Consider the following 144179-nt stretch of genomic DNA (forward strand, 5'->3'; position numbering starts at 1 on the left):
CTACACAGAGATACACACACACACACACACACACACACACACACACACACACACACACACACATACACACACACACACCAGAGGTGTTGTTCATTATCACTATAAGTGTGATTAGCCAGAGTAAGACGTGTCCTGAGCGATGCATTGAGCAAGACCAGATATTAATAATACTCAGTATTCACGAGAGATTGTGACAGATTGGGTGAATTTGATTGATTGATAGGCTATTTGTCACTATAAAAAAATATGTCAAATCCTGCAGTAGCTATTATTGGTAGGCTATATGGATTAAGCATTTATTTCATTGAATTCTTCTCTCTCTTAAAAATACAACAGGATATGACCGTATTACTACCATCCTCTCCCTATCCTCGGCGATATGTGCCAGTGAGGGCATCCATTCAGTTTATGAATGGATGGGTGTGGCGGAGGCGGCGGGTGAGTGACTGGCGCTAGGCTGTCGTCACTGCTCTCGTTGATAGGCACTGGCGTTTGTCGCTGGCTGGACTGGATTAGAGCGCAATTTGGCTCCTCCACGGTATGTGACAATTGAGTGCGAGAGACAGACAGCGACACCAGAGACTCAAGCCGAGGGGTGAACTTCGGGCGAATTTGGTGAGGCTATGGGGCAGTCTCGCACCGCATGCACTACACGCGTTGAAGGGGTGGAATTGGAGCAGGGTTACAGTGAAACAAAGGATTTGAGATTAACTTTTTTGTCTCAAAATGTCCTTACTGACTAAAAAACAGATCATCTATAGCCTATATAAAAGCATTGCACGTTGTGAATACAACGTTTCCTTTTGTCTTATGCTTGCGATCACATTTGCGTAGACCAGGTTTCGGCTATAGTTAGATTTGGATGAACGTATAGGCAACCAGTCACTGGTTAGATAATAGGCTAATAAAAAAGCTCAAGAAATGTACAAAAATATATATTGTTTTGGTAAAGGCGATAGAAGGAAACAGACAAAGAAAGTCGGGCACATGCCTTTCCTCCAATGGCCCCTTTTAGGTGTGACAGAAACAACAAAGGACGTGGACAAACTCGCATCAGCACCAGTGAACAACCAGTCCCCTAAACAAGATTGTCTGCAGCTTTTGCAATATGCTGCATATTTACATTCCTTCTGGCGTCTGTACAGTCGGGAGTGTTTTAGAGCTGACTGGTCACAACAAAACCGGTCCAAAAGGCATCGGAAGACAGGCGTCAAGTCTCACCAAGAAAAAATACTTGCCAGTAAATATTAAGTGCACACTGTTCACAAATCTTTTTATCAGTAGCATGCAGGAATGTACTGAAAATAGTTATTGTGTGTTGTGCCTTGCAGCTGAGAGGGAAGAGAAATATATGAGCTCTGTGAAAATAACTAAAAGTGGAGAGAGTGAAGTGGACTACGCAGAACACCGAAAAGATTCCAGAGGCGAATGACCATTGAAGGTAAGTTCCTAATTGACTGCGAAATAATTTATGCTAATGTTTTATTATCATAAGAAAACGAAATTACAAGCAACTGACCACACATGGACAGTGGTATACAGACGTTTCGCGGGCACACCGTAGGAGCCATGGAAGGTCATTAGAGCACACCATAAACTAAACGTTTTGCAAAGAACAGGCGTTTGTTATTGGACAAATTCAGGTAGGTCCCTCTGTTTCGGGGTGTTTGCTTCCTTTTGGCAACCTCATAAACAATTCATGGTAATTCATGGTAACCTCATAAACAATTCATTTAGACCTGCCGTTTATTTGTGAGGCGTTTATTTATGGTGTGTACTTGCTGATATGTGTGCTGAGGGAGCATGTTGCTGTTTTAAAGCAAATTTCATGCTATTCTACACATTTTGACATGGGTCAGAGAAAACAATTTGCAGTTGTATAGCTAATCTCATGCTATTCTACACATTTTGACATGGGTCAGAGAACAATTTGCAGTTGTATAGCTAATCTCATGCTATTCTACACATTTTGACATGACACAGAGAATTTAAAATTCTTAAAGCTTATTTCCTGCGATGGTAGCGCGGTTAAACCCGTATATTAGGCCAAACGTTTCAACAACCTATAGGTAACAGAAATCTTATTAAAAATAAATAGAGTATTTATCATGGGTTTGTATAACCAATGACTATCTCAATAAGATAGGTTACTTTCTTTCATAGCACCTGCGGTCAGTCGACCATGACAAAGAGAAAGCCACCACAACAACGTGTCTGCTGAGAAGTTACGTTATCCACTGTAGCCTATAAACGTTCAAGCGGTTTGCCTCTGAAAATGACACCACCCTCCATATCTTTATCAACTTGACCAACAATCCGCATAATTCCCCCATCTCTCTCTCTCTCTCTCTCTCTCTCTCAGTTCAAAGGGCTTTATTGGAATGGGAAACATATGTATACATTGCTTCATCTCTCTCTCTCTCTCTCTCTCTCCTCTCTCTCTCTCCTCTCTCTCTCTCTCTCTCTCTCTCTCTCTCTCTCTCTCTCTCTCTCTCTCTCTCTCTCTCTCTCTCTCTCAGAATTTCCCACTTTATGAGATGTGGATGGTCAGATACAGTGTTGACATCTGTTCCTCTGCTCTGTTTTTGTACCAGCTGTAGAATTTGAGCCATTCCTCCTTGGGTGAGGCCTGTCCGGCTCTGTGGAATATGTTAGTCTCCGGAGGGGGCTGGGAGTGTGTATTGGCAACTGGGGCTTTCCACTGGGGTTGAACACCAAACATTCCAGGCTGCTGGATGAAGGGTTAGCGGGCCAGCTCTGCGCAGCTGGGGGCCATATAAGACGCTGTGTCTTTGTGTGTTGAGCAATATCACACACACACACACACACACCCTCCGACCCCCACCACTGTTCAACTCTGCATACCCCAATGAACGCATGGGGTGGGAGGCCGTGGGGAGGGCTGTGTGTGTGTGTGTGTGTGTGTGTGCATTCCACTCTCTACCAAGGGACAGAGAGCTGCTGAAACCATGTGACATCTCATAACAGTCAGACATAGTCTCTGTTAGATACATTGCAAGACAAAGGAACACACACACAACGACTGCACAGTGCACACGCGTGCAAACTCTCTCACACACACACACACCCATTGGCACTTTGGCAGTCATAAAACATTCACAGAGATAATCACAGAGATACTCACAGAGATACTCACAGAGATACACTAAACAAAAGTTAGTTATTCTTTCTAAACCACATGATGTTTTTCTCTCTGCTGAAGTAATGCTGTTTCAGGGAGAGGAAGAGAGGGAGAGAGGGAGAGAAGGAGAGAGGGAGAGAAGGAGAGAGGGAGAAAAGGAGAGAAGGAGAGAGGGAGAGAGGGAGAGAAGGAGAGAGGGAGGGGAGAATGTAGCAGGCGATTGAAAGAGGGATGCCAATCATACAGTTCTTTCTTTCCTTTCTCTCTTTTCTGGCTGCCACTGTGGTTGTTTTTTAAGCAGGGTGTCCGTGTGCAAAGAATGTGTGTCCGCGTGCGCATGCATGTGTATGTGTTTGTATGGTAGAGGAGAGCTGGGGATGAGACAGTGGGCCTCCCCAGAGAGGAAAGGAGGAGCACAGACCCTGAGGAAGAGGGAAGCAGCCTGGAGAACAGCAGAGAGCAGAGAGGAACACAGACAAGAGGGCTAGCTATCACAAAGCCTTTGTTTTGCCAATACAGAGTTAGGAGTCAGGTACTAAGTCCGTTACAACACCTTGTGAAAAACATAAACAATCCAACATGGGCATAACAGAGACAGACAGGCAGAGAGAAAGGCAGACAGACAGGCAGGCAGAGAGGCAGGGCAGGCAGACAGGCAGACAGACAGGCAGGCAGGCAGACAGACAGACAGACAGACAGACAGACAGACAGACAGACAGACAGACAGACAGACAGACAGACAGACAGACAGACAGACAGACAGGCTTCTAGAGTCATCTACTTGCCATATCTTTTACAGTAGTGCTCCCTTACTTCCTCTGCTCTTCAGGCGAATCCTAACTTCCACTTTAAGTAAAATGTTCATTTAGTCTCCCATTGATATCAATGAATAAAAAGACATCAGTTAAAGTTAGGATTCACCCCTTAAAAAGTAAATCCTCTTAGTTGAGTAATGTCATTAGTCAGTGCACTCAGTTACTCTGTGTTACATAGGTCTGATGCTCTGCAGCTGCTACTACACATAACTGTGTGATTATTTATGGAATAACAGATCTAACAAACACTGCCTTTCAAAGACATTTATCTTTTTCTGATATTCATATTTTATTCTAGAAAAACCAAAAATTCATACAGTACGTATATACATGGACGTTTACATTTAAGGTGATCACATATGCACACAAGCACACAGAAACATTTACAAGCCCTCTGTCCTCTCCCCTCTCCCCCACTCTGAAAGCCCTAGGCTGGGGACAGGGCCTGAGTGGGTGTCCTGTTTGGGTCCCTGGTCCAGGGTGATGGTACAGATAAGCGTGCCTGTTGCACAACCCCCCATACTGACACACTTTGGGGTAAGAGCTCCGAGCTTCTAAGCCAAATGTTCAGCACAGCAAAGTGTGCCTTGTTTCTTCTATAGGGATTTTGGCTTCCCGCACTGGGTTGTAGCATTATTGCATTGTCATTTCTGGCAACTCAAAGGCACTCTTTATAAACTTTTCCAGTTGCTAATGACATTATTTGAAGCTCTCCCTCTGCATTATGTAATGATCTCACAGCGTAAACACAGATCCTAAGAAGTGGTGGAAAAAACAGCATGAGCACATTCTTGGAAGGACAGGGCTTCAAATGACAGCACCAGACCTGAGGTAGGACAGGGTCAGGATCTGGGTCAAATGACAGCACCAGACCTGAGGTAGGACAGGGTCAGGATCTGGGTCAAATGACAGCACCAGACCTGAGGTAGGACAGGGTCAGGATCTGGGTCAAATGACAGCACTAGGCCTGAGGTAGGACAGGGTCAGGGTCTGGGTCAAATGACAGCACTAGGCCTGAGGTAGGACAGGGTCAGGGTCTGGGTCAAATGACAGCACTAGGCCTGAGGTAGAACAGGGTCAGGGTCTGGGTCAAATGACAGCACTAGGCCTGAGGTAGGACAGGGTCTGGGTCAGATGACAGCACGAGGCCTGAGGTAGGACAGGGTCTGGGTCAAATTACAGCACCAGACCTGAGGTAGGACAGGGTCAGGATCTGGGTCAAATGACAGCACCAGACCTGAGGTAGGACAGGGTCAGGATCTGGGTCAAATGACAGCACCAGACCTGAGGTAGGACAGGGTCAGGATCTGGGTCAAATGACAGCACCAGACCTGAGGTAGGACAGGGTCAGGATCTGGGTCAAATGACAGCACCAGACCTGAGGTAGGACAGGGTCAGGATCTGGGTCAAATGACAGCACCAGACCTGAGGTAGGACAGGGTCAGGATTTGGGTCAAATGACAGCACTAGGCCTGAGGTAGGACAGGGTCTGGGTCAGATGACAGCACTAGGCCTGAGGTAGGACAGGGTGCAGTCATGAGTGAACAGGGAGTACAGGAGGGGACTGAGCACGCACCCCTGGGGAGCTCCAGTTTTGAGGAGCAGCGTGGCAGATGTGTTGCTACCTACCCTCACCACCCGGGGGTGGCCCGTCAGGAAGTCTGGATCCAGTTGCAGAGGGAGGTGTTTAGTCCCAGGATTCTTAGCTTAGTGATGAGCTTTGAGGGTACTATGGTGTTGAACGCTGAGCTGTAGTCAATGAATAGCATTCTCACATAAGTGTTCCTTTTGTCCAGGTGGGAAAGGGCAGTGTGGAGGGCAATAGAGATTGCATCATCTGTTGATCTGTTTGGGCGGTATGCAAATTAGGGTGGGTCTAGGGTTTCTGGGATAATAATGTTGATGTGAGCCATTACCAAAATTTCAAAGCACTTCATGGCTACGGACGTGAGTGCTACGGGTCTGTAGTCGTTTAGGCAGGTTGCCTTAGTCTTCTTGGGCACAGGGACTATGGTGGTCTGCTTGAAACATGTTGGTATTACAGACTCAATCAGGGACATGTTGAAAATGTCAGTGAAGACACCTGCCAGTTGGTCAGCACATGTCCGGAGCACACGTCCTGGTAATCCGTCTGGCACCGCAGCCTTGTGTATGTTGACCTGTTTAAAGGTCTTACTCACGTTGGCTACGGAGAGCGTGATCACACAGTCGTCCGGAACAGCTGATGCTCTCATGCATGCCTCAGTGTTGCTTGCCTCAAAGCGAGCATAGAAGTGATTTAGCTCGTCTGGTAGGCTCGTGTCACTGGGCAGCGAATGGCTGTGCTTCCCTTTGTAGTCTGTAATAGTTTGCAAGCCCTGCCACAGAAGACAAGCATCGGAGTCAGTGTAGTATGATTAAATCTTAGCCCTGTATTGACGCTTTGCCACTTTGATGGTTCGTCGCAGGGCATAGTAGGATTTCTTGTAAGCTTCCGGGTTAGAGTCCTGCACCTTGAAAGCGGCAGCTCTACCCTTTAGCTCAGTGCGAATGTTGCCTGTAATCCATGGCTTCTGGTTGGGGTATGTACGTACAGTCACTGTGGGGACGATGTCCTCGATGCACTTATTGATAAAGCCAGTGACTGATGCCATCGGAAGAATCCCGGAACATGTTCCAGTCTGTGATAGCAAAACAGTCCTGTAGTTTAGCATCTGCTTCATCTGACCACTTTTTTATAGACTGAGTCACTGGTGCTTCCTGCTTTAATTTTTGCTTGTAAGCAGGAATCAGGAGGATAGAGTTGTGGTCGGATTTACCAAATGGAGGTAATACAATACATCTTCAAATGTATTGGAAACACCCACCTAAAACATGTGTCTGAATGTCTCTAAAACATAACCGCTGATTTGGACTGTTTTTTTAATGTTTTCTCACAGATGTTCTCATACCCAGGGCACATGCAACATTTCTCACAGCCTTATTGACAAAATATGTAGAATAGCATTATGAGACTGCAAATTGAGATGTAGGATCTTAATTTGATCACCCTGTCGCAGGATGCAGGAAATTCAAAACTTGCAGTTTATTTGAGGTTTTATTAAAAGGCTTCTGAAGTTAGTAATTTCCATAATTAGTATTTTCTCTTCCTGCAGGATATTTTTTCTGCTGTAGCAAACTGGCTCATGTTAAGATCTTATATCTATACAGTACGTCACTGTGACTATGTTAGTATTTTGGAGTGTGTGTCAGGGATTTGATCTGGAGGTGCCATTCTGTAGCGTCTGCTGCAGTTCTCATGTTTGTGTTGGAAAGCTGATCCTCCTGGGAGACATAGCACTTCAGTCATATGACAGTGTGTGTGTGTGGGGGGGAGGGGTTGTGCGTGTGCATGAGGGAGATATATATCACTACTGTGTGGGATGTGTCTGTGTTCATGTGTGCATGTTGCATAAGTGTGTGTTTGAGCATGTGTACATGATTGTTTGATTTATTTATTTTATTTTACCTTTATTTTACCAGGTTAGTCTCATTGATGTTAAATACATATTTTACAAGAGAGACCTGGCCAAAAAAGCAGCACACAAAGTTTCTAAGATTTACAACATAAAGCACTTCCCACTAAGTATGTACCGATGACCATGTATTTTTTTGGTCCTGTCTGGACTAGTCCTCTTTTTTGGTCTTATCCGGACCAGCCATCTTTTTTTGGTCTTATCCGGACCAACCGTCTTTTTTTGGTCTGATCCGGACCAACCGCCTTTTTTTGGTTTTATCTGGACCAGCCGTCTTTTTTTGGTTTTATCCGGACCAGCCATCTTTTTGTGGTCTTATCCGGACCAGCCATCTTTTTTTGGTTTTATCTGGACCAACCATCTTTTTGTGGTCTTATCCGGACCAGCCATCTTTTTTTGGTTTTATCTGGACCAGCCATCTTTTTGTGGTCTTATCCGGACCAGCCATCTTTTTGTGGTCTTATCCGGACCAGCCATCTTTTTTTGGTCTTATCCGGACCAGACATCTTTTTTTGGTCTTATCCGGACCAGCCATCTTTTTTTGGTGCTATCCGGACCAACCGTCTTTTTTTGGTGCAGTCCAGCCTTGATTTCAATGCCCACAGACGTCCGGTCCGGACTAGATTTAGCCCAAACATAGACGTTTAGATTTGGTCAGAATTTTGGTAGATTTGGTCTGAATGAATCATAGATGTCTATGGTTCACAAGTTTGGACAGCTCAGTATAGTACAGTAGAGCAGCGGTTCCCAAATATTAGAATAATACCCAGCATGCTTTGCAAGTATTGGTTTTTACATTTCCATTTTGGTCATTCAGCAGATGCTTCTATCCAGAGCGACTTACAGTCAGTGCATTCAACTAAGGTAGATAAAGAACAACATATCAGTCATAGCCAGAATTGTTTTTTTTCTGGATCCATTACTGAGAATGTTATTGTAGTTCAAGTGGTCTGTTGGTTTATTCTGTGAGTTTGACAACTTTGAACATTGTTATAGGCAGTTGTGAAGTTTGAAAAAAATCTAACATACTGTGGCTGATTGGAGCAATAATAAATATTCTGTTGTGATCTTTAGTTGACTCCTTTTTCCTATATTAAGAGGCTTGAAATATTATTGTGATACACTCTCAATAAAGTAAGAATTATATGTGCAGTTTAAATTTGGCTGTATAATTAATGACCAAAAAATACGTATTTCGGTCATTGCACCCGACATCAACATCAGTTTTATTGCATCTTTAATCAACACAACAGTTTTCAGCTGTTCTAACATAATTGCGAAAGGGTTTTGTAATGATCAATTAGCCTTTTATAATGATAAACTTGGATTAGCTAACACAACGTGCCATTGGAATACAGGAGTGATGGTTGCTGATAATGGACCTCTGTACGCCTATGGAGATATTTCATTAAAAATCTGCTGTTTCCAGCTACAATAGTCATTTACAACATTAACAATGTCCACACTGTATTTCTGATCAATTTAATGTTATTTTAATGGACAAAAAAATTTGCTTTTCTTTCAAAAACAAGGACATTTCTAAGTGACCCCAAACTTTTGAACGGTAGTGTACGTCTAAAATATATACAGTACCAGTCAAAAGTTTGGACACACTCTTTCCAGGATTTTCTTTATTTAGACTATTTTCTACATTGTAGAATAATAGTGAAGATATAAAAAACTCTGAAATAACACATATGGAATCATGTAGTAATCAAAAAAGTGTTAAACAAATCAAACTATATTTTATATTTGAGATTCTTCAAAGTAGCCACCCTTTGCCTTGATTACAGCTTTGCACACTCTTGGCATTCTCTCAACCAGCTTCATGAGGTAGTCACCTGGAATGCATTTCAATTAACAGATGTGCCTTTTAAAATGTGAGACTGTGTGAATCAAGCCTTCATGGTCGAATTGCTGCAAAGAAACCACTACTAAAGGACACCAATAAGAAGAAGAGACTTGCTTGGGCCAAGAAACATGAGAAATGGACATTTGACGAGTGGAAATCTGTCCTTTTGTTCTGATGAGTCCAAATGTAAGATTTTTGTTTCCAACCGCCGTGTCTTTGTGAGACGCAGAGTAGGTGAATGGATGATCTCCACATGTGTAGTTTCCACCGTGAAGCATGGAGGAGATGTGATGGTGTGGGGGTGCTTTGCTGGTGACACTGTCAGTGATTTATTTTGAATTCAAGGCACACTTAACCAGCATGGCTACCACAGCATTCTGCAGCGATACCCCATCCCATCTGGTTTGTGCTTAGTGGGACTATCATTTGTTTTTCAATAGGACAATGACACCTCCAGGCTGTGTAAGGGCTATTTGACCAAGAAGGATTGATGGAGTGCTGCATCAGATGACCTGGCCTCCACATTCACCTGACGTCAACCCAATTGAGATGGTTTGGGATGAGTTGGACTGCAGAGTGAAGAAAAAGCAGCCAACAAGTGCTCAGCATATATGGGAACTCCTTCAAGACAGTTGGAAAAGCATTCCAGGTGAAACTGGTTGAGAGAATGCCAAGAGTATGCAAAGCTGTCATCAAGGCAAAGGGTGGCTAATTTGAAGAATCTAAAATATAAAATGTATTTTGATTTGTTTAACACTGTTTTGGTTACTACATGATTCTATATATGTTATTTCATAGTGTTGATATCTTCACTATTATTGTACAATGTACAAAATAGATAAAATAAAGAAAACCCTTGAATGTGTAAGGACAGACGCTTGGTGACGAGAAACAAGTACAGGGAGTGAACATTTAATGAATAACGGACATGAAACAAAACACGAACAGCGTCTGGACAAGGGAAAAATAACGACAATAATGCTGACACAGGGATGAAACTGAGGAATAGACAGATATAGGGGAGGCAATCAAAAACATGAAGGAGCCCATGTGAGTCCAATGAAGTGCTGATGCGCGTAACGATGGTGACAGGTGTGCGTAATGATGGGCAGCCTGGCACCCTCAAGCGCCAGTGAGGGGTGCGGGAGCAGGCGTGACAGAATGAGTAGGTGTGTCCAAACTTTTTCCTGGTACTGTATTTTCAATGTCATTTTGCATACTGGGTACAGTTTAAAAACAAACATTTACACATTGAACAGGCACATTGGTTTTGGGAGGAGTGGTTCAACTTGGGTTCAAAACATTGAAGCTCCCTAAATCATTGTGTGCACAAAGTGTCGACATGCTTGTGTGTATTTTACATTTTTTGCTTAGATGATACTATGCCTTTTTGGTCAGACACACACACTAGCCATGCCTGTTATGTTCAGACTCTTCAGTATTCTCTGGTGTCTCCTTGCATCTCTCTGCTTCCTGCCTTCCTTTAATAACATCCCACATCACACTCCTCCAGTGGCTGTGGGTTTCATTAAATCTGAATTAAGAAACACCATTAGCACCTCCGTCGCCAGCGGTGTTTGTGCATGTGCGTGTGTGTGTGAGAGAGAGAAAGAAACAGATTGAAAAGACAGTATTGAATAGACAGTATTGAAAAGACAGTACCAGAAATTGAGGAGTGATTTGTTATGAATTCCTTCTCCACTTTCTCTACAGATCTTATAGATGTCTGTCATTTCAATGTTAATGTTTTAAATATATGTAAATTGTAAAGTATTTTTGTTTGTAATATATTTTTTGTTACGTGTCAGACCCCAGGAAGACTATCTGTCGCCATTGGCGTCGGCTAATGGGGATCCTAATAAAATCATAAATAAAATCATAAAATTATAAGCTCTAATTTTCTATGTGTTTGACATTGATGCCTGTGCCAATAGGCTAGATAGTGTTTTAGTTGCTAGTAGGCTCAATAGTACTGTACTGGCCAGTTTTAGATCAGGATATTTAACCGGAGGTCCAAAGGGGTCGAGAAAAAATATATAAAGAAATGTTAAATGTTTTTATTAATATCGTTAGCAAAAACAGAATAAACAGCCTTTGAATTACATACCAACAGTAGAAAATAAGAGAATATCTTCTTTCTAATGATTTCTCAACTCCTAATGTTGAGTAAATTACACTATTCGGAGCCATGTAGACTCACTGTAGTATCTGACATAGGCTTTCAAAAAGCATCCACCAATAGGCTACCAGTGCGGCAAATGCCTCTGGCGGCTGGTATGTTAGAGTTTACACTTCATCTTCCAATTATAATGTGGGGAGGTCAAAATAATGAAAAACTATCTACGAAATCTATTCATTTAAAAATGTGGATTACTTCTCCTTGCCATTTATCATTCACCTGATGATAAGACAAGACGTGAAAAATCAAAGTTTTGCTAATGCATGATGGGGGTTCCTGGGTCTCCGGTTTGCCTGGGAGGGGGTCCATGGGCAAGAAAATGTTGAAGACCCCTGTGCTAGATAATATTGTAGGTGCCAGTATGTTAAATAGTATGGTATAGTATTGTATTGGCCACCCTGTTCTTCACTAAGGAGGTTGGCAATTACCACCAAGCAGCATCGAAAAGACATTGGCCATATTCATCTGCCAGAGATAGAAACTAAACTGGATTTTAAATGGCACATGCACACACACACACACACACACACACACACACACACACACACACACACACACACACACACACACACACACACACACACACACACACAGCCTCACACCTAGTTTGACCTGGATGTTTTACAGAGAGATATCTACTATCAAGGCGCTGCAGGTGCTATTCAGGGTCAAACCAGTTTGCATGTTTACAAGCAGTCCAAGAAGCCATAGGATTGGTTGTCCTAATCAACCTTGTGGAAGAAGCCACTTGTTATAATGGGGAGAACTGATGTAACATCACTGCCATAGTGAATTAGTCAGGCACCCAAACCACAGGTTGGATGTGTTGCTGGAGGCGCTTTCATCCCACTGAGTGGGAGAGTCTCCCAGTCTCTGTCTGCCTTTGTGGTCGGCTCCCAGCCCAGCCAATGCTGGAAGGTCACTGTGGAACAACTTTCATCTCTGCATTACCATGGATAAAAGCTAAGCGGGGCCCCTGGGTACAATAAAACACAATGTCATGTATCATGATGTGCCTTATTGTGCATGTCATACCAGGAAGGGATCAGGGCATAGCACGGTGGTAGTGACAAAAGCCACACCGTACTGTATATAGATAATTGCCTCTGTGTGAATTACAGTTATGACTGTTCTCATAAATCTTCAGAGCGCTGGAAATAGGCTCAGCCAGCTCTCTGGTCATTCAGGGTGACTCTTACTAGCTTGTCTTACTGTACATGAATAGCCAGCTCTCTGGTCATTCAGGGTAACTCTTACTAGCTTGTCTTACTGTACATGAATAGATGTGCATGTAGTGTGCTCCTATTTCATCACACTCTGATGATTGCTTTGATTGGCACCTGTGTGACTACATGTACTATAGATACACAGAGCACATCCAACAGTGGAGGCTGCTGAGGGGAGGAAGGCTCATAATAATGGCTGGAATGGAGACAATGGAGTGGCATCAAAGACGTGGTTTCCATGTGGTTGATGCCACTCCATTGACTCCATTCCAGCCATTATTATGAGCCTTCCTCCCCTCAGCAGCCTCCACTGGCATCCAACTAATCTCACCTAGATGTACTAATCATTTACCTAAGAGCACAGTAACTGTTGCTCTATGGGGTCTTGTTCAGCCTTTTCTTAATTCCATAGGTTACAAACTGCAAACTATAAAGATATAAATGTGTAGGAAATCATAGTCAAAAAGTATTGCTGCAACCACAGCCTAAATGGTCTTTCTCTATCTAGGCCTACAATAATCATTTTTTTCAGCCCGTCACTCACTGTCTGTCGCTGTCAATTTGTCTGTGACGCGGTCTTTGACATGTGGGGATGGTTGGTAGCCCATGTAGAGTGGGAAATGTGGGGACAGTGTCCAAGTGGACTACACATAGCTATGTGTGTGGAAAAGATATTTAACTTGTTTAGTACAGTTCGCTTGTAACTCCACTCGCTACGCTCCCGTGTGGCTCAGTTGGTAGAGCATGGTGTTTGCAACGCCAGGGTTGTGGGTTCGATTCCCACGGGGGACCAGTATGGGAAAAAAATGTATGAAATGTATGTATTCCCTACTGTAAGTTGCTCTGGATAAGAGCGTCTGCTAAATGACTAAAAAATGTAAAAACTTTTTTTTTTAAATACTTGTAGCTGTATAGTCTGTTTGTTTGTGTTGTTGGTTTTGGCTAGCTTATTTTCCGCTCGGTAGCTAGCTAGCACTCACTCAAGAGGCTGCTAGCGTCATCATGAAAAGGGGCATGAGGGAAGCCCTACAGTATTATGTTGTTCTAAGTAGGGAGATCGCTCGGGAGCAGGCAATGTTGAAAAATAATCTTTAGACATGTTGTACTTTTCTTAAATGTAGATTTGTAATTGATAAAACAACCAGACAACAAGAACATTTCATTGGAAAAAAAGGTTAAGTTTTTGCTGTGAGCCAATGTGGTAACCTAGGTAACCATAGGTTACATTCCCCTCAGACGGGCGGGGCCGCAATGTTCTTTCTTATACCGACTAGGACTATGAGTTTCCCAGTCAAATTGCCAGGGTTAGAGGTACCAAGCCCGTTCTATTCATTCTATTGCTATGTGCGCTGCTGCTGCAGGGAAGGGGGCCTTGCGAGTCCATGTTACCGCATAACCCTAAGAATGCCAGGCAGTCCCGTCTTCGGTCAGCTGTTCGTTAACCCTAAGAATGCCTGGCAGTCCCGTCTTCGGTCAGCTGTTCGTTAACCCTAAGAATGCCTGGCAGTCCCGTCTTCGGTCAGCTGTTCGTTAACCCTAAGAATGCCTGGCAGTCCCGTCTTCGGTCAGCTGTTCGTTAACCCTAAGAATGCCTGGCAGTCCCGTCTTCGGTCAGCTGTTCGTTAACCCTAAGAATGCCTGGCAGTCCCGTCTTCGGTCAGCTGTTCGTTAACCCTAAGAATGCCTGGCAGTCCCGTCTTCGGTCAGCTGTTTGTTAACCCTAAGAATGCCTGGCAGTCCCGTCTTCAGTCAGCTGTTTGTTTTTTTAAAGGAAATTTAAAACGGTTAATGACGGTTATTTTATTTTTCAAGACAGTCTTCATCCATAACTGTCGGTTACACAGTTATACAGGAATTGTGCTAGCCCTACGTGTGTGTGTGGTGGTGGTGTGTAGAAGAGTATGAAGAACACAGAGCAAAGCAGATCAGACAAACAGTTATACAGGAATTGTGCTAGCCCTACGTGTGTGTGTGTGTGGAGGTGTGTGTGTGTAGAAGAGTATGAAGAACACAGAGCAAAGCAGATCAGACAAACAACATTCAAGCTATTTGGAGTAATCACAACAAAGGCCCTTCCTGTTTGCAGTGGGAAAAGCCCCTATGAATTGAATTGAGTAGGGTCTCTCTTACTGAGCTAGACTGTCTTGTGATACAATATGTTCTCTCTCTCTTCCTCTCCCCCCTCTCTCTTTCTCTTGAACCTGTTCCCCTCTCTCTCGCTCTCTCTCTCTCTGTTGACTTTGTCTGAAACGTTGCAGTGTGTTAGGACCTGTGTTTGTCAGTGTGGTTACAGAACTGTACCTTGTACAGTCTGATCAGTGGCCTCAGGCTGCAGGCAGCTCCACCAGGCTGAAGTCCAGAAGTGTTTGGCTTGGCCTGAGACTGTGTTTGATCAGGCTGTTTCTGGAAAACTGACCACTGGTTCTGCCAAAAGCCCCCCTCTCTTCCACCTCTCCAAGGTCTCTTTCTCCCTCTCTCTCTCTCGTTCTCTCTCTCTCTCTCCCTCTTTCTCTCTCTCTCTCTCTCTCTCTCTCTCATCCGGTCTCTCATCCTCTCTCTCTTGCTCTGTAATATTTGTTGATGTATTAATCTTGCTCACTGGAATACATATCAACAATAGATCTATCATCATTTCATTACTATGTATGACATTAGGAACAATTTCTCATCAACCATGTCCCAGTCCAGCAGCATCGTACCATTCTCTTCCATCTCCTGGTTGGTCAGGGTGAGGTCGAGCAACATCAGTGCTACATTACCTCTCTCTGGCTCTGTGTGTGTGTTGTCTCAACCCCAGTCCAAGCTTTACTGTGACATGTTTTCGCCAAAGTGTGAAGAGCGGCTTGGATCTGTTCGAAGTTCACACAGGTTAAGAACATTCCAACAATCCCACAAGTAGCACAGGGCTGCAAATGCTTCGTAAGTGGATGGTGAAACAGACCAGTGGAAAGATATAGGGCCTAGAAGCAGGGCTGCTTGTATCAGGAACCTCTCTGCATACAGTAGGATACAGATGCTACGGCTGCCCATGTCAAGTGACTCTTTGATCCAGGGTGATGGATCGACTAAAGGACGTAATCTAGAGTACTAAATGAGGTTGGGAACAATTCTGTCAGATGAACCTCGTTTCAGACTGATCTCTGGACGTATGGGACAAGTGGTTAGTGTGTGTTTATTATGCAGAGTGATAGAGGGAACATGTTCACTGGATTCTACTCTTTAAACACTATACACTCTGGACCTAGATGTTTTGATCACTATACCGGCCTTATAGAGTTTTGTCATGCCAATCCTAAATCTGGGAGCTGTGTATGTGTCCCTGGCCTATGTCATACAGAGGTTCCGTGTGTGTGTGTGTGTGTGTGTGTGTGTGTGTGTGTGTGTGTGTGTGTGTGTGTGTGACCAGTGCAGAGGCAGGTCATGGGGCTGTGTGCTTGCATACGTGTGTGTGTTTTGCCTGGGTAACAGCGGCTGAGTGGAGCCTTAATGAGATTAGAACTGGCACTTGACAGAGCCGCACCGTAAGGAGCACCCTGCTGACCTTTGTCCCCCTTTCCCCGCTGAGGGGATGTGTCCCTATAAGATACGGCTGAGCAACCTCGCTCCCCTTCTGGCAGTAAGTACAGGGTGGTGTGTGTAAGTGAGTTGGGGGTTGACGCAGACACATGGCAGGCTATCCGCAGACATCGTTCCGTGTAGTTTGTCTCATTATCGTTCCGTGTAGTTTGTCTCATCATCGTTCCGTGTAGTTTGTCTCATCATCGTTCCGTGTAGTTTGTCTCATCATCGTTCTGTGTAGTTTGTCTCATCATCGTTCCGTGTAGTTTGTCTCATCATCGTTCCGTGCAGTTTGTCTCATCATCGTTCCGTGCAGTTTCTCATCATCGTTCCGTGCAGTTTGTCTCATCATCGTTCCGTGCAGTTTGTCTCATCATCGTTCCGTCAGTTTGTCTCATCATCGTCCGCAGTTTGTCTCATCATCGTTCCGTGCAGTTTGTCTCATCATCGTTCCGTGCAGTTTGTCTCATCATCGTTCCGTGCAGTTTGTCTCATCATCGTTCCGTGCAGTTTGTCTCATCATCGTTCCGTGCAGTTTGTCTCATCATCGTTCCGTCCAGTTTGTCTCATCATCGTTCCGTGCAGTTTGTCTCATCATTGTTCCGTGCAGTTTGTCTACATCAAAGCAGTAAAGAATTCAGAGCGTCCACTTCAAACCCCTCTGCGTCTACCTCTCCTCCCCCAAGTCCTTCTTATTAACTGTGTTGCGCTCAGGGCTGTGGCATTTCAAACACTGAAGCAAAACAAAAACAGTTTAGCTAGAAAACAATGTCTGGAATTTCTTGTTTGACTTGAGCACTGTGAGGTGTTTGACTTGAGCACTGTGAGGTGTTTGGACTTGAGCACTGTGAGGTGTTTGACTTGAGCACTGTGAGGTGTTTGGACTTGAGCACTGTGAGGTGTTTGGACTTGAGCACTGTGAGGTGTTTGGACTTGAGCACTGTGAGGTGTTTGGACTTGAGCACTGTGAGGTGTTTGGACTTGAGCACTGTGAGGTGTTTGGACCAGTTGGTTGAGCACTCATTGCTGCTTGGCATGGATGGGGCCTCTTTGATAAAACTCACCGCTGGCATCATCATCAGAGGCCAGTTTTACAACACTGAGACACAAGGCATTTAAACACAACACATCCTCTTCCCTCTAAGTCACTTCACATTCCCTGCATAGCTGCATTCATCACAACCTCTCATCACAGCTACTGACGTGGACAGGTGGGTTATAGCCGTCTAGCTAGCAGTCTAGCTAGCAGTCTAGCTAGCAGTCTAGCTAGCAGTCTAGCTAGCAGTCTAGCTAGCAGTCTAGCTCAGGGCCATATCCAAACTGATCCTAGATCAGCTCTCCTACTCGGGGCTCTGTCATTCTGTAATTGTTTGTAATGTGTTTTTAGTTCTGTGTTGGACCACAGGAAGATTAGCTGACGTCATGGTGTCAGCCAATGGGGCTCCTAATAAAATTCAAGATTCCTATGCTGAGACGCTTTGTGAATATGGCCTAAGATCTTACCCAGCAGAAAGGCCTTTTGTCAGTGCATACTATAAAGTTGTAGAGCAAAAGGCATGGATATCACAAACAAAACTATCTAAAAGTATGTAGGACCTAAAGTCCTTGCCTTCAATATCTGCTGTTCTATATATGCCTACACAATAGTACAACCAATATAAAGTACAGCATTACAAATGACAACTATAACATTAAATTGAGTAATGCATCAGAAGAAGGAACTGAGGTGCCCTCCATTGTACTATATAACCTCATACCCCACAACAGTTACATACTGGTCAAATGTGTGTTTCCTGTATCATGGAGGCTATGTTGTTGTGCTGTGTGCAGAGACTGATATGTCCTCATTAGGACTAGTGAGACACATACTGTTTACTGACAGCTGGGCTGACACACACTGTGTGTGTGTCTGTGTGCACGTGCGTGTATTTAGGAATGCAAGCTTTACTTTTCCCAACAAGGTCGCCTGCCCCTACAGTAGCATCATCTTCACCCCTCACCTTTGACCACTACGTTTCCCTGAGGACAAGCAAGCAGCTAACTCCACTTCCCTTTGCAAAACAAAATAAAAACTATCTCCCTGCTGACTTCCAAACTTCCTCAAGCTTTCTGGCTCCGTCTGACAGCGTGGAATTGAGAGTTGATTCTGTGGTAAGCCTATCTCTTCACTGGTTTTGGGGGACTGTTGGATGGCCCACTATGACACTGACCTACTCGTGTCAGTGTGGAGGCTTCTGGCTGTCACATGGTGTCTGAGGGGAGCTCTCTGTGGGTGTGGAGGTGCAAGATGCTGGGTGTTTTGACCAGTGGTGGAAAAAGTACCCAATTGTCATACTTGCATAAAAGTAAAGATAATTTAATAGAAAATGACTCAAGTAAAAGTGAATGTCACCCAGTAAAATTCTACTTGAGTAAAAGTCTCAAGGACAGTGGGCTGAGCTGACGGATTGAGACTGAAGCACAGGACATAGGACAGTGGGCTGAGCTGACGGATTGAGACTGAAGCACGGGACATAGGACAGTGGGGTGAACTGACGGATTGAGACTGAAGCACGGGACATAGGACAGTGGGCTAAGCTGACAGGGATTGGGGGTAGTGTCAGTGTCTGAATGTGGCTCATCTTAGGGAGCTGTTGGGTGAATGTTCTCGGGGTCTGGGATTCATGGTTTGGGTACAGAGGGAAGGGGACACAGGCAGACAGACAGACAGACAGATAGACATACTGTGGCCAGTCAGCAAGGCTCCCCTACTGCTCCAGCAGCCTGTGTAAATGTTTTCTATCCCTGTGTGTGTGTGTGTGTGTGTGTGTGTGTGTGTGTGTGTGTGTGTGTGTGTGTGTGTGTGTGTGTGTGTGTGTGTGTGTTAGCTAAATCAACAAATATGGCAGAGCATATTTCCCAGTCTTATGTTTATGTGACGGCCACTTGTGTTACTCTGTATTTTTAGGAAATAATTGACTTTGTTTAGATAAGATAACTCTCTTCCTTAATCTATGGCCTCAAATATTCTCAACCCACAGTTCATTACAGTACACCAGCAAGGATAATTCTCAACCCACAGTTCATGACAGTACACCAGCAAGGATCATTCTCAACCCACAGTTCATGACAGTACACCAGCAAGGATAATTCTCAACCCACAGTTCATGACAGTACACCAGCAAGGATCATTCTCAACCCACAGTTCATTACAGTACACCAGCAAGGATCATTCTCAACCCACAGTTCATGACAGTACACCAGCAAGGATCATTCTCAACCCACAGTTCATGACAGTACACCAGCAAGGATCATTCTCAACCCACAGTTCATGACAGTACACCAGCAAGGATCATTCTCAACCCACAGTTCATGACAGTACACCAGCAAGGATCATTCTCAACCCACAGTTCATGACAGTACACCAGCAAGGATCATTCTCAACCCACAGTTCATTACAGTACAGCAGCAAAGAGACATTTCCAAACACATTTAATAACAATGTGTAATACAATTGCAATAACAAAGTAATAAAACACTGATACAAGCCCAGTGCTTCTTGCGACTGGAACAAGGAAGCCACTTGAGAGTTCTGTCACAAGGCACCTCCTTAACAAGCACTGCCTCTTCTAACGTTATAGCCCTCAGTGTAAGACCATGACCCCCCGCTTTATGCAGCATTCCAATCCCATCATTCATGACGTTCCATTTGTGCCATGCCAGAGGGGGCAAGGGGGCAGCGCTTTCTCAGGACTGGCTTGTGTGTGTGTGTGTGTGTGTGTGTGTGTGTGTGTGTGTGTGTGTGTCCGTGTGAGTGTGCGTACACGCGTCTGCAGGTGGGTGCATGAGTGCATGTGAGTCTGTGCGTGTGTCTGGTGAGGGCTGTGTGTGCGTGCGTGCGTACACTCGTGTGCAGGTGTGTGTGTGAGTCTGTGCGTGTGTATGTGTGTGTCGGCTGATGGACAGGGCTGAGTGACTGCATTGATAAGACTGTGGGAACAGTCTTAGCAGTAACAGCCTATCACTACAGAATGACAGAACTACCTATCAGCACCAAAACATGTTTTTCTCCTACATTCTTTTGGAATGTGCAGTACCTAGGTCCACCAGGAGATGTCAGTCTTCTTTACCTCATACAATCAGTAAAGGGTATTTTTAGGTAGCATTTAAATATTGGTCCTATAATTCCCACCTTTAATGACATTTTCATCCAGAGGATTTTTTGTGCATCAGATGAGAACATTGGAAATATTGGGCCAACATCAGCACTGTCATGCATAGGCCAAAGGCTAAGGAATGACCCTATGACCTGTGATGCCAGAATATTGATTTATTTCACCTTTATTTAACCAGGTAGGCCAGTTGAGAACAAATTCTCATTTACAACTGCGACCTGGCCAAGATAAAGCAAAGCAGTGCGACAAAAACAACAATACAAAGTTACACATTGGATAAACAAACGTACAGTCAATAACACAATAAAAAAATCTGTATACAGTGTGTGCAAATGAAGTAAGGAGGTAAGGCAATAAATAGGCCAATAGTGGCGAAGTAATTACAATTTAAATAAACGTCCTACAGGACACATTGTCTGGTCACAGTGCATGTAGTCAAAGGTAGACTCAGTGAAATTACTTTGCCACGTGCAGCACCGCAGATGTTGTGATGAGCGAGAGTCACACACAGTATCGGCGTGTGGGCACAGGTTTGCTTCACACTTGTACAACGTGGTAGCCACTGGACCAAAACAGTGGAGAAGTTGAGCCTCGTGCTTCAACGCCCTTAGTTGTTGCGGAAATTGACCCACTATGCTGTTTACTTTCTGCATTTACATCATAACGCTGACTCTACCTTTAAAGCTAGAATCCTTAGTTGCTACATCAATTTTTGGATGTATAACTTAATGATATATATACCCATTGATTCTTGAAGAATATAACTTATAAATGCCTCATGAGCAGGGGTGGAAATCCCGGGGGGGACGGGGGGGACACGACCCCCCCATCCTGGGAAAAATATGATTTGTCCCCCCCAATATATCACTGAAACATAACTATGTAATTTAAATAATATTAATAATACGCAATGAAAGCAATTGTGCTGATTATAGACACTTAATAGCGCGTTTTTAAGTTTCAAAAGATTGCGACCCCCCCCCCCACCCTTTGCCTCACAATGGTTTGATCCACTGCCAGTTCCTTAGCTTGCTAGGTAACAGAGAGGTCGTATCTACTGTAAGTTAGTGCTTCAAAGTCCCTGTGATAAGGTTAGCGATAAACTGAAATCCAAACTGAACAGAACTACACTCTCTTCTACCATTGTCTTAAATATATTTAATGGTCTCGTTGCAAAAGCTAAATTGTCGCAAGGGAACTTTTATTTATTTATTTTATTTCACCTTTATTTAACCCAGGTAGCAAAGATTATAGCAAACACCACTGAAACTGAATTGGTGCTCGCTAGCTTTGCAAATTCAGCTATTGTTGGAAGCCAGACAATATGAAACAAACTATTAAAATTACAAAAGGTTGCAGCATATGTTGTATAAATGGTGAACTCATACAGCTGTCAACTCTTGTCATTTTAATCCGTTTCACATTTGCTAGCTACCTTTTAGATCGAAGCCCAAATAGAATGATTGAAGATGATAGAAGCCCATCTCCTACTGTAAATAACCTACACACTGTGTGTCGCCAGCCAGGTAGAAAAATGGCAGAAAAATAAAAGACGGACATCAGAGTATTTTTCAATACACCAAAACGCATAGTAAGAACCCTAGTAGCCTAATATCTCAAAGACTAGTTGATAAAATGTTCATAAGAAAGAAATGAAATTCTAATGGAAATGTTTCACAATGATGTCATTAGGCAGAGCAGGCAACAGATGGCACACAGACAGCAGAGTTGGGGACAGATATGCAGGGACAGACTGGCAGAGACAGGGAGTCTCAGGTAAGTTTGTTGAGTCTTTGTTTGGCAACATTATGAAAGGTTCTCCATTTTTTGGACTTGTAAAATAGGAACATAATTGGAAAATGCCATGGATACCCCCACTCTCAACTTAAACTGGTGACTGAACTAAGATTTGTTAAAGGCAATGGTATTGCTGTTGTGATTAGTTGTGTAGTTTTGGGTACCGGTAGTTAGGAGTACGGCAAACACCTTATTTCTTTGGTTCCTCGATATACATTTACCATATTACAATGTAGGCTATGTGTTACAGCACTACTTTTGGTGTCCCCCTCAGGAATTGCTCTTGAGAAAATTTCATGTAATTGTCCCCTCCAAAGTTGATATCAGATTTTCGCCCCTGCTCATGAGCTTAGTTCAACTTGTTATACTCCAATGTTTGTAAGCAAAGTTAATTTAAACAAACACGGTTTTGCCTCAACACATGGTTAGAAGTATCATTTTGAGAGTGGTTACATTTCTCCATGTCCATCCTTCAGCTTTTTACCAAAACACAGGCAGGGTGATCGCTTTGTTATTGTTTCAATTAAGGATTCCAGCTTTAAGTGTTAAATCTATGCCCTTATAATGAAAATATAAAGTAATGCGTTACGTTAAATAAATGTTTATTCTTGGCAACACAGTGGCACTTCATCCCCTGTGGTAGCTTAATGTTCCAGGCACTGAATTCCCAGACGTTCCGATCATGAAAAATAATGGCTAGTTTATTATACAGGTGAGGGAGGCTTACCTTTCTCATCTACAGTGCCATCTCTGTGCTCCTGTATTTACAGTGGTGGCTGAGCACATGACTGTTGGTGTTGCTGTGTGTGGTAGCACGTTGCCATGCCAATGATCTCACATACAGTGCCTTCAGAAAGTATTCATTCTGCTTGGATTATTCCACATTTGTTGTGTTACAGCCTGAATTCCACACAATACCCTATAATGACAAAGTGACATGTAAAAGAAATGTTTTTGCTAATTTATTGGAAGTAAAATACAGAAATATCTCATTTACACAAATATTCACACCTCTGAGTCAATACATGTTAGAATCATCTTTGGCAGTGATTACAGCTATGAGTCTTGCTAAGTAAGTCTCTAAGAGCTTTGCCCACCTGGATTTTAAAATCTTTGCGCATTGTTATGAAAGAATTCAAGTTCTGTCAAGTTGGTTGTTGATCATTGCTATACAGCCATTTTCAAGTCTTGACATAGTTGTTCAAGTCGATTTAAGACAAAACTGTAACTTGGCCACTCAGAAACATTCAATGTCGTCTTGGTAAACAACGCCAGTGTAGATTTGGCGTTGTGTTTTAGGTTATTGTCTTACTGAAAGGTGAATTTGTCTTCCAGTGTCTGTTGGAAAGCAGACTGAACCAGGTGTTCCTCTAGGATTTTGCCTGTGCTTAGCTCTATTCTATGTATTTTTATCCTACAAAACTCCCTAGTCTTTTCTGATGACAAGCATACCCATAACATGATGCAGCCCCCACCATGCTTGAAAATATGAAGAGTGGTACTCAGTGATGAGTGTGTTGGATTTGCCCCAAACATAACGCTTTGTATTGAGGTTAATTTCTTTTGCACGTTTTTTGCAGTTGTACTTTAGTGCCTTATTACAAGCAAGATGTATGTTTTGGAATATTTTTATTCTATACAGGCTTCCTTCTTTTCGCTCTGTAATTTAGGTTAGTATTGTGTAGTTACTACAATGTTGTTGATCCATCCTCAGTTATCTCCTATCACAGCCATTAAACTGTAACTGAACCTCTACAGGATTGGTGGGTCCCCAGCGGGACGGTTGAGCTAACGTGGGCTAATGCAATTAGCATGAGGTTGTAAGTAACAAGAAGATTTCCCAGGACATAGACATATCTGATATTGGCAGAAAGCTTAAATTCTTGTTAATCTAAACTGCACTGTCCAATTTACAGTAGCTATTACAGTGAAAGAATACCATGCTATTGTTTGAGGACAGTGCACAGTTATGAACTTGAAAAGTTATTAAGAAACCAATTAGGCACATTTGGGCATTCTTGATACAAAACTTTGAACATAAATACAATGGTTCATTGGATCAGTCTAAAACTTTGCACATACACTGCTGCCATCTAGTTGCTAAAATCTAAATTGCACCTGGGCTGGAATAATACATTATGGCCTTTCTCTTGCATTTCAATGATGATGGTACAAATAAAATACAAAAAAACCACATTTTTTTCTTTGCATTATCTTTTATCAGATCCAATGTGTTATATTCTCCTACATTCATTTCACATTTCCACAAACTTCAACGTGTTTCCTTTCAAATGGTATCAAGAATATGCATGTCCTTGCTTCAGGTCCTGAGCTACAGGCAGTTAGATTTGGGTATGTCATTTTAGGCAAAAATTGAAAAAAGTTTGGCCTCATGGCGAAATCCCTCTCCGGCAACAGAGTTAGGAAGGACGCCTGTATCTTTGTAGTGACTGGGTATATTGATACCCCATACAAAGTGTAATTAATAACTTCACTATGCTCAAAGGGATATTCAGTGTCTGCTTTAAAAAAATGACGTAGTCATTCAAATCAAATCAAATTTTATTTGTCACATGTGCCGAATACAACTGTTGTAGACTTTACTATGAAATGCTTGCTTACGAGCCCTTCCCAACAATGCAGAGTTAAAAAAAAAATTGTAACACAAGAGGAATAAAAATAAAATACACAAGAATGGAGCGATATACAGGTCAATGTGCAGAGGTACCAGGTATTTGAGGTAGATATGTACATGAAGGCAGGGTAACGTGACTAGACATCAGGATAGATAATAATAAGGTATTTGAGGTAGATATGTACATGAAAGCAGGGTAAAGTGACTAGGCATCAGGATAGATAATAATAAGGTATTTGAGGTAGAAATGTACATGAAGGCAGGGTAACGTGACTAGGCATCAGGATATATAATAATAAGGTATTTGAGGTAGATATGTACATGAAGGCAGGGTAAAGTGACTAGGCATCAGGATATATAATAATAAGATATTTGAGGTAGATATGAACATGAAGGCAGGGTAACGTGACTAGGCATCAGGATATATAATAATAAGGTATTTGAGGTAGATATGTACATGAAGGCAGGGTAAAGTGACTAGGCATCAGGATATATAATAATAAGATATTTGAGGTAGATATGTACATGAAGACAGGGTAAAGTGACTAGGCATCAGGATAGATAATAATAAGGTATTTGAGGTAGAAATGTACATGAAGGCAGGGTAAAGTGACTAGGCATCAGGATAGACAATAATAAGAATAAAATAAAGAACAGAATAGAAGCAGAAAGTTGTGTGTGTGTGTGTGTGTGTGTGTGTGTGTGTGTGTGTGTGTGTGTGTGCGCTTATGTACTGTAGTGTATGTGAATGTGTGTGAGTGTCAATGTAGTGTGCGTGAGTGTGTGTATGGTGTGTATATATAGTCTAGTGAGTGTGCATAGGGTCAGTGCAAGATAGAGTCAGTGCAGACAGTTTGGGTACCATTAATTGACTATTTAGCAGTCTGGCTATTTGGCAGTCTTATGGCTTGAGGGTAGAAGCTGTCTCAGTTGGTCAGTTTTCGGGCCTTCCTCTGATATAGATAATATGATATAGAGTTCCTGGATGGCAGGGAGCTCGGCCCCAATGATGTACTGGGCTGTCCACACCACACTCTAGCGCTTTTTGGTCAAGGGCGTTGCATTTGCCAGACCAGGCGGTGATGCAGCTAGTCAAGATGCTCTCGATGGTGCATCTGTAGAACTTTTTGAGGGGCCCATGCCAAATCTTTTCAGCGTCCTGAGGGGGAAGAGGCACTGCCTTGCCCTCTTCACGACTGTGCGGGTGTGTGTGTACCATGTTAGGTTCTTCAAAAATTATATTAAACACTATTATTGCACACAGAGTGAGTCCATGCAACTTATCATGTGACTTGTTAAGCACATTTTTACTCCAGAACTTATTTAGGCTTGCCATAACAAAGGGGTTGAATACTTATTGACTCGAGACATTTCAGCTCTTTATTTTTAATGAATTTATAAAAATGTCTTAAAACATAATTCCACTTTGACATTTTGTGGTATTGTGTGTAAGCCAGTGACACACAATTTCAATTTAAACAATTTTACATTCAGGCTGTAAAATGGATTCAATCAAAATAGATTAAGTCAAAATGCCACAAAGTCAAAATTATGAATTTCAACCAAACCCTAACCTTTACCACACTGCTAACCTTATGCCTAACCCTAACCTTAAATTAAGACCAAAAAGACAACAACAAAAAAAGAATCAGGAATTTTTACGATTTAGCCAGTTTGGACTTTTCGGTTCTCGTAACTAGTGACAACCACCTCACAGTGATCTGTTTGGCAAATATTTTACCTGAATTTGAAATGTTTTTGTTTTTGGGGAGTGAAGTATCCTAGTCATGTTTTGGGAAGTGAAGTGTCCTATAGTCTTTGGTTAGCTTTCTTCAATAAGAGATCAAATAATATGCCATCAAGAACTGTGTAATATACTTTGTATAATATTTGAAAATCATAAATAGATGTTCCACTTGTTTCATCTACAGTTTGTGCCAAAAGACACTTGTGGCAATGCTGTTGACAAGGGGCAATTCCATGATAACAGAATTACACTGAGACAAAAAAAAAAACACATTTACTGAGAAAAACTGTGCAGATGCAACATTTGGTATTATGGTAAAATCTCCCTCAGTTTTATTCTGTTACCGAACGTTGTATCTGCACAGTTATTCCTGCAAATGTGTTCTTGTAAAATATTCAGGGGAAATTGTGAAAAGTAGTCCTTATGCATAGAGTTCTATGGTTTGTTAAACTTTGAAATCAATGTTTTTGTTTGGTATACATTTTAGTATCGGCGTAATTCCTTTTTGGTTGTTAATGGGCGGGGAAACTGCTTTAGGGCGGTAACAGGAAGAGCACGACTCCTTACCATTGGCTCCCCGTCGCCAAGACATCATGACGCACACCAAGGGGGCGTGCCTTTGAAGAAATCAGCTGGAGAGACATAAACTCATAGACACGTAGTTCACCGAGGAGATAGTTAGGATTATGGTTGATATTTTACCAAATAAGAGCAGTTTAGGCAAAAGTACAGAGTTACTTACTGCTTTAGCTAGATGCTAAATTAGTCAGTGAGCAATCTGAAGTGAAAGGAAGGAAAATGCTACCTTTGTTTTAGCGCTGAGTTTCTGTGCAACATTCGCTCTACCAAGCTAGTTCTCTCAAGCCAAGGCTCTCGAGTTGGCAGCCTCTTCTTTCCTCCGCACCACTCCTTTCTCGCGCCGGGTTAATGTGACGGGCGAACCACGCGCGGAGGGACATGTGGGTCAGTACCGGAACAGTCGGAAGGTAGGGAGGATGACAGTGCAACAGTGTTGCAGGCATAATGGTCGCGTGTTTACTTTTTGTTTCTGTTTTTGCATTAGGAGGTTGTGATACAACTCACTGCTTTAATGTTTCCCAAAATTTAGAGCTGTCAACAATATACTACAATGACAATGTAACAAGCAATAATGGTGCTCGATTCCCGAGCAGCAGCACGGGTCCTGCTGCTCGGGAACTGCTTGCATTCGGCTGTGGTGCAGCAATGGGCTTGGTCTGTTACGCAAGACTATTGCACCTGTTTGGGGTGTACCCACTTACCCTTATCTCCACATTAACGTGTTTTTTCTCACAATTTTAACTAATTTCACGTTTGTTTTCGAGTAATCTAGTGTATATTTTGGGGATAATTCTTGTCAGCAATGAAAATGCTTATGCATCAGTGGCCTGCAGGTCTCCTATCAGTGAACAATATATTGGGTCTCACTGTAGAGAATATGAATAATCCGATGTTTGGTTATGAATTGTCGCGCATCAGCAATCACACAAAACACCGTCCATTGATGCCAATTTAATAGTATGTTATAGTCTCCAGCAGCTTTCTGCTTCCTGCAATGTTTCAACATGCAGTATTTCATAGAAGAAAAGCTGAAAAGCAGATTGATTGTTGGTTTGTGGATGATGACATCTATCAAAAAACGTATCAAATGACACACACACACACACACACACACACACACACACACACGGCCTGTAATAGTGATCCCGATCATTAAGATGGTTAGGCTAAGCTAGGTTGCTGTACCACTCTGTCAGTGATTCAGTTAGTCAGTACTCCAAATCACGAATTGCAGTCTGCCAATTATGCTGTTAGAAACATCGTTTGGCATGTTATCTGTTGGCCAAAACCAATGCCTTGTGAGGAAAGGTTACTTTTTATTAGGGAGGACAAGAGGAATTATCTTCCCCATATACGTTATTCATGTGTAATAAACACAACATTGCGTCTGCTTAGGCCCTGCGCTCAGGAAGTAGGATTTAACAAACAAAAAACTCTGCTGCTGCTCTCAGCTTTATCCTATATCTACATGATATATCTTATCATAGGTATGCAGTCTAGGGAGGATACAGGGCCTAGCGAGCCATTACAGTGACCAGGGCCTGTTCTGTCAGAAGTTAGGAGATAACATGCTGCATTGAGCCACATGGAAGTAACAGACAGAGAGAGAGACCACATTAGAGACACATATTTCCAACAGATCACAGAGACCCACAAAGAATTTAAAAACAAATCAAACATCGATAAACTCCCGTATCTGTTAGGCAAAATACCACAGTGTGCAATCACAGCAGCAAGATATGTGGCCCGTTGCCATGAGAAAAGGGCAACCAGTGGAGCACAAACAAATTGTAAATACCACCAATATTTATCTGTTTATTTATCTTCCCTTTCGTACTTCAACTACTTGCACATTGTTACAACACTGTACATAGCGAATAGTATAACGTGAAATGTCTATATTCTTTAAACTTTTGTGAGTGTAATGTTCACTAATGTTTCCTTGTTTATTTCCCTTTTGTTTATTGTCTATTCCATTTGCTTTGGCAATGTAAACATATGACCTTTGAATTGGGGAGAGAGAGAGAGAGAGAGAGAGAGATGAGACCGAATCCGTTGGGGCAGTGTGTGGCAGACAGGCAGAGCCATGCCCAATGCCAGGGTCTGAGACAGAGCAGATGCCTGAGCTGAGAGGAGTGACACTTATCCTGCAGTCCAAAGTAAAAGTGTTCTTGTGGGTGGTTGGTTTACTGGTACATGTTGTCAGTGTAATGCTTGTCATTTTGAGCACCTTCCCCTTAAAAAGGCTGTGCACAGCCCTGTGTGCAAGTGTTTCTGGTGTTTACATATGCCTATGCAGTTAGTGGTAGTCCCAGGTGATGTTTTGGTCATGTGACGTGCACTTGGAGCTTATGAAACACTGTTAGTAATGTCTGTTGTGTAAGAAAGGTTGTCTGGTGTATTCAGGATCCTAACAGAAGCTATGGAAGCTATTGATAATGGAAGGACATGGCGAGACATTGCCATTGGCTAAGACATTGTCAACCCTGGGGATATAGCTCGACCAAAGAGGAAGAGGGAAGGCATTAGAGAGAGACAGAAAGGGAGACAAAGAGACGGAGAGGGAGGGAGAAACCTAGGAGGATATGGATTGGCCAATGAGGGTCAGAGAGATGATGGAGGAGGAGGAGGAGGAGAGGGAGGAAGTAGGACAGAGAAGGGTGCATGTCTTGTTTACAAGGCAGTGAAGCAGTAGAGTCACCCATCCCCAGACATACTCCCATAGTGCCGAGAGCTACCCATTAGGCCTGTTGTGATGGATGCATTTAGAAATGTTTGTGTTGTGTGTGTACTGTGTGTTCCTATAGCTATTTGTGTGTGTGTGTGTGTGTCTGTGTCAGAAGCCCAGAGCAGTTTAATAACATAGGAGACTGTAGCTGGGTGCCCCTGCCTCTCCCCTGGACCTGTTTACAGTAGACCAGAGCAGCCAGGCGGTTTACAGTAGACCAGAGCAGCCAGGCTGTTTACAGTAGACCAGAGCAGCCAGGCGGTTTACAGTAGACCGGAGCAGCCAGGCTGTTTACAGTAGACCAGAGCAGCCAGGCTGTTTACAGTAGACCAGAGCAGCCAGGCTGTTTACAGTAGACCGGAGCAGCCAGGCTGTTTACAGTAGACCAGAGCAGCCAGGCTGTTTACAGTAGACCAGAGCAGCCAGGCTGTTTACAGTAGACCAGAGCAGCCAGGCTGTTTACAGTAGACCAGAGCAGCCAGGCGGTTTACAGTAGACCGGAGCAGCCAGGCGGTTTACAGTAGACCGGAGCAGCCAGGCTGTTTACAGTAGGCCAGAGCAGCCAGGCGGTTTACAGTAGACCAGAGCAGCCAGGCGGTTTACAGTAGACCAGAGCAGCCAGGCGGTTTACAGTAGACCAGAGCAGCCAGGCGGTTTACAGTAGACCAGAGCAGCCAGGCGGTTTACAGCAGGCCAGAGCAGCCAGGCGGTTTACAGTAGACCGGAGCAGCCAGGCTGTTTACAGCAGGCCGGAGCAGCCAGGATGTTTACAGCAGGCCGGAGCAGCCAGGCGGTTTACAGCAGACCACATTGGCAGGCTGTTTACAGCAGACCAGAGCAGCCAGGCTGTTTACAGCAGACCAGAGCAGCCAGGCTGTTTACAGCAGGCCAGAGCAGCCAGGATGTTTACAGCAGACCACAGCAGCCAGGCTGTTTACAGCAGGCCAGAGAAGCCAGGATGTTTACAGCAGGCCAGAGAAGCCAGGATGTTTACAGCAGGCCAGAGCAGCCAGGCTGTTTACAGTAGACCACAGCAGCCAGGCTGTTTACAGCAGACCACAGCAGCCAGGCTGTTTACAGCAGACCACAGCAGCCAGGCTGTTTACAGCAGACCACAGCAGCCAGGCTGTTTACAGCAGACCACAGCAGCCAGGCTGTTTACAGCAGCCAGGCTGTTTACAGTAGACCAGAGCAGCCAGGCTGTTTACAGTAGGCCAGAGCAGCCAGGCGGTTTACAGTAGACCAGAGCAGCCAGGCGGTTTACAGTAGACCAGAGCAGCCAGGCGGTTTACAGTAGACCAGAGCAGCCAGGCGGTTTACAGTAGACCAGAGCAGCCAGGCGGTTTACAGTAGACCAGAGCAGCCAGGCGGTTTACAGTAGACCAGAGCAGCCAGGCGGTTTACAGCAGACCGGAGCAGCCAGGCTGTTTACAGCAGGCCAGAGCAGCCAGGATGTTTACAGCAGACCACAGCAGCCAGGCTGTTTACAGCAGACCACAGCAGCCAGGCTGTTTACAGCAGCCAGGCTGTTTACAGCAGCCAGGCTGTTTACAGCAGACCGGTGCGCGGCCAGGCTGTTTCCAGTAGACCGGTGCGCGGCCAGGCTGTTTCCAGTAGGCCGGTGCGCGGCCAGGCTGTTTCCAGTAGGCCGGTGCGCGGCCAGGCTGTTTCCAGTAGGCCGGTGCGCGGCCAGGCTGTTTCCAGTAGACCGGTGCGCGGCCAGGCTGTTTCCAGTAGACCGGTGCGCGGCCAGGCTGTTTCCAGTAGACCGGTGCGCGGTTTACAGTAGACCAGGCTGTTTCCAGTAGACCGGTGCGCGGCCAGGCTGTTTCCAGTAGACCGGTGCGCGGCCAGGCTGTTTACAGTAACCAGTTTGTGCCATTCTTGCCACTGTCTCCCCTTTTTTTCTCTCTCACACGCACACACATGTCCAGACATGCACAGACACCTGCTCTATTTATGAAGGAACTACAGTAATGGCGCCTGAGAAGATGGGCGCCGTTTTACGGTCTCCTAACCAATTGTGCTTCCCTCTGCAACTGGATCCTGGACTTCCTGCCGGGCCGCCCCCAGGTGGTGAGGGTAGGTAGCAACACATCTGCCACGCTGATCCTCAACACTGGAGCTCCCCAGGGGTGCGTGCTCAGTCCCCTCCTGTACTCCCTGCTCACCCACGACTGCATGGCTAGGCACTCCAACACCATCATTAAGTTTGCTGATGACACAACAGTGGTAGGCCTGATCAACGACGAGACAGCCTATAGGGAGGAGGTCAGAGACCTGGCCGGGTGGTGCCAGAATAACAACCTATCCGTCATCATAACCAAGACTAAGGAGATGATTGTGGACTACAGGAAAAGGAGCACCGAGCATGTCCCCATTCTCTTCGACGGGGCTGTAGTGGAGCAGGTTGAGAGCTTCAAATTCCTTGGTGTCCACATCAACAACAAATTAGAATGGTCCAAACACACCAAGACAGTCGTGAAGAGGGCACGACAAAGCCTATTCCTCCTCAGAAAACTAAAAAGATTTGGCATGGGTCCTGAGATCCTCAAAAGGTTCTACAGCTGCAACATCGAGAGCATCCTGACTGGTTGCATCACTGCCTGGTACGGCAATTGCTTAGCCTCCGACCGCAAGGCACTTCAGAGGGTAGTGCGTCCGGCCCAGTACTTCACTGGGGCAAAGCTGCCTGCCATCCAGGACCTCTACACCAGGCGATGTCAGAGGAAGGCCCTGAAAATTGTCAAAGACCCCAGCCACCCCAGTCATAGACTGTTCTCTCTACTACCTCATGGCAAGCGGTACCGGAGTGCCAAGTCTAGGACAAAAAGGCTTCTCAACAGTTTGTACCCCCAAGCCATAAGACTCCTGAACAGGTAACCAAATGGTTACCCGGACTATTTGCATTGTGTGCCCCACCCCCCCACCCCTCTTTTACGCTGCTGCTACTCTCTGTTTATCTCGTATGCATAGTCACTTTAACTATACATTCATGTACATACTATCTCAATTGGCCCGACCAACCAGTGCTCCCGCACATTGGCTAACCGGGCTATCTGCATTGTCTCCCACCACCCGCCAACCCCTCTTTTTACGCTACTGCTACTCTCTGTTCATCATATATGCATAGTCACTTTAACCATACCCACATGTACATACTACCTCAATAAGCCTGACTAACCGGTGTCTGTATATAGCCTTGCTACTCTTATTTTCAAATGTCTTTTTACTGTTGTTTTATTTCTTTACTTACCTACACACACACACGCACATATACCTTTTTTTCACACTATTGGTTAGAGCCTGTAAGTAAGCATTTCACTGTAAGGTCTACACCTGTTGTATTCGGCGCACGTGACAAATAAACTTGGATTTGATTTGAATAACCTAGGGTGCACATTTGCCGACAGTATCAGCGACCTAGCTACCATCGCCAGTCATTTTCAATGGAAGGAAGACAATTAGCGAGCTCGTGACCAGAGTTAAATTTGTGTTTGTAGTGTGTGTATGCGTGCGTGGAGCAGACTGTAGCTGTCATCCTCTGAGGGGGTGCTACAGGCAGCCAGCTGTGTCAGTGTGTTTGGGTGAACTCTAGCCTTGAGGAGGAGGTGGGGGAGAAAGAGCAGGATGAGGAATCGGGTTTATGGAGCACTGGGGCCGAGCGGCTGCTACCATTCCAACTGTTACATAACTGGGAGGGAGAGATCTGGGAGGAGTTTGGAGAAAGAAGGTAGCCAGGAAGGGAGGGACAGTGGGTAGAGAGAGAGGGCAATGGGTGTGAAAAAGAATAAGTAAACTAAGGACAGAGAGTAACAACCAGGGAGGGAATAGCTGTGTAATCAAGTGGAGCGAGAGACAAAGGAGATAGGGAAGGTGAGCAATAGAAACAGCGAAAAGAGGCCTCCCGAGTGGCGCAGTGGTCAAAGGTAGAGGTCGACCGATTATGATTTTTCAACGCCGATACCGATTATTGGAGGGCCCAAAAAACCCGCCAATACCGATTAATCGGCCGATTATTTTTATTTTTAATAATGACAATTACAACAATACTGAATGAACACTTATTTTAACTTAATATAATACATCAATAAAATATATTTAGCCTCAAATAAATAATGAAACATGTTCAATTTGGTTTAAATAATGCAAAAACAAAGTGTTGGAGAAGAAAGTAAAAGTGCAATATGTGCCATGTAAGAAAGCTAACGTTTAAGTTCCTTGCTCAGAACATGAGAACATATGAAAGCTGGTGGTTCCTTTTAACATGAGTCTTCAATATTCCCAAGTAAGAAGTTTTAGGTTGTAGTTATTATAGGAATTATAGGACTATTTCTCTCTGTACAATTTGTATTTCATATACCTTTGACTATTGGATGTTCTTATAGGCACTTTAGTATTGCCAGTGTAACAGTATAGCTTCCGTCCCTCTCCTCGCTCCTACCTGGGCTCGAACCAGGAACACATCGACAACAGTCACCCTCGAAGCAGCGTTACCCATGCAGAGCAAGTCACGTTTGAAGTTTGAAATGCGATTAGCGCGCACCCCGCTAACTAGCTAGCCATTTCACATGGGTTACACCAGCCTAATCTCGGGAGTTGATAGGCTTGAAGTCATAAACAGCGCAATGCTTGAAGCATTGCGAAGAGCTGCCGACAAAACGAAAGTGCTGTTTGAATGAATGCTTACGAGCTTGCTGGTGCCTACCATCGCTCAGTCAGACTGCTCTATCAAATCATAGACTTAATTAGAACATAATAACACACAGAAACGCGAGCCTTAGGTCATTAATATGGTCAAATCCGGAAACTATCACGTTTATTCTTTCAGTGAAATATGGAACCGTTCTGTATTTTATCTAACGGGTGGCATCCATAAGTCTAAATATTCCTGTTACATTGCACAACCTTCAATGTTATGTCATAATTACGTAAAAGTCTGGCAAATTAGTTTGCAACGAGCCAGGCGGCCCAAACTGTTGCATATACCCTGACTCTGCGTGCAATGAACGCAAGAGAAGTGACACAATTTCACCTGATTAATATTGCCTGCTAACCTGTATTTATTTTAGCTAAATATGCAGGTTTAAAAATATATACTTCTGTGTATTGATTTTAAGAAAGGCATTGATGTTTATGGTTAGGTACATTCGTGCAACGATTGTTCTTTTTTCGCAAATGCCCTTTTGTTAAATCATCCCCCGTTTGGTGAAGTCGGCTGTCTTTGTTAGGAAGAAATAGTCTTCACAGTCGCAACGAGCCAGGCGGCCCAAACTGCTGCATATACCCTGACTCTGTTGCAAGAGAAGTGACACATTTTCCCTAGTTAAAAGAAATTCATGTTAGCAGGCAATATTAACTTAATATGCAGGTTTAAAAATATATACTTGTGTATTGATTTTAAGAAAGGCATTGATGTTTATGGTTAGGTACACGTTGGAGCAACGTGTACCTAAGCGATTATATGCAATGCAGGACAGGCTAGATAAACTAGTAATATCGTCAACCATGTGTAGTTAACAAGTGATTATGATTGATTGATTGTTTTTTTATAAGATAAGTTTAATGCTAGCTAGCAACTTACCTTGGCTTCTTACTGCATTCACGTAACAGGCAGGCTCCTCGTGGAGTGCAATGTAAAGCAGGTGGTTAGAGCGTTGGACTAGTTAACTGTAAGGTTGCAAGATTGAATCCCCGAGCTGACAAGGTAAAAATCTGTCGTTCTGCCCCTGAACAAGGCAGTTAACCCACCGTTCCTAGGCCGTCATTGAAAATAAGAATGTGTTCTTAACTGACTTGCCTAGTTAAAATAAAGGTGTTACATTTTTTTTTTTTATCGGCCAAATCAGCGTCCAAAAATACCGATTTCCGATTGTTATGAAAACTTGAAATCGTCCCTAATTAATCAGTCATTCCGATTAATCGGTCAACCTCTAGTCTAAGGCACTACATCGCAGTGCTAGCTGTGCCACTAGAGATTCTGGGTTCGAGCCCAGGCTCTGTCGCAGCCGGCCGTGACCGGGAGGCTCATGGGGCGGCACACAATTGGCATAGCGTCGTCCGGGTTAGGGAGGGTTTGGCCGGCAGTGATATCATTGTCTCATTGCGCACTAGCGACTCCTGTGGCGGGCCGGGCGCAGTGCACGCTGACACTGTTGCCAGGTGTACGGTGTTTCCTCCGACACATTGCTGCGGCTGGCTTCCGGGTTGGATGGGCATTGTGTCAAGAAGCAGTGCAGCTTGGTTGGGTTGTGTTTCGGTGGACGCATGGCTCGCGACCTTCGCCCCTAGTCCGTACGGGAGTTGCAGAGATGAGAAAAGACTGTAACTACTACCAATTGAATACCACGAAATTGGGGAGAAAAAAGGGGTAAAAAATTAAAAAAGAATCATCGAAAAGAGTGGTGGATGGAGAAAGGGAGGGAGCATTGGGAGAGGAGGTATGAAAGCTCCCACTGCACTGCACTGACCCAACCAAACCCATACTGAGACACTCTTATTTACAATGTGCAGGGATACTGGAGTAGTAGATATGTACAGTGGTAAGGTGACTAGGCATCAGGATATATGATAAACAGAGTAGCAGCCTCGTATATGATGATTGTGTGTGTGGAGTCAGTATAAATGTGTGTGCATGTGTTATGTGTGTGTTGGAGTGACAGTGTGCGTGAGTGTAGAGTCTTGAGTCAGTGCAAAAATAAAATACAATGGTCAACTCAGGTAGTCAATGTAGCCGTTCTGTGAGCTGTTTAGCAGTCTTATGGCTTGAGGATAGAAGCTGTTCAGGAGCCTGTTGGTGTCAGACTTGATGCACCGGTACCGCTTGCCATGCGGAAGCAGAGAGAACAGTCTATGACTTTGGTGGCTGGAGTCTTTAACAATTTTCCAGGACTTCCTTTCACACCGCCTTATAGAGGTCCTGGATGGCAGGGAGCTCGGTCCCAGTGATGTACTGGGCTCTCCGCACCACCCTCTGTAGAGCCATGCGATCGAGGGCGGTGCAGTTGGCATACCAAGCAGTGATGCAGCCAGTCAACATGCTCTCAATGGTTCAGCTGTAGAACATTTTTAGGAATTGAGGGGCCATGCCAAACCTTTTCAACCTCCTGAGGGGGAAGAGGCGCTGTTGCATCTTCTTTATGACTGTGTGAGTGGACCATTGAAGCTCTTGACCCCCTCCACTGCAGCCCCGTCAATGTTTCCTCTAGTCCACTATCAGCTCCTTGGTCTTACTGACGTTGAGGGAGAGGTTGTTGTCCCAAAACCACACTGCCAGGTCACTGACCTCCTCCTTGTAGGCTGTGTCATCGTCGCCGGTGATCAGGCCTACCAATGTTGTGTCGTCAGCAAACTTGATGATAGTGTTGGAGTCGTGCGTGGCCTCGCAGTCATGGGCGAACAGGGAGTACACGAGGGGACAAAGCACACACCCATGTGGATCCCCCATTTTGAGGGTCAGCGTGATGGAGGTGTTGTTGCCTACCCTCACCACCTGGGGGCAGCCCGTCAGGAAGTCCAGAATCCAGTTGCAGAGGGAGTTCTTCAATGCCAGGGTCCTAAGCTTGGTGACCAGCTTGGAGGGGACAATGGTGTAGAACGCTGAGCTGTACTCGATGACCAGCATTCTCACATACAGTTGAAGTCGGAAGTTTACATACACTTAGGTTGGAGTCATTAAAACTCGTTTTTCAACCACTCCACAAATTCTTTGTTAACCTCTCTGGTATCATTGGGACGCTAGTGTCCCACCTCGACAACAGCCAGTGAAATTGCAGGGCGCCAAATTCAAACAACAGAAATCCCATAATTAAAATTCCTCAAACATACAAGTATTATGCACCATTTTAAATCCAACCACAGTGTCCGATTTCTAAAAGGCTTTACGGCGAAAGCACACCATGCGATTATGTTAGGACAACGCCTAGCCACAAGAAACCATACAGACATTTTCCGGCCAAGGAGAGGACTCACAAAAGTCAGAAATAGCGATTAAATGAATCACTAACCTTTGATCTTCATCTGGTGGCACTCCCAGGACTCCATGTTACACAATAAATGTTAATTTTGTTCGATAATGTCCCTCTTTATGTCCAAAAACCTCAGTTTTGTTGGTGCGTTTAGTTCAGTAATCCAAAGGCACAAAGCATACTCTCAACATCCAGACGAAATGTCAAAAAAGTACAATAAAAGTTCGTAGAAACATGTCAAATGATGTTTAAAATCCTCAGGTTGTTTTTGTCATGAATAATCAAGAATATTTCAACCGGACGGACAAAAGCTTTGTCAATAGAAAAGGAAAAACAAGAAAGGCGCGCTCCCACACGCTGGATTCATGTCTGGAAATGTCCACTGTCCACTCATTGAAAGTGCTGTATCTCCCTAATTTTTCAGAGTAAAAGCCTGAAACAATGCCTAAAGACTGGCCACATGTAGAAGAAGCCATAGAGATCGTGAACTGGGCCCTAAGACTTTCAACAAAATAATAGTACTTCCTGGATGGATTTTCCTCAGGTTTTCACCTGCCATATCAGTTCTGTTATACTCACAGACATTATTTTAACAGTTTTGGAAACTTGAGAGTTTCTATCCACATTTACCAATTATATGCATATCCTAGCGTCTGGGCCTGAGTAGCAGGCAGTTTAATATGGGCACGCTTTTCATAAAAAATTCCGACTGCTGCCCTAGTGAAGTTAACAAACTATAGTTTTGGCAAGTCGGTTAGGACATCTACTTTGTGCATGACACAAGTCATTTTTCCAACAATTGTTTACAGATAGATTATTTCACTTATAATTCACTGTATCACAATTCCAGTGGGTCAGAAGTTTACATATGCTAAGGTAACTGTGCCTTTAAACAGTTTGGAAAATTCCAGAAAATGATGTCATGGCTTTAGAAGCTTCTGATAGGCTAATTGACAACATTTTAGTCAATTGGAGGTGTACCTGTGGATGTATTTTAAGGCCTACCTTCAAACTTAGTGCCTCTTTGCTTGACATCATGGGAAAATGAAAAGAAATCAGCCAAGGCCTCAGAAAAAAAAATGGTAGACCTCCACAAGTCTGGTTCATCCTTGGGAGCAATTTCCAAATGCCTGAAGGTACCACATTCATCTGTACAAACAATAGAACGCAAATATAAACACCATGGGACCCCGCAGCCGTCATACCACTCAGGAAGGAGACGCGTTCTGTCTCCTAGAGATGAACGTACTTTGGTGCGAAAAGTGCAAATCAATCCCAGAACAACAGCAAAGGACCTTGTGAAGATGCTGTAGGAAACGGGGACAAAATTATCTATATCCACAGTAAAACGAGTCCTATATCGACATAACCTGAAAGGCCGCTCAGCAAGGAAGAAGCCACTGCTCCAAAACCTCTATAAAAAGGCCAGACCACGGTTTGCAACTGCACATGGGGACAAAAATCTTACTTTTTGGAGAAATGTCCTCTGGTCTGATGAAACAAAAATAGAACTGTTTGGCCATAATGACCATTGTTACGTTTGGAGGAAAAAGAGGGATGCTTGCAAGCCGAAGAACACCATCCCAACCGTGAAGCACGGGAGTGGCAGCATCATGTTGTGGGGGTCATTTGCTGTAGGAGGGACTGGTGCACTTCACAAAATAGATGGCATCATGAGGCAGGAAAATTATGTGGATATATTGAAGCAACATCTCAAGACATCAGTTAGGAAGTTTAAGCTTGGTCGCAAATGGGTCTTCCAAATGGACAATGACCCTAAGCATACTTTCAAATTTGTGGCAAAATGTCTTAAGGACAACAAAGTCATGGTATTGGAGTGGCCATCACAAAGCCCTGACCTCAATCCTATAGAAAATGTGTGGGCAGAACTGAAAAAGTGTGAGCGAGCAAGGAGGCCTATAAACCTATAAACCTAACTCAGTTACACCAGCTCTGTCAGGAGGAATGGGACAAAATTCACCTAACTTATTGGGGGAAGCTTGTCGAAGGCAACCCAAAATGTTTAACCCAAGTTAAACAATTTTAAAGGCAATGCTACCAAATACTAATTGAGTGTATGTAAACTTCTGACCCACTGGGAATGTGATGAAAGAAATAAAAGCAGAAATAAATCATTCTCTCTACTATTATTCTGACATTTCACATTCTTAAAATAAAGTGGTGATGCTAATTGACCTAATACGTAACATTTTTACTAGGATTAAATGTCAGGAATTGTGAAAAACGGAGTTTAAATGTTTTTAACTAAGGTGTATGTAAACTTCCGACTTCATTGATAGGTATTCCTCTATCTAGGTGGTTGAGGGCAGTGTGGAGTGCAATTGAGATTGCGTCATCTATGGATCTGTTAGGGTGGTATGTAAATTGGAGTGGGTCTAGGGTGTCTGGGATGGTGGAGTTGATGTGTGTCATAACCAGCCTTTCAAAGCATTTCATGATTACAGATGTCGGTGCTACAGGGTGGTAGTCATTGTGCCTTGAAGCCTTTAGAGTTCTTAGGAACAGGGATGATGGTAATCATCTTAAAACATGTGGGGATTACAGACTGGGACAAGGAGAGGTTGAAAATTACAGTGAATGTGCCTGTACGCTGATCTGCGCATGCTCTGAGAACGTGCCCTGGAATACCGTCCGGCTCCGTGGCCTTGCGTTTGTTGACCTCATTAAAGACCTTACTCACGTCGCTCTCAGAGAGCGAGATCACCCAGTCCTCTGGGTAGTTGGGGGCCCTCACGCACGGTACAGTCTTGTTATTGTCAAGGCGTGAATAAAAGGCAGTGAGTTTGTCTGGTAGAGAGGCATCATTGAGCAGATCATGACTGGGTCTTCCTTTGTAATCTATAATAGACTGTAGCCCCTGCCACATGTGGTGGGCGTCTGAGCCTGTGTAATATGATTCCACCTTATTCCTATATTGTCCTTTTGTTGACTCTGAGGTCGTTGCGGGATTTCTTGTTCCTGTCCTAACACCTTTCATTACTCACTTTTCCATTCTTAGATCAAGGTGAAACAACCACATAATATAGATGTTAAAAAGGCCTCGATGTAGAGAGATTTGAGATGTTTTTATGTTGTGTTGTCAAGGGGAACATGTCTTAGTAGCAGACCAGAAGTATTGGCTTGCACCTTCCTCAGTGTGTCTGCTGTTCGCTGACATTTCCAATCGCTGTAGTACAGGTGCCAGCCTAACAGATGGTGTCTAGACTGCTGCCTTTCTCAGCATCAGTCACTGGCTGTGAATTAATCCCTACACAGCTCTCACAGTGTCTAGTTACCTCTGCTGCCTTTCTCGGCATCAGTCACTGGCTGTGAATTAATCCCTACACAGCTCTCACAGTGTCTAGTTACCTCTGCTGCCTTTCTCAGCATCAGTCACTGGCTGTGAATTAATCCCTACACAGCTCTCACAGTGTCTAGTTATCTCTGCTGCCTTTCTCAGCATCAGTCACTGGCTGTGAATTAATCCCTACACAGCTCTCACAGTGTCTAGTTATCTCTGCTGCCTTTCTCAGCCAGCCTCTCTGTGTGTTTGTGACTTTGATATGTGGTTGTCTCAGCTACCTTAAGATGAACACAGTAGTTGGAATCGGTCTGGATAAGAGTGTCTGCTAGATGACTAAAATGTAAAATGTGTGCGTGTGTATGTGTTCGCTGTCCTCTGCGTGGTGGATGCTGTGCCACAGAGCGACGGTGTAGTGATCCAGCGTCTGATCCCCTGAGAAACTGTCCTCTGTCCCCAGTTTCATATCTCCATGCCTCACAGCCTGCCTAAGCCTGTTACACACCAGACCCAGGGGACCCTTAACACCATACACACACGCACACACACGCACACAGGTAGGCCTTTGTATTTTTTACACATGCAGAGACACACTCAAATACAAACATACAAACAAGCATGAGCCAGTGGTGTGTGAGCTGTGACACTACTGATGTGACACATTTGATGCAAATTCACTTACACACTCTGTCCTACACAGGTTCTCTGTCAGCCCCATAGACTTAATTGGAAAACAAAGCACATTTACTCAACCCTGAGTGGTGGAGTGCTGATCCCATAGGGATGACTGTCTAATATTTCCCTTTATTGCTTTTTCCATCTGCAACTCTCAGAACTGTTATTGATGTGCTCGTCTTGCAGCTGCTACGACAATTAAAGAAAATTTCCACCCCAAAATTACATTTTGGTATTTGTTTCATTAGTCCATTATTGATATAGTCCCAAAATGTTTTGCATGTCAGCAATCAATTTTCACAAATATTTCACTTTCAAAATACATAAATACATCTGGTATGATGCAAAGTGCACCATCAAAAGTTTGGACACACCTACTCATTCCAGGGTTTTTCTTCATTTTGACCATTTTCTACATTGTAGAATAATAGTGAGAGAATGCCAAGAGTGTGTAAAGCTGTCATCAAGGCAAAGGGTGGCTACTTTGAAGAATCTCAAATATAAAATATATTGTGATTTGTTTAACACTTTTTTGGTTACTACATGATTCCATATGTGTTATTTCATAGTTTTTATGTCTTCACTATTATTCTACAATGTAGGAAATAATACAAAATAAAGAAAAACCCTTGAATGAGTAGTAGGTGTGTCCAAACTTTTGACCGGTACTGTATGTATTTTGAAAATGTAATATCTTGAAAACTTGATTCCTGACATGCAAAACATTTCGGACTAATGAAACAAATACCAAAATCTTGTTTTTGGATGGAATTTTCCTTGAAGTGAAGAACTGTTAGATAAGGATAGAATGTCGTGACTTTTACTGCTCTCTCTATCACACTATTAACTGACTCACGTAGACCTACAGTACGTGCCTGACTGTGTGTCTCAGAAAGACCAACACAAAGGGAAACGTAGGGAGGGAGCACAGATAAAGTCTAGATAGACAGCCACTACTCCCTCAGTTCCTCTGCATTTCTCCGGGTTCAGTCACTCTCTCCGCTACTCACATCGACTAAGGTTAAGGTACAGTGTAATAATAACACCTGCTGCTCGGTGGCTTTGACAGCTCTGGGACTATAACGGAGATGGAATATTCCAAAGGGAACACACTGTTTGTTGTAGCTCTTAAACAAGACCTGACATTGTTTGTTTAGGCCTATTGCAATATTGTCTCAATCTGTAGCAACAGGGACATAAAATGTTTGAGACGAGAGGAGCAGGAGTTGGTGGAGATGAGTGGAGGAGGGATGGGGGGGGAGAGCTGAATATCCGGCTGCCTGTCGTCTCGTGTGTCCGATGAATGGATGCCATTTTTATCCGCTACTGTCTGTCTGTCAGGGCAGGGATGAAGTGCATCTACGTCAATGGAACAATAATAAGCCAGTGAATGTTTCAAACAGCCTATTTATGGGACCTTGGATAGGTTGGAGTGGCAGAGTGGTAGGACAGAACTGCAGGTCTGTTCAGGTATGGTCTGGCCAGGTCGTATCACTATCACCTTCAGAGAAGCACGGGAGTCTAACCAACGTTCTCTCTCTCTCTCTCTACTGGGTCGGTCCACCACAAAAAGCACCAGAAAGAGGACTTCGACACCCACCATCTCAGATTGTTCTGAAATCATTTATTTTCTTAGAAACAGGTAAGAGTAGCATTCCTGCAACATTATTTTGTTGAAATATAATTTGATCTCTGAGAAAGGAAGCTCATTGATTGCATCCAAATTAGCCATTTTAATGTATAGGATTCATATAATATTCAATAAATATAGTACCTAACATCTGATATGGACCAAAGTTCTTTCTAACAATGACTTAGACATGAGGAATCCCACCACAACAATGAGTATATAGTATCAGTTCTCTATGTTTGACAAGTACTATGGAGCTTCAGTTTGGAGTATTGTTTATTCATCCTATGTAATGTATTCTTAGTGAATTTGGTGATGTTTTCCCCCCCCCTGAGTATTTAGTCATGGAGATTGTTAGGCTTCAGTCCCATCGTATATCATGATATTACCAGGTTCTGACCACTAGATGGTGTTGTTCTTGCTATTAGGTGATAAAGGGACAGTTCACCCAAATTACAAAATTACATTGGTTTCCTTCCTGTAAGCAGTCTATTGACAAGGTATGACAATAATAATACTTGTCAGACATAGAGAGCTGATACTGTATAAGCCTCCCCTACCAGAGGACCTGAGCCCTTGGATCATGCCTCAGGACCACCTGGCCTGATGACTCCTTGCTGTCCCCAGTCCACCTGGTCGTGCTGCTGCTCCAGTTTCAACTGTTCTGCCTACGGCAATGGAACACTGACCTGTTCACCGGACGTGCTACCTTGTCCCAGACCTGCAGTTTTCTACTCTCTCTCTCTCTACCGCACCTGCTGTCTCGAACTCTGAATGCTCGGCTATGAAAAGCCAACTGACATTTACTCCTGAGGTGCTGACCTGTTGCACCCTCTACAACCACTGTGTTTATTATTATCTGACCCTGCTGGTCATTTATGAACGTTTGAACATCTTGGCCATGTACTGTTATAATCTCAACCCAGCACAGCCAGAAGAGGACTGGCCACTCCTCAGAGCCTGGTTCCTCTCTAGGTTTCTTCCTAGGTTCCTGCCTTTCTAGGTAGTTTTTCCTAGCCACCGTGCTTCTACACCTGCATTGCTTTCTGGAGTTTTAGGCTGGGTTTCTGTATAGCACTTTGACATCTGCTGATGTGAAATAGGGCTTTATAAATACATTTGATTGATGGGTGGGTGTGGGGGGTCTGTGGGTGGCTTTTAACCATTTCTTTGGATTCCTCATATCCTACTCATTGTTAGAAGACATTTTGTTCGAAATTGGATGTTAGCTACTATATTTATTGAATATTATATTCATTCTGTAAATTAAAATGGGCAATTTGGGTGCAATCAATTCGCTCAATTTCTCAGAGATCAAGTTATATTTCAACAAAATAATGTTGCAGGAATGCTAATCTTATCTGTTTTTAACTACAGAAACCATTTCAGAACAATCTGAGACTGTGGGTGTCATGGCTTGCTGATATGAAATGGAACAAACCTGTTCCAATTTCATAAGATCATTCCTCATGAGAGTCGAATATTGACAGCCTTGATTTGACATGTCAGAAACTGTGTGTTTTGTACCAACGTCTAAAAACAGCGCCACTGTCGCCCCAGCATCTTTGTTATTGTTTTGTGTAGGGAATGGAGGTGAGATGTGTCGAGCAGTGTGTTAAAACGGAGGTGAGATGTGTCGAGCAGTGTGTTAAAACGGAGGTGAGATGTGTCGAGCAGTGTGTTAAAACGGAGGTGAGATGTGTCGAGCAGTGTGTTAAAACGGAGGTGAGATGTGTCGAGCAGTGTGTTAAAACGGAGGTGAGATGTGTCGCAGTGTGTTAAAACGGAGGTGAGATGTGTCGAGCAGTGTGTTAAAACGGAGGTGAGATGTGTCGAGCAGTGTGTTAAAACGGAGGTGAGATGCGTCGAGCAGTGTGTTAAAACGGAGGTGAGATGCGTCGAGCAGTGTGTTAAAACGGAGGTGAGATGCGTCGAGCAGTGTGTTAAAACGGAGGTGAGATGCGTCGAGCAGTGTGTTAAAACGGAGGTAAGATGTGTCGAGCAGTGTGTTAAAACGGAGGTGAGATGTGTCGAGCAGTGTGATAAAACGGAGGTGAGATGTGTCGAGCAGTGTGTTAAAACGGAGGTGAGATGTGTCGAGCAGTGTGTTAAAACGGAGGTGAGATGCGTCGAGCAGTGTGTTAAAACGGAGGTGAGATGCGTCGAGCAGTGTGTTAAAACGGAGGTGAGATGTGTCGAGCAGTGTGTTAAAACGGAGGTGAGATGTGTCGAGCAGTGTGTTAAAACGGAGGTGAGATGTGTCGAGCAGTGTGTTAAAAAACGTTGCAGTGCATATTCTGCTGTTCTGTTGTGCGTGCAATGATGTCCGGGGGGGGACGGTTTGTTTTGTTGTTGTAATATCCCAAAAAGACGTGGCAGTTAAGGATTCCAGCTTTAAGGAAGAAGCTTAAAGTAAGCTTTTCACAGGGCTGTGAATTTATGGCGTTAAGAGGAACTATGCGATCACCTCTGCTACGTGCCAAGCTCTTGATGGATATTGGTTGGTGTTCTGACTCTGATAGGGGAGCCTATGGGAGACACTGTCCTGTCCTGTGTGTGACCCAATCACATGAATCATCTCTTTCATCGCATTCTCTGTTAAATAATAGACAAGACAAGTGTCTGGGAAACTTCTTGCTTTTCAGACCCATTTATCTGTTGAACCAGGTCAAAGTGGTCTGTCCTCTGTCTGTACATCACCACTTCCTTCAGCACTTCCTTTTGGCATAGGGCAAACATGCTCTTTTACTGTTCTGCTGCTGTGGCTCTAGACTAGAGTTTTAGGACAAGCCGAGACAGAACTCTGTCATCTGTCCTGTTCAGACGCTACTGTCTCTCTAAACGCTATCTTGGCCTCAGCAGACTCTCCAGGGAGAGAGAAAAAGAGAGGGAAGGAAGGAAGAGGGCTGGCATGAGGGGGTGGGGGTCTTTTAATGAGTGCCCCTCGGCAGATGAGAGCGAACCATAAGCTTGTTTAAGGATGTGTAGCGCCATTGAGAACTTTCACCATTTTGAAGTAGTCAACTGGGTGGGACTTCCTATGGATTAAGGAAGGATCACATAATTCCATCCAGGTCATCAGAAGGAATCAGCCAATGAAATATACTCATGAACAGACATAAATAGGCAACCTTGGCTTTATACCTGTTCAAACAACACACTCCAGGTGACAGTAAATCGCCAACCCAGGTGGCAGTGTGCACCCTTTCAGTTTGTTAACCAACTCATAGAAGTAGTAGGAAAAAGAAAATTGACTACTTCAAAATGGAGATGGCTTCAATGGTGCTGCCTGTGGACTCACAGACGCCATAATGGGACGAATACAAAGTCCTCTATCATTCTCTATGGAGCGAACTCATTCACTCATCAGAAAGTCTGCCACTAGGGCTGGGTCCTGGTTTATCATGGACCACTCTGATAAGTGGCTTTCTCCTCCGGCAGGGTTGGAGGCATGGCTACGGTACACTTGTCATGTTCATGAAGAGACCGTGTGTTCCTTTAAATGCAGACTGTCTGTGGAGTGTGGTTCATGGGGCTGTGTTTGTGTGCCTTCACAAGGTACAGTGCATTGGCTGCAGGTGCTAGTGGTTATGCTTCACTCCTCCCTGCCTGAGAGAAAGAGGAGGCTACAAATGTTATCCTTGTTTCCTCTCTCTCTCTGTCTCTCTCTCTGTCTCTCTCTCTGTCTCTCTCTCTGTCTCTCTCTCTGTCTCTCTCTCTGTCTCTCTCTCTGTCTCCTCTCTCTGGCTCCTCTCTCTCTCTCTCTCTGTCTCTCTCTCTCTCTCTCTCTCTGTCTCCTCTCTCTGTCTCCTCTCTCTGTCTCCTCTCTCTGTCTCCTCTCTCTGTCTCCTCTCTGTCTCCTCTCTCTGTCTCTCTCTCTCTGTCTCTGTCTCTCTCTCTGTCTCTGTCTCTCTCTCTGTCTCCTCTCTCTGTCTCTCTCTCTCTCTGTCTCCTCTCTCTGTCTGTCTCCTCTCTCTCTCCTTCTCCTCTGTCTCTCTCTGTCTCTCTGTCTCTCTGTCTCTCTCTGTCTCTGTCTCCTCTCTCTGTCTCCTCTCTCTGTGTCTCTCTCTCTCTTTGTCTCCTCTCTCTGTCTCTCTCTCTGTCTCTCTCTGTCTCTCTGTCTCTCTGTCTCTCTGTGTCATGACATAAATAGCTGCTCGGTTCTTTATTTCTATGCCTCCGTACCATGTGTTCACTCTGAAGGAGTTTGGCAGGAGCTGCTCATTACTGGTCAGTGCTGTTCTGGTCAGTGTTGTTCCGTTTGTACCTGAATTCTTCACTTAATCTCTCCCCCTCCTCTCTCTCTCTCTCTCTCTCTCTCTCTCGCTCTTTCTTTCTCTCGCCCCCTCCCCTCTCTCTCTCTCTCCCCCTCCACTCTCTCTCTCTCTTTCTCTCTCTCTCTCTTTCTTTCTCTCTCAGGGCCCTCTCCATGGATATAGACACAGACTATGAACGGCCCAATGTGGAAACCATTAAATGTGTGGTGGTAGGGGACAATGCAGTGGGAAAAACCAGGCTCATCTGTGCCCGCGCCTGCAATGCCACCCTCACACAGTACCAGCTGCTCGCCACCCACGTGCCAACGGTCTGGGCCATCGACCAGTACCGCGTGTGCCAGGAGGTGGGCATGGACGCACGCTACACACACACAGACCTACACACACCTACACAGACCTACACAGACCTACACGCACCTACAAACACATTCACCTACAAACACATTCACACACACACGCACCTACAAACACATTCACCTACAAACACATTCACCTACACACACATTAACCTACAAACACATTCACCTACAAACACATTCACCTACAAACACATTCACCTACAAACACATTCACACACACACTCACCTACACACACATTCACCTACACACACATTCACCTACAAACACATTCACCTACACACACATTCACCTACAAACACATTCACCTACAAACACATTCACACACACACTCACCTACACACACATTCACCTACAAACACATTCACCTACAAACACATTCACACACACACTCACCTACACACACATTCACCTACACACACATTCACCTACAAACACATTCACCTACAAACACATTCACCTACACACACATTCACCTACAAACACATTCACCTACACACACATTCACCTACAAACACATTCACCTACACACACATTCACCTACAAACACATTCACCTACACACACATTCACCTACAAACACATTCACCTACACACACATTCACCTACACACACATTCACCTACAAACACACTCACCTACAAACACATTCACCTACACACACATTCACCTACACACACATTCACCTACAAACACATTCACCTACACACACACATTCACCTACAAACACATTCACCTACAAACACATTCACCTACACACACATTCACCTACACACACATTCACCTACAAACACATTCACCTACACACACACATTCACCTACAAACACATTCACCTACAAACACATTCACCTACAAACACATTCACCTACAAACACATTCACACTCACCTACACACACATTCACCTACAAACACATTCACCTACACACACATTCACCTACAAACACATTCACCTACAAACACATTCACCTACAAACACATTCACGCACACACTCACCTACACACACATTCACCTACAAACACATTCACCTACAAACACATTCACCTACACACACATTCACCTACAAACACATTCACCTACACACACATTCACCTACACACACATTCACCTACAAACACATTCACCTACAAACACATTCACACACACACTCACCTACACACACACTCACCTACAAACACATTCACCTACAAACACATTCACACACACACTCACCTACACACACATTCACCTACACACACACATTCACCTACACACACACATTCACCTACACACACACATTCACCTACACACACATTCACCTACACACACATTCACCTACACACACATTCACCTACAAACACATTCACCTACAAACACATTCACCTACAAACACATTCACCTACAAACACATTCACACACACACTCACCTACACACACATTCACCTACACACACATTCACCTACAAACACATTCACCTACAAACACATTCACACTCACCTACACACACATTCACCTACAAACACATTCACCTACACACACATTCACCTACAAACACATTCACCTACAAACACATTCACACACACACTCACCTACACACACATTCACCTACACACACATTCACCTACAAACACATTCACCTACAAACACATTCACCTACAAACACATTCACCTACAAACACATTCACCTACAAACACATTCACACACACACTCACCTACACACACATTCACCTACAAACACATTCACCTACAAACACATTCACACACACACTCACCTACACACACATTCACCTACACACACATTCACCTACACACACATTCACCTACACACACATTCACCTACAAACACATTCACCTACAAACACATTCACACACACACTCACCTACACACACATTCACCTACAAACACATTCACCTACACACACATTCACCTACAAACACATTCACACACACACTCACCTACACACACACTCACCTACACACACATTCACCTACAAACACATTCACCTACACACACATTCACCTACAAACACATTCACACACACACTCACCTACACACACACTCACCTACACACACATTCACCTACAAACACATTCACCTACAAACACATTCACCTACAAACACATTCACACACACTCACCTACACACACACTCACCTACACACACATTCACCTACAAACACATTCACCTACAAACACATTCACACACACATTCACCTACAAACACATTCACCTGCAAACATATTCACCTACAAACACATTCACCTACAAACACATTCACCTACAAACACATTCACACTCACCTACACACACATTCACCTACAAACACATTCACCTACACACACATTCACCTACAAACACATTCACCTACAAACACATTCACACACACACTCACCTACACACACATTCACCTACACACACATTCACCTACAAACACATTCACCTACAAACACATTCACCTACAAACACATTCACCTACAAACACATTCACCTACAAACACATTCACCTACAAACACATTCACACACACACTCACCTACACACACATTCACCTACAAACACATTCACCTACAAACACATTCACACACACACTCACCTACACACACATTCACCTACACACACATTCACCTACACACACATTCACCTACACACACATTCACCTACAAACACATTCACCTACAAACACATTCACACACACACTCACCTACAAACACATTCACCTACACACACATTCACCTACAAACACATTCACCTACACACACATTCACCTACAAACACATTCACACACACACTCACCTACACACACACTCACCTACACACACATTCACCTACAAACACATTCACCTACACACACATTCACCTACAAACACATTCACACACACACTCACCTACACACACACTCACCTACACACACATTCACCTACAAACACATTCACCTACAAACACATTCACCTACAAACACATTCACACACACTCACCTACACACACACTCACCTACACACACATTCACCTACAAACACATTCACCTACAAACACATTCACACACACATTCACCTACAAACACATTCACCTGCAAACATATTCACCTACAAACACATTCACCTACAAACACATTCACCTACAAACACATTCACCTACAAACACATTCACCTACACACACATTCACCTACAAACACATTCACCTACAAACACATTCACCTACAAACACATTCACCTACACACACATTCACCTACAAACACATTCACCTACAAACACATTCACCTACACACACATTCACCTACAAACACATTCACCTACAAACACATTCACCTACAAACACATTCACCTACACACACATTCACCTACAAACACATTCACCTACAAACACATTCACCTACAAACACATTCACCTACAAACACATTCACCTACACACACATTCACCTACACACACATTCACCTACACACACACACACACACGTCTTCCACTGATGTGTGCTTGTGCCTCTAGGTGTTGGAGCGGTCCAGGGATGTGGTGGATGAGGTCAGTGTCTCCCTAAGACTATGGGACACCTTCGGTGACCATCACAAAGACAGACGCTTCGCTTACGGCAGGTGAGGAGATGTGTGTGTATGTATATATATATATACACACACACACACACTGTGAGGATGTGGGTACAGCCAGATTCTGGTAACTGACCTAATAAACCCCCCCCACCTGGCTTTTAGGCTGAAGGACACACGTGTACGTCATAGTGGCTGATATGGCTACCATTATTCATGTGTTTTATGTTCTGATAGCTAGATACAATATACCTCTCCTCTAGCAGGCAGACGTGATGGAATCATCTCTCTATCCCTCTCACCCAGGCCATTCAGACAATAAGCTTCTGGCATAACACTAATCCTTACTCAGCCAGCTGGCAGGGCTTAATCCACACACACACACACACACACACACACACGCACACAGGCACAGTCACTGTGCAGGTTAGATGGGGGCTGGGTTTGTATAACAAGTCACCCTGTCACTTTGTGGATCTGTTTTTGAGTGACAGAGTGTGTGTGCATTTTAAATGGTCAATGACACAGTGTGTGTGTGTGTGTGTGTGTGTGTGTGTGTGTGTGTGTGTGTGTGTGTGTGTGTGTGTGTGTGTGTGTGTGTGTGTGTGTGGGTGGGTGGGTGGGTGGGTGGGTGGGTGGGTGGGTGGGTGGGTGGGGATTAAGCCCCGCTAGCATTTTAAATGGTCAATGACTCGGTGTGTGTGTGTGCTCAGTCAGCCTGCAGTCAGCTGATAAGAGACACTGCCAGATCAGCTGTTCTGTGTCTGCCCGTCTGTCTGTAGGTCTGTCTGGGTGCTGTTGTGCTCGACCTCTGGCCCTAAACCCACTAAACATGCCACCATGCATGTACCCTTATCCAACAATCAGCTGCTTATAGGCACACTCACACTGTCCTCTGTGTCCAACACTATCTGATAAGAGTTTGTTATTTGATCATTCATTGTGTAATTTACTTGTAGATGGCTCTAAAAAAGTTGACATATTATTGACCTTTGATTATGTCGTTCCATAGACTGAATAGGTGAGATTTTCTTAACCCTTATGTCAGTGCATAAGGGGGTGACGTAGCACCCTGCATGATCTTTAATAACAGAGGACAGTGTGTGTTGAGGGGATCTCTGCTGGGTTATGTGTACACTGAGCAGTCAGCCAGTCAATCAGGAGGTTGATCTCAGCCTCAGCCTGTCCTGTAAAAACACCAAACACTCTGGTTACATAAGGATAGCTAGCAGCCCTGCTGACCTTTGTAGTTTGGCTTGACAACGAGGGCAAAGGCATGTACACAATAAGTGTGTTATTTTGCCCATCTTAATCTTTTATTTATATTGGCTAGTCTGAGATAAGGCTTTTTCTTTGCAACTCTGCCTAGAAGGCCAGCATCCCGGAGTCGCCTCTTCACTGTTGACGTTGAGACTGGTGTTTTGCGGGTACTATTTAATGAAGCTGCCAGTTGAGGGCTTGTGAGGCGTCTGTCTCTCAAACTAGACACTCTAATGTACTTGTCCTCTTGCTCAGTTGTGCACCGGGGCCTCCCACCCCTCTTTCTATTCTGGTTAGAGCCAGTTTGCGCTGTTCTGTGAAGGGAATAGTACACAGCGTTGTATGAGATCTTCAGTTTCTTGGCAATTTCTTTCATGGAATTGCCTTCATTTCTCAGAACAAGAATAGACTGATGAGTTTCAGAAGAAAGTTCTTTGTTTCTGGCCATTTTGAGCCTATAATTGAACCCACAAATGCTGATGCTCCAGATACTCAACTAGTCAAAAGAAGGCCAGTTTTATTGCTTCTTTAATCAGGACAATAGTTTTCAGCTGTGCTAACATAATTGCAAAAGGGTTTTCTAACGATCAATTAGCCTTTTAAAATGATAAACTTGGATTAGCTAACACAACGTGCCATTGGAACACAGGAGTGATGTTTGCTGATAATGGGCCTCTGTACGCCTATGTAGATATTCCATAAAAAATCTGCCGTTTCCAGCTACAATAGTCATTTACAACATTAACAATGTCTACACTGTATTTCTGATCAATTTGATGTTATTTTAATGGACAAAAAATTAGCTTTTCTTTCAAAAACAAGGACATTTCTAAGTGACCCCAAACTTTTGAACGGTAGTGTACACTGCCAAGTAGCAGACTCTTCTCATATGAACCTCAGACAGGAATTGACCTCTCACCTCTTCCCTCCTACATTACCCTCTCTCTCTCTCTCTCTCTCTCTCTCTCCCGCTGTCTTTTCTGTGCGTGGTGCAGGTCTGACGTGGTGGTGCTGTGTTTCTCCCTGGCCAACCCCAACTCCCTGCGTCACGTCCGCACCATGTGGTACCCTGAGATCAAGCACTTCTGCCCCCGCACCCCTATCATCCTGGTGGGCTGCCAGCTGGACCTGCGCTACGCCGACCTGGAGGCTGTGAACCGCGCCCGCAGACCCCTGGCCAAGTGAGAACGCCATCATCCATGCCGCTTACACGGGCGACATGCACTGCAGAACACCCATCACATCCATTGGCTGGATATGCAGCATTTGACTGAAACGCAAACATACCTGTCTCACCTTTTGTCTGTCCGTAGCTTCTGTCAGCAGAATCCTTTCATTAGAGACCTACCACTCTGCTAATGCCCTAACCCTCTCCCCTCCCCCTTGTCCTCAGACCCATCAAGCCCACAGACATCCTGCCTCCAGAGAGAGGGCACGAGGTGGCCAAGGAGCTGGGCATTCCCTACTACGAGACCAGCATCGTGGCCCAGTTTGGGGTCAAGGATGTGTTCGACAACGCCATCCGTTCCGCTCTCATCTCCCGCCGTCACCTCCAGTTCTGGAAGTCCCACCTGAAGAGAGTCCAGCGGCCCCTCCTCCAAGCCCCCTTCCTGCCCCCCCGGCCCCCGCGCCCTGTGGTGGGCATCCCTGACCCCCCTCCCATCGACGGAGAAGCCCCCGACTCCCTCCTCTGCCAGCCGCTATGCGCCGATGTCCTCTTCCTACTCCAAGGCGGTGCCACACGTGTCTTCGCACACAAAGTCTACCTGGCCACCTCCTGCTCCAAGTTCTACGACCTCTTCACCCTGGATCTGCTGGCCATTGAGGCGGATTGGGAGGGAGAGGAGCGCGCCGAGAGCGGTGAGGAGGATGAACAGAGTAGGAGAGGTGCCAAAGAGCAGGCAGGGCGTACTAAGAGCTTGGACATCGATAATGATGGGGAAGGTGGAGCCAGGGGAATCAAACGGCCACCCATGCTCCAGCAGGGCTCCCTGAGGACTTCCAAAAGTGATAACGCCCTCCCCGCCAGGAGCCAGTGCTCCGTGGGGCCCCTGGGGGCCGGCCGTGGCCTTTCAGGCTGGGGGAGGGGCTTCCTGAGTGTGTACCTGGAGCACGTAGCTGACCCCGAGACGGGGCGACCTCGCCTCATGACCGTGGTCTCCATGGACGGTCTCATACAGGAAGAACCCTTCCAGGTAAGATCAGATCGCAGCAACAACACCAAGTCTTCCAAGTAGCTTTGGATAATAGCATCTGCTTAAATCAGCCTATTAATACAAAACCAGCTCACCGTGAGGTTCCCATTCCCTATACTGCTCCAGGATTGTTTCATCTTAGAGCACTTTGAAGAGTGCCCTCTACTGGTCATCATAACCATAACACATTTTAGGGCAACAAAGATGCAGAATTCTACTGAAAGGTTATTAAACTGAAGTGAATCCATACACCTCAAGTGGTGTTTATTCACTTGATTTATACCACAGCTTGTCCTAATCCTCGATTCCGATAGGTGGAGAGGGTGTTGATTATATTTCACCTGTGTGGTGGTTTCAGGCGGTGCTGCAGTACCTGTACACAGGCAGTCTGGATGAGGGTCGAGGGGATCTGATGCAGGTGGCCACCATCGCTGAGCTGCTGGAGGTGTTTGACCTGAGGATGATGGTGGCCAATGTGCTGAACCGTGAGAGCTTCATGAATCAGGAGATCACCAAGGCCTTCCACGTCCGTCGAGCCAACCGCATCAAAGAGTGCCTTAGCAAGGGCACCTTCGCTGGTAAACACACTGCCTCCACTTGCTGCGTCATCAGAGATTCTCTAGTGTGTGTGTGTGTGCATGCAAAGGTCCATACGTGTGTGTGTGCGTGCGTGCGTATGTGTGTGCACCCAGTACATTTAGCATTCCCATGTTATTCCAGTATTCTCCCATGGATTCACACGTCTGGATCTATGGTCATTATATTGTTTTTCCTATATGCAATATCTGTGTGTGTTTATGTGTATCCTGGTGTCCTCCATCAAATGAGTCCATTTGGTGTCTTTGCTCTAAACGTGTTGCTGAGCTTTTATCCGTTTGTCCTTGTGTGCCATGCCCATTCCTATGCGTTTCTGTGCATCACTTTTGTCTGGGTTCTTCGGTCTGTGTGCATGTTGGCTGTAGCATTTCCCACAAGGTGAGAGTCCTATTCTATCTATATAGTACATGTAGCCTCTTCGACCTTCAGGTGGCTACCACAATCTTTCTATTGTTGTCACGATGTCTGTTTCCGTGGGAATTGTTGTCACGAACACTGTTTCCGTGTTTTTTATTATAAACTGGGTGGTTCAAGCCCTGAATGCTGATTGGCTGACAGCTATGGTATTTACCACGGGTATGACAAAACATTTATTTGTACTGCTATAATTACGTAGGTAACCAGTTTATAATAGCAATAAGGCACCTCAGGGTTTGTGGTATAATATACCAAGACTAAGGACTGTGTCCAAGCACCCCGTGTTGCGTCGTGCGTAAGAACGGCCCTTAGCCATGGTATGTTGGCCATATGCCACAACTCCTCATGCCTTATTGCTTAAATATCCCTCCTGAATAGATAGGATTTTGGCTACTTGTTCTAGTGGGTTCTATGCCCCATAAAGATTAGCAAGGCCTATAGGTCTGCCCTTGTGATTGGTTTACTTTCTTCTCAGATAGTTTATTTCTTTAGAATGACAAAGTTGGGGAAGTTAGTCTGAAAATATAATTTACCAAGCTACCAATTACTTCACACTGGAAGAACTTAAGCTACACTAAAGCTTTCTTTTAAGAACAATATAATTTACTTAACTGAAGTTAATTTGGAAAAAGTAGTTCACTACGTCCAAACTAATTCCTGAAAAATGATCATATGAAATAAATAAAGGAAAGGGGATACCTAGTCAGTTGTTCAACTGAATTCATTCAACTGAAATGTGTCTTCCACATTTATCCCAACCCCTCTGAATCAGAGAGGTGCGGAGGGCTGCCATAATCACTCTGTAGTCAGATGTTAACAGAATGTCATTTCTCATATTAAACACAAAAACAATGTTTCAACTGAGAATTAGGCAGGTCTGATGAAGGAAAAGTAAATTCCTACCTACTTTACCCATATTTTTTGTTGTTGCAAAAAGAGTAGTATGTAGTTCCAGTAGTTAGCTACAACACTACAAAAAAAGTAATTAAACAACTGAAAACACTAACAAGATTTGAATTTAGTTCAACTACCACCAAGCCACAGCCAAATGGAGTTAAATGTAGTTCACTACTCCCCAACACTGATTCCTTGGGTATCCAAACAGAATAGAGCCACAGTCCGAGCCCTTACAGACAGTGTAGTTAGGTAGCATCCTACCTATCTGGACAGCTTCAAAAGTTTATATAGGTTTCGATCTTAGTAGCTCAACTCTGTTTTGTACTATGTCCTGCCCTCTCCCTCCCTTGCACCCTGTGTCAAATAGAGCTCTGTCTACCTTTCCATTTATCTCTGTCTGTCTACCTGTCTCTGTTTCTGTGTGCGTCTGTCTGCGTCTGTCTGCGTATATCTCTGTGTGTCCCTGTCCGTCTGTCTTCCCCTCTGTAGCCTCGACTCTGTGGTTCACTCCGAGATGAGTGCTCTTTTCCCTCCCTGGTTTTAGATGTGGTGTTCCGTCTGGACGATGGCTACCTGCCAGCCCACAAGCCTCTGCTCATCTCCAGCTGTGACTGGATGGCCGCTATGTTCCGGGGATCCTTCATGGAGAGCTACATCAAGGAGGTGAGAGGGAGAGGGAGAGTGTGAGTGTGTGAGTGAGATTCGGTAAGAATTGGTTGTATTCAAGTGTGTTTGTGGAGGTGGCCTGCACTGTGATCTGTAAAGCTGTGTTTCACCCGTGGTTGTGTTGAAAGCACACTATACTATAAGCCTCCCCTGAGGGCTCTCAGCCAACTGCCACGCTAACCAACAATATGTACAGTACTGGCGTTGCATACAGCCAGAAACAGGGTCCAAAGCGAGCAGGGCAGACGGGGTTCCGCGTCTGAGCAGATGCGGCAGGAAGTCGGCTCACCTCAGCACTTTCTGGGTTGAGGGCCTTTGTCATTTCCTCTTTACACATACTTGTTGGACAAGAGGCAGCGTGAGAATATTAAAATATCACATCACAGCTAACCAGACATACTGCCCACATTCCTGCCTGTTATCAACACACTCGTCACAGCCTTATCGGATGGCTGGAGAAGAGGCTGTGGAGGGAGGCTGAGACTCAGAGAGGTGGTAGACTAGAGGACAGTATGTATCTTAAAGGGACCGCTTTTAGAGATGAACAATCTCTTTTTCCTTTGACATTTGACCCCAAGACAACGGTGTAAGATGACATGCATTCATGTTAGAGAGCCGTTCATGAGAAACTATGCAGGCACTGAGCCTGCGGAGTGTCCAGTTACCCCCGGCTTCTCTCTGATGGCTCGGGTTCTAGAAAGACTAGACTCTTCCAGGGCGTTGCTGCCAACCCACCCAGGGAGGGAGCTCTTTTCTCTCGATGCTGTGGGTGTCCGCTGCCTGGGCCCTTCTGGAGAACTGGATCCCCCAGGTACGGTTACAGTCCAGGCCCCACAGGCTTTGAGTTACGGCCCTGCCAGGAAGCAGGCAGCCCCAGGAAACAAGATGCTGGACAGGCCCTCTGGATACTCTTACAGCCAGAGTCCACAGAGAGGGAGGAGTGGACAGGGTCATGGTGTGCTGCATGCTCTAAGGTGGAGACTGGGAGGCTAAGAGGCTGTTGTAGAGAGAGTAGGGATACGTTTGTTTGTGTGTGTGTGTGTGTGTGTGTGTGTGTAGGGAGGGGAAAGGGGACCGGGTCATTTGTAAGACACCAACAGCAGTGGTGAGGGGGGGGGTCACCGGGACGTTTGCCAGTATCCATGGTAACCCTCATAGCTTTGTCCCCATTGTGACACTCTTTATAGCGTTTGGTTGGCATAGTACATCTAACAAAGACTGAGGCTCTGGACAATGTGAGGCCGCCAGCATTTGTCTTTGTGTGGGAGATTTCCATAGCGGTGCAGCAATGATCGTGGTGTTTAAAATCTCAGCAGCAAACACTTCCCCTGCTTAGCTGGCTGGCCTTGAGGTGCATAGACAAAGCCTCCCTTGGAGTGACACAGATGTGGCTATGGTTGTGGGCAGGGCTAGGCATCAGAGTGGCGTGGAGAGGCGTGTGACCTTGGGAGTCTCGGACCAATCGGTGTAGTGTACTGTGACTTGTCTGGCCTCTGTTTCAGAGTGTGTTGGACTGAGACTGTCTGTCTGTTTTTGTCTGTCTGTCTGCCATCAGCTAACACAGTGCGATCTGTCTTTAAAGTAGCTGTCCAGTGTTTCCAGATTTCTATGAAATATTACCTATAGTTAATTACAATATTAGTGAAATAGTTTTTCTTCCATTAATTGCTTATTAAGTATGTTTAAAAGCAGCTTTTCTGTGTTTGAATGGTGTGGGCGTACCCCAACAACTGAATAGTGTGGGCATATACCTGTCAATTAAAATATTCATGACAAGTAAACAGCTGATTGAACTGCTCAGCCAATGAGACGTCTCGGCCAAAAACATGACATCATCTTCAATGAGGAAAAAGCGAGCATTTTTTAAATAGTCTGTTTGAGATACAAGTTTGTGGTGGGGCTTTTAGTGCTGAGCGATTAACTGACATTTCGTTTTTCTTTTTCCGGCTATTAAAAAACGTATTGACCCACGTCGGCTCGTTTTTTTCTGAACCCAACGTGCAGTTTCTCTAGAGAGAAATTAAAGTTGTCGTTTTTTATTAAGCAAATATTCAGCCTAAAGACTACAGTATGGGGAGCAGAGAGAACGTTCTCTGGCTGCTACTGCCTGAGCAGAGATGAGATGACTACTTTTAAGGAATGAAAAATAATAAAGTCAGCAATTAAAAATGTTTATTACTTCATTGTAATTTCCTGTTTTTCAATTGATGTCTACCCAATGTAGACCTGATAGAGAATGGAATATTTTCTATGTTTTGGCAATTGAATGTTGACTATTTTGGGCTTTGGAATTTCCATTAAAAAGCTCTAAAATAATTTGTATGTAATTATTTCATAATGCATTTCATGATTAAATACAAATTTGAAACCGAAATTGAAAACGTGAATATTTTTTAATAATCAAAGTGAAACTGAACCGACCTCAAACAGCGCTAGTCGCTCGGCACTATGAGGCTTTTGAAGTGTTTTTTTCTCTAATTTATGCTTTGGCCACAAATACGAGTATAGGATGAGTCAACAACATTATTTGTGTACAGGTCAACAGATTATGAGCTTTTAAAAGTGACATTTTCACTGGACAGTTACTTTAACACCTTTCACCCTGACTCTTCTCACCACCCTCCTCTCTCATTTCTCTCATGCGTATCTTTAGCCTGTCACTGTTTGTATTCACGAGGTGCTGTGATAACGCTTCTATTCTGGTCCTACTGTTACGATCTGCTGTGTCAGCAGCCTGCCAGCCTGCTGTGTCCTTGTCAGTCACCCCCCCACACGTTTCCACCTATAAAATATCACGTTGAACTCAATAAACCCCTTCCTGATTGGATAGTTTGGTTTGAATGCCATTCTGATGAGGAGTAAGGACTTGTGTGTGTTTAGGAGCTTTGAACTGGAGCGGCCACCTGTGTCTCTACCTCAACCTTTTCCGCCATAATGAAGGGTCATTGCCAGGCTGACATTCACCTAATTGGCACAGAGACAGGCAGGTGAGGGGCACCCCTGGGACTGAGGAAGGACCCCTGTGGGTCCCATGGCTCTTTCCACCTCCTACTGTAGCTTAAACCACAAGGCAATACTCAATAGTGGTGTTGAGACTGCTCTGAGACTTTAAAATGTCTTGTCCCTTTTTAATCCAACCTATTGAACAACCAATTGGGCTGAAAGGTTGAAAACGTAGAATAACATTTAATTGAATCACTATCTAGGGCAGCAGAGAGCCTAGCAGTTAAGAGCGTTGGTTAAGAGCTTTGGGCCAGTAATCGAAAGCTCGCTGGTTCAAATCCCAGAGCTGACTAGGTGAAAAATCGGTCTATATGCCCTTGATCAAGGCACTTAACCCTAATTTCTCTTGTAAGTCGCTCTGGGTAAGAGCGTCTGCAAAAGGAGGAAAATGTAAACGTGCCTTGGTCAGTACTCATCTGAAGCCAACCACAGTTCTACTTTAGTGACACCTAGTGGCCAGGGTGGTGTAGTTTTAAATGTTGTACATGCTGCATGCGTTTGTGGGAAGGCGGGGGTAGAAGATGAAAAGGGAGTTACCATGGTCTGACAGTCCCAGCAGTTCTTTCTATCCCTCCCCAAATTGCCCCCGTAAATCCTCGGCCGTCACTTGTGGCTGTGGGAATAAGTGTACCTTTGTTTGCTCTCCTCTCAGGAGAGAAACACACTTTTGGCTGACTGGCAACATATCAAATCGAAATTTCTTTGTCACATGCGCTGAGTAAAACAGGTGTAGACCTTACAGTGAAATACTTACTTACAAACTTAACCAACAATGTGATTTTAAGAAAATACCTGTAAAAAGTAAGAGATAAAAGTAACAAATAATTAAAGAGCAGCAGTAAAATAACAATAGCGAGGCTATATGCAGGGGGTACCGGTACAGAGTCAATGTGTGGGGGCACCGGTGTCGAGGCAATTGAGGTAATATGTACATGTAGGTAGAGTTATTAAAGTGACTATGCATAGATAATAACAGAGTAGCAGCAGCGTAGAAGGGAGGGGGGGGCAATGAAAATAGTCTGGGTAGCCATTTGATTAGATGTTCAGGAGTCTTATGGCTTGGTGGTAGAAGCTGTTTAGAAGCCTCTTGGATCCAGACTTGGCGCTCCGGTACCGCTTGCTGCGCGGTAGAAAAGAGAACAGTCTATGACTAGGGTGGCTGAAGTCTTTGACAATTTTTAGGGCCATCCTCTGACACCGCCTTGTATAGAGGTCCTGGATGGCTGGAAGTTTGGCCCCGGTGATGTACTGGGCCGTACGCACTACCCTCTGTAGTGCCTTGCGGTCAGAGGCCAAAAAGTTGCCATACCAGGTAGTGATGCAACCAGTCAGGATGCTCTCGATGGTGCAGCTGTAAAACCTTTCGAGGATCTGAGGACCCATGCAAATTCTTTTCAGTCTCCTGTGGGGGAATAGGTTTTGTCGTGCCCTCTTCATGACTGTCTTTGTGTGCTTGGACCATGTTAGTTTGTTGGTGATGTGGATGCCAAGGAACTTGAAGCTCTCAACCTGCTCCACTACAGCCCCGTCGATGAGAATGGGGGCGTGCTCAGTCCTCCTTTTCCTGTAGTCCACAATCAACACCTTTGTCTTGATCACGTTGAGGGAGAGGTTGTTGTCCTTGCACCACACGGTCAGGTCTCTGACCTCCTCCCTATAGGCTGTCTCATTGTTGTCGGTGATCAGGCCTACCACTGTTGTCATCGGCAAACTTAATGATGTCTAGAGCACCTGCAGCCGGCCCACTCTGCCTGTATGAGTAGCTCTGGTCAGCCTGTGTGCTGCTCCAACGACAGACCATGTTATTTTATTGTCCGGATTTGCAGACACATTAGCTGTTCTTTCATGTTGATCCTGCTCCGTTTTGGGTGTGCATACGTAAATACTCTTTTCTCATGATCCAATCAGAGGTGTCTTTTCCTCGGTCCCTTTCACAGCTCTGCTTCCAGCTCTATCCCACAAAGACATCTAAGCCATCTATGCCATCCGTAGCGACAGGCCCAGTGGGGTAACAAGCTAGCGTCAGTGCCCCCCTGGTAGGGCAGGACTTTCATCTTTCGCAGGCTCAAAAAGTACTCCTCAACTGGAGACGGACAACCCTTCATCTCCACGTTTTTTTCCCCTCATTGATCTATACATAATACCCCATAATGACAAAGCAAAATGTTTTTTTAAATAAATAATAAACAACTGAAATATGACATTTACATAAGTATTCAGACCCTTTACTCACTACTTTGTTGAAGCACCTTTGGCAGTGATTACAGCCTCAAGTCTTCTTGGGTATGATGCTACAAGCTTGGCACACCTGTATTTGGGGAGTTTCTCCCATTCTTCTCTGCAGACCCTCTCAAGCTCTGTCAGGTTGGATGGGGAGCATCGCTGCACAGCTATTTTCAGGTCTCTCCAGAGATGTTTGATCAGGTTGAAGTCCGGGCTCTGGCTGGGCCACTCAAAGACATTCAGAGACTTGTCCCTGCCGCTGAAAAACATCCCCACAGCATGATGCTGCCACCACCATGCTTCACCGTAGGGATGGTGCCAGGATTCCTCCAGACGTGAAGCTTGGCATTCAGGCCAAAGAGTTCAATCTTGGTTTCATCAGACCAGAGAATCTTGTTTCTCATGGTCTGAGAGACCTTTAGGTGCCTTTTGGAAAACTCCAAGTGGGATGCCATGTTCCTTTTTACTGAGGAGTGACTTCCGTCTGGCCACTCTACCATATAGGCCTGATTGGTGGAGTGCTGCAGAGATGGTTGTCCTTCTGGAAGTTCTCCCATCTCCACAGAGGAACTCTGGAGCTCTGTCAGAGTGACCCATCGGGTTCTTGGTCACCTCCCTGACCAAGGCCCTTCTCCCCCTATTGCTCAGTTTGGCCGGTTGGCCAGCTCTAGGAAGAGTCTTGGTGGTTCCAAACTTCTTCCATTTAAGAATGATGGAGACTACTGTGTTCTTGGGGACCTTCAATGCTGCAGAAATTGTTAGGTACCCTTTCCCAGATCTGTGCCTCGACACATTCCCGTCTCGGAGCTCAACAGACAATTCCTTCAGCCTCATGGCTTGGTTTTTGCTCTGACATGCACTGTCAACTGTGGGACATGATATAGACAGTTGTGTGCCTTTTCAAATCATGTCCAATCAATTGAATATACCACAGTTGGGCTCCAATCAAACACTTGAGTTACAGACAAATTACTACTGGAAGACATACTAAATGTAAATATTTATCTCTCTACGTCTCTCTCTCTCCCTCTCTCTCTCTTTCGCTCTCTCTCTCTACGTCTCTTTCTCTCTCTCTCTCCATCTCTCTCCTTCTCTCTTTCTCTCTCTCCCCTTCTCTCCAGGTGTCCATCCCTGACACCAGTAGTGCCTGTATGCGTGCAGTGTTGGAGTTCCTATACTGTGGGCTGGTGACGGCCTGTCCTGACTTGGAGCCTATGGAGCTCATCGTCCTATCCAACCGGCTGTGTCTGCCACGCCTCGTTGCCCTCACAGAGCAACATGTTGTGGATGAGCTGCTACAGTGTTTGGTGAAGGGAGTAGACATTGACGGACAGGTGCTTGCTTACCTGGAGTTGGCTCAGGTGAGTCTCCAAATTCATCTACAAGTACTCACTGTATATTCTCAGTGACAGTTGTAGTGAAGACACTGTTACTGCAATACTGTACGTGGTTGTTAAGGAAATACTATTTCACTGGAGGGAATATTCTAGCTGACATCCCTAAACGATGAGACCACCCTAAAGCTTAGGCCTATATATCATATACAGGACTGTATAGAACTCTGTTCTACAATGACTGGTGACTTTAGTCATTAGTCAAAGCCATTTGTACACTTCCCATTCAAGTTCATCTTTCTTATTTGTAAAGTAAGAAAGTTGGAGGTGTTTTCTTGTCATTTAACCTTTTTGATGGACTACTCACCTATTCATTCATCCCTGGCAGTTCCACAATGCCAAGCAGCTTTATGCCTGGTGTCTCCATCACATCTGCACCAACTACAACAGCGTTTGTCGCAAGTTCCCCAAAGACATGAAGGTCATGTCTCCAGGTACAAACCAAGGCCCTCTCTCTCTTCTCTCTTCTCTCATGTCTCCTCCATCCCTCTCCATGTCAATAGATAGACTACACATATTGATGTAGTGCTTGTTTGTTTTTTGCTTTAGAAGGGCTTTGAGATTTATGTCTGTTATGAAAAGCAATATAGAAGTTGAATCAATTTTTATTATTCTCAGCTTGTTTTGTACTGCCTGTACTACCTCCAATCCCCAACTTCCCTTCCCACCTCCAATCCCCAACTTCCCTCCCACCTCCAATCCCCAACTTCCCTTCCACCTCCAATCCCCAACTTCCCTTCCCACCTCCCCTCCCTCCTCCAATCCCCAACTTCCCTCCCACCTTCAATCCCCAACTTCCCTTCCCACTTCCCCTCCCTCCTCCAATCCCCAACTTCCCTCACTCCCTCCTCCAATCCCCAACTTCCCTCCCTCCCTCCTCCAATCCCCAACTTCCCTCCCTCCCTCCTCCAATCCCCAACTTCCCTCCCTCCCTCCTCCAATCCCCAACTTCCCTCCCCACCTCCCTCCTTCCTTCCTTCCCCTCCACTCTTCCCCTCCTTCCCTCCACTCCTCTCACTTATTTTTTTCACATTTGTTTTTTCTCCTTTATATTCACGCTTTCCCCTCCTGCCTCCTGTTCTGATGTTATTTGGCATCCTCTCGCTTCCCTTCATTTCACTCTTTGTTCTTTCTACATCTATTTATGTACATTTCTCCCTTTCAATTATTAATTTGTTTATTCTGATCATCTCCTCTCTCTCTCTCTCTCTCTCTCTCTCTCTCTCTCTCTCTCTCTCTGTATGTAGAGAACCAGAGGCACTTTGAGAAGCAGCGGTGGCCTCCAGTGTGGTTCCTGAAGGAGGAGGACCGCTACCTGCGCTCTCAGAAGGAGCGCCAGCGGGAGGAAGAGATCCTCCGTAAGCAGCACACCAAGAGGGGCTGGTGCTTCTGGAGACACCCGTCCTCCTCGCCCCACGTCTCCTGAGGCTGTCGCCCCTCCATGACCCCTCCTGACCTCAGACTGAGGAGGCCATGAGCCTACCACCCCTCCATAACGGGAGAGCCAAGTCTCACCTCTGTATGATTGTCTGTGTTTGTGTGGTTGTACTGGGTACCAGAAGTCCTCACAAGGAACATTTGGACAACTGGGGACATTTTGCCAGTCCTCACAAAGAAAGGGGCTATTTTAAGGTTAGGGTTAGGGTAACAATTGGGGTTCAGGTTAGAATGAAGGTTAGGAGTTAGGTTTAGTTTTAGGGTTTGGGGTTAAGGTTAGGGTTAAGGGTAAGTTTTGGGTTAGGGAAAATAGGATTTTGAATGGGGATAAATGTGTTGGTCCCCACAAAGGTAGTAAAACAAATGTGTGTGTGTGTGTGCACGTATGTGCGAGGTTCTCCACCCCCACAGCTGTAGGTCAGGCGTGGGCAGTTCTCTATAGCCCAGCTGGCCTCTCCTTGCCGGGCCGCAGTCCAGTGCTGCCTCTTCCCCTGAGCTCCACCCATGCCACCAACCGGGAGTGATGGGAAATGGAACAAGGGCTCTCTCTGTCTCTCAGTCACACAGATGCTAAAGACCATTCCACAGACCACTGCGAAGACTCCCCTATGGGGAGGTTACCTCTGCCTTCAAGTCTATTCAGACTGTTAGAACACTGGACCAGACCGGTAGCCAGAGGCGCTCCAGCGCTGGTCCAACACACAAGGAGGAATGTTTCTGTTTGGTTGTTCTTTCACCATGAGGTCTGGTCAGGGGTAATGACACACACCACCCAAAGACACACGCAGTGTTGAAGACCCTGATGACCAAAATGGCGGCAGGGATTTCAAATTAGAGTAGAGCCTATCCCAGACCTGGGTGTTTTTCCTCAGAGTCTCTGACCACCACTTATGCCTGTCTAACTTCTCGTCCATAGACTTGTCCTCCATTTAAGAAAAGTTTGACACCATTTTGTTTTCTTTCAGGTCTCATCCCAGTGAAGCTCTGTGTTGGAGGTTTGAATCCCAAATGTTGTCCTAGGGTACCTAGACTGTTCTAGAATCACCTGTCTCAAAGGGAGGGGGAGTAGAGGGGGTAGTCTGGGTTTAGGAACCTGCTCCAGCCCAGCAGATGGCTGGTGGTTCAACCACGCATCATGTCCCCCCAACCCCCACATAACACTAAGAGGAGAGGCCAACAGTGCTGAACAACCTGACCAAATCCCCCGCAAAGACATACAAAGTGAACACTTGATAGCAATTCTGGATCAGAGGGCTTTGATACCACTGCCATGGGAGGGAGTAAGAAGCAGAACTGAACAGAGTTCTTGCTCCTTCTTGATTGACCACTAGGGTGCCCCTCAGCCAGCCTGCCTTTACTCATCCTTACCACAGGGGGCAGCACTGCTCAGGGTACCATCATCAACAGTCACCTGGAGCAAACAGGAGTTTTCTCCCCTACCTGTTTATATCCTTGACTCCAGTAGCTTTTGACTTTTCTTTTATTCCAGTTGTATTTGAAAGGCAACTTTAGCTGTTTGTCCTCACATAATGTTGAAAGGTATTATACCAAAAATGAAGCTGTGACATGTTCTCTCCCTCCTGTCTCTTCGCCCTCAACCTCTCCTCCTCCGTAACATGGCAAATATGCGAGGAAAGGAAAAAGGGATTAGGAAAGGAGGAATAATCTTTTGATCCCTGTCTGTGTGTCTTTAAAGCTGCAGTGTCAGGTAAAACCCAAGTGTCACTGCAGCACATTGTCTTTCACTCCTCTAGCTGGAATTGAAAACGGTGCTCAATATGTCTACTAAAAGACACTATGACACACACACACTTAAACTTACACACACACACTTAAGCATACACACACACACACACTTAAACATACATGCACACCTTGTTCCTTTTCTGTCCACTAATTTTGAAATGTCAGCCCAGTCCTTCATCAGTGTTAATATGCAGGAACCTGATCTACAAAGATAATGTTACATTCACATCTGATGCACAAGTGTCCTATGAACGGTTTAGGATCTCTTGGAAAAGCTTTAGGGGTTTTGGGTTCTTTTTCCTTATCCAAAGGTGTGTGGCAGTCTAATAGACGTTGTGTTAGTGAATATATTCAGAGTATTATTCATTTCAATGATGGTCATTTCAGTATGAGTAGAGTTGAATCTTAACATTAAGTTAACTACATAATTTGCAATACAGTATTAGACCAAATATTGCACTTGTTTTTAGTTTCAGAGTGCAGTTTTATTTATTTGCGAGGGAGTGTGCTGTTTCAATCAGTTGTTAACAAAGAGGATGCAGTTCCGTCTTTTAGTTGAATGCTATTGGAGTTGTATGTTGAACTGCTGAGGAACTCTTAATAACCCAGTGCACCTTTAAGATCTCCATGAATCCACGACAGTGTGTATCAGAACAGGCGTGTTGAAAAAAGAAGAAGATAACTCGTAAAGCGTTGTTACTGTGTTTTATTTTCTTCTCTTTAGGAGTGAATGTGAAAAAAAACAAGACTTTTTGACACGTTTTTTCTTAAGCACTTTTGTTCTATTTGTGGGTTTGAGATTTCCACCCCTGTAACATTTCTGTCATATCCAGAGCGAATAGGGTTAAATGCCTTGCTCAAGGGTACATAGGAAAATTTGTCACCTAGTCAGCTCTGGAATTAGAACCAGCGACCTTTCGGTTACTGGTCCAACGCTCTTAACCGCTAGGCTACTTGACTAACAGCGGGACAACTCACCAATAGATGGTGTGAAACATGGCTCGTTTTGCTTTTCTCCACAGAAGACATGTTTTGAGTCTTCCAACAACTACTGAAATAGCTTTACGGTAGGATCTTACAGGACCCAAGTGAGAATTGGGCTGACCTTACCAACAAAATATAGAAGGGAAAATAACCCAGGCTGATCTTACCAACAAAATATAGAAGGGGAAAATAACCCAGGCTGGCCTTACCAACAAAATATAGAAGGGAAAATAACCCAGGCTGACCTTACCAACAAAATATAGAAGGGAAAATAACCCAGGCTGATCTTACCAACAAAATAAAGAAGGGGAAAATAACCCAGGCTGGCCTTACCAACAAAATATAGAAGGGGAAAATAACCCAGGCTGACCTTACCAACAAAATATAGAAGGGAAAATAACCCAGGCTGATCTTACCAACAAAATAAAGAAGGGGAAAATAACCCAGGCTGACCTTACCAACAAAATATAGAAGGGAAAATAACCCAGGCTGACCTTACCAACAAAATATAGAAGGGAAAATAACCCAGGCTGACCTTACCAACAAAATATAGAAGGGGAAAATAACCCAGGCTGACCTTACCAACAAAATATAGAAGGGGAAAATAACCCAGGCTGGCCTTACCAACAAAATATAGAAGGGGAAAATAACCCAGGCTGATCTTACTAACAAAATATAGAAGGGAAAATAACCCAGGCTGACCTTACCAACAAAATATAGAAGGGGAAAATAACCCAGGCTGACCTTACCAACAAAATATAGAAGGGGAAAATAACCCAGGCTGACCTTACCAACAAAATATAGAAGGGAAAATAACCCAGGCTGACCTTACCAACAAAATATAGAAGGGGAAAATAACCCAGGCTGACCTTACCAACAAAATATAGAAGGGGCAAATAACCCAGGCTGATCTTACCAACAAAATATAGAAGGGTAAATAACCCAGGCTGATCTTACCAACAAAATATAGAAGGGAAAATAACCCAGGCTGATCTTACCAACAAAATATAGAAGGGGAAAATAACCCAGGCTGATCTTACCAACAAAATATAGAAGGGAAAATAACCCAGGCATCTTGGCGCCCCTATTTAGGGCTGGGATATTAGACCATTCATCTGGGGTTGACGTGGGGACATACAGATGTTTTCACTTCATGACCCCTTTCTATGCCCCAAGGAGGAGTTATTTGAGTCCTACTAATGGTAGACATGCCCTACAAAGCCTTCCCTCATGGTTTGTGCCTTAAATATGTACATCCACTATTAGGAACAGAGTATACTCTTAAGTGTACAGTGTAGTGTAGTTTAAGGTAGATGTATACAGTTACAGACAGGTTCTGCAAAGGATAATAGCTGAACTGATTGATTCAGTCTCTGGTTATGCTAACACACCCAGTCTCACCCCCCACCCAGGCCAGAGAGGCAGGTCTCTCCCTGGTCTGTCTCCTACGACTGAGCCTCCCTCTGGGGCAACAGACCCCAGCCCTCCTGGAGAGACACTGGGTCTGCTGGTGGTCAGTCAAAGACAGTCCTTACATTAGTAGATGAAGGGGATTTCATATATTGTAAGGTTTGTTTCTGGTTGGCTAACGGATTTGAGTCAGTCACAAACCAGCAGAGGACCCACTGTAAACCCCTAGAGGCCCAGGGTTAGACACCTTTGATCTCGTGGACACCAAAGTTACTATGAGGATACTGGTTTCCTTGTGTGAATGCTGGTCAATACTTGTGGGATGTGGTTATTAGTATTTTTGCATGGTGGCCGGATTTTGGCATTGTAATGACACTCTTCTCTTGACTTTTAATATTGGATTGCACTTTTCTTATTTTCTGTCGTTTTAGCTCTGCCTTTTTGTGCTTGGCATGGACTACTTCTTAAAAAAGTTTATAAAAACAATAATATTTTGTAGCATGGGGTCTCCTTTGTTTTTTAACTGTCCATGTGGTGTACTTGGTTTTATTGAGTGGGTATCTCATGCTCACAGACAAAGACAAACTGGACTCAGTGGTAGTATTCATAGCATTAGTGGCTGACATTGAAGCCTCTTAAGTCATAATATTCAAATTTGATATAATATTATTCTCATACATTCAGTTGGGTTGTGTACAGCCGAAAGGTAACATAATTGTGATCTCAGAATAACATTGACGGTACACAGGAATTTTACAGAGATGTCTTGCTTCTTGTACAGTGTTATAGCAGTATCTTAACACTGTTCTGTGGTGTATTGGAAGCAGGAGGTTAGATATGAGACATGGTGTTCTTGGGTTGCCAGCTGTTGGCCACGTGGTTGCCCCAGGAATTGACAGTGCTAGTACAGTACATAGTTGTAGTTTGCGCTCAAGTTCTAACACTATATGAGTTCATACACCTTGAGAATGTCCTATTTATACAATGGGCTGCCTTGGGAGCTAAAGGGAATGTTTTGATTTGACTTCTAAAACAATTCCTTGGCTTTGACCAGCCACCGATAGTTGAGCCACATTGTCCCCTAGAGGCTCATTTCTGTAACTTCACATTTGGTGCGAGATGATGGACTATCATTTGAACTGCGGTTACTGCACTACTGTCATTTAGTCCAGACTCGTTTATGATGTCACTTGAACATCACCCTAGTTCAGATTAGCTATAGAGTGTAGTAGTATAAACTCAAGAAAACATGAGTGTTCCTATGAGAATTTGCTGTAACATTGATAAAGCTAATATTTTCTAACATGACATTTATTGATGGAAAGAAACCATTGTTGTTTGCCCCTGGCCTGGCGTCTCCTGTGCCTTTGAGATATTCTCACGCTGTTGCCTGACTCCCCGAACCCTCCTATAGGCTTGCCATACGCATGAGGGGGCCTCCAAACCACTGCCTTCTGGGTTCAGGTTGGCACCCAAGCTAAAAACACACGCACACACACATTCAACCAGGCAGCTTTCCTTCTCGTCTCTTAGTGCCTGTGGATCGACCCATCTTTCGTAAATCCTATGCTGTGTACCAGAGAGGCTCTGCTAATGAGGCCTACGGTAGTCTACAGTAGTTGTGGGGTACACATTGCAAAAGGCGCCTGACTTGGAGCTTTACAGATATGTCACCCAAACCTTGTTACATCATCCAAACAAGCTAAGCTATAGATAATAAACTGTGGAGAGGACATTGAGATCCAAGAGATTTCAGATTTCGTAACAAACTGATCTTTTGCACTCGGCAGTCTGTCAAGGCCTGCACTTTCCGTCTATTATGTAGCCTTTAAACCATGTGTGTACTAATAAATTATTAAACCAAGATTTACCAGCTTGCCTGAGCAGTCAGAAACAACTTCAACCCAAATCTGGCTCCTGCCCTCTCTCTCTCTCCTTGGTAAGGCTCTTTAGACAGAGACTGCGGTTGTGTAGAACTGGGCTATTCATTCGAAATGTAGGGCGGGAGTCCCATCTGTAAAGACTGAGACACTACCACAATATGTGATGTTCAGCAGTACTGTGTCTACCATTTTGACTCAAAATGGCAGAACTGCTCCTTTGCTGTAATGGTATCCACAGTTAACTTTGGATACCCGACCTCCACTTGTTTGACCCAAAGCTGGCTGTTAGCCTAGAGAGTCCTGTCTCGGAAGTGGCCCAGGACATAGAGCTGGGAGGGGGAGAGACAGGAGCCGTAGTAGGGTGAAGATGAATCTCTGCTCTGTGACTTTGTGTGATGTATGGTGAATCTCTGCTCTGTGACTTTTCAGTGTGATTTATGCATATTATTATTATTATTATTATGCACTTTTGTTTCCCCCTTCTCATTTCATTTTCCAGTTCAAATTGATATTAACTGCTTGTGTTAATACGTTTATGAAACTCTACACCACATACACAATATTAAGGGCTTTTTTAAAAAGACAACAATCAGAATGTTTTGCTGCTTTTGAAAAATAAATAAATTATTTAATATTTTTGAACCACTGTGATTTGTAAAAAGATTTTAAAAAATGTAACAAATTAATAAAAAAAAAACACGTTTTTTTGCTGTTTTGGTATTTTTAATATTTAACCTCATTTTTAACAAAACCTGTCTGCATATCTGTATGGTTCCTACACAATGAGTGCTGGGAGCCAGCCTGTGGACCTATTGGAAGGATCCCTGCCTTGGCCTATACAGAAGGAAGGGAGCATGAAGATGCGAAGCTGCCGCATGTTATGCACACACACACACACACACACACACACACACACACACACACACACACACACACACACACACACTGGCTCTTTGTCTCTGTTTCCACAGAGGCAAATCTCTAGTGTCAGCTAAGCAACACACCCAGCAAGTTACCTCAAGGTTTGTTATTAATGCTGCTGTTATGGTGACCAGCCTCCTGTGCTGCTGTTATGGTGACCAGCCTCCTGTGCTGCTGTTATGGTGACCAGCCTCCTGTGCTGCTGTTATAGTGACCAGCCTCCTGTGCTGCTGTTATGGTGACCAGCCTCCTGTGCTGCTGTTATGGTGACCAGCCTCCTGTGCTTCTGTTATGGTGACCAGCCTCCTGTGCTGCTGTTATAGTGACCAGCCTCCTGTGCTGCTGTTATAGTGACCAGCCTCCTGTGCTGCTGTTATAGTGACCAGCCTCCTGTGCTTCTGTTATGGTGACCAGCCTCCTGTGCTTCTGTTATGGTGACCAGCCTCCTGTGCTGCTGTTATAGTGACCAGCCTCCTGTGCTGCTGTTATGGTGACCAGCCTCCTGTGCTGCTGTTATGGTGACCAGCCTCCTGTGCTGCTGTTATGGTGACCAGCCTCCTGTGCTGCTGTTATAGTGACCAGCCTCCTGTGCTGCTGTTATAGTGACCAGCCTCCTGTGCTGCTGTTATGGTGACCAGCCTCCTGTGCTGCTGTTATGGTGACCAGCCTCCTGTGCTGCTGTTATAGTGACCAGCCTCCTGTGCTGCTGTTATGGTGACCAGCCTCCTGTGCTTCTGTTATGGTGACCAGCCTCCTGTGCTGCTGTTATAGTGACCAGCCTCCTGTGCTGCTGTTGTAGTGACCAGCCTCCTGTGCTGCTGTTATAGTGACCAGCCTCCTGTGCTGCTGTTGTAGTCATAAATGCGATGGATTATTTCTCCAAGGTGGAGAAAAGGCAGGAGAAGAGAAAAGAGAACTCCAGTGAAGTTCATTTGGCACAAGACAAAGTGGATGAAATTTGTGAGATCATACGAGATATTGCCATTGGTCGTCTACTTCACCGATCAGTAGAGAATAGTGTAACAGTTTATCTACGCTTCCGTTCAAAAGTTTGGGGTCACTTAGAAATGTCCTTGTTTTTGAAAGAAAAGCTCTTTTATTTGTCAATTAAAATAACAGAAAATTGATCAGAAATACAGTGTAGACATTGTTAATGTTGTAAATGACTATTGCAGCTGGAAACAGCTGATATTATTTATTGAACACAAGAATGGTGTATTGGTATAAAAGACAAGTATGCAATTCTTATCTAAACATAAAAGAGCAGACAGAAACAACAACACCCAGAGTTCTGGGTACAAAACAAATATTACAAAACAAGACATACAGAACAAGGACAGGTAGAAAGAAAGAGGGTAGATGTCACCCCCCTTATTCCCCCCTATTCCCCTCCCGACTGCACGGGTGGCGGGGCAAGCACATGCTGCCCAAAGGTAGATTCAAATATTACAATTAAGAGTGCATTAAAATGTACAAATTCACAGCGCCGACTGGTCCAAGTAAGAGATGAAAGGCTGCCATATTTGGTCAAATGTTGATAATTTATTGTTCAGAATATATCTAATTCTTTCTAAGTGTACAGTGTTTGCCAATTCGCTGAGCCATAATTTGGTAGAGGGCGCTTCCCTCCTTTTCCAAAACAACAAGATACATTTTTTTACCGAAATGAGACGAAGAGATGAGTTGCTTTTGGGGGTTGATTAATCCGTTTCGGGAATCAGACACTCCCAGGATTATCAGAAGCAGGTCTGGGTCTATTGAAGTCTCCAGAACTTCAGAGAGGATCCTAAAAATTCCACACCAATAACCATACAAGCTAGAGCATAGGGCAAAGCAGTGGAGTAGTGTACCCTGCTCAGCCTGACATTTATCACACATAGGGGATGTACCAGGAAATATCCTATGCAGTTTGGTTTTGGAATAGTGTAATCTGTGTAACACCTTGAATTGTATGAGATGATGTCTGGAGTTAATGGAGCAGGTGTGGATATACTCCAAGCTGTCCTCCCAGTCTGCCACCGAAATATCAGTCCCTAGTTCTTCCTCCCATTTTGCCTTAATGGCATCTATAGATGTCACGGTTGTCTGAAGGAGCGTGGTTGTAGTTCCACATTTTATTAAATCCGTGAAACTTACGCAATACACAAAATAACTGAAAATACAAAAACAACAAACCGTGACGCAGAGAGAAACCAACACTACTCAAAATATATTAACCCACAAAATAGGAAGAGAAAAAAACCCTACTTAAATATGATCTCCAATCAGAGGCAACGAGGATCAGCTGCCTCCAATTAGAGATGAACCCAAACAACCCCAACAAAGAAATAGAAAAACACAAAACACCCCCTGTCACGCCCTGACCTACTATAAAATGACATCTTACTAGGGTCAGGACGTGACAGTACCCCCCCCAAAAGGTGCATACTCCGAATGCAACAAAGCAAAAAAAAGACCATAAAACAAAAGGGAGGGTAGGGAGGGTGATAATTGTCTATGGCGGCTCAAATGCAGTCCACATAACCTTAACCTCCAACAGAGGTAGCGGCTCCGGTTCGGGGCGTAATCCCCGCTCCACCGGTTGATCCCTCTGCTCTAGTACCACCGGACCGTGGATCGTTGTCGGAGGAACCGGACTGTAGATCATTGCTGGAGGTTCCGGGCTGCCTCTGGAGGTTCCGGGCTGCGGGCCGCCGCTGGAGGATCCGTGCCGTGGATCATCACTACAGGTTCCGTGCCGTGGATCATCACTGGAGGCTTCGTGCCATGGATCCTCTCTACAGGCTCCGGGCCATGGATCATCCCTACAGGCTCCGGGCCATGGATCATCCCTACAGGCTCCGGGCCATGGATCATCCCTACAGGCTCCGGGCCATAGATCATCACTGGAGGCTTCATTCGTGGAGCTGCAATAGGTCTCACCGGACTAGGGAACGTCGCTGGGAGTTCTGGACTAGGGAATGTCGCTGGAGGCTTCCTTCGTAGAGCTGGAATAGGTCTCACCGGACTAGGGAACGTCGCTGGGAGTTCTGGACTAGGGAACGTCGCTGGGAGTTCTGGACTAGGGAACGTCGCTGAAGGCTCCGGACTGGAGAGCGTGACCGGAGGCCAGGTGCGCAGAGCAGGCACAGGGTATACTGGGTCGTGGAGGCGCACTGGAGATCTGAAGCTTATGGCTGGCACAACCCGTCCTGGCTGTATAACCTCTGTAGCCTGACAAGTGCAAGGCGTTATGACAGGTCGAACAGGTTTGTGTTGGCGAACTGGGGTTACCGTGCGTAGAGCTGGCGCAGGATAACCTGGGCCGAGAAAACGCACCGGAGACCAGGAACGCTGAGCAGGCATACTCCTTCATGGCTGAATCTAGCACGGCACCTGTGAGGAGCTTGCACCGAGCGCACCGGGCTGTAGCTGCGCACTGGCGACATAGTGCGTAACTCAGCATAACATGGTGCCTGCTCGGTCACTCGCCCCCCACAGTAAGCACGGGGAGTTGGCACAGGTCTCCACCCTGACTCCGCCAATCTCCCCATGTGCCCCCCCCAAAAAAAATTTGGGGGGGCTGCCTCTCGCACTTGCCTCGCCGTTGGTATCGTGCCTCCTCTCGTCGCCGCTCTGCTCTCGCTGCCTCCACCTGTTCCCATGGAAGGCGATCCCATCCAGCTTGGATCTCCTCCCACGTCCAGGATCCCTTGCCGTCCAGAATTTCTTCCCAGGTCCATAACTTTCCATGCTGCTTGGTCCTTTTATGGTGGGTTATTCTGTCACAGTTGTCTGAAGGAGCGGACCAAAGTGCAGCGTGGTTGTAGTTCCACATTTGATTAAATCCGGGAAATTTATGCAATACACAAAATAACTGAATATACAAAAACAACAAACTGTGACGCAGAGAGAAACCAACACTACTCAAGATATTAACCCACAAAACAGGAAGAGAAAAAACCCCTACTTAAATATGATCTCCAATCAGAGGCAACGAGGATCAGCTGCCTCCAATTAGAGATGAACCCAAACAACCCCAACATAGAAATAGAAAAACTAGAACTTAAACATAGAAATAGAAAGCATAGAAAAACACAAAACACCCCCTGGTGTGCCCTGACCTACTCTACTATAAAAAAAATGACATCTTACTAGGGTCAGGACGTGACAGTAGAAGGTATGCTAACAGATTGAAAAGCGTCATATAGACGAGATATCAGTTTGTCTGAGGTGGGGCATATTTTTATGCATCCGTCAAACATGGAAGGTTTGAAACAGCTGATTTTTAATGGAATATCTACATTGGCGTACAGAGGCCCATTATCAGCAACTACCACTCCTGTGTTCCAATGGCACGCTGTGTTAGCTAATCCAAGTTGATCGTTTTAAAAGGCTAATTGATCATTAGAAAACCCTTTTGCAATTACGTTAGCACAGCTGAAAACTGTTGTTTCTAATTAAAGAAGCAATAAAACTGGCCTTCTTTAGTTGAGTATCTGGAGCATCAGCATTTGTGGGTTCGATTACAGGTTCAAAATGGCCAGAAACAAATAACTTTCTTATGAAACTCGTCAGTCTATTCATGGTCTGAGAAATGAAGGCTATTCCATGCGAGAAATTGCCAAGAAACTGAAGATCTCATACAACGCTGTGTACTACTACCTTCACAGAACAGCTCAAACTGGCTCTAACCAGAATAGAAAGAGTGGGAGGCCCCGGTGCACAACTGAGCAAGAGGACAAGTACATTAGAGTGTCTAGTTTGTGAAACAAACGCCTCACAAGCCCTCAACTGGCAACTTCATTAAATTGCACACGCAAAACACCAGTCACAACGTCAACAGTGAAGAGGTGACCCCGGGATGCTGGCCTTCTAGACAGAGTTCCTCTGTCCTGTGTTCTTTTGCTCATCTTAATCTTTTATTTTTATTGGCCAGCCTGAGATATGGCTTTTTCTTTGCAACTCTGCCTAGAAGGCCAGCATTCCAGAGTCTCCTCTTCACTGTTGAAGTCAATTTTATGTTATTTTAATGGACAAAAAAATGTGCTTTTCTTTCAAAAACAAGGGCAATTCTTAGTGACCCCAACCTTTTGAACGGTAGTGTATATATCCCAACAGTGAGTGTGCACTGTAGTCGCAATGCCCACACAAACTGAGCCGTTGTCCAATTTTGAACCGTCATTCCCCAGCTTGCTCCGCTTGTTCCCACCAACACAATGGCTTTCTGACAAGACATCTAGCAGTCTGCCTGTATCCATGACAATATTCTACTTTCCACAGTTTCCTGGAAGGTTCTGGAAGTCAGACAGACAGACTGAATACTGAGTCAGCACAAATCCATGCCATTTGGCTCACTGCTCTACTCATAGGACACATTAATCATTAATATATTTTATTTTCAACCTTCAGAGTTTTTTGTTTTAATAGAGAAAGTCTGGTAAGGGTTTAGTGAACAGCACTTGAACTGGGCTGGGGATCGCTGGGTTGCCATGGTGACTTGTAGTGATATGGCTGATGGGTCACATCAGAAACGCAGTGGGGGGTTAAGGGTCATGGAGTTGTTGTACCCAGCGATCTCAACCGGTGTGCTTGTGTGCCTTCTTGTGTTAATTGGTTGATGGCAATAAAAACCCTCCCATGTGCCCCAATGTTGACAACACCCATTCATCACCAGTAACACAAGTCCAGCTGCCACCCAGAGTCCTTAACTCACCTCATTTCTCCTCATATTGCAGTAAATGTGAGCATTTCCAGATGTGTGGTGGTTACTGCTGGTTTGTTGTGTCATCTGTCCACTGGCATCGGTGAAGCCTTGATTACAGGCCTGAACGCTGTGTCCTGCACTTTATCAGTGATGTGTACCTAGTTCCCACTGAGCACCAACGCCAGGCCGCCACAGCCCCGCTTAACGCAGTCTGTGATACACAGTGACATCATCATCCCCACATGTGACTGTCGTTTCAGAGTTTTCTCTGGGGAGAAGAGAAGAAGATGTGAAGAATGGAGGGAGAATATTGCCTTCCAGCTGACTATAATATATCTGAGCTGAAAGTATAGATCATAGACTCGAAGTACCTGGGGGTCAGGGTTCTTTACAACAGAGGTTTCTGAGGCCAGTGAGCGTAAACTGCAATGCACTCTTCTGTAGCGGACATGAGTCGGCCATGGTCACGTGACGACGTAGCTCCGCCTACAAACTTCAAAACCAGTTACTGCCCTCAGCCCAAGGAATTTCCTTTTGGTCTAACAGTCTTGGACGTTGGTTGCTCCTGTGGGAGATCCGGGTTTATACCCTGTGTGTAACACACTCTTGGATGGACAAGCAGTGAAAAGCTGTTTGATGTTGACATGCATTGCACGCACGCCCACACACACAGCCTGGGAATTCCTGACAAGAGTGACATACCAAAAAGCCCAGGGAGTTGAGTAGTGACAGCACATTCCTCCTCTCTTTCTATCACTCCTCCAGGGCATGCTGTTGATCTACATCTTCACTGTCCTCTCCACCCACACACACCTCTCAACCAGACCAAGTTTACACAATGTCCATCATGACATAGTGGGCTACATTTTCCATCAGCATGATGACATTTCTGGGCTAATTTAACGACCTGTTTCTGTAGGGGAAAACATAACTGTGTTCTAATTAAGATGTTGGATTCAAACTGATCTTTCCCCTGTTTATGTATTTCCATATCTCTCAGAGGCATGGCAACCTTGTGATGAAGGGGGGACTCAAAAAGAGAGAGGGGACAGGAAGAGAGGGGGAGAGACAGAGAGGAAGAGAGAGAGGGGACAGGAAGAGAGAGGGGAAGAGAGAGAGGGGAAGAGAGAGGGGGAAGAGAGAAAGAGAGGGAGAGAGAGAGGGCAGGGAGAGAGAGAGGAAGAGAGAGAAGTGATACAATGTGTTAATAAATTAGGTATTTTGTCAGTGTGTGCATGTGAATTGTGTGTATAAAGTGTGTGCGTGTGAATTGTGTGTATAAAGTGTGTGTTAGACACATTTGGGCTCGAAGCGAAGATAAGTTAACCAGAGTTAGATGACTGGGGGACATTATTTGGTATGACAGGCCCCTCAGGGGTGCATGCTCAGTCCCCTCCTGCACTCCCTGTTCACCCATGACTGCATGGCCAAGCACGACTCCAACACCATCATTACGTTTGCACAACACAACAGTGGTAGGCCTGATCACCGACAACGATGAGACAGCCTATAGGGAGGTCAGAGACACTGCCAGGACAACAACCTCTCCCTCAATGTGAGTAAGACAAAGCAGATGATCGTGGACTACAGGAAAAGGAGGACCCGAGCACGCCCCCATTCTCATCGACGGGCTGTAGTGGAACAGGTTGAGAGCTTCAAGTTCCTTAGTGTCCACATAACCAACGAACTGTCATGGTCCAAACACACCAAGACAGTCATGAAGATGGCACGACAAAGCCTATTCCCCTTCAGGAGACTGAAAAGATTTGGCATGGGTCCTCAGTTCCTCAAAAAGTTCTACAGCTGCACCAATGCTGACCGGTTGCATCACCACCTGGTATGGCAACTGCTTGGCCTCTGACCGCAAGGCACTTGAGAGGGTAGTGCGTACGGCCCAGTACATCACTGGTGCCAAGCTTCCTGCCATCCAGGACCTCTATACCCAGGGGTGTCAGAGGAAGGCCCTAAAAATTGCCAAAGACTCCAGCCACCCTAGTCATAGACTTTTCTCTCTGCTACTGCACGGAAACGGTAACGGAGTGTCAAGTCTAGGTCCAAAAGGCTTCTTAACAGCTTCTACCCCAAGCCATAAGACTCCTGAACAGCTAACCAAATGGCTACCCGGACTATTTGCATTGACTCTGTCCAATTTGTAAGTCGCTCTGGATAAGAGCGTCTGCTAAATGACTTAAATGTAAATGTAAATGTACTGGTACCCCCTGTATATAGCCTCCACATTGACTCTGTACCGGTACCCCCTGTATATAGCCTCCACATTGACTCTGTACCGGTACCCCCTGTATATAGCCTCGTCATGTGTTATTTTTCTATTTTCTTATTTTTTTCATTGTTTACTTCAGTTTATTTAGTAAATACCTTCTTAACATTTATTTTTTTCTTAAAACTGCATTGTTGGTTCAGGGCTTGTAAGTAAGCATTTCTATTTTAACCTTTATTTAACTAGGCAAGTCAGTTAAGAACAAATTCTTATTTACAATGACAGCCTAGGAACAGTGGGTTAACTGCCATTTTCAGGGATGACAGATTTTTACCGTGTCAGCTCAGGGATTCCATCTAGCAATCTTCCGGTTACTGGGCCAATGCTTTAACCACTAGGCTACCTGCCGTCCCACATTTCACTGTAACGTCCACACCCGCTGTATTTGGTGCATGTGATAAACACGATTTGATTTGATTTTGGTTTGAAGACCTTTTTGCTTATGTACTGCGAGGAAACATCACCATGCACCAATGTACTGTGCAATCAACCATGCTTATAACCATGCTTATAACCATGCTTATAACCATGCTTGTAATCATGATAGAGGCCTACTATGTCTAGCAATAGCTATATATAGTGACCAATAATAACCATCTAGACACACAATCAAGAGATCTGAGAGAGGATGTTGCCTTTCGGATACTCACCTCAACACTGTCACCCACACTGAGCTTGTTCAGGCTATTTCAGGCCAAACAACAAACAGCCAACAACAACTCCTACTGAGATAATTTTGAGAGAGAAAGAGTTTCAGTAAAATGAATGCCCTCCCCCAACCAGCCCCCTTCTATATCTCACCTCCCCCTTCCCCCACTAAAAGCCCCATCCAACAGCAGCTGCCTGCCACTGCACCCGAACGGAGGAAGTGCCGGAGTCGTCTGAAATGAAGCATAACAGCACAACAAATCATGTCCTGCCAGGAGCCCCGGCCAGGGCAGAGAGAAGCCCCTAATGACAGGAAGTTGTACGAATAATAGAGGCTTGGGAATATGGGGATGTGGGGGAAGTAGCACTACATGCAGTTCAGTGGAGGCTGGTCGGTGGAGCTATAGGAGTATGGGTTCATTGTAATGGCTGGAATGGAATAAATGGAGCAGTATCAAACATATGGAAACCACGTTTGACTCTGTTCCATTCATTCCATTCCAGCCATTACAATGAGCCCATCCTGTTATAGCTCCTCCCACCAGCCTCCACTGATGCAGTAAGAGAGTTGTGTCAGATGAAGACAATCGGACTTAAACGAGGAAGCTGGAGAAAGTCTAACCAATGTGAAATGGCTAGCTAGTTAGCGGTGGTGCGCGCTAACAGCGTTTCAATCGGTGACGTCACTCGCTCTGAGACCTGAAGTAGTTGTTCCCCTTGCTCTGCAAGGGCCGCGGCTTTTGTGGCGCGATGGGTAACGATGCTTCGTGGGTGTCAGTTGTTGATGTGTGCAGAAGGTCCCTGGTTCCAGCCCAGGTTTGGGCTAGGAGAGGAATGGAAGCTATACTGTTACAAAAGCATAGTTCCTCCTTATTATTTTTAAGGTAGTGGTTATGGTTATGATTTCATATGCCAGACAGACACTGAGTCTTTGTGAGTCTGATGAGCAGATATTAAATGGGGCTTTGGTCGCTGTCCGAATCTCTGAAGATTTAAGGGGAAACTCTGTACTGACACACCAGAAACAAAGATTCTATCAAATGATACATCTGGACTGAACGATAACAGAATGACAATCCAAAAAATGCTGAGAAACCTACCTAAACGCTATACATACCCCCCTACCCTGATCAGCACCCAAATACCAGAGAACTGAATTTTTTTAACATGCTGGCTGCCTCAGTTCCCATGAAATTGGTCCCTCTGATTCTTCAAGGGTCTCGATGGAGATGGCCCTCACTGTACATTGATTCTCTGGGAGCTGCCAAGGGCTGCTAGGGGACAATTCAAAGGGCTGGTGGGACAAAGCGAGAGTGACAGCTCTATAGCTGCCCCCCCCCCCCATTTGCCCCCTCTAAACCTCACCAGCACCACCACTCCTTCACTGGCCCTCCTCACACTGACAGCCGCCCCTCCCTTCCAGTGCCAATATAAAGTGTTTTGTTTTCCTGTGGCTTTTCTTGAACCTGACACAGACCATGCCAGCCAGATACACCCTCAGCTGTGTTGTGTAGCAGTTGTTTTCTGGATGATATTAGCTTACTGAAAGTGAGAGATGTTGATGTACACGAATGGCTCTCAAAATAACTATTTGGTTATATGCACATAAAGCTAGTTAATGGTGAAAATATATCATTTCCACCTTATTATTAAAGCGTGGAATGAAGGAGAAAATAATGGTGTGAGGACCAGGCCAGCTAGAATGTAACTGAGATTTTCCCCCATTAATCTGGTGGGGCTTTTGGTGAAAACATATTTACATCTCACTGAAGAAAGTCTGTAACAGCCCCAACTAGGCAGTCTGTCTGTGTGTGTGTGTGTGTGTGTATGTGTGTGTGCGTGTGTGTATGTGTCTGTATGTATGTATGTGTGTGTGTGCGTGCGTGTGTGTATGTGTGTGTGTGTATGTATATGTGCGTGTGTGTGTGTGTGTGTGTGTGTGTATGTGTCTGTATGTATATGTGCGTGTGTCTGTGTGTGTGTGTGTGTGTGTGTGTATGTATGTGTGTGTGTGTGTGTGTGTGTGTGTGTGTGTGTGTGTGTGTGTGTGTGTGTGTGTATGTGTGTGTATGTATATGTGCGTGTGTCTGTGTGTCACAGGAGGCTGGTGATGGGAGAACAGCTCATAATAATGGCGGGAATGGTGCAAATGGAATGGCATCAAACACCTGGAAACCATGTATTTGTTGTATTTGATACTGACTCCAGTCATTACCACGAGCCTGTCCTCCCCAATTAGGGTGCCACCATCCTCTGTGGTGTGTGTTTCCCCCCAAAATTGTGTACGTTGAAGAGACTTTGAGGTACAGTTTGCTCCGTTTTGTGGGTGTGCCAGGGTGTGGCTAGAAGCAATGGCTGACGTATTTAAAAGCTAGAGGTGCATTTCGAAGCCACAACCCCGTTTTTTAACTGGTCGTTCACCAGGCTACAGCACCGTTTCCGTTCAGTTGAACGTTCTATTACGTTTTTATGTACTGAACGCAGCCCTACATAGCCTGCTGGCGGACCTTCACCTTCTTCTCCACTTGGTTCTTCCACTACTTTGCATGAGATAAGCCTACAGATCGTTCTCCTGGCAGTGAATGCGCGTTAGTGTTTCAGTGTGACCGTTTATGCGGGTAAGTTTCTAGTGCAATTGGCTAAGTGAAGAAATCTTCGGGAGTGGATTGTGGAAAACTTCTGCATCACTATGCGAGCGATTAACCTCGATACCTACAGCCTGTCACTGCTTACGGCAAAAGAGGACATTCTCAACCCCCGCTCATCAACCAACTGGTAAAGCTCTTTATTTCCCGCTGAGTGCCTGAATGTCTTTGCATGTTCTATTTAGTGAGCGTTGCTCTTTTCAGAATTTCATGTCACTTAACTGTCATAAGAACGTTTCTAAATTATATTTGGATGGTTTAAAAATAGCCTACCCCTTCATTCTGCCCTGCGTGTTTTCGCGTTTACAAGAAGAGGGTGTTGTGTAATTCAAATTTGATTTAATTTTGGTTCCAGGAGTGCAAAGGTTATGGAGGTGGTCAAAGTACAAAAATAAAATGGGCTGTAGGTGTGTCTGTAGGCTATGTATAGTGGCAGACCGGCAGTTATAGTCAGGGCAATTCAGCTGGCTCAGTTAGTGTAGGTAGCCTACCTCACGACCAACACAGGAGGACAGACAGGTGGTGTGGAGCATTAGTTCGTGTACCAAACTGTTCAGTAGTGTGTGATTGCGGCCTGCAATTCGAGGCGTTCCTGCATGTGGGCATTCCTGCATCTGAAGGAACGCCCACCCTTTGAGCATCCCATTGGGTCCTGCATGAACGCCCCCCCTCCAGCATGCCATCGTCCTGCTTGCGTGACAGTTTCCATATTCTGGATTTCTCCTGATTGTTGATGCCATTCAAATATGGGCCAAAAGGCAAATAAAGTATTATCTGAGTTTTATGGGGGCGAAGTACACTGTCTACCGGTGTCCCAGCTAGCTAGCCACCGCCTGCTGTCTACCTGTTTTCCAGCTAGCTAGCCACCGCCTGCTGTCTACCTGTGTCCCAGCTAGCTAGCCACCGCCTGCTGTCTACCTGTGTCCCAGCTAGCTAGCCACCGCCTGCTGGCTACCTGTGTCCCAGCTAGCTAGCCACCGCCTGCTATCTACCTGTGTCCCAGCTAGCTAGCCACCGCCTGCTATCTACCTGTGTCCCAGCTAGCTAGCCACCGCCTGCTGTCTACCTGTGTCCCAGCTACCTAGCTGGCCACCGCCTGCTGTCTACCTGTGTCCCAGCTACCTAGCTGGCCACCGCCTGCTGTCTACCTGTGTCCCAGCTAGCTGGCCACCGCCTGCTGTCTACCTGTGTCCCAGCTAGCTAGCCACCGCCTGCTATCTACCTGTGTCCCAGCTAGCTAGCCACCGCCTGCTGTCTACCTGTGTCCCAGCTAGCTGGCCACCGCCTGCTGTCTACCTGTGTCCCAGCTAGCTGGCCACCGCCTGCTGTCTACCTGTGTCCCAGCTAGCTAGCCACCGCCTGCTGTCTACCTGTGTCCCAGCTAGCTAGCCAACGCCTGCTGTCTACCTGTGTCCCAGCTAGCTAGCCACCGCCTGCTGTCTACCTGTGTCCCAGCTAGCTAGCTACCAGTGTTGCCCCCGCCTGCTGTGTACCGGTGTCCCAGGTAGGACACAGTGTCCTTCACTCCCGCGTGCTGAATTGTGGGCCATAATTACACCTTTCTCACACTGTTGGCTATCTACCTGTGTGGCACATGGTTCGACTCAAACACCTGGCTTGCGCGCTGCTGCTGGCCTGGCGTGCAGTGTCTCCGCTATTCTCCAGGGCTCTTTGGCTTTATTCTTTGCTCAGCTCAGGTTTCTGCCAATATGGTGATATTTGTGTAATTTAACACTACGGAAAGGTTATCAAAGTTGGACAAAGTAATGGAAACCCTTCAGTAAATGAGGGATACAAAGTATATTGAAAGCAGGTGCTGCAATACAGGTGTGGTTCCTGAGTTAATTAAGCAATTAACATCCCATCATGCTTAGGGTCATGTATACAAATGCTCAGTTGCACATGATTTTGTCTACCATGGCTAGAAGAAGAGATCTCAGTGACTTGGAAAGAGGGGTCTCAAAGGAGCATAGGGGGCGTAAAGTGTGTGTGTGTGTGTGTGTGTGTGTGTGTGTGTGTGTGTGTGTGTGTGTGTGTGTGTGTGTGTGTGTGTGTGTGTGTGTGTGTGTGTGTGTGTGTGTGTGTGTGTGTGTGTGTGTGTGTGTGTGTGTGTGTGTGTGTGTGTGTGTGTGTGTGTGTGTGTGTGTGTGTGTGTGTGTGTGTCGTTCACCAGATCTCAATCCAATTGAACACTTATGGGAGATTCTGGAGAGGTGGCTGAGACAATGTTTTCCACCACCATCAACAAAACACCAAATTATGGAATTTCTCGTGGAAGAATGATGTCGCATGCCTCTATAATAATTCCAGACACTTGTAGAATATATTCCAAGGTTAATTTAACTGTTTTGACGGCTTGTGGTGGCCCAATGCCCTATGAAAACACTTTATGTTGGTGTTTCCTTTATTTTTTGCCTACATAGCTTCGCTCATGAATTCCTTTGGTAATATTTGTCAACTGCAAATCCACTTTGATGGACCAACTTCCATGTCTTTGAACCCTGTGCTGAGATTCCAAAGAGACACACATCTAGGACACCTTCAATTATGCTCAATTAGTGCCCTGTTTCTCTGCCGAACTTCTGAATGTGTGTGTTCTCTTGGTTCTGTTGACGTGATCCCACACAATTAGAGATAATAAAGCTATGTCGCCATGGTGATGTCATGACTTGTGTGGTCCGCTTTGTGGTTAACCACCCATCTACCAACCATCCAAGGTTATGTAACCTAGTTGATGTACTTTCCAACAAACTGTTATAGGTCCTATGTTGTAAAAGTGTCATATGAAGATGTTGATAATCAATGAATGCATAATAACTGCTCTATTGATTAAGAAACCTCTTAAAACTAACTCAAATGTTATCCATATTACTCTCTGGACACGCTCAGCTGACATAAGAGTGATTTCTCAAATATTTTATTAAAAAAGTATCCCTCCAACAAAGAGTAGCCAGACAGAGAAACGTGCAGAAGCATGGAAGTGAACCTGACACTCAGCTTGGTGTTTTCCCCTCTCATGACTTGGCAGCTCCGTTGTCATGGTGACTTATCCATCCTGTATAAACAGTGTTTCTCTCTCTCTCTCTCTCTCTCTCTCTCTCTCTCTCTCTCGCTCTCTCATACACGCACACAGAGAGGAAACCCACTCTAAAAGGCTGAATAACATTCTCTGCAAACTGTCTGGCTGGACTGAATTGTGAAGTGGGTGTTGCAATGACATCATAATTCCTGTGTGAGAGAGAGACAGAGTAGGGGGTAGACTAGAGGATTGTGAGTTGGGGAGAGGGCTGTTCTTTACCCTGTCCTCCCACACATACAGCATGTTGGCCTTGAGATCTGTGTTATCTAATGGCCTTGTGAATGGGAAACAGCCCCTGTGAGGTAAGGCCCCTAGGAATAGGGAGGCTGACTATTCAACAACACCGCTCCAGAGGTCTCTCCCAGTTCCCTTCAATGACTGCAGACGTTAGACTGTTTCACACACAGCCTCCAATCTGCAGTATGTGGTGTGTGTGTGAAGCAGTAGTCTGAATTACATCAACATACATCCTACTGCGTTCAATTTTCAAACCAGATATTTACTGTATGTCCAAAGACACACGTGGTGATACACAAAGTTGCAAATGGAAATTGTTGAAGTAAGCTGTCAAACGTACACTGTATTATCTCATACATTGTGTTCTGCTTTGTAACCTCACAGGTAACTTTCATAAAAGTACAGCTACAGATTATTTTAGCTACAGTAGACGGAGGGCTGAAAAATCCCCCTTTCTCACTTTTCATGACTCCAGAAAATACCTCAGTCAGTAGCCATGCTAATGGTGGTCAAAGGCAGACACACTGTCATTTACTGTCTGTCCAACAGGACTGGGCACTGGGAAGTTGAGGAATATTTCAAGATCGAAATGTCATTTCTCTGCCGTAGTTTAACAGTTTTTTTGTGTACTTTGTCAGGCATGCAACATGCATGGGCAGAAGTGTTTAATGCCTACCATTTAGACTGAGTATTGTTGTACCAATCCAGTAAACCATATGAAAACAGAGAGGAATATACGCAGTGAGGCTCTACAAATGTTTTATCAGACTGAAACTTTACAGCTCTTGCTCTGCACATTATCTCATAGGATTCATATTGAGCTCAATAGGAGTGTGACTCCTATTCATCATCAGTGTTGGGTGTGGGCTGTGGGCTGTATCTAACCATCTCTGGGACCTGGTGGCTTGGAACACTGTCAGACACACCTTGTTCTCCCCACTGCTCTTGGCAGACTGTGTGTTGACTGTGGGTGGGGGAGCATTTTTACAATTAGTTCTGACTCATTGCAAAGATTTGACCACTGCTGATTTGGATGGTGATAAGGTACACATTCAATTCCTTCCCAAACGTTCCAAAATAACCTTGTTGATTTTTTTTTTGTGTGATAGTGTTTTCAAAAGAATAAGTGGGATGTTTCCTTCCAAAGTAAAGATGAGATGTTTGTGAGAAGTTGCAGTGATTTTGTGTATTTTCTATTATATTGTGTTAAAAGGGTCACAGCCGTCCAAGGAAGATTGCACAATATGTGAGCTGTGGTGTATCCAATCATTTGTTGTGTTTGGTGTTCTCACACACACACACACACACACACACACACACACACACACACACACACACACACACACACACACACACACACACTTTGGTCTGAGTCCAGCGTGACACACTCCCTGTTCCAAGGGAGATGTTTTTGAAATGACGTCTTGTTAGCAACAGGCAAGGACAACTCCTTACTGATCTGTCAATGTATTCATTTCACACACTTTGACTCTCACAATGGAAGAACAAGAAATGCCACTGACCTTTGTCACCAAAAGTCTCGGTAGTAGGGAGGGAACTCATAATTCAGTCTTTGGCTATATAGGAGTATTATTAAGGACCTAATAGTTGAATGAAATGCTTGAATGAACAAGTCCTGTACCTTTGGGAACCCTCCAGTTCTCTCTCCTCTTCCACTCTCTTCTTTAGCATATTATTTCCCTATGATGTTGCTTAACCTGTTTAATTTAATACTTTGTTAAACTGTGTATCCCCGTCCGGTGGATTAGAGGGTATGGGAATTGAATGCTATAATGCAGTTGATCTAAGCCATTAAACAACCCACTGAGTCAACCCCCCCCCCCCCCCCTCCTGTCCTTTCTGTCTGTCACAGTAAGGCCTTTGATGTTGTGTGAGAGGACTCAAACCTGTGTGTGTGTTTGTGTGTGTGTGTGTGTGTGTGATTGGCAAACCAAGGCGTGTGCTCTGGTCACAGTCAAACATGAGTGAACCTAAACGACCGCTAACTATCTGGCTGCTATTTCCAGTGGGGCAATTCCATGGTAACGGAATTACGCTTTGACTCTGTTTTTTTTCACTTTAAAATATATGCCAAACAAAAACAATTGATTTCAAAGTTTAGTAAACAACAAGGACTACTTTGAACAATTTCCACAGAAACATTTACAAAAACTAATTTAGTGGAAGAACTGTGCAGATGCAAACTTTGGTGATGGAATTAGAGTCAAATCTCCCTCAGGGATTTTATGCGACCACATTTTCCAAAAACTCTTCAATATCAGCTCCGAATTAAGGTTCAGAGATGTCTGCAGAAAGAATTGGGTGTCAGCTATGACATGACACATTGAGTTTGGTTATTAAACTACAGGAAGTTAAGTAGATTTACACCCAGTAACGGAATTACATCATGGCTCCCTGATCTGTACTACACAGAAATACATAATATAAATGTTGTTCTTTGACATCACAGCGCAGCAGAGCACAGTACATTCCAGTATAATACAGAACATTACAACAGAATACAATATACTGTACTAAACTCTTACTTTTCTTTACTGTATTGTAGAGTACTGTACTTCTATATTGTATTGGACTATACTGTGCTCTACTCACTATACAGTACTGTACTCAGTACTTTACTATATTGAACTGTTCTCTACTCAATGTACAGTACTGTACTCAGTACTTTACTATATTGTACTGTGCTCTACTCACTATACAGTACTGTACTCAGTACTTTACTATATTGTACTGTGCTCTACTCACTATACAGTACTGTACTCAGTACTTTACTATATTGAACTGTGCTCTACTCAATGTACAGTACTGTACTCAGTACTTTACTATATTGTACTGTGCTCTACTCACTATACTGTACTCAGTACTTTACTATATTGAACTGTGCTCTACTCACTATACAGTACTGTACTCAGTACTTTACTATATTGAACTGTGCTCTACTCAATGTACAGTACTGTAGTCAGTACTTTACTATATTGAACTGTGCTCTACTCAATGTACAGTACTGTACTCAGTACTTTACTATATTGTACTGTGCTCTACTCACTGTACTCAGTACTGTACTCAGTACTTTACTATATTGTACTGTGCTCTACTCACTATACAGTACTGTACTCAGTACTTTACTATATTGAACTGTGCTCTACTCAATGTACAGTACTGTACTCAGTACTTTACTATATTGTACTGTGCTCTACTCACTATACTGTACTCAGTACTTTACTATATTGAACTGTGCTCTACTCACTATACAGTACTGTACTCAGTACTTTACTATATTGAACTGTGCTCTACTCAATGTACAGTACTGTAGTCAGTACTTTACTATATTGAACTGTGCTCTACTCAATGTACAGTACTGTACTCAGTACTTTACTATATTGTACTGTGCTCTACTCACTGTACTCAGTACTGTACTCTACTGTGCTACGTTCTCTACTGTGCTATCCAAACTTGTGAAACATATGTCTATGATAGGTTCAGATTTGTTCCAGTCAGTCTGTGGATGTTAACATCAAGGCCAGGGTGGACTGACCAAATTTCAACTACTTTTCAACGTCCATAGACGTTCAGTGTCGATCAGTGGGTGAGGATGCTGGTTACAGAAATGGAAAGAGCGGGGGCTCATGGGTAGGTGTCAGAGAGAGCTGGGAGAGGTGACATTAACTGAGAGTGAGGGGTTGTTCAGACTGTGTTAACACTCATGGTTTGACCACCAGATGAAAGAAAGAGATATAAAACAGTTATGAGCTGAACATAACAGTATGCTGGTGGAAGGGAGAACAGTACCAGGTGACCCAACTGTGGTTCATGACTATTATGATTTCCCATTGAAGCCAAATCAGTTGCAGTAATTCCATTAAGGATTTTTTTGGTAATTCCAAATTGGTAACAGAATTACGAGTTTGAATCACTTAATTCATAAGTAAAATTGATATCAGTAAAATCACTATAACTAATATGATAGGTCTACCATTACTTGTTACTTCTGGGAACTTTCATTATCCTTCCTCCTCCTGAGGAAGAGAAATTAGAAAATATCTTCAAGATATATGGGTTGTTGGTATTAGAATTACAAGGCAGTGTTTCTTAAACTTACAGAAGGTAAACAATTTCTCCAAAACTAAATAGAAGTGTTGATATTTGTTGTCATGGGTCTTTACGTCAACATTATTGTGTTTTTATGTATTTCTTGTTTTTTTTAAATCCAGAAATCAAAGACTTAACTTGTGCCAACTTATTAAGATGGAAAATGGTTGGGAAATGTATCTGACTTAATTTCCCCAAAATATAGGCACTTAGCTTTCATTTTACATCCAATTTGATATACTCTTATGAACTTCACATGTTGGTGCTCATGGGTTCTTTTACATGGAAATGCCCAGTTATCCCAATGTCTGAGTCACTGAGAGCTTAAAGTATCATTGCTGCTTATCACTCTCTCTCTCACACACACACACACACACACACACACACACACACACACACACACACATATCCAGGGAGTCTCTAGCTGTGCTGACTCACGGTTACACACCAGATTCCCACGGTGGGATGGATCCTGGAGATAAGATTGAACCCATCTATAAATTAAGCTAACACTTGAAGGCCAGTCCTCATGGACAGGTGTCCAGACCTCATTCCTTGATTAGTTAGTTATTATTCCACTCATCAGAAGTGGGGGATTATGTCTTTCTTCACTGTACTGAATGTGTATACGGATGGGTGGAAAAGAGGCTGGAGAGAATGGGGGCTTGCTCAATAGACAGTCAGAAAGAGATGGGGATGTCATACAGACGTATGCATGAGCTGGCATGAGCTGCTCTGCCCCCTACTTTCCCAGGGGATGCCCTGCTCTGCCCCCTACTTTCCCAGGGGATGAGCTAGCTCGCTGGCATCCAGATATGTGGGTGGTAGGTTGATGCTGCTGATGAGGGTGCTGTTTAAGTCGGTTTTGAAACTGAAGAGATGTTCATCTTTAAACAACTGCCTACTGCTCTCCTAAACACTGTATGTGTGTCGGGTAATTTCAGGTCTGGCACGATGAGACATGACTCTTATACAACCAGAGCGTGTGTGTGTGTTTTATTGTGTGTGACTCATACCAACATATTTATCCTTCAAACCAATTGTCCTTAATCCAGATTTCCTCTAGAAAGTGTTTCCAATGGAACTACAATCCCTTTGTAACCCAGTGATGTTGAGCACAACAAAACATTATTGTTTTCTAGTGATCCTAGATAAAGCGATTTGGACTCTCAAATGGAAACCTAGCCTCTTGTCTTTGTTGAGCGACACAATAGTACTATACAAATACTATGCAAATAGAACTGAATGGAATTGGGTTGAATTTTCCCGATCCTACCTACTGTCCCGCAGTGCAATGTGTTATACAGTACAAGGGGTGTTTCAGGCAGCTGTTGAAAGCAGCTGTGTGTCTCGCTAAACATAGGCTGATCTAGAGTCAGTGTGAGACGTGTGTCAGGGCTCGGCCCTCCTGTCTAAGCTAGACAGAGCATGACATCACTGTCCATATGCTTTAGTCAACAAGTGCAGTGCCTTCAGAAAGTAATCATACCCATTGACTTAATTCACATTTTGTTGTGTTACAGCCTGAATTCAAAATAGGTTAAATTGGGGTGGGGGGGTCAATACTTTGTAGAAGCACCTTTAGCAGCGATTACAGCTGTGAGTCTTTTGGGGTAAGTCTCTAAGAGCTTTCCACACTTGGATTGTGTAACATTTGCACATTATTCTTTTTTAAATTCTTCAAGCTCTGTCAAATTGGTTGTTGATCATTGCTAGACAACCACTTTCAGGCCTTGCCATAGATTTTCAAGTAGAAAACTCTAACTCAACCACTCAGGAACATTCACTGTCTTCTTGGTAGGCAACTCCAGTGTAGATTTGGCCTTGTTTTAGGTTATTGTCTTGCTGAAAGGTGAATTCATCTCCCAGTGTCTGTTGGAAAGCAGACTGAACCTGGTTTTCCTCTAGGATTTTGGCTGTGCTTAGCTCCATTCACTTTATTTTCCTAAAAAACTCTCCAGTCCTTAACAATTACAAGAATACCCATAACATGATGTAGCTACAACTATGCTTGAAAATATGGAGAGTGGCACTCAGTAATGTGTTGCAATGGATTTGCCCCAAACATAACACTTCACATTTTTTGCATTATTACTTTAGTGCCTTGTTGCTAACAGGATGCATGTTTTGGAATATTTGTATTCTGTACAGGCTTCCTTCTTTTCACTCTTTGAATTAGGTTAGTATTGTGGAGTATTGTAGAGTAACTACAATGTTGTTGATCCATCCTCAGTCTCCTATCACAGCCATTAAACTCTGTAACTTTTTTAAAGTCACCATTGGCCTCCTGGTGAAATCACTGAGTGGTTTCTTTCCTCTCCCACAACTGAGTTAGGAAGGATGCCTGTATCTTTGTAGTGACTGGGTGTATTAATGCACCATCCAAAGTGTAATTAATAACTTTACCATGCTCAAAGGGATATTCAATGTCAGATTTTTTTTTACCCATCTACCAATAGGTGACCTTCTTTGTGAGGTATTGGAAAACCTCCCTGGTCTTTTGTGGTTGAATCTGTTTGAAATTCACTGCTTGACGGAGGGATCTTACAGATAATTGTATGTTTGGGGTACAGAGATGAGGTAGTCATTCAAAAATCACGTTAAACACTATTGTCGCACACAGTGACTTGTTAAGCACATATTTACTCCTTTATTAAGGCTTGCCATAACAAAGGAGTTGAAAACTTATTGACTCAAGACATTTCAGCTTTTAATTTTTATGAATTTGTAAAACTATCGAAAAACACAATTCCACTTTGACATTATGCGGTATTATGGGTAGGCCAGTTACAAACAAAATCTAAATTTGTATTAATTTTAAATTCAGGCTGTAACAAAATGCAAAATGTGGAAAAAGTCAAGGGCTCTGAATACTTTCTGAAGGCACAGTACATAGACACGCATGCTTGTACCAACGCACACACACACACACACACACACACGGCCTCCATCCACTTCTCTTGTGGGAATGGAAACACTGTATAATGCCATAAAGCAGACTGCATTTCCACTGTGCTGCTGGGCAATACCACGGTAACAGAATTACGCTTTGACTCATATTTTTCACTTTAAAATGTATGCCAAACAAAAACCGTTGACTTCAAAGTTGAATAAACCATACAACTCTATACACAATGACTACTTCTAACAATTTACACACAAACACATTTATTGGAAGAATTATGCAGATGCAAAGTTGGTTACAGAATTCTTGTAAAATCTCCCTCAGGGTTTTATGCGACCATGTTTTCCCAAAACTCTGTTAACTCTCTGCTCTTATTTAAGATTGAACGATGTCTGCAGAAAGAATGGGGTGTCAGCTATGACCTGACGCCTTGAGTTGGAAGGAATATCTATTGGTTATTGGACTACAGTAGGTGAAGTGGATTTACATCCAGTAACAAAATTGTGGTAACAGAATTACGACACAGGTTCCTGATCTGTACTATACAGGAATGCATAATTATGAATATCATTCTCTTCATGGTGGTATATTCTGAATACTGGAGGTACACAAAGGTAGAAATTTGCAATATCCTTCTTTTGCATATTTGGGTATTATTCTACACTCTGGCTATTATCCTAAAGAACTCTGCCCCCAGTAAAGTAGATCTGTTCAGTAAAGTACAGGGCTCCTGAGTGGTGCATTGGTCTAAGGCACTGAATCTCAGTGCTAGAGGCGTCACTACAGACCCTGGTTCAATTCCAGGCTGTATCACAACCGGCTGTGATTGGGAGTCCCATAGGGCGGCACACAATTGGCCCAGCGTCGTCCGGGTTAGGATTTGGCCGGGGTAGGCCGTCATTGTAAATAATAATTTGTTGTTAACCGACTTGCCTAGTTAAAATAAAATAAAAATAAATTCCATGGAGGGTCTAGTGTCTGCTCGTTTTTCTTTTTCCTTTCAATTAAGACCTAGACAACCAGGTGAGGGGAGTTCCTTACTAATTAGTGACCTTAATTCATCAAGTACAAGGGAGGATGAAAACCCACAGACACTCAGCCTTCCATGGAATGAGTTTGCCACGTGGGTTGGAACAACAGGGAAGCAGTATTTCTGACTCAAGCGATTTAGTGAAGATCCACTATCACACACATTCAACACCACTCTGAGTCTGACGTGTGACTGACAAGACTTGTGTCTGATAATGATTGTAGTTCCGAAAAGAAGATAAATAAACTTAGGCTGTAGTACTGATAAGCATGACATGCAAGTACAAGCTAGTATAGACAGCACTGTAGAGTAAGGCCTGTAGCATAACATGGACTAAACAGGTTCAATAAGCTAGGGGTCTTGTACATAAGCAATGCAGGAATGTAGAAATGTCTACAGAATATAACCAGCATAGCATGAACGATTATACACAGGTGACAGAAATAGCTTAGCACCATGAAAGAGAAATGCTAACAAATGGCTAATTGCTAATAGGCATGCTAAATACCAATGCATTCTGAATGACAAACGCTAATGATAGCGGGAGCATGAGCTAGCTAACAAGCTCAACATAAATGGTAATTACAAACAACAATAGGGCTCCGAAAACAACAAGACATCTTAAGGAACTTACTTTTAGATGCACAATAAAACATCAGAACAGCAAATGTATTGTGACCACAGGAGCAAAAGTATTTATTAGGAGGGAAAACATGAAATGCTGTCAAGATGGTGAAAGCACGTTTTCTGACTGAAAGTATCTTTCTGACATCTGCCCTGCTCGTGCTGGGGTCCTACACTGAACTTCCCAGGAATACTGATTGCTGATAGGCTAACATAATACTGACTGGCATAACCTTGACCAATAAGAACTAAAGGAAAGTTGGGGTCTTATAAATAGGAGGCTGAGGTGAAGTCTTTTTCTCTTGGCTTTCATTTGACACCCAATTTGCTCCTATGAACTTTGCGTATTGGTGCTCATGGCTCCTTTTAGATGGAAATGCCCTGCTGCTGCTGCTGCATGAGCTGAGGCTCAGTGTGGAAATGATGCTCGTACAGTCAAGCCTCAGCCAGACCTCTGGAAAAGGATAATCTCCTGGAGATATTTCTGCTGCTCTGACTCAAAGCGACAGGATTCCAGTCCAGATATGACTTGAAAAGTTGATCACCGCTGCTGACTCAAATCCTTCTTTTGTTAGCCAGTTGCTGAATGAGGCCTTTAGTGTTTTGTGTCAGTGAGCTAACCCACATTACATAACATTGACACATGATGAGCCAGAGTGAAGACTTTGACAGGAGTGACGTGAGGGGTTCTAGCTGGGGTTCTAGCTGAGACGGGGTGTGTGAAACTTGGAACGTCTCCTTCTTGTATTCCGGAGTGTTTACTTGACTGGAGTGTTCTTTGTGCTTGTGCCAAACCAGAGCTAGCACCATTTGACAGCATTTAATCTCTCCACAATGTTTGATGGATAATACCTATGATGTTCAATAATTATAGTGTTATGAAATCATCAGGCACACCCCTCTACTTCTCCCTCCCTCTCTATCTCCCTCTTCACTTTTCTCGGCAGTCTGACAGTGTTTAGTAGCGTCAGAGCTGAGTATGATAACGTGCTAAGTGATTTAGCGCTGTAGTGGTAACAAAACAGACAGTGATACAATAACAATTTGAGGGCTGGCTGGCTAGCTAACTGTGTGTTTCTGTGGGAGCCTTGGCTTTACACTGGGACACTAAGTTTGTCTTTTCTGTCTTTTTTGTTCTTAGGGGGGCTTGAGCGCCATTGTCATGGCAGCCCTGCTGGAAGGGCCAAGGTTATTGTTTGTTTAGTTGAGTGAGTGAGTGAGTAGAAGGGAATAGATGAGAGAGTGATTGATTTAGTGTATAAAATGGAAGGAGGCCTGTGTGAGTGTGTGCGTGCAGGAATCCTGGACAAAATGTCAGAGGTGTCCCAGAGAAGTGCTACTTTAGAGGGGCCTGTCTGGCCATCAGTCACTCGCTTCCCCCCCATGCTGTCCCATCATCAGCTGTAGAGAGGGTGACCAGTACCCCCCTCTGAATACACCGTACCCTCTCCCTGCAACCCCATAGCCTCTTCCCTATCCCTATCTGTAAACAGCAGCATGCAACCCCTGTATGCACTTTGACCCCTCTCAACCTATGGCTGTAGTGCTTGTTTGAATCTCCAGAGCTCCTTAGCAGTAAGCATCCCCCAGAGTGTTGTCTAGCCCCCCCCCCTCTCTCCCCTGAACACACCCCTATATGGGCCCCAAATAGTACACTCCTATCATAATAGTACACTCCTATCATAATAGTACACTCCTATCATAATAGTACACTCCTATCATAATAGTACACTCCTATCATAATAGTACACTCCTATCATAATCAGCACCTGGAGTATAGGGCTGTTCCTCTGAGCAGTTTGGCTGCAGCGCTGTACTGTACAAACAGGCAACATGCTCTATTGATGTACATTGTGAACAGAACTCAGCAATCTTACTCTAGGCCCAGTGTGGGCTGTAGACTGTCAATTCACAACATCAGTAGGCCTTTCACTCACGTTTTGGGGGTGATCTGTGATTAGCTCAGGTAAATTAGTGGAGATATTTCATTAGAGCGAGAGAAAGAATTGTATATGGTCTGTCTATTGGGTGAAAATACAGAATAGCTATATGTCAAATAATAGATCGCTATTCATTATAGTGAATTCCATCTATAGTTGCCCTGTAGTGTTGATTCCATATAAACATGGCAGCATCCCAAATGGTACCCTGTAGTGCACTACTTTACATACTAATCCTATGGGCCCTGGTCAAAGGTAGTGCACTACATAGGAAATCGGATGTAATTTGGGATGCTGGTCTGGTCCTCCTGTCATCACCTCCTGTTAACTGATACATACACCCTTAACATGGACAACGCTGGATGGTGGCTAGGAAACACTTTTCTATTGGGCTGCATTTTTCTCAGCAGCGTGAGGATGAGTGTTCAGTGCGATACGGCTCCGTTTCCACCATTAGAAGCTAAAGTTCTTTTGGGATTACTAACCACTACCTGCGCAGGAGATTTACTGTTGTCCTTTCAACAATCCACTCCATTCAGAGCACCCAGTCCATGACATTACAATGTTTAACTAGAGCTCAACTCTTCATGATAGTCTTGGTTTCAATTCAGATTAGAGATTCTATTTTGTGCCAGATTTAGATAATCTGACAGGTAAAGAAAACGGGGTGTTTATTATGAGGGACCCCTTCCCTTCTCTCCTCTTCTCTCCTCTTCTCTCCCCTCCTTTCCTCCTTCACCTCTCATTCTCCACTCCTCTCCTTTCCTCCTTCTCCTCCTCTTCACTCTTCTCATTTCCCCCTCTCCTTCCTTCTCTCTTTTCCTTCTTCTCCTTCCCTCCTCTCCTCCCATTTCCTCCTGCTCCTCTCCTTTCCTCCTGCTCCTCTCCTTTCCTCCTGCTATTCTCCTTTCCTTTACTCCTTCTCCTCTCCTGTCCTTTCCTCCTCCTCTCCTTTCCTCCTTCTTTCCTCCTTCTCTCCATCTCCTGTCCTTTCCTCCTCCTCTCCTTTCCTCCTTCTTTCCTCCTTCTCTCCATCTCCTTTCCTCCTTCTCCTTTCCTTTCCTCATTCTCCTTTCCTCCTCTCCTATCCTCTCATTTCATCTTTCTCCTTTCCTTTCCTCCTTCTCTCCACTCCTCTCTTTTTCTCCTTCTTTCTCCAGTCTCCTCTTTCTCATCTTGTTCAGTACAGTTTTTTCCGTCTCGCGGATCCTTGGCAGAGATATTTATTTATTTGTTTATTTGGATCATCATGTTTTCAGGCTCTCTGGCTCTAGGTTCTGCTGAGAGCCGACATTTCCATTCCTCCCCTCGACATTCCATCTGCTCTCCCAAAGCCATTCTTTATTTGAAACTTTTTTCTATCCCCTTCCCGTATCTCTTTCTTCTTGGCCATGGGCATTTTCATCAAAAAGAACCAATGAGCACCAACATGTGAAGTTCGTAAGAGCATATCAAATTGGGTATCAAATGAAAGCTAAGAGTATACATTTATTTATTTTATTATATATATACACACACACTACATGATCAAAAGTATGTTGACACCTGCTTGTCAAATATCTCATTTCAAAATCATGGGCATTAATGTGGAGTTGGTCCCCCTTTGCTGCTATAACAGCCTCCACTCTTCTGGGAAGGCTTTCCACTTGATGTTGGAACATTGCTGCGGGGACTTGCTTCCAAGCAGCCATTAGAGCATTGGTGAGGTTGGGCACTGATGTTGGACGATTAGGCCTGGCTAGCAGTCGGCGTTCCAATTCATCCCAAAGGTGTTCGATGAGGTTGAGGTCAGGGCTTTGTGCAGGCCAGTCAAGTTCTTCCACACCGATCTCAACAAATCATTTTTGTTTGGACCTCGCTTTTTGCATGCGGGCATTGTCATGCTGAAACAGCAAAGAGCCTTCCCCAAACTGTTGCCACAAAGTTGGAAGCACAGAATCGTCTAGAATGTCATTGTATGCTGTAGCGTTAAGGTTTCCCTTCACTGGAACTAAGGGGCCTAGCCCGAACCATGAAAAACATCCCCAGATCATTATTCCTCCTCTTTACAGTTGGCACTATGCATTGGGGCAGGTAGCATTTTGGCATCCACCAAACTCAGATTCGTCCGTCGGACTGCCAGATGGTGAAGCGTGATTCATCACTCCAGAGAATGTGTTTCCACTGCTCCAGAGTCCAATGGTGGTGAGCTTTACACCACTTCAGCCGACGCTTGGCGTTGCGCATGGTGATCTTAGGCTTGTGTGTGGCTGCTCGACCATGGAAACCCATTTCATGAAGCTCCCGACTAACAGTTATTGTGCTGACGTTGCTTCCAGAGGCAGTTTGGAACTCGTTAGTGAGTGTTGCAACCGAGGACAAACAATGTTTACGCGCTTCAGCACACAGCTGTCCCGTTCTGTGAGCTAATTTTAATTTTTTATATATATATATGTATGTATGTATGTATGTATGTATGTATGTATGTATGTATGTATGTATATATATATATATTTAACCAGGTTGTTGAGAACAAGTTCTCATTTGCAACTGCGACCTGGCCAAGATAAAGCATAGCAATTCGACACATACAACAACACAGAGTTACACATGGAATAAACAAAACATACAGTAGGAAAAAAAATAATAATAATCTATATACAGTGAGTGCAAATGAGGTAAGTTAAGGCAATAAATAGGCCATGGTGGTGAAGTAATTACAATATAGCAATTAAACACTGGAATGATGAATGTGCAAGTAGATACTGGGGTGCAAAGGAGCAAGATAAATAAATAAATAAATAAATATACAGTATGGGGATGAGGTAGATTGGATGGGCTATTTACAGATAAGCTATGTGCAGTGATCTGTGAGCTGCCCTGACAGCTGGTGCTTAAAGCTAGTGAGGGAGATATGAGTCTCAAGCTTCAGAGATTTTTGCAGTTTGTTCCAGTCATTGGCAGCAGAGAACTGGAAGGAAAGACGACCAAAGGAGGAATTGGCTTTGGGGGTGACCAGTGAGATATACCTGCTGGAGCGCGTGCTACGAGTGGATGGTGACCAGTGAGCTGAGATAAGGCGGGGCTTTACCTAGCAGAGACTTGTAGATAACCTGTAGCCAGTGAGTTTGGGGACGAGTATGAAGCGAGGGCCAACCAACGAGAGCGTACAGGTCGCAGTGGTGGGTAGTGTATGGGGCTTTGGTGACAAAACGGATGGCACTGTGATAGACTGCATCCAGTTTGCTGAGTAGAGTGTTGGAGGCTATTTTATAGATGACATCACCGAAGTCGAGGATCGGTAGGATGGACAGTTTTACGAGGGTGAGTTTGGCAGCATGAGTGAAGGATGCTTTGTTGCGATATAGGAAGCCGATTCTAGATTTAATTTTGGATTGGAGATGCTTAATGTGAGTCTGGAAGGAGAGTTTACAGTCTAACCAGACACCCAGGTATTTGTAGTTGTCCACATATTCTAAGTCAGAGCCGTCCAGAGTAGTGATGCTGGACGGGCGAGCAGGTGCGGGCAGTGATCGATTGAATAGCATGCATTTAGTTTTACTTGCATTTTAAGAGCAGTTGGAGGCCACGGAAGGAGAGTTGTATGGCATTGAAGCTCGTCTGGAGGTTAGTTAACACAGTGTCCAAAGAGGGGCCAGAAGTATACAGAATGGTGGCCTACCATGTCGCGGCTGAGCTGTTGTTGCTCCTAGACGTTTCCACTTCACAATAACTTACAGTTGACCGGGGCAGCTCTAGCAGAGCAGAAATGTGACGAACTGACTTGTTGGAAAGGTGGCATCCTATGACGGTCACTGAGCTCTTCAGTAAGGCCATTCTACTGCCAGTGTTTCTCTATGGCGATTGCATGGCTGTGTGGACGATTTTACGGGTGTGGATGAAATAGCCAAATCCAGTAATTTGAAGGAGTGTCCATACTTTTGTGGATGTAATGGGACATTGATAAAAAAACAAGACAGCTGAGGGCATAACGTTGCAACACATCCCTCCCCTTCTTCTTGATGAAACATTTTAAACTATACTCAAGATACATTATCGCCACACATATCTTAGACGCTTTTCACTGACATCCACAACTCAATCAGCTAGACCTATTACCACGGGCACTACACAAATTGTGAGCTTCCCAAATAGGCAGGGGGCCTACACACTTGTCATTGGAAACAATCTACAGCTATTTATAAAAAATAAGAAGCTGATGATCCTCTTTAGTTAAGTCGTGCTCCCTGGTGAATTATTTTGAATGATTTTATTTAGACAGGTGTAATTATATCATTTTGGTGAAACATCAATTTACTTTAGGGGAATCCAGCATCCTGTGCACCCGCTAACTTTCCTTTTCAATTCGCAAAAGGCTGAAACCAGAGATCTATATATATATAATGATGGGATGCTCATGTCTCCATCCTAACAATGGGAGTCGTTGTCCCAATGGTGGGAATGCAGGCGGTAAGCTTAGGTCTGCATATTATGCCCATAAAAACGCATTGTCTTATTTTGGACAGATTTTGTAGAGAGTAAGCCTTCTCGCTTTGCCTCTTCCTCTCTGCTAAAACAATGTCACCAGAGAAAGCATCCTAGCGAGCGAAACAGTGCCCCACTATATGTAGCCCATGTATGTGATGCTGTCTGGCTAGACATAGTATGACATGCCATACAGCATCAGATACATGGTCTTCACATACTGAGACAGAGGGACGCTGTTTCGCTCTGGGCGTCTCGGTCAAATAAAATCAATATTTCAATATTTTATTTGGACAGGTAAGGAGGTACGGTAGGGCGGGCCAGGCCCCCGATAGGTCCTCCCATAACGCCGGACCTGAGTCCTTGTGCATAGTTGTATCGTTTGTTTAAACTTTGAAATCATTGGGTTTTGTTTGAAATACATTTGAAAGTGGAAAAAACAGAGTCAAAGCTGGTCACGTTACCATGGAATTGCCCACATGTCTTTTTGAAGCACTCTGCCTCTTGCCCTTTTTGTCTGTTGATTCTTTTCTCCTCCATTGCCTCTATGTCCTGCTTCTCCATCCCCCTTTTATATCTACAATTCCTTTCCCTTCTCCACAAATACTGTAGCTCTATTGGCCTGTAATGGCTACTCAGGGGAGTCCTCCCTGAGGGGGAGTCCTCCCCAGCAGCCACTGCTCTCTCACTTATGGGGCGGCATAGGCTCCCCCTCTGTTCTTTCTGTATGAACTCACAACCAGTGGGAAAGATGCAGGAAACGCACCATTTCAACTTTAGAGGAGGTCTATTTCCACACAAAGTAAAATTGGAACTTGTCTTGTCACAAATTATCCCAATAATACCAGTGATAAATACGACACTAGGTATTGTGCAGAGTGGACACAGGCTTCAATGTGTGTATTAGTGTGGATGTGTGTATTAGTGTGGACGTGTGTATTAGTGTGTATTAGTGTGTATTAGTGTGGATGTGTGGATGTGTGTATTAGTGTGGATGTGTGTATTAGTGTGGATGTGTGTATTAGTGTGGATGTGTGTGGATGTGTGTATTAGTGTGGATGTGTGTATTAGTGTGTATTAGTGTGGATGTGGCTTGTGTGCAGTAGTCCAGTCTGTCTCCCAGAGTGTTTGGCCACAAACTGTGACGATTAAGACTTGGCAGAGTGTTGTTACAGGGTCAAGGGTACTGTGGCAGGCAGTAACATGTCCACAGTGTTGTTACAGGGTCAAGGGTACTGTGGCAGGCAGTAACATGTCCACAGTGTTGTTACAGGGTCAAGGGTACTGTGGCAGGCAGTAACATGTCCACAGTGTTGTTACAGGGTCAAGGGTACTGTGGCAGGCAGTAACATGTCCACAGTGTTGTTACAGGGTCAAGGGTACTGTGGCAGGCAGTAACATGTCCACAGTGTTGTTACAGGGACAAGGGTACTGTGGCAGGCAGTAACATGTCCACAGTGCAGGGCAGGTCTGTGCCAACTGTCGGAGTGGCTGCATAGTGAAACCTATATGACCAAGCAGCACAATTTCCTCCAGGACAAGGGAAGGACAAGAAAAATAAAACATTATTCAATGCATATTATACACTACAGGTTGGGTGAACTTAGGTCTGGTGAATCAACATTCCTCTGTTTGGATTCACGCAGTCAATTAAAACACAGTAAATTACTGTAGGACGCAATGTACAGGTAAGTGCCAAAATAAAGGAAACACTTCAGTAAATGAAGGATACAAAGTAGACTGAAAGCAGGTGCTTCCACACAGGTGTGGTTCATTAATGAATTAACATCATATCATGCTTAGAGTCATGTATAAAAATGATTTTGGCTACCATGGCTAGAAGAGATCTCAGTGACTTTGAAAGGGGGGTCTCAAAGGAGCATAGGGGGTGTAAAGTGTGTGTGTGTGTGTGTCTCAGCCACCAGATCTCAACACAATTGAACACTTATGGGAGATTCTGGAGCGGCGCCTGAGACAGCATTTTCAACCTCCATCAACAAAACACCAAATGATGGAATTTCATGTGGAAGATTGGTGTCTCATCCATCCCTCCAATAGAGTTCTAGACACTTGTAGAATATATGCCAGGCTACCTTGATTTGATTGAAGCTGTTCTGGCTCGTGGTGGCCCAACGCCCTATTAAGACACTTTCTGTTGGTGTTTCCTTTATTCTGGCAGTTACGTGTATATTACTAACAGGGAGATATTCTCGGACATCACTGGCACTGGACATGGCACATTACCTGCCTTTTATTATTATGTTTCCAATAACTACAGTGACCTCCCTGGTCTACCATCGCCACTCTGTGGTGGTTAAATAGCATGCTACATGCTAACCAGCAGCTGAGAGGACAGTGAAGGGGATATTGCATTGTGTTGGCCTGGGAGTGTTTGGCTTGCTCCGCTCCTGATTACATTGTATGAGCTCCTCTAGCCCCTGTCTGTCCCCCTGTATGTACCTCTTCATTCACCCCCCCACTGACTATCTGTCATTATGTGGACGGCTGCTGGCTCTGTGAGGGGATGTCTGACTGTCTGACTGTCTGTAGTCAGCCTCTTCCATCTGTCTCTCCAACTCTCAAAGATCAGGTCAAGTCCCCCATTGGGTTTTAATGAGCGAAGAGAAGTTTTCCCATGAACACCAGTCTAAATTCCCTGTCCTGACGTTCACCTATCAGCGCTTTCCAAAGCGAAAGGCCTTTTTGTTTTGATGGTCTTTGGTCAGTGTGGGAACCCTATTGGACAAGGGCTTGGTTGTTATGTTGACAGGAAACACCTTGGGAAAAATCGCATATCCGCACGGACACATACCTTTCTACACCTCCCAGAATGGATTGCTTAAGTCTTCAAAACGTATTTTGTCTGCACCACACACAGGAATGGGTTTGTCTAGAATGGGTCTGTCTAGAATGGGTCTGTCTAGAATGGGTCTGTCTAGAATGGGTTTGTCTAGAATGGGTCTGTCTAGAATGGGTCTGTCTAGAATGGGTCTGTCTAGAATGGGTCTGTCTAGAATGGGTTTGTCCAGAACTTTTTTCCAGATGAAAAACTGGAAAAAAGAAGAAGAGAGTGGAGTTAGAAGGGGAGAAGAGAAAAATATATTAGGAGGACCCAACACAACCTCTGATTCTCTCTCCATAGTTATCACCATAGAGATATCGTTTGAAACAGGAGGAAGAGCTGTTGAGTGATTTTCTGTCATACCCACAGATATGCCATCAAAACAAGATAGTTCCCCTGGACATCCCATGGAGAGTTCTAATGTAAGCTGTATATCTTAGCATGAAACCTCCGGATTCATCCAATCTGGCCCCCACTATCTGTGTATCTACAGGAAGTTGTATCGTGTTAGGAGACTGGGCTCTCCACAATTCTCTCAACCCTCCACTGAATTAAATGCAGGGGTTGTTGACACTCCACACCTATAAATCTTACTATTGTTTGTAGGAGAGGTATAGAGCTGGAAAGAGGAAGAGATGAAACATATTGCCGTTGTGTGTAGGGGGGGTAGAGAGGCGTGAAAAGGGGTAATGAAAAGAAGAAAATAATGTTGTACAATATCAATATTTTTCAGAACATTCAGTTGCTGTTCTCATCATTCAAGTTAAAGGTATAAACGTGAACTTTGGAAACCTTACAAAACCGTACAGAAACCTTATGGAATGGCCTGACTAGCTGAAGACCATAACACAGGGCATATTATGATCTAAGTCTGGCTCTTAGAGTTCTGAACAGTGTGGTGTGTTTGAGTATTTCCGCAGACACACACACACACACACACATTAAAATGGGTGAGAAGGACTAGGGAATGGTAAATGCCTGAATAATTAAGATCAGAGCCCTTTCCTCTGTACTGCACCATCTGCATGTGCCATGTTCATCTTTGAAATGGTTGAGCGTGTTGGAGGTACGACAGTCTCTACTGCTGTTGTTACTGGCTCTCTCTCTCCCGCTGTGTGCCCGTTCACGTGTGTGCAAGACTATGTGCATGCTCAGTTATCTCAGTTATGCTGAGGTTAGCTTTGTTGGCTCCAATAATGATGTACAGATTTCATTCTCATTGTTAATTGCTTCCACAAAAATACTTGTACATTTTCCCAGCTATGACATCATGTTGTTTTCTCTCCTCTCTTCCTTTCCTCCCCTTTATCCTTCTCTTTTGTTCTCCCCATCCTCACTTTCTCTCCCCCTCCCACTCCTTCTTCCTCCTCCTCCCCCCACATCCCCATTTTCTTTGACCCCTCTATTCTCTCTATCCTTCCCCCTCTCTGTCTGAGCTCATACATGGCTGGGGTAGAGGTTGGCTGCTTCAGTACTGGGCTTGGTCTGTTATTCCCATCAGCCTGTGCATGCAGGAAACCCACATGTGTGAAGAGTGGAAGGGAGGGCGGGAGGAGGGAGCTGGCTTGCTCTGGATCCTATTAGCTATCCCAGCAGCAGTGGTGGTCAGTGCCGTTTATGATGAGAGAGGCCGGTTCTCTTTCATGAGCATGGCCTTATTTCTATTACAGCATATTGGATGACTGTCATTCATATTCCATTCACCCAGTTCAATGTAACATCGATAGGTTTAGGCTACTACATGATACTTGAGAGACATTTTTTAGATGATAGACAGTGACACATTCAATACCGCCTTGCACACTCTTCCCTGTATCTAGCTTATCTAGGGTGTAATCATTAGCCCAACAGTTGCAAACAAGAGTTTCTATTGGACAAATTCAGATATTTTTAGTCCCTGTTTCATTTGCTTCCATTTAAGAAACGTTTTTCAACAGAATCGGTGGTATGAATACACTCCAGATCGCGCAAAAACACAGTTCACTTTCATAGCAGCCACATTGTATTCGTTCTAGCCTCTATGCACTCTCCTCCTCTCACCTTTTCCCTTCGTTTGTGGACTTCAATGAACAACACATCAGCTGTATGTGACCAGGCAAAAAAAAAACCACTACACACAGCCTACATCGTTGTCCCCACATTAGCCAAAGTAACGTCCTAGTCAAAATAGCTAATAGAACTAATGCGTTAGTAAACCCACTACAATCATGCAGTAACGTTACAGTGAATAGTCAGTAAGCAATTACACCGGCGGGCCCCGGTGGCAATAAATGAATAAAACCAAAAGCTTACCTTGACTTGGAAGAGTTCCAGTGTTGTGTTGGATAGTCATAGCCAGCTAGTTAACATAGCATCCCTCTGTTTGAGCTGGGTGTTTGAGTAACTAAACTAGCCAGCTGCATTTCCTAGCTAAGTAAGTGATACTGAAAGTGAAAAATATGACTCTCTCTCTTGCTTCTCCTTCATTTTTGAATAAATTAATTTGTTAACCTGTTCAACTATTGTCTTTCTCTCTCAACTACTCACCACATTTTATGCACTACAGTGTTAGCTAGCTGTAGCTTATGCTTTCAGTACTAGAGTCATTCTCTGATTCTTTTGATTGGGTGAACAACATGTCAGTTCATGCTGCAAGAGCTCTGATAGGTTGGAGGACGTCCTCCGGAAGTTGTCATAATTACTGTGTAAGTCTATTGATGGGGGTGAGAACCAAGAGCCTACTAGGATTTGTATTAAATTCAATGTACCCAGAGAAGGACAGAAACTAGCTGCCCTCCAGCTTCACCATGGTGCCACCCTACAGAGTGCTGTTGAGGCTACTGTAGACCTTTATTGCAAAACAGTGTGTTTTAATGAATTATTTGGTGACATTAATATATTTAGTATAGTATCTAAAAAGGAAATGTTTATGAAATTCACTGAGGAGGATGGTCCTCTCCGTTCTCATCTGAGGAGCCTCCACTGCCCAGCAGACACTATTACACTCTGAGCTACTTCTCCCCTGTCCCAGAAAAACATTTTTGTTTAGCAGTGTAGCATAGGTTAGCAGATTTAGCAGATGTTATTGCGGGTGTAGCAAAATGCTTGTGTTCCTAGCTCCAACAGTGCAGTAGTATCTAACAGTGCAGTAGTATCTAACAGTGCAGTAGTATCTAAAAACAATTCACAACAATACACACATCTAAAAGTAAAGGAATGGAATTAAGAAATATAAATATTAGATTGAGCAATGTTGGAGTGGCATTTACTAAAATATGGTAGAATAGAATATATTATATACATATCAGATGAGTAAAGCAGTATGTAAACATTATTAAAACATTGTTAAAGTGACTAGTGTTCCATTGTTAGTGGCCAGTGATCCCAAGTCTATGTATATAGGGCAGCAGCATCTAAGGTGCAGGGTTGCGGCTAGTGATGGCTATTTAACAGTCTGATGGCCTTGAGATAGAAGCTGTTTTTCAGTCTCTCGGTCCCAGCTTTGATGCACCTGTACTGACCTCGCCTTCTGGATGATAGCGGGGTGAACAGGCCGTGGCTCGGGTGGTTGATGTCCTTCATGATCTTTTTTGCCTTCCTGTGACATCGGGTGGTGTAGGTGTCCTGGAGGGCAGGTAGTTTGCCCCCGGTGATGCGTTGTGCAGACCACACCACCCTCTGGAGAGCCCTACAGTTGCGGGCGGTGCAGTTGCCGTACCATCTATCTATGTAATGCCGGTTTAGTCACGTAGTGTATTGGCCCAGGGTCGTCCGGGTTTGGCCATGTAGGTTGACATTGGAAATAAGAATTTGCTCTTAATTGGCTTGCTTAGTTAAATAAAAATAAATTGGCGTAGCATCATAGCCACACCATATCAATGAAAAGTACGATTATTCCACATTGTTTTTTTTTACCCCTTTTTCTCTCTAATTTCATGGTATCCAATTAGTAGTTACAGTCTTGTTCCATTGCTGCAACTCCCGTACGAGAGCCGTGTGTCCTCCAAAACACAACCCAGCCGAGTCGCTCTGCTTCTTGACGCAATGCCCACTTAACCCGGAAGCCAGCTGAACCAATGTGTCGGAGGAAACACCATACACCTGGCAACCATGTCTGCGTGCACTGCCCCCGGGCCGCCACAGGAGTCGCTAGTGCACGATGGGACAAGAACATCCTTGCCGGCCAAACCCTCCCTAACCCAGACGACGCTTGGCCAATTGTGCACCACCCCATGGGTCTCCCGGTCGTGGCCAGTTGCGACAGAGCCTGGACTCGAACCAGGATCTCTAGTGGCACAGCTAGCACTGCGATGCAGTGCCTTAGACCACTGCACCACTCGGGAGGCCCATTCCACATTTGTTTTTATCTTTAAATCTGTTTATTCAGTCGTGGCCTTTTGATCTGGGCAGCATGTCTGTGGATGGAATTTGCGTCTGTATGTCATAGCCTGACTCCATCCCACAGAGCTTAACAAAGCTGTGGACCCTCACAGCCAGTCAACTCCCAGTGGGTTGAGAATGTAATCATAACTCCTTCAGTGCCTTTATGACCTTTTTGAACCGGCCCCTGTTAGACGGTGACCTCTGACCTTTTGGAATGCCTGTAGTACTAATCAGAGAGGAGAAACCAGGGGCATGTTTTCCACCAATGTTATTCACATGAAACTCAAGAGGGAAACAGACAAGACGGACGGAGGGACAGACGGCCCAAACTTTATTGGTCACGTACACAGACACAAGGTTGAGTCAGACAGACACAGTGGATGGGCGCTTGCTTTCATGGCTGTTCTTGTTAGAGATGAGCTGAATCTAAGCCCCCCACCGCAACCCACTACCCAGAAAAAGCTGTGCAAGTCTGCCTCGTGACACGCCGAGCCAGCGCACTGCTAACACTAGGGGGGAACAACAGGGACATTATTGTGTCCTCATCACACACGCGCACACTGTCTTAACTCTTGCTATTAATTTGTCCCTCAGAGGACAATAGTCACAATAACATAATAAATCGGACCTAGTCAGTCAATCTGCTGAGGTCTGTATAGAGATGAGGTGTAGGGATCAATCAATGTACTCAGTGTCTGTGGGCTACTGTATAGCGCTGTTAGAATAAACTGTGACCACAGGGACCTCTTCAGGGACCTCTTCAGGGACCTCTTCATGGACCTCTTCAATAAATGTATTTATTGATTCTCTTTAATAAGAGAGATGAAAATGTAATGCATATAAGGTTATTTGTTGATGTAAAAATCTGTGTTGGTCTTAATTTACCTATTTTAAGGATTTCGACAGAATTTCTGGTGAAAAAAATGGGGTCCCCAGAACTTCTGCCGACAAAAATGGGGTCCCTGCTGAAAAAGTTTGAATACCACCGTTCTAGAGGTCTTACTTCTCTGTCCTTTACTGTATGTGCCAGGAGATGTATATTTGCAAAACAAACTTTTTGTTGTCCTTCAAATGTGTGATTTGTATCGTTTAACATCTCATTTGTGAACTTGCTGATACTGAAGGTTTGACAAGGCTCAATCAGTCTCAATGGGACAACCTTGAAACAATTAAGTGATATTATATGTTACCTGTACTGCCATGCACTACACTACACACCCACTGTGACTAGGAGTCAGAGAGAGATTGACAGGCACTATCTCAACAGTAAACCTGTTTCTGCTCTGTTTACACCTGTTTGAAAGTGAGGTGAATAGTTCCAGGCATTTTACTTATAGGGCAAAGGGTTCCACACACACACACACACACACACAGAGGTAGGCCTCTCACCTTTGGCCTGGTGCTCTTTCCCCCTGGGCCCTCCTCCGCTGGTCCAGATGTCAGGGACACACCCACCAGCTGGCCTAGGAGCTCCAGCATGGACAGATTTCCTCCCTCCTGTCCTGGCCCTGACCCCCACCCCCCACATTGTCAGTGGTCCTATACAGTAGAAGGTCACCTGTGACCTGAGCTGAGATTTGAGTTGTAGACAGCAGTAGGGCAGGTTTTCTCATGTCAATCAGAAATCTTGGGTTTCAGGTGAGAGTGAGGGATTCGGCCTGGAAAAACAATGTCACTGTGTGTTATTGTTCAGATATTGTGTAACAACTGCCTCGCTGTTTTACGCTGGGCCGCTCGCTAACAAGCATGATGGACAGGAAGAAAGAGAGGGAAGGAATGAGAGAAAAGGAGAGAGAGTCATGGTAAAACAGAACTAATCTGCTGGCACATTTTGGACATGCATTACTCTGTGGGGATGCAAGTTAGAGTTTAGCCAAACTATGCGCAACAAATGCCAAACGTGTGTGTGTGTGTGTGTGTGTGTGTGTGGTGTTGACTTAACACGTGGTCTGCCCAGCTGTCTGTATGTTATTTAGTTATGGGCTAGAGGACATGTCATTCGTCTATCTAGACAGATTAAACACCAACTTTATATAATTTTAGGAACTTCCTACACCTTTTGGAATGAGAAGATCAAAGATCCTACTTAGAGAAACAGTCAACATTAAACCAGGCTTTTATAGCAGGACACTAATCCGGATGCTTATACGAACCATCAAACAGGCAAAGCGTCAATACAGGACTAAGATTGAATCCTACTACACCGGCTCTGAAGCTCGTCAGATGTGGCAGGGCTTGCAAACTATTACGGACTACAAAGGGAAACCCAGCTGCAAGCTGCCCATTGACTCGAGCCTGCTGGACGGGCTAAATGCTTTTTTATGCTCGCTTCGAGGCAAGCAACACTGAAGCATGGATGAGAGCACCACATCCGACAAACGTCAAAGCCGGTGTAGTAGGATTCAATCTTAGTCCTATATTGATGCTTTGCCTGTTTGATGGTTTGTCTGAAGGCATAGCAGGATTTCTTATAAGCGTACGGATTAGTGTCCCGCTTCTTGAAAGCGGCAGCTCTAGCCTTTAGCTCGGTGCTAGCTGTCCATGGCTTCTGGTTGGAATATGTACGTACGGTCACTGTGGGGACGATGTTGTCGATGCACTTATTGATGAAGCCGGTGACTGAGGTGATGTACTGCTCAATGCCATTGGATAAATCCCGTAACATATTCCAGTCTGTGCTAGCAAAACAGTCCTGTAGCGTAGCTTCTGCGTCATCTGACCACTTCCGTATTGAGAGAGTCACTGGTACTTCCTGCTTTAGTTTTTGCTTGTAAGCAGGAGTCAGGAGGATAGAATTATGGTCAGATTTTCCAAATGGAGGGAGAGCTTTGTACACGTCTCTGTGTGGAGTAAAGGTGGTCTGGAGTTTTTTTTCTCCTCTGGTTGCACATGTGACATGCTGGTAGAAATGAGGTAAAACGGATTTAAGTTTCCCTGCATTAAAGTCCCCGGCCACTAGGAGCGCCGCTTCTTGATGAGAATTTTCTTGTTTGCTTATGGCCTTATACAGCTCGTTGAGTGCGGTCTTAGTGTCAGTGTCGGCTTATGGTGGTAAATAAGACGGCTATGAAAAATATAGATAAACTCTCTTCGTAGATAGTGTGGTCTACAGCTTATCATGAGGTACTCTACCTCAGACGAGAAATACCTTGAGACTACCATAATACTAGACATCGCACACCAGCTGTTATTGAAAAATAGACACACAACCCACCCCTCGTCTTACTGGATGTAACTGTTCTGTCCTGCCGATGCATGGAAAACCAAGCCAACTGTATATTATCTGTGTCGTCGTTCAGCCACGACTCGGTGAAACGTAAGATATTACAGTTTTTAATGTCCCGTTGGTAGGATGGTCTCGAATGGAGCTCATCCAGTTTATTCTCCAGTGATTGCACGTTGGCTAATAGAACGGATGGTAGAGGCAGGTTACCCACTCTCCAACAAATTCTCAGAAGGCACCCTGATCTCCGCCCCCTGTATTTCCTTATTTTCTTCATGTGAATGACGGGGATTTGGGCCTTGTCTGGGAGCAACATTATATTATATCCTTTGCGTCCGACTCATTAAAGAAAAAATCTTTGTCCAGTTTGAGGTGAGTAATCGCTGTTCTGATATCCAGAAGCTCTTTTCGGTCATAAGAGACGGTAGGATCAACATTATGTACATAATAAGTTACAAACGATGTGGAAAAACACACAAAAGAGCACAATTGGTTAGGAGCCGGTTAACCTCTCTGGGGTATGTGGGACACTCCTGCGGGACACACTGCCAACAGCCAGTGAAATAGCAGGGCGGCAAATTCAAAACAACAAAAATCTCATAATTCAAATTTCTCAAACATAAATTCAAATTTCTCAAACATACAACTATCATATCCCATTTTAAAGATACACTTCTCGTTAATCCAACCACATTGTCCGATTTCAAAAAGGCTTTACGGCGAAAGCAGAACATTAGATTATGTTAGGACAGCGTCACAAAAACCAGAGGCGTCACAAAAACCAGAAATACAGCTAAAATGAATCACTAACCTTTGATCTTCATCAGATGGCACTCATAGGACTTCATGTTACACAATACATGTATGTTTTGCTCGATAAAGTTCATATTTATATAAAAAAAAAACATTTTACATTGGCGTGTAATGTTCAGAAATGTTTTGCCTCCCAAAACTTCCGGTGAATGAGCACATCAATTTACAGAAATACTCATCATAAACGTTGATAAAATATTCAACTGTTATTCAAAGAATTATAGATACACTTCTCCTTAATGCAACCGCTGTGTCAAATTTAAAAAAATAAAACTTTACAGCGAAAGCAGATTTTGCAATAATCTGAGTACAGCGCTCAGACACGAAACCAAACCCGCCATTTTGTGGAGTCAACAAAACTCAGAAATAATATTATAAATATTCACTTACCTTTGATGATCTTCATCAGAATGCACTCCCAGGAATCCCAGGTCCACAATAGATGTTTGTTTTGTTTGATTTATGTCCAAATACCTCCTTTTTGTTTGCGCGCTCAGCCCACTACTCCAAATGCAGGAAACACGTGCAAAATGTCACGACGAAAAGTCAAAAAAAGTTATATTTACATTCGTAGAAATATGATGTATAGCATCAATCTTTAAGATGTTTTTAACATAAATCTTCAGTAATATTCCAACCGGACAATTCCAATGTCTTCAGAAAAGAAAAGGAACACAGCTAACTCTCACGTGAGTGCGCGCCTATGAGCTCATGTCATTTCCTCACTCATCAACTTCCAGGCCCTCTTGTTCGCTCCATATTCACAGTAGAAGCATGAAACAATGTTCTAAAGACTGTTGACATCTAGTGGAAGCCTTAGGAAGTGCAAAATGAACCCTAAGTCACTGTATACTGTATAGGCAATCACTTGAAAAAATACAAACCTCAGATTTCCACACTTCCTGGTTGGATTTTTCTCAGGTTTTTGCCTGCCATATGAGTTCTGTTATACTCACAGACATCATTCAAACAGTTTTAGAAACTTCAGAGTGTTTTCTATCCAAATCTAATAATATGCATATCCTACCTTCTGAGCCTGAGTAGCAGGCAGTTTAATTTGGGCACGCCTTTCATCCGGATGTCAAAATACTGCCCCCTACCCTAGAGAAGTTAAACGGCAGCCATCCCCTCCGGCGCCATTCATCCCATCGGCTATGCACCATTTTAAAGAAAATGTTACCTTGGTCACTGTCCATTGGAAATGACAGTAACTTTTATATGTCAACTGAACCCTGGCCTGAATCTTTGGGTCCATGGTTGTGATGATGCAGTGTATTTGTGCACCTGTCACTAGGCTGTCTCTCTCTATCTCCCCACAGGGCTCTGTTCACCTACGATGGGGCCACTAACAACCTCAAACTGGCCGACTCTGGAGGTAAAGCTTACTGGACGATTTGAACTTGTCACCTTTTTTGAACTTGAGTTTTCTAAAATGATAGATGAAAAGTTAGTGGTGTTTATTAATCGCTCGGTCCGTCACTCTTTCTCTCTCTCTCTCATTTTCTCTCTCTCTCTGTCTGAATCCCGCCCCCCTCTCTCTTGTCTCTCCTACAGCGGGTGGAGTGGTGGAGCTGTCAGAGAAGTTCCTCATAGCCAGACCTCAGTATGGGCTCTGCAGGGTGGGCTCAGCCGAGGTGGGAGGCCCTCGCATCGCCATGATCTGCTGGGTGAGTGTCGTCCACTACAACATGGCCCTCTGAATGGGGCCCTCTGAATGGGCGTGGTACCATGTATTAACTCTATTTACCTGTTGCTGTGTCTCAGGTGCTTGAAGTAGAAGTGGCCCATAACCACAGCTCTAGGATCAGATTCCCTACCCTCAATCCTATCCTTAACCATTAGAAGGATGGAAAAAATATTTGACTGTATCAGAGGTTAGGGGCAAGCTTTGGTTCTCATTGGCTCATGCCACTGTTGGATGTGTTTGGATTGGTGTTTTGGTCTGGGGTCAACGTGTGTGATGTGTCCGCTAAATTGAGGACACCGGACGCCAGGCCTAGCTTTTTACTGATACCAATTATTTTGACTGATGGGCACACACACACACACACACAAGCAGGGCAGCAGATGCTTAGAATGTTCCTAATGTGCTTTGCTGGTCCCGTATCTATGGCGACCTTGTGGAATGTTGTGGTGGGGGTCAGAGGTTGCATCTGTAGCCAGTCAGGCAGCTACACATACACACACACACACACACACACACACACACACACACACACACAAATCAGAAACTTGTGAAACATACTGTACCTTCATTATCTTGTATATGATATGTAACATGCTAATAATGGTAGATATAACATTGGCAAAATTATTCCACAAGGGTGTACATGCAGTACCTGATGACAGAAGACTGAAGCCAGACTTTCTGATAATGAGCCTCTCTCTGGCTCCCTCAGACTAATTATGTAGTGTGTGTGGGTCTCCAGGTCGGGCCAAACGTGGATGAGAACCGCAGGACAGAATGTGCCAGCCATGTGCCCGCTATCAAGACCTTTTTCAAGGTACGGTACCACGCCACTCGCACCCCTGCCTTGCCCTGCCCTAAGCTGCCAATTTGTCTGTTGGTCATACACCCCTGCCTTGCCCTGCCCTAAGCTGCCAGTTTGTCTGTTGGTCATACAGTCATCCAGTCAGTGACCTCATTGCAGCTGCAGCATTTGATAGTATTCAGGAGTGGCATGATTAATATGGGAGTTAAGTGTTTTCTCTATCTCCTACATCCTGTGTTGGTACCATTGTGGAATGTTACTCTGTTTCTTCTCTTCACTGTTTCTCTAACAATGAATAATGGATAAACACCCTCCTATAGTAACTGTTGTCAAGACAATACAGAGAGTTAGTGTTGCTAATGTAGAAAGGGTGGAACTGGCCTGACCAGGAACGAGGGAATGAATAGTGATGTTGTCACACTTGGTAAGACACACACACACACAAGCGCATCGCACCAGCACGTGCATTATATATATACACACACACACACATACATATATGGATCAACCAGCACCAGCATGTGCATTATGCACACACAAACAAAAACAATACTTATGTCTCTCTCACATACAAACATAAATACACACACATGCTCTATATTTACACACAGTAGTTTACTTTTCATTGTTAAACGTCTTCCTGTCTTCAGTGCACTTCCTACCGCATGGGTTTGTATGGTCCAGTGGTGGGCCAGGCCAATGTCCAGGCTGGTGGCAGGAAGGCAGGGGGGTAGGGGTCAACACAACATTGCCACCGAGATGGGAGATGAGCCACCGACGGGCACAGCATAAACACTCACACTCAAGTGGTGACAGGGCCTCACAGGAAACAGAGAAAATAATGGTCCCTACAGGGAGGAAGAGGAGGATGAGAAGAGAGGGGTGTGGGTGTGTGGATGTGTGTGTGTAAACTGTCCAGACGCTGGGTGCTCTGTCTGCTTGCTGTAAAAGAGTATTTATTTAACATTTCCATCTTACTGCAGAGAAGTTTATGGGTCATCCATTCAGCCTATAGCCAGACCCCGTTGTTACTAGTTTACATATAAAGTTGTCATCCATTCAGCCTATAGCCAGATCCTGTTGTTACTAGTTTACATATAAAGTTGTCATCCATTCAGCCTATAGCCAGACCCTGTTGTTACTAGTTTACATATAAAGGTGTCATCCATTCAGCCTATAGCCAGACCCTGTTGTTACTAGTTTACATATAAAGGTGTCATCCATTCAGCCTATAGCCAGACCCTGTTGTTACTAGTTTACATATAAAGGTGTCATCCATTCAGCCTATAGCCAGACCCTGTTGTTACTAGTTTACATATAAAGTTGTCATCCATTCAGCCTATAGCCAGACCCTGTTGTTACTAGTTTACATATAAAGGTGTCATCCATTCAGCCTATAGCCAGACCCTGTTGTTACTAGTTTACATATAAAGGTGTCATCCATTCAGCCTATAGCCAGACCCCGTTGTTACTAGTTTACATATAAAGTTGTCATCCATTCAGCCTATAGCCAGACCCTGTTGTTACTAGTTTACATATAAAGGTGTCATCCATTCAGCCTATAGCCAGACCCTGTTGTTACTAGTTTACATATAAAGGTGTCATCCATTCAGCCTATAGCCAGACCCTGTTGTTACTAGTTTACATATAAAGGTGTCATCCATTCAGCCTATAGCCAGACCCTGTTGTTACTAGTTTACATATAAAGGTGTCATCCATTCAGCCTATAGCCAGACCCTGTTGTTACTAGTTTACATATAAAGGTGTCATCCATTCAGCCTATAGCCAGACCCTGTTGTTACTAGTTTACATATAAAGGTGTCATCCATTCAGCCTATAGCCAGATCCTGTTGTTACTAGTTTACATATAAAGGTGTCATCCATTCAGCCTATAGCCAGACCCTGTTGTTACTAGTTTACATTTAAAGGTGTCATCCGGTCGAATCCAGATGCATCCCTGGAATGGAGCAAAAAAAATGTTGTCCCTTTTTTAATTGAATTCTTTACTCAGTTAAGTATTTGGCCTAGGAACCTTTGTGACCCCAGTCTCAGATATACCATAGTTTGTGTGTGTGTCTTTATTACGTAATAGGTAAAGTATGTGTTAGCGTTGAAAAGAATGGGTTACCGAGATTTACCGCCCAAACCCACTCCCTTTTCCCGGGATAAATAACTGCGAGAGAACTGTAAATTCTAATACATTATTTCTATGAACAGAATGACGTTAAATGATATGTGATGTCTAAGTCTGGCTTCTCTACAGACGACGACCTACTCTGCTATCTGCATGATCAATAATCAATGCTCAGGGTGGGGACAGACAGCTTATCTCCATATGGAGCGCAGTTCACAATGCATGTATTATCTCATCATGGGAACTTTTTTTCTTGTGACAGGTAGCCGATATTTGCTGCAGCAAAGCCTATGTTACAGTAATATTAGGACTGAATGCGCGTCTAATTCACCCATCTCCATCTGGCTATCGGGGATTTTTTGTAATGTTGAATTTTTTTAATTGCAGCTGCAGAGTTTTAAAACAGCCAATTACTGGAATATTGTGGCTTTAAATCAGTGCACACATGAGCAGTCTCTCTCTCTCCATCAATTCCATTCAAATTGCATCCAAAATAGATAGGCCTAATCCTGTTCAAGATTTATATAGATATATATATATATATATACTGCTCAAAAAAATAAAGGGAACACTTAAACAACACAATGTAACTCCAAGTCAATCACACTTTTGTGAAATCAAACTGTCCACTTAGGAAGCAACAATGATTGACAATACATTTCACATGCTGTTGTGCAAATGGAATAGACAACAGGTGGAAATTATAGTCAATTAGCAAGACACCCCCAATAAAGGAGTGGTTCTGCAGGTAGGGACCCCAGACCACTTCTCAGTTCCTATGCTTCCTGGCTGATGTTTTGGTCACTTTTGAATGCTGGCGGTGCTTTCACTCTAGTGGTAGCATGAGACGGAGTCTACAACCCACACAAGTGGCTCAGGTAGTGCAGCTCATCCAGGATGGCACATCAATGCGAGCTGTGGCAAGAAGGTTTGCTGTGTCTGTCAGCGTAGTGTCCAGAGCATGGAGGCGCTACCAGGAGACAGGCCAGTACATCAGGAGAAGTGGAGGAGGTCGTAGGAGGGCAACAACCCAGGAGCAGGACCGCTACCTCCACCTTTGTGCAAGGAGGAGCAGGAGAAGCACTGCCAGAGCCCTGCAAAATGACCTCCAGCAGGCCACAAATGTGCATGTGTCTGCTCAAACGGTCAGAAACAGACTCCATGAGGGTGGTATGAGGGCCCGACGTCCACAGGTGGGGGTTGTGCTTACAGCCCAACACCGTGCAGGACGTTTGGCATTTGCCAGAGAACACCAAGATTGGCAAATTCGCCACTGGCGCCCTGTGCTGTTCACAGATGAAAGCAGGTTCACACTGAGCACGTGACAGACGTGACAGAGTCTGGAGACGCCGTGGAGAACGTTCTGCTGCCTGCAACATCCTCCAGCATGACCGGTTTGGCGGTGGGTCAGTCATGGTGTGGGGTGGCATTTCTTTGGGGGGCCGCACAGCCCTCCATGTGCTCGCCAGAGGTAGCCTGACTGCCATTAGGTACCGAGATGAGATCCTCAGACCCCTTGTGAGACCATATGCTGGTGCGGTTGGCCCTGGGTTCCTCCTAATGCAAGTCAATGCTAGACCTCATGTGGCTGGAGTGTGTCAGCAGTTCCTGCAATGGGAAGGCATTGATGCTATGGACTGGCCAGCCCATTCCCCAGACCTGAATCCAATTGAGCACATCTGGGACATCATGTCTCGCTCCATCCACCAACGCCACGTTGCACCACAGACTGTCCAGGAGTTGGCGGATGCTTTAGTCCAGGTCTGGGAGGAGATCCCTCAGGAGACCATCCGCCACCTCATCAGGAGCATGCCCAGGTATTGTAGGGAGGTCATACAGGCACATGGAGGCCACACACACTACTAAGCCTCATTTTGACTTGTTTTAAGGACATTACATCAAAGTTGGATCAGCCTGTAGTGTGGTTTTCCACTTTAATTTTGAGTGTGACTCCAAATCCAGACCTTCATGGGTTGATAAATTGGATTTCCATTGATTATTTTTGTGTGATTTTGTTGTCAGCACATTCAACTATGTAAAGAAAAAAGTATTTAATAAGATTATTTTTTTCATTCAGATCTAGGATGTGTTTAAGTGTTCCCTTTATTTTTTTGAGCAGTATATATATATATATATACACGTGTGTACCAGTCAAAAGTTGACACACCTACTCATTCAAGGGTGTTTCCTTTATTTGTACTATGTTCTACGTTGTATAATAATAGTGAAGACATCAAAACTATGAAATAATATGGAATCATGTAGTAACTAAAAAAGTGTTAAACAAATCCAAATATATTTTATACTTGAGATTCTTCAAAGTAGCCACCCTTTGCCTTGATGACAGCTTTGCACACTCTTGGCATTCTCTCAACCAGCTTTACCTGGTTCCCACATATGCTGAGCATTTGTTGGCTGCTTTTTACTGTGCGGTCCAACTCATCCCAAACCATCTCAATTGGGTTGAGGTCGGGTGATTGTGGAGGCCAGGTCATCTGATGCAGCACTTCATCACTCTCCTTCTTGGTCAAATAGGCCTTACACAGCCTGGAGGTGTGTTTTGTGTCTGTCCTGTTGAAAAACAAATGATAGTACCACTAAACTCAAACCAGATGGGATGGCGAATCGCTGCAGAATGCAGTGGTAGCCATGCTGGTTAAGTATGTTTTGAATTCTAAATAAATCACAGACAGTGTTACCAGCAAAGCACCCCCACACCATCTCACCACCTCCTCCATGCTTCACGGTAGGAACCACAAATGCGGAGATCATCCGTTCATCTACTCTGCGTCTCACAAAGACACGGCGGTTGGAACCACAAATCTCACATTTAGACTCATCAGACCAAAAGACAGATTTCCACCGGTCTAATGTCCATTGCTCCTGTTTCTTGGCCCTTTAGTAGTGGTTTCTTTGCAGAAATTCCACCATGAATGCCTGATTCACGCCATCTCCTCTGAACAGTTGATGTTGATATGTGTCTGTTACTTGAACACTCTGAAGCATTTATTTGGGTGCAATCTGAGGTGCAGTTAACTCTAATGAACTTATCCTCTGCAGCAGAGGTAACCCAGTTTTTTTTTGTTCCTGTGGCTGTCCTCATGAAAGCCAGTTTCATCATAGCGCTTGATGGTTTTTGCAACAGCACTTGAAGAAACTTTCAAAGTTCTTGAAATGTTCCGCATTGACTGACCTTCATGTCTTAAAGTAATGATGGACTGTCATTTCCATTTGCTTATTTGAGCTGTTCTTGGCATAATATGGACTTGGTATTTTACCAAATAGGGTTATCTTCTGTATACCACCCCGACCTTGTCACAACACTGATTGGCTCAAACGCATTAAGAAGGAAAGACATTCCACAAATTAACTTTTTACAAGGCACAGCTGTTAATTGAAATGCATTCCAGGTGACTACCTCATGAAGCTGGTTGAGAGAATGCCAAGAGTGTGCAAAGCAAAGGGTGGCTGCTTTGAAGAATTTCAAACATAAAATATATTTTGATTTGTTTAACACTTTTTTGGTTACTACATGATACCATGTGTTATTTTATATTTGTGATGTCTTCACTATTATTCTACAATGTAGAAAATAGTACAAATAAAGAAAAACCCTTGAATGAATAGGTGTGTCCAATGTCAGATGAAAGCATCTGGGTAATAGTCACATTGCAGTCCTGCTGTTCTTTATGTTTGATGAGCCCATTCTCTGAGACCTGGGCTTTCCACATCATTAGTCAACATTTTGTCTTCATCACCATGTGGGGTCTATAAAACCACATGACGCTTGTGTCATACAGCGTTACTGGAAGGTGGCTTGGATTAATAAATGATGAATGATTAATAAACGCTTACTCAATCAGGACATACAGACAGAGCCAGTTTGCTTTTATAGGTTTTGCCAGTCACCTCAAGACTCATTCTTACTGTAACCTTGTAAAATATGTGGCTTCCAGGAAGCTGTGTGAGGTGGTTCACTTCTCGGTCAAAGGACAAAACTCACATAATCTCCTGAATCATACTGTAAATTTGGTGAGTTGCTTCTTAGGAGAGACTTATTTCTGGTGTAGCGCCCTCGTGTGGTGGAAAGAGCACCAGTGCTACATCAACATGCATAGACACTGCGGCACTTCCAGCTGGCCTGATCCTGCTCTGTGGTGAGGATGAATTTAGTTCATTAAATATAGTGCATGTTGTTGTTCCCAGTCCATATGTTACAGAGTGCTATATTTGTTTAATAAGAAAATACATTTGTCTTCCAGTCTGACAGTTCTGTGAGAAGCTACAGCACCAACTGAAACAACAAACATGACAAGATCGAGAGACTAGGATGCATAGAAGTAATGGGAACTGGGTTATTGTTGTTGTTTTTTGTCCAAAACCTTTGGAATTATTAGTCAGGATTAGAACATTGGGATGTGCTCCGACCGAGTCACAATGGCCCATGGCAGTTCTATTCTCTCTTTCTCTCTTTCTCCCTCTGCAAGTCTCAGCTAGCAACTCAGTGAAAGAGGGTGAATCACCTGCAGCGTTTGAGTGAGTTTCATATTGTATCAACAAGTCTTTTGCACAATTGCTCATTGTTGCTCAATCTAAGTGGAAAAGACCAGTATACCGTCAGGTAGACAGGTGACAGTGGAAGCAGTTGGGGTGAAAACTAAGGGGGGAAGATTTAGGAGAAGAGGGGAATGAAGGGAACGAGACAGGACAAGTATAGAGGAGGAAAGTACAGGAGAGGGTAGGGGAAGGAGTAAGAATGGGAGGATAGGAGAAGTCTATGGGTGTATGACGAGAAGTCTATGAAAGACGACAGAGGACAGGACAGGGTGTGTGAGGAGAGGTCTATGAAAGAGGACAGAGGAGAGGACAGGGTGTGTGAGGAGAGGTGTATGAAAGAGGACAGAGGACAGGACAGGGTGTGTGAGGAGAGGTCTATGAAAGAGGACAGAGGAGAGGACAGGATGTGTGAGGGGGGGTCTATGAAAGAGGACCGAGGAGAGGACAGGGTGTGAGGAGAGGTCTATGAAAGAGGACAGAGGAGAGGACAGGGTGTGTGAGGGGCGGTCTATGAAAGAGGACCGAGGAGAGTACAGGGTGTGTGAGGAGAGGTCTATGAAAGAGGACCGAGGAGAGTACAGTGTGTGTGAGGAGAGGTCTATGAAAGAGGACCGAGGAGAGTACAGGGTGTGTGAGGAGAGGTCTATGAAAGACGACAGAGGAGAGGACAGGGTGTGTGAGGGGAAAGGGAAAAGAGGGGAAGAGAGAGGAGGAGGAGAGGTTGTGTATGTTAATGAGCAAGCTGGTGCCTTAGAGGAGACAGTATTAGGGAGAGGCCTTAGAGGAGACAGTATTAGGGAGAGGCCTTAGAGGAGACAGTATTAAGGAGAGGCCTTAGAGGAGACAGTATTAAGGAGAGGCCTTAGAGGAGACAGTATTAAGGAGAGGCCTTAGAGGAGACAGTATTAGGGAGAGGCCTTAGAGGAGACAGTATTAAGGAGAGGCCTTAGCGGAGACAGTATTAGGGAGAGGCCTTAGAGGAGACAGTATTAAGGAGAGGCCTTAGAGGAGACAGTATTAAGGAGAGGCCTTAGAGGAGACCGTTTTAGGGAGAGGCCTTAGCGGAGACAGTATTAGGGAGAGGCCTTAGAGGAGACAGTATTAAGGAGAGGCCTTAGAGGAGACAGTATTAAGGAGAGGCCTTAGAGGAGACAGTATTAGGGAGAGGCCTTAGCGGAGACAGTATTAAGGAGAGGCCTTAGAGGAGACAGTATTAGGGAGAGGCCTTAGAGGAGACCGTTTTAGGGAGAGGCCTTAGCGGAGACAGTATTAGGGAGAGGCCTTAGAGGAGACAGTATTAGGGAGAGGCCTTAGAGGAGACAGTATTAGGGAGAGGCCTTAGAGGAGACAGTATTAGGGAGAGGCCTTAGAGGAGACAGTATTAGGGAGAGGCCTTAGAGGAGACAGTATTAGGGAGAGGCCTTAGAGGAGACAGTATTAGGGAGAGGCCTTAGAGGAGACAGTATTAGGGAGAGGCCTTAGAGGAGACAGTATTAAGGAGAGGCCTTAGAGGAGACAGTATTAGGGAGAGGCCTTAGAGGAGACAGTATTAGGGAGAGGCCTTAGAGGAGACAGTATTAGGGAGAGGCCTTAGAGGAGACAGTATTAGGGAGAGGCCTTAGAGGAGACAGTATTAGGGAGAGGCCTTAGAGGAGACAGTATTAGGGAGAGGCCTTAGAGGAGACAGTATTAGGGAGAGGCCTTAGAGGAGACGGTATTAGGGAGAGGCCTTAGAGGAGACGGTATTAGGGAGAGGCCTTAGAGGAGACGGTATTTGGGAGAGGCCTTAGAGGAGACAGTATTAGGGAGAGGCCTTAGAGGAGACAGTATTAGGGAGAGGCCTTAGAGGAGACAGTATTAGGGAGAGGCCTTAGAGGAGACAGTATTAAGGGAGAGGCCTTAGAGGAGACCGTATTAGGGAGAGGCCTTAGAGGAGACAGTATTAGGGAGAGGCCTTAGAGGAGACAGTATTAGGGAGAGGCCTTAGCGGAGACAGTATTAGGGAGAGGCCTTAGAGGAGACCGTATTAGGGAGAGGCCTTAGAGGAGACAGTATTAGGGAGAGGCCTTAGAGGAGACAGTATTAGGGAGAGGCCTTAGCGGAGACGGTATTAGGGAGAGGCCTTAGAGGAGACAGTATTAGGGAGAGGCCTTAGAGGAGACGGTATTAAGGAGAGGCCTTAGAGGAGACGGTATTAGGGAGAGGCCTTAGAGGAGACGGTATTAGGGAGAGGCCTTAGAGGAGACGGTATTAGGGAGAGGCCTTAGAGGAGACGGTATTAGGGAGAGGCCTTAGAGGAGACAGTATTAGGGAGAGGCCTTAGAGGAGACAGTATTAGGGAGAGGCCTTAGAGGAGACGGTATTAGGGAGAGGCCTTAGAGGAGACAGTATTAAGGAGAGGCCTTAGAGGAGACCGTTTTAGGGAGAGGCCTTAGAGGAGACAGTATTAAGGAGAGGCCTTAGAGGAGACAGTATTAGGGAGAGGCCTTAGCGGAGACAGTATTAAGGAGAGGCCTTAGAGGAGACCGTTTTAGGGAGAGGCCTTAGAGGAGACAGTATTAAGGAGAGGCCTTAGAGGAGACAGTATTAGGGAGAGGCCTTAGAGGAGACAGTATTAGGGAGAGGCCTTAGAGGAGACAGTATTAGGGAGAGGCCTTAGAGGAGACGGTATTAAGGAGAGGCCTTAGAGGAGACGGTATTAGGGAGAGGCCTTAGAGGAGACGGTATTAGGGAGAGGCCTTAGAGGAGACGGTATTAGGGAGAGGCCTTAGAGGAGACAGTATTAGGGAGAGGCCTTAGAGGAGACAGTATTAGGGAGAGGCCTTAGAGGAGACAGTATTAGGGAGAGGCCTTAGAGGAGACGGTATTAGGGAGAGGCCTTAGAGGAGACAGTATTAGGGAGAGGCCTTAGCGGAGACAGTATTAGGGAGAGGCCTTAGAGGAGACAGTATTAGGGAGAGGCCTTAGAGGAGACAGTATTAGGGAGAGGCCTTAGAGGAGACAGTATTAGGGAGAGGCCTTAGAGGAGACAGTATTAGGGAGAGGCCTTAGAGGAGACGGTATTAGGGAGAGGCCTTAGAGGAGACGGTATTAGGGAGAGGCCTTAGCGGAGACAGTATTAGGGAGAGGCCTTAGAGGAGACAGTATTAGGGAGAGGCCTTAGAGGAGACAGTATTAGGGAGAGGCCTTAGAGGAGACAGTATTAGGGAGAGGCCTTAGAGGAGACAGTATTAGGGAGAGGCCTTAGAGGAGACAGTATTAGGGAGAGGCCTTAGAGGAGACGGTATTAAGGAGAGGCCTTAGAGGAGACGGTATTAGGGAGAGGCCTTAGAGGAGACGGTATTAAGGAGAGGCCTTAGAGGAGACGGTATTAGGGAGAGGCCTTAGCGGAGACAGTATTAAGGAGAGGCCTTAGAGGAGACAGTATTAAGGAGAGGCCTTAGAGGAGACCGTTTTAGGGAGAGGCCTTAGAGGAGACAGTATTAAGGAGAGGCCTTAGAGGAGACAGTATTAGGGAGAGGCCTTAGCGGAGACAGTATTAAGGAGAGGCCTTAGCGGAGACCGTTTTAGGGAGAGGCCTTAGAGGAGACAGTATTAAGGAGAGGCCTTAGAGGAGACAGTATTAGGGAGAGGCCTTAGCGGAGACAGTATTAGGGAGAGGCCTTAGAGGAGACAGTATTAGGGAGAGGCCTTAGAGGAGACGGTATTAGGGAGAGGCCTTAGAGGAGACGGTATTAGGGAGAGGCCTTAGAGGAGACGGTATTAGGGAGAGGCCTTAGAGGAGACGGTATTAGGGAGAGGCCTTAGAGGAGACGGTATTAGGGAGAGGCCTTAGAGGAGACAGTATTAGGGAGAGGCCTTAGAGGAGACGGTATTAGGGAGAGGCCTTAGAGGAGACAGTATTAGGGAGAGGCCTTAGAGGAGACAGTATTAGGGAGAGGCCTTAGAGGAGACAGTATTAGGGAGAGGCCTTAGAGGAGACAGTATTAGGGAGAGGCCTTAGAGGAGACAGTATTAGGGAGAGGCCTTAGAGGAGACAGTATTAGGGAGAGGCCTTAGAGGAGACGGTATTAGGGAGAGGCCTTAGAGGAGACGGTATTAAGGAGAGGCCTTAGAGGAGACGGTATTAGGGAGAGGCCTTAGAGGAGACGGTATTAAGGAGAGGCCTTAGAGGAGACAGTATTAGGGAGAGGCCTTAGCGGAGACAGTATTAAGGAGAGGCCTTAGAGGAGACAGTATTAAGGAGAGGCCTTAGAGGAGACCGTTTTAGGGAGAGGCCTTAGAGGAGACAGTATTAAGGAGAGGCCTTAGAGGAGACAGTATTAGGGAGAGGCCTTAGCGGAGACAGTATTAAGGAGAGGCCTTAGAGGAGACCGTTTTAGGGAGAGGCCTTAGAGGAGACAGTATTAAGGAGAGGCCTTAGAGGAGACAGTATTAGGGAGAGGCCTTAGCGGAGACAGTATTAGGGAGAGGCCTTAGCGGAGACAGTATTAGGGAGAGGCCTTAGAGGAGACGGTATTAAGGAGAGGCCTTAGAGGAGACGGTATTAGGGAGAGGCCTTAGAGGAGACGGTATTAGGGAGAGGCCTTAGAGGAGACGGTATTAGGGAGAGGCCTTAGAGGAGACAGTATTAGGGAGAGGCCTTAGAGGAGACAGTATTAAGGAGAGGCCTTAGAGGAGACGGTATTAGGGAGAGGCCTTAGAGGAGACAGTATTAGGGAGAGGCCTTAGAGGAGACAGTATTAGGGAGAGGCCTTAGCGGAGACAGTATTAGGGAGAGGCCTTAGAGGAGACAGTATTAGGGAGAGGCCTTAGAGGAGACAGTATTAGGGAGAGGCCTTAGAGGAGACAGTATTAAGGAGAGGCCTTAGAGGAGACCGTTTTAGGGAGAGGCCTTAGAGGAGACCGTTTTAGGGAGAGGCCTTAGAGGAGACCGTTTTAGGGAGAGGCCTTAGAGGAGACCGTTTTAGGGAGAGGCCTTAGAGGAGACAGTATTAGGGAGAGGCCTTAGAGGAGACCGTTTTAGGGAGAGGCCTTAGCGGAGACCGTATTAGGGAGAGGCCTTAGAGGAGACAGTATTAGGGAGAGGCCTTAGCGGAGACAGTATTAGGGAGAGGCCTTAGAGGAGACAGTATTAAGGAGAGGCCTTAGAGGAGACCGTTTTAGGGAGAGGCCTTAGAGGAGACCGTATTAGGGAGAGGCCTTAGAGGAGACGGTTTTAGGGAGAGGCCTTAGAGGAGACCGTTTTAGGGAGAGGCCTTAGCGGAGACCGTTTTAGGGAGAGGCCTTAGAGGAGACGGTATTAGGGAGAGGCCTTAGAGGAGACAGTATTAGGGAGAGGCCTTAGAGGAGACGGTATTAGGGAGAGGCCTTAGAGGAGACAGTATTAGGGAGAGGCCTTAGAGGAGACCGTTTTAGGGAGAGGCCTTAGAGGAGACAGTATTAGGGAGAGGCCTTAGAGGAGACCGTTTTAGGGAGAGGCCTTAGAGGAGACCGTTTTAGGGAGAGGCCTTAGAGGAGACAGTATTAAGGAGAGGCCTTAGCGGAGACAGTATTAGGGAGAGGCCTTAGAGGAGACAGTATTAAGGAGAGGCCTTAGAGGAGACCGTTTTAGGGAGAGGCCTTAGAGGAGACCGTTTTAGGGAGAGGCCTTAGAGGAGACAGTATTAGGGAGAGGCCTTAGAGGAGACAGTATTAGGGAGAGGCCTTAGAGGAGACAGTATTAGGGAGAGGCCTTAGAGGAGACAGTATTAGGGAGAGGCCTTAGAGGAGACCGTTTTAGGGAGAGGCCTTAGCGGAGACAGTATTAGGGAGAGGCCTTAGCGGAGACAGTATTAGGGAGAGGCCTTAGAGGAGACAGTATTAGGGAGAGGCCTTAGAGGAGACAGTATTAGGGAGAGGCCTTAGAGGAGACGGTATTAGGGAGAGGCCTTAGAGGAGACAGTATTAAGGAGAGGCCTTAGAGGAGACAGTATTAGGGAGAGGCCTTAGAGGAGACCGTTTTAGGGAGAGGCCTTAGAGGAGACGGTATTAGGGAGAGGCCTTAGAGGAGACCGTTTTAGGGAGAGGCCTTAGAGGAGACAGTATTAGGGAGAGGCCTTAGAGGAGACCGTTTTAGGGAGAGGCCTTAGAGGAGACAGTATTAAGGAGAGGCCTTAGAGGAGACCGTTTTAGGGAGAGGCCTTAGAGGAGACCGTTTTAGGGAGAGGCCTTAGAGGAGACAGTATTAAGGAGAGGCCTTAGCGGAGACAGTATTAGGGAGAGGCCTTAGAGGAGACAGTATTAAGGAGAGGCCTTAGAGGAGACCGTTTTAGGGAGAGGCCTTAGAGGAGACCGTTTTCGGGAGAGGCCTTAGAGGAGACAGTATTAGGGAGAGGCCTTAGAGGAGACAGTATTAAGGAGAGGCCTTAGAGGAGACAGTATTAAGGAGAGGCCTTAGAGGAGACAGTATTAGGGAGAGGCCTTAGAGGAGACAGTATTAGGGAGAGGCCTTAGCGGAGACCGTTTTAGGGAGAGGCCTTAGCGGAGACAGTATTAGGGAGAGGCCTTAGAGGAGACAGTATTAGGGAGAGGCCTTAGAGGAGACAGTATTAGGGAGAGGCCTTAGAGGAGACGGTATTAGGGAGAGGCCTTAGAGGAGACAGTATTAAGGAGAGGCCTTAGAGGAGACAGTATTAGGGAGAGGCCTTAGAGGAGACCGTTTTAGGGAGAGGCCTTAGAGGAGACGGTATTAGGGAGAGGCCTTAGAGGAGACGGTATTAGGGAGAGGCCTTAGAGGAGACCGTTTTAGGGAGAGGCCTTAGAGGAGACAGTATTAGGGAGAGGCCTTAGAGGAGACCGTTTTAGGGAGAGGCCTATCATCTGAAACATAATGACACACAGAGAGACCGTTAGGAGAGGCAGAGGAGATCATTTACACCCTCTTCACCACAACGCCCTCCTTCCTCCCTCAGGGGAACCTCACACTGCTTGGGAGAAGAGAGGGAGGGACGGAGGGAGAAATGAGGAAGGGCGGGAAGGAAGGAGGGAGGGAGTGCAACTGTGTGAGTGGGCCTATTAAGATATTTGCGCGTGATTAACAGATTTCAGTTCATTACAATAGCTCCCAACTTGGGCCAATCATTTTAATTTTGTAAATGCCGCATCATTCACCCAAGTTTTGTCAAAATCGGGCCAGTGCTGTCTGAGAATTTGCATGTGACTAACGAACGGACAGAGTCAGATCCAGAGTGTGTGGGGGACAATAAATTTAGTGACACAAGGAATAAATACACAGTGAATAACGAATAAAGATTATGAGTAAAGATAACATGGCTATATACAGGAAGCACAGGTACCGAGTCGATGTGCAGGGCTACGGGGAAGTTGAGGTATGTACAGTGGCAAGAAAAAGTATGTGAACCCTTTGGAATTACCTGGATTTCTGCATAAATTGGTCATAAAATTTGGTCTGATCTTCATCTAAGTCACAACAATAGACAAACATGGTCTGTTTAAACTAATAACACACAAACAATTATGTTTCATGTCTTTATTGAACACAGCGTGTAAACATTCACAGTGCAGGGTGGGAAAAGTATGTGAACCCTTGGATTTAATAACTGGTTGACCCTTCTTTGGAGGTAATAACCTCAACCAAACGTTTTCTGTAGTTGTGGGTCCGACCTTCACAACGGAATTTTGGACCATTCCTCTTTACAAAAGTGTTTCAGTTCAGCAATATTCTTGGGATGTCTGGTGTGAACTGCTCTCTTGAGGTCATACCACAGCATCTCAAATCGGGTTGAGGTCAGGACTCTGACTGGGCCACTCCAGAAGGCGTATTTTGTTCTGTTGAAGCCATTCTGTTGTTGATTTACTTCTGTGTTTTGGGTCGTTGTCCTGTTGCATCACCCAATTTCTGTTGAGCTTCAATTGGCAGACAGATAGCCTTACATTCTCCTGCAAAATGTCTTGATAAACTTGGGAAATAGTTTTTCCGCCAATGATAGCAAGCTGTCCAGGTCCTGAGGCAGCAAAGCAGCTCCAAACCATGATGCTCCCTTCACCATACTTTACAGTTGGTATGAGGTTTTGATGTTGGTGTGCTGGGCCTTTTTTTCTCCACACATAGTGTTGTGTGTTCCTTCCAAACAACTCAACTTTAGTTTAATCTGTCCACAGAATATTTTGCCAGTAGCGCTGTGGAACATCCAGGTGCACTTTTGCAAACTTCAGACGTGCAGCAATGGGGTTTTTTGGACAGCAGTGGCTTCTTCCGTGGTGTCCTCCCATGAACACCATTCTTGTTTAGTGTTTAACGTATCGTAGACTCGTCAACAGAGATGTTAGCGTGTTCCAGAGATTTCTGTAAGTCTTTAGCTGACACTCTAGGATTCTTCTTAACCTCATTGAGCATTCTGCGCTGTGCTTTTGCAGTCATCTTTCCCTTACGGCCACTCTTAGGGAGAGTAGCAACAGTGCTGGACTTTCTCCATTTATAGACAATTTGTCTTACCGTGGACTGATGAACATCAAGGCTTTTAGAGATACCTTTTGTAACCCTTTCCAGCTTTATGCAAGTCAACAATTCTTAATCTTAGGTCTTCTGAGATCTCTTTTGTTTGAGGCATGGTTCACATCAGGCAATGCTTCTTATGAATAGCAAACAAAAATGTTGTGAGTGTTTTTTATAGGGCAAGGCAGCACTAACCAACATCTCCAATCTCGTCTCATTGATTGGACTCCAGGTTAGCCTAGGGGTTCAAGTCATTAGCCTAGGGGTTCACATAGTTATTCCAACCGAACTGTGAATGTTTAAATTATGTATTCAATATAGACAAATACAATAATTTGTGTGTTATTAGTTTAAGCACACTGTGTTTGTCTATTGTTGTAACATTGATCAGATAAAATTTGATGACCAATTTATGCAGAAATCCAGGTAATTCCAAAGGGTTCATATACTTTTTCTTGCCACTGTACATATAGGTAGGGGTAAAGTGGGTAAGCAACAGGATAGATTATTGACATTAGCGGCAGTGTGTGTGGCGTCAGTATGCGTGTGTGTGTGTGGGTGGGTGGGTAGAGTCCAGTATGTGTGCATAGATTCAGTGCAATAGAGTTCAGACTGTGACAGTGAAATGCTTACTTACGGGCCCTTCCCAACAATGCAGAGAGAAAGAAAATAGAAAAGTAAAACACGTAAAAATAATAGATGCACAATGAGTATTGATAACTTGGCTATAAACAAGGGGTACCAGTACCTAGTCGATGTGAAGGGGTACGAGGTAGTTGAGGTAGATATGTACATACTGTATAACTATGAATAAAGTGACAGATAGATAGTAAACAGTAGCAGAGAGAACAGTCTATAACTTAGATGGCTGGAGTCTTTGACAATTTTTAGGGCCTTCGTCTGACCCCGCTTGGTATAGAGGTCCTGGATGGCAGGGAGCTCCCCCCCAGTGATGTACTGGGCCGTCCGCACTACCCTCTAGCGCCTTGCGGTCGGATGCCAAGCAGTTGCCATAGCAAGTGGTGATGCAGCCAGTCAAGATGCTCTCAATGGTGCAGCTGTATAACTTTTTGAGGATGTGAGGACCCATGCCAAATCTTTTCAGTCTCCTGAGGGGTAAGAGGTGTTGTCGTGCCATCTTCACGACTGTGTTGGTGTGTTTGATGTGGACACTGAGGAACTTGAAGCTCTCGACCCGCTCCACTACAGCCCTGTCGATGTGAATGTGGCGTGCTCGGCCCTCCGTTTCCTGTAGTCCACAATCAGCTCCTTTGTCTTGCAGACGTTGAGGGAGAGGTTGTTGTCCTGGCACCACACGGCCAGGTCTCTGAGCTCCTCCCTATAGGCTATCTCATTATCGTCTGTGATCAGGCCTACCACCCTGTGTCGTCGGCAAACTTAATGATGATGTCGGAGTCTTGTGCGGCCACACAGTCGTGGGTGAACAGGGAGTACAGGAGGGACCAAAGCACACACCCCTGAGGGGCCCCAGTGTTGAGGGTCACCGTGGCAGATGTGTTGTTGCCTACCCTCTCAACCTGGGGACATATTGTCAGGAAGTCCAGGATCCAGTTGCAGAGGGAGGTGTTCAGTTGCAGGGTCCTTAGCTTAATGCGCTATGAGGGCACTATGGTGTTAAACGCTGAGCTGTAACAGCATTCTCATGTAGGTGTTCCTTTTGTCCGTGGGAAAGGGCAGTGTAGAGTGCAATAGAGATTGCATCATCTGTGGATCTGTTGGGGCGGTATGCGAGTTGGCGTGGGTCCAGGGTTTCTGGGATGATGGTTTTGAAGTGAGCCATGACCAGCCTTTCAAAGCATTTCATGGCTACAGATGTGAGTGCTACGGGGCGATAATCATTTAGGTTACCTTGGCGTTCTTGGGCACGGGGACTATGGTGGTCTGCTTGAAAGAAGTTGGTATTACAGACTGGGTCAGAAAGAGGTTGAAAATGTCAGTGAAGACACTTGCCAGCTGGTCAGCATTTTAACCTGTTTAAAGGTCTTACTCACATCGGCTACGGAGAGTATGATCACAGAGTCGTCCGGAACAGCTGGTGCCTCGAGCATGGTTCAGTGTTGCTTGCCTCAAAGAGAGCATAGAAGGCATTTAGCATGTCTAGTAGGCTTGGGCAACTCGCGGCTGCGTTTCCTTTTCTATTCCGTGATAGTTTGCAAGCCCTGCCACATGCAACAAGCAACAGAATTTGATCTTAGTCCTGTATTGAAGCTTTGCCTGTTTGATGGTTCGTCGGAGGGCGTAGTGTGATTTCTTATAAGCATCCGGGTTAGTGTCCCACTCCTTGAAAGCGGTAGCTCTAGCCTTTAGCTCAGTGTGGGAGTTGCCTGTAATCCATGGCTTCTGGTTGGGATATGTACGTACGGTCACTGTGGGGACGACGTCGTCGATGCACTTATTAATGAAGCCGGTGACTGATGTGGTAAACCCCTCAATGCCATCAAATGAGTCCCGGAACATATTCCAGACTGTGCTAGTGAAACAATCCTGTAGTTTAGCATCCGCTTCAGCAGACCACTTCTGTATTGCGCGTGTCACTGGTACTTTTGAGGTTTTGCTTGTATTAAAATGCATTAATCACCGGCCACTAGGAGCGCCGTCTCTGAATGAACATCTTCTTGTTTGTTTATGACCCTATACAGCTCGTTGAGTGTAGTCTTAGTGCCAGCATCGGTTTGTGGTGGTAAATAAACAGCTACGAAAAATATGGATGAAAACTCTCTTGGTATATAGTATGGTTTACAGCTTATCATGAGGTATTCTAACTCAGGCGAGCAGAACCTTGAAACTTCCTTAATATTAGAGATCGCGCACCAGCTGTTGTTAACAAAGAGACACACACCACCTCCTTGAGGTTACCGTTCTGTCCTGCCGATTCATATAAAAACCAGCTAGAATATTATCCATGTCCTTCTTCAGCCAAGTTTTCTGAAAAACATAGGATCTTAGTTCTTCAGGTCCCGTTCATAGGATAGTCTCGATCGAAGCTCATCCAGTTTGTTCCCCAGTGGTTGTACATTCACCAATAGAAAAGAGGGTAGAGGCGGATGATTTACTCGCCTCCGTTGTTTCATCAGGGGGCACCCGCACGTCAACCTCTATATCGCCATCTCTTTCTGGTCCGGGTTGGTCATTCGTCATTGTTGAATCTCTGCATGCTATCTGCTCTTTCCACTTTCCCCTCACCTAATATGCAACAACTGTTTTACTTTCCTTGTGTTTTCTGTGAATTCTCCCTTCCTCCCCCCTACACACACACACTCTCCCGTTTCTACACCTCTCTCTTCCCTCTCCCCTCTCCATCTCTTCCGAACTGATACGTTTTGTCCTGTCTTCTCTAGTGTAAGCCAGAGACTAGTTTTGTTCTCTGTCTGTCCTCATCGCTAAAGCTGTTACACAACTAAGTCCACAGCCAAGAGGAAACCACTGGAGGGAAAAGCTTTCAAAGAACTACGTGTGTGTGTGTGTGTGTGTGTGTGTGTGTGTGTGTGTGTGTGTGTGTGTGTGTGTGTGTGTGTGTGTGTGTACACATATGTTTTCAGGGGGTAAATGAAAAAGGTGGAAAAATATCCCTTTCTCTCATTTGGAATGCCGGAGCAGAATTGTATCTGAGCGATGAGGTTTCACACATTTTGATACTGTAGCAATAAAAATTACACTCTTTCTTCCAGAAAGTTCAGGAAAGGTTCAAGTGACATCATGCAAAGTGTCTGTGGCACAGTTGTAGTGTGCAGCCAATTTACAGCTGAAGGTTGTCCTCGCTTGGAATGTCAAACAATGTTCAGGACTGCAACTTGATTCCCTTCAATAATCTTTCATGCCCACATGTTTCAGAACAAGCTTGTTCATCAGAGCACTGTCTGGGGCAGAGAGGAACATGCAGCAACCAACCTGTCACTAGTGCATTATAGACTTCACATCAGATGCCTGTGTAGCAGCTCCCCATTGTAGTCTCTCTCTCTCTCTCTCTCGCTCTCTCTCTCTCTCTCTCTCTCTCTCAGGAGGCCTATGTGTTTATCAGTGCTGAGAGTAAGGAGGATGTGACAGAGGAGAAGATAGGTGCTGAGCTCAATAAAGTCCGCTCCCCGACAGAGCACGTCAGAAGAAGCAGTCGGTCCAAGGACAAGGAGACAGTGGTGAGTGGTCCCCTTGCAATACCATCTCTATCCACAAGAGGGGGCGCTAACACCTGGGCACATCCTGGAACTGTGCTTTTATATTGAGGGTGCCACACATTCAGATTCTCTCCGTTTTAATCTCTTGTCATAAATTGTACTTTCTGTGTACTTACTGTATGTTTTTTCATTTTTTTCAATCACGAGTTAAAAACAATCAAGGCTCCTTGTCAATAGTTCATACAGTGTTGTTCTCCATTAACACTCTCTTTCCTCTGCGTCTGTATCTCTCTGTTGACAGGGCACTAACTACAGGAAGACTAATGCTGCCATGGAGATGAGACGCGCCAACAGAGACTCCTTCTGGGCACGTGCAGAGGTAGTTTACACAGGCACACAGTCACAGTTACCCTCGGTAGCCTAGTGGTTAGAGAGTTGGGCCAGTAACCGAAAAGTTGCTAGTTTGAATCCCCGAGCTGACAAGGTAAAAATATGTTGTTCTGCCCCTGAACAAGGCAGTTAACCCACTGTTCCTAGGCCGTCATTGAAAATAAGAGTTTGTTCTTAACTGACTTGCCTAGTTAAATAAAGGTAAAAAAACAACAACAAAAAACAGTTACCCTCATAGCTAAGACAGGTTTTCTAGTAATCCATCAATGTAACAGACTTAGTATTTACCTTCAATGTTCACATCACTTCACATCTTTAACGTTCACATTATAAACTGTTATTAAGTCTTCATCTATTGTGTTCCATCTCTCTCTCTCAGCGTGAGGAGGAACGGAGGAAGGAAGAGGAGAGGAAGCGTGCGGTGGAGGACAGACGACGTTGGGAGAAAGAGAGAGTTTTGAAGGAACAGAAAGAGGCTGACGAGAGGGAGAGGAAGATGAACGAGAAACTACAGATGATCGAAGAGCAGAGGTCAGGACTAGGACACACACACACACACACACACACACACACACACACTCAAGACTCAAACGATCTCTGACTCAAGGGTATCCTCTTGTGGCCATGTCAGGTATTGAATGTGTCGTCATAATTGGAAAGGCTACCTAAGGCCTATAAGGTCTCTGACATCTCTGTATCTCTCAGGAGAATGCAGGTCCAGCTGGAGGCAGAAGTGAGGAAACAGGAGAAATCTAGATGGGTGAGAGAAAGAACCAATTAGTGAGGAAGTTATTGGGCTACTGAAGTGTGTCTGAACTTGTGTGTCTGAACTCTGACCTCTGTTGGGGTGTGGCAGGAGCTGCAGGAGAGAGAGCATGAGGAGGACATGAGATCTCGCTTCAGACGCAGCGAGTCCATTGAGAAAGCAGCAGTGAGTCTCTCTTACTGACCTCTCTTCTCCATATAAACTCCCGTCCTACTCTTCCCTAAACATACTAGTTCCTTACCTGTTGTACCTCTCGCATACTGTGTGTATCCCAATTAGAGGTCGACCGATTATGATTTTTCAACGCCAATACCGATAGCAATTAATGGAGGACCAAAAAAAGACGATACCGATTAATCGGACGATTTTTATATGTATATTTATAATAATGACAATTACAACAATACTGAATGAACAATGAACACTTTCATTTTAACTTAATATAATACATAAATAAAATCAATTTAGTCTCAAATAAATAATGAAACATGTTCAATTTGGTTTAAATAATGCAAAACACAGTATTGGAGAAGAAAGTAAAAGTGCAATATGTGCCATGTAAGAAAGCTAACGTTTAAGTTCCTTGCTCAGAACATGAGAACATATGAAAGCTGGTGGTTCCTTTTAACATGAGTCTTCAATATTCCCAGGTAACAAGTTTTAGGTTGTAGTTATTATAGGACTATTTCTCTCTATATCATTTATATTTCATATACCTTTGACTATTGGATGTTCTAATAGGTACTTTAGTATTGCCAGCCTAATTTCAGGAGTTGATAGGCTTGAAGTCATAAAAAGCGCAATGCTTGAAGCACAGCGAAGAGCTGCTGGCAAATGCAGGAAAGTGCTGTTTGAATGAATGCTTACGAGCCTGCTGCTGCTGCCTACCACCGCTCAGTCAGACTGCTTTATCAAATCATAAACTCAATTATAATATAATAACACACAGAAATACGAGCCTTAGGTCATTAATATGGTCAAATCCGGAAACTATCATTTCGAAAACAAAACTTTGTTCTTTCAGTGAAATACGAAACCATTTTGTATTTTATCTAACGGGTGGCATCCATAAGTCAAATATTGCTGTTACATTGCACAATGTTATATCATAATTATGTAAAATTCTGGCAAATTAGTTCGCAACTGGCCAGGCGGCCCAAACTGTTGCATATACCCTGACTCTGCGTGCAATGAACGCAAGAGAAGTGACACAATTTGCCTAGTTAATATTGCCTGCTAACATGAATTTCTTTGACCTAAATATGCAGGTTTAAAAATATATACTTCTGTGTATTGATTTTAAGAAAGGCATTGATGTTTATGGTTAGGTACAGTCGTGCAACGATTGTGCTTTTTTCGCAAATGCGCTTTTGTTAAATCATCCCCCGTTTGGCGAAGTCGGCTGTCTTTGTTAGGAAGAAATAGTCTTCACACAGTTCGCAACGAGCCAGGCGGCCCAAACTGCTGCATATACCCTGACTCTGCTTGCACTGAACGCAAGAGAAGTGACACAATAGTTAAAAGAAATTCATGTTAGCAGGCAATATTAACTAAATATGCAGGTTTAAAAATATATACTTGTGTATTGATTTTAAGAACGGGGTTAATGTTTATGGTTAGGTACACATTGGTGCAACGACAGGGCTTTTTTCGCGAATGCGCTTGTTAAATCACCCGTTTGGCGAAGTAGGCTGTGATTCAATGATACATTAACAGGCACCGCATCGATTATATGCAACGCAGGACAAGCTAGATAAACTAGTAATATCATCAACCATGTGTAGTTAACTAGTGATTATGTTAAGATTGTTTTTTTATAAGATACATTTAATGATAGCTAGCACCTTACCTTGGCTCCTTGCTGCACTCGCATAACAGGTAGTCAGCCTGCCACGCAGTCTCCTCGTGGAGTGCAATGTAATCGGCCATAATCGGTGTCCAAAAAGGCTGATTACCGATTGTTATGAAAACTTGAAATCGGCCCTAATTAATCGTCCATTCCGATTTAATTGGTCGATCTCTAATCCCAATGCTCTGAAATGGCTTCCTCTCATAGTCTGCTGTCCTTCATCTGCACAGATCTGAAAACACAGGATAGGTCAAAGGAATATGGCCTTTTATAGGAACCTGTCTGCTTCTGTCAAGCCAGCGCAGATGAAGGAAAGGAATGGAGAGGAAGGAGTAGAGGAGGCAGCTCTAGACTATTGAGACCTGTAGTTTCCTTTACATCGTTCAGTAAAGCATGGTGTGATTCCTCCTCCTACCTGTAGGAGGCAGCAATGCTGGTATCACAGCGCTCCATGAACCCCAGAGAGTTCTTCAGACAGCTGTCATCAGTATCATCCCATAGCCCATCCAGCCCTGGCTCCCCCCGCACAGGTAAGTCCAGTGTGTGTGTTTATAAGTGTTGACAAACCAGAAGTGGCTCTACGCAATGTGTGATTATGAAGCCAGTAACAGTCAATCATGCATGACCCTTAACAACCATTATCTGCCTGGTTGCAGTGTATTTCTTCATGTTGGTCTATCTTCCCTCCCTCTCTCTCTCCACACAGGCAAACCTCCATTAAGGCGGTACCAGCGCAGCCTGACTGACACAGCATTCAACTTTGGGAAATCGGACAGCCCCACCATCACTTCCCCCCGCAGTCCCACATTGGTCTCACCCTTCTCCCGCTTCCCAACCTCCCCCTTCCACCGCACCATGTCCCCGCCCAGCCCCATCTTCCGCCCAATCACCTCTCCCCATAGCCCTCGCGCGCCCCTGGTGTCCCCTCCGAAATCGGCCCTCCACTCTTCCCCACCTGTCTCAGCCCAGGCTACTCTCCCATCACCCAGCCCCCAGTCTCAGCTCCAAACCCAGCCCTCTGCCCTCCTAGCCTCTCCAGGCCTCCTCACCAACATGTCCCCCACCTCCCCTCTAGAGAACCAGCTCCAGGCCCAGTTCCTGCCCCACTCTCCCCAGTCCCAGCCTGAGTGCTTCCCCTGTCCCCTAGTTTCCCTGAAGCCTGTCTCAGCACCACAGCCTCCTACTGCCCCTGTGCCAGAGAGTCCACTGCAGCCAACAGGTAGTTCCCCATCATACACACAGCCTACTGTAGAATGACCATTGATGTCTGTCATACCATTATAGTGGGTTCTCAGTTTACCATTGGTAATTGGTAATTATCTCTCTTCCAGAGCAGTACACAGCTGTACAAGTTGTACTGGTGGAGGAAGAGGAAGATGAAGACCAGGCAGAGCCAGAGCCCAGCATTGAGAATACAGAGCCAAATCCAAATATGGAGGAGGGATGGGAGGGCTCAGCACAGGATTCAGACCCTACATCAGTGCAGGAGCCTATGGCAGAGGAAGGAGAGGAGGCAAAGGAAGCTGGACAAGAGAAGGGCCAATCCGATTACAGCCAGGTCTCTGCTGAGCCATTCCTGGTCGAGCTTTCAGAAGAGGAGCCAGCAGTAATAGGTATACTTTGTACACTACCGGTCAAAAGTTTTGGAACACCTACTCATTCAAGGTTTTTCTTTATTTTACTATTTTCTATATTGTAGAATAATAGTAAAGACATCAAAACTAGAAAACAACACATATGGAATCATGTAGAAACCAAAAAAGTGTTAAACAAATCACAATATATTTGATATTCTTCAAATAGCTACCCTTTGTCTTGATGATAGCTTTGCACACTCTTGGCATTCTCTCAACCAGCTTCACCTGGAATGGTTTTCCTTTTTATTTATTTTTAAAATCTTTTTTACCCCTTTTTCGTGGTATCCATTTGGTAGTTACAGTCTTGTCTCATCGCTGCAACTCCCGTACAGACTCGGGAGAGGTGAAGATCGAGAGCCGTGCGTCCTCTGAAACACAACCCAACCAAGTCGCACTGCTTCTTGACACAATACCCGCTTAACCCGAAAGCCAGCCACACCAATGTGTCGGAGGAAACACTGTGCACCTGCCTACCGTGTCAGCGGGTACTGCGCCCGGACCGCCACAGGAGTCGCTAGTGTGCGATGGCCAAGGACATCCCTGCCGGCCAAACCCTCCCTTAACTTCTATGGGCTACTCAACAGCCAGTGTAATCCCGTAGCGCGATATTCAAATACCTCAAAAATGCAAAAACTTCAATTTTTCAAACATATGACTATTTTACACCATTTTAAAGACAAGACTCTCGTTAATCTAACCACACTGTCCGATTTCAAAAAGCCTTTACAACGAAAGCAAAACATTAGATTATGTCAGCAGAGTACCCAGCCAGAAATAATCAGACACCCATTTTTCAAGCTAGCATATAATGTCACATAAACCCAAACAACAGCTAAATGCAGCACTAACCTTTGATGATCTTCATCAGATGACAACCCTAGGACATTATGTTATACAATACATGCATGTTTTGTTCAATCAAGTTCATATTTATATCAAAAACCAGCTTTTTACATTAGCATGTGACTAGCATGTGACTAGCATTCCCACCGAACACTGCCGGTGAATTTACTAAATTACTCACGATAAACGTTCACAAAAAGCATAACAATTATTTTAAGAATTATAGATACAGAACTCCTCTATGCACTCGATATGTCCGATTTTAAAATAGCTTTTCGGTGAAAGCACATTTTGCAATATTCTCAGTAGATAGCCCGGCATCACAGGGCTAGCTATTTAGACACCCAGCAAGTTTAGCACTCACCAAAGTCAGATTTACTATAAGAAAAATGTTATTACCTTTGCTGTTCTTCGTCAGAATGCACTCCCAGGACTTCTACTTCAATAACAAATGTTGGTTTGGTCCCAAATAATCCATAGTTATATCCAAATAGCGGCGTTTTGTTAGTGCGTTCAAGACACTATCCGAAAGGGTAAATAAGGGTGACGAGCATGGCGCATTTCGTGACAAAAAAATTCTAAATATTCCATTACCGTACTTCGAAGCATGTCAACCGCTGTTTAAAATCAATTTTTATGCCATTTTTCTCGTAAAAAAGCGATAATATTCCGACCGGGAAAGCCTGTATACGTACAAAGAGAGAGAAAATAAATACATCTCGTGCCCTCGTGCACGAGCGTGAGTCTCAGAGTACTCTGACCAGCCACTAATCAAACGCGATAATGTGTTTCAGCCAGAGGCTGCCTCGATATCATTCAGCTTTTTCCCGGGCTCTGAGAGCCTATGGGAGCCGTAGGAAGTGTCACATTACGGCAAAGATCCTCAGTCTTCAATAAAAAGAGCCAAGATGAACAACAACTTGTCAGAGAGGGCGCTTCCTGTTTGGAATCTTCTCAGGTTTTTGCCTGCCATATGAGTTCTGTTATACTCAGACACCATTCAAACAGTTTTAGAAACTTTAGGGTGTTTTCTATCCAAAGCCAATAATTATATGCATATTCTAGTTACTGGGCAGGAGTAGTAACCAGATTAAATCGGGTACGTTTTTTATCCGGCCGAGTCAATACTGCCCCCTAGCCCTAACAGGTTAACCCGGACGACGCTGGGCCAAATGTGCGCCATCTCATGAGTCTCCGGCCGGCTGCGACAGAGCCTGGACTCAAAGCCAGAATCTCTAGTGGCACTGCGCCACTCGGGAGGCCCTTGGAATGCTTTTCCAACAGTCTTGAAGGAGTTCCCACATGCACTTGTTGGCTACTTTTCCTTTACTCTGCGGTCCGATTCATCCTAAACCATTTCAATTGGGTTGAGGTCGGGTGATTGTGGAGGCCAGGTCATCTGATGCAGCACTCCATCACTCTCCTTCTTGGTCAAATAGCCCTTACACAGCCTGGAGGTGTGTTGGGTCATTGTCCTGTTGAAAAACAAAATGATAGTCCCACTAAGCCCAAACCAGATGGGATGGCGTATTGCTGCAGAATGCTGTGGTAGCCATGCTGGTTAAGTGTGCCTTGAATTCTAACAAAATCACAGACAGTGTCACCAGCAAAGCACCCCACACCATCACACCTCCTCCTCCAGGCTTTACGGTGGGAAATAAACATGGGAGATCATCCGTTCACCCACACCTCGTCTCACAAAGACACGGCGGTTGGAACCAAAAATCTCCAATTTGAACTCCAGACCAAAGGACAAATTTCTACCGGTCTAATGTCCATTACTCGTGTTTCTTGGCCCAAGCAAGTCTATTCTTATTATTGGTGTCCTTTAGTAGTGGTTCCTTTGGAGAAATTCGACCATGAAGGCCTGATTCACAGTCTCCTCTGAACAGTTGATGTTGAGATGTGTCTGTTACTTGAACTCTGTGAAGCATTTATTTGGGCTGCAATTTCTGAGGCTGGTAACTCTAATAAACGTATCCTCTGCAGTAGAGGTAACTCTGGGTCTTCCATTCCTGTGACGGTCAGTTTCATCATAGCGCTTGATGGTTTTTGCGACTGCAAAAAGTTATTTAAATGTTCCGTATTGACTGACCTTCATGTCTTAAAGTAATGATGGACTGTCGTTTCTCTTTGCTTATTTGAGCTGTTCTTGCCAAAATATGGACTTGGTATTTTACCAAATAGGGCTATCTTCTGTATACCCCACAACTGATTGGCTCAAACGCATTAAGAAGGAAAGAAATTCCACAAATTAACTTTTTACAAGGCATTTGAAATGCATTCCAGATGACTACCTCATGAAGCTAGTTGAGAGAATGCCAAGAGTGTGCAAAGCTGTCATCAAGGCAAAGAGTTGATACTTTGAAGAATATCAAATATATTGTGATTTGTTTAACACTTTTTTGGTTTCTACATGATTCCATATGTGTTATTTCATAGTTTTGTTGTCTTCACTATTATTCTACAATGTAGAAAATAGTAAAAATAAAGAAAAAACCTGAATGAGTAGGTGTTCTAAAACGTTTGACCAGTAGTGTATATTGTTTTGCGTCTTGTATAGGCCTGTCCTATTATAAAACATTTAATTAAAATAAACAGGCTAAATACAACAATTGAAAGAGAAGAAGAGTTTTATGTAATGAGAAGGTTGTGGAAAAAGTGTGTGACACATCACTGACACAATCTAACCACTGACATGTTATGTTTCAGATGCAGAGGTTATTCTTCAGCTAATCACACAAAAGGTTGTGGTCCCGTCCACCAATGGGGTGACAGAGGAGGAGGAGTTGGTGGAACACAATGGTACAGGTATGTTACCACACTCATCCAGTGAGAGGTATCTACGATAGCCTACATTACCCAATTTGCTCTGAAACTGAATGAACCCTTCATGTTAACGAGATAACATAGAATAGACATACCAGAAGCCTACATTGCAATTCCCTATCCTTTTCCAGGAATCCTCTTCCTCGTGGGCTTTTAAATCCATGAAGGCGATTGAAAAGTATACACTAGCTTAGCGTAGGGTAGGGAACCAGAATCCAACCACTGTCATGTTCCTCTTTTCCAGAACGATCCATGAGTCCACCTGAAAGGGACCAAGGTACTCCAGAGTTGGCTGTTTGTTTTGACGAAGAGGAGGAGGACTTTGTTGAAGAGAATGAGGTCCAGGAGATTTCAGAGAATGGACAAGAGGTATGGAATGTTACACAAAGTCAAGAGGTATGGAAACACACAAAGTACCCTGCCACCTGCCATCCTATTCACTACTGGGCTTCAAACCCGGTCCTGGAGACCCACATGGTGTGCAGACCTTTGTTCCAGCCC

The 144179-nt window shown here is 44.7% G+C and overlaps 2 protein-coding genes across 8 annotated transcripts in view; both read left to right on the forward strand.

Moving 5' to 3' along the window:
- The first annotated feature begins 382 nt into the window (after window positions 1-382).
- On the forward strand, window positions 383-72449 carry rhobtb4 (Rho related BTB domain containing 4). Of its 7 annotated transcripts, none has more exons than XM_045706688.1 (12): window positions 383-615; window positions 1332-1441; window positions 43423-43491; window positions 47899-48100; window positions 51577-51680; window positions 53888-54073; window positions 54286-55087; window positions 55446-55665; window positions 57543-57661; window positions 64012-64251; window positions 64613-64718; window positions 65532-72449. In XM_045706688.1, exons 4-12 carry the CDS (start codon window positions 47909-47911, stop codon window positions 65708-65710), a joined length of 2148 nt encoding a protein of 715 aa, XP_045562644.1. In that variant the 5' UTR covers window positions 383-615; window positions 1332-1441; window positions 43423-43491; window positions 47899-47908; the 3' UTR covers window positions 65711-72449. The 7 variants fall into 7 exon arrangements, with proteins under 7 accessions (XP_045562644.1, XP_045562641.1, XP_045562643.1 ...); XM_045706687.1 differs by lacking the exon at window positions 383-615 and adding an exon at window positions 662-1240; XM_045706685.1 differs by lacking the exon at window positions 43423-43491.
- Window positions 72450-83668: 11219 nt separating this feature from the next.
- Window positions 83669-144179, forward strand: part of si:dkey-40c11.2 (drebrin-like protein B) — a 61759-nt gene continuing 1248 nt past the window's right edge. The window contains exons 1-14 of the mRNA XM_014172445.2: window positions 83669-84052; window positions 114871-114926; window positions 115106-115218; window positions 115981-116055; window positions 135251-135385; window positions 135666-135743; window positions 136134-136285; window positions 136460-136514; window positions 136611-136685; window positions 138791-138899; window positions 139076-139588; window positions 139701-139982; window positions 143562-143660; window positions 143923-144047. Coding sequence (XP_014027920.1) covers window positions 83967-84052; window positions 114871-114926; window positions 115106-115218; window positions 115981-116055; window positions 135251-135385; window positions 135666-135743; window positions 136134-136285; window positions 136460-136514; window positions 136611-136685; window positions 138791-138899; window positions 139076-139588; window positions 139701-139982; window positions 143562-143660; window positions 143923-144047 — 1953 coding nt within the window. The 5' untranslated portion in view covers window positions 83669-83966. The remainder of the gene's footprint in view (window positions 84053-114870; window positions 114927-115105; window positions 115219-115980; window positions 116056-135250; window positions 135386-135665; window positions 135744-136133; window positions 136286-136459; window positions 136515-136610; window positions 136686-138790; window positions 138900-139075; window positions 139589-139700; window positions 139983-143561; window positions 143661-143922; window positions 144048-144179) is intronic.

Source organism: Salmo salar, chromosome ssa24, assembly GCF_905237065.1.
Source record: "Salmo salar chromosome ssa24, Ssal_v3.1, whole genome shotgun sequence".
Classification (NCBI taxonomy): domain Eukaryota; kingdom Metazoa; phylum Chordata; class Actinopteri; order Salmoniformes; family Salmonidae; genus Salmo; species Salmo salar.

What these genes read in the sequence shown, in the direction of transcription:
- rhobtb4 (XM_045706683.1), top strand. Translation starts at nt 27,557, where the DNA reads ATGTGGGTCAGTACCGGAACAGTCGGAAG. An exon ending in TAGCAAGGGCACCTTCGCTG is followed by an intron (nt 55,666 to 57,542) that starts GTAAACACACTG and finishes CCCTGGTTTTAG; the next exon opens with ATGTGGTGTTCCGTCTGGAC. An exon ending in CTTACCTGGAGTTGGCTCAG is followed by an intron (nt 64,252 to 64,612) that starts GTGAGTCTCCAA and finishes CATCCCTGGCAG; the next exon opens with TTCCACAATGCCAAGCAGCT.